A 136,314-nucleotide genomic window follows, 5' to 3' on the forward strand; every position below is an offset into this window, starting at 1 on the left:
ATCCTAAACTTCTTTTTCTGGGTGCGCTTTTTATACACGCATACGGCCGACGCCAGAATAAATGCGGCACAGTGGGGAGGAATGGAATGGGGCGATACCAACTAAGAGATTCCAATGGGGGTAAAGTAAGGAAAATCCGGGAATGAAATCACATACATTCCCTAACTAATGCATTAAGGTGTATCACAGAGTATGTTAAGACGTAGTTTGATGATATGCTTTATGCGATTTATATCTCAGTGTCGTTTGTTCTTGAAGAAATCTGAATTCCATCCCGATCTCCCCCCTTCACGCTCCCATCCACCGCACATGTATTCCTAGCGTCGGTTGTTTCGGGGACAGAACGAGGCTCCAGTCGAAGGCGGCAAGATTGGCACTTTTTTCCCGAAACTTAATCGCGTTTTTCCCGAGACTGTGGACATATTGTCCTTCGTATTTTGGTGTTCATACATCGCCCTTATAACCCGCTTGGATTACCCCTTAATGTTTTAAAAGGAATACCCTGTTTTCTCCATATAAAAGGTGAGTTTTGCTGATGCTTCAAAGCCCGTTTTTTAAAATCCTTCTCAGTGGGAACTTTTAACGGTTAGGAGTTTTACAAGTGTGACGTCATTAAACAACTCGAAAACATACGACTGTTTTCTAAAGGTCGTATTTCAATGTGTTTAGTATGTTATAGTTAGAAGCGTTTGAAGCGACTTTGCGGGTTGTTGGGTTGCTTCACCATCGGGGATGCTGCCAGGGTATTTCACAGGGAAGGTTGCCATGAAATCTGAGAAACACAAGTTTATTTCTCGGTTTTTCTTGGCATTAAGCATTTATTTTACAGGGCAAACACATGTTAAACTGAAGAAGAAGCATGGTGAGTTTAAGGGAATTTATAATTTAATTTTTAATTTTAATGACTTTCTCACGTAGGCTACCAATACTTTAACTTTGACCCAAACTAACCTGTTAAACCCATTAAAAGTGCTTTTATCCAGTGTGTTGTGTTAAAGTCAAGCATTCTTTAGAAAGAGTTGCCAAAATTCCTCCCTTTTTATTGTTGTGTAATTACCACACACATACCTTCAACTGTAACAGGGCTCAAAAGGACCATTTACAGGCCAAAATGCTGCTTGAATATGTAAAAAAGTGGCTCTGGTTTTAATTGATGGTTACGATGCAAGTTAGCTTACACATCATTAGCTAATACTGCAAAGAGAGTTTAAAGATCATTTTCAACTGTTTTACTTGCAGTCTAGTAAAAATACACAGCTTTCCCAAATCTTAAAACCACAATACAGTATGCATACTACAATACAATTTTGCAATACTTTGTAATGTACGGACACTTTGTTCTGAAAGGTTACAGCTCTTTATCCTTTGTAATGAAGGCTTAAACATGCAATTCAGTAAGATTTCAGTTGGTGATTACTTCCAGATTTGACCGCCCTTTATGGAGAAACCTGTTTGTCCAAGTTTAGATTCACACTGTGCTATTTGGAACCACAAAACAGGCACCAGCCGCTCTGGCAGTGGACTAAAATAAAGGGTATTTTGACTGCAAAGCATGTGTTAATGTTTTAAATGGCACAAAATAATGTGTAACTGAAGCTGGAGCTGCACATTCCCCCTTTTTCTCTTCCTCCAAACAAACTGTTGTTTTCTTAACTCTCAGGAATGTCAACAATCCCCCCCCCCCTTTAATATTAGACCACAGAGCAGGGAAAGAAGTGGGAATCATCCTCACGTTTTTCTACATTTTTGGCATGTTTGGACCCCCATTTTCCAAGACTTTGTGACCCATGCTGTGCTTTATCATAATAATTCAACTCAAATCCTGAGAGGTCAGAGGTCAGCTCTCCCTGGAGACTTAATGTTGCTCAAGGGCACCTCAACAGGGAGGATGCTTTCTTTTTAAATCTTGTGTCCTGTGGTTGCTTGATTTTAATTGCCCAGTCAGTCACGCGTTGTTTGCCAAGTCTTGGAGTGGTTGTTATTGTAGTATTGTTCCACAGATGTTGCACAATGACTTTTGGGAGCAATTTTACTCGAATAAATCAGGGGTTTTAGCCACAAAAGTCACAGTGAAGAGACAGGATTGCATCTGAAACTCCTCCAGTAGACTTTAAAGCTGCAGCAATAAATTGGCCAGCTGATAAGTAATAATAATCTGCAAATATTTAGATAGTCAACTAAGTAATTGTCATGCAAAAAGTTGTGTTCAGCATCTGAAATTAGGATATTTCCTGCTTTTCTGTGAATATCTTTGACAAAATTCACATAAAATAAATTCATCTTGGACTTTGGTTTCTAGAATTTCCAAAAAAGTGAGGTGCACTGCCTCAAGTGATAGAAAGTGAATGAAAATAACATAACAGCCCTACACATGGTAGGCTAATCAGCTAGTCTGTGTGGGTCTTTTCCCAGCATGCATTGTGATCTGACCGCAAGGTGTCTGCTCCTCCAGCTGTGTGTGTGTGTGTGTGTGTGTGTGTGTGTGTGTGGGGGGGGGGGGGGTAGAAAAACAAACTTGTGTTTTTGTGATTGTGAGTGTGGAGACAAAGTGAATGGTAGGAAGAGAGCTGCCTGAAGAGGAAACAACAAGGAAACCTGCGCTCAGAGATGGTGTGTGTGCGTTTGTGTGTGTGTATGTGTGTGTGTTTGTGTGTCGGTGACTCAGACAGATGATTCTGTGCAGGAATGTGTGATGGGATAGCCCAACATTGCACAAGGCAATCCCCCCTCCCACTTACGATTGTATGAGAGTAACAGCTGTGTGTTGGCTTTTTGTTCTGGAACTTTTTTATTCTGTTATATCAGTATGTAGAGTCTCTACTTTAAAGAGTCCTCTCCTGCTGATGTTCAGGTGTATATCAGTATGTAGAGTCTCTACTTTAAAGAGTCCTCTCCTGCTGATGTTCAGGTGTATATCAGTATGTAGCGTCTCTACTTTAAAGAGTCCTCTCCTGCTGATGTTCAGGTGTATATCAGTATGTAGAGTCTCTACTTTAAAGAGTCCTCTCCTGCTGATGTTCAGGTGTATATCAGTATGTAGAGTCTCTACTTTAAAGAGTCCTCTCCTGCTGATGTTCAGTGTGCCATCACCTGTTACACACATGTTTCAGTGAGCGCTGAGTCGGTTATTTTCCTGACTTTATCAGTGATTTCCTCCGTATTAAACAGAGCATCAAAAGCTCAACAAGCATCCTCAGCCTCGGGCGTTTCTTCCTGTCCTGCTGGAATGACGCTGTAAGTAACAAAACCGTTACACAGCAGTACCTGAGCCGAGCAGATTACCTGTTATTTTACATAATCGTCTCCTAGCTATGCAAATTCTCCCACAGGATAACCTTGCGGATGCTTGCAGGGGATTATTATACGTCTCAGAGTTTATAAAATGCTCTTTCCTGACTCTGTCTCTCAATCTGTTTGGCCTTGTTTGGGGAAGATAAGGTGTAAGAGGAACCCGGTTGTGTTTAAGGACAGTGACGGAGGAATGAGGGCGGGTGGGGCGACTGTTATTGTTGAAAAGATGGAGGAACTCTATCTCTACATGTGTTGCAGTCAGAAAACGATACAGGCACCCAGAGCTCTACTCGTATCACTGCACACTATCTCTGTTGTGTCTCTGGGAAGTAAGCTTAAAGACTAAAGATAAACAGGCACTTTTTCAGACAGGTGGCAAGGATTTTATAGGCGCAATTATGACCAATTAACTCCTGAAAAACACATCAATAACTATGTTTACATGCACACAATATTCCTTCAATGTTTTGCATTCAATAGAAATCTAGAATTACTCCAAACCATTTTGCACCTGGCTGCACATAATTTCAGACCTTGAATATTCCAAAGACATTCATGTTTAGACACTTTGATTAAAACAAAGTCCTCCAGCTACATCCTTTAATTACATTCATTATTTTTTATTAGCAGATGAGAAGCAAAGTCCTGAGTGACAGAGCTAAGGCTAATGTTAGTGTGCAAGCATTACCACCAATCCAACCTGCAGAGGGAGAGTTAACATTAGCTGTGTTGTGCATGTTAACATAAGCAGGGGTGCATACATGTTGCACCCCCCCCCCTGTCTGGGTGCACTAAAGGGGGCCAGAAAAAAGAAAGTGGCTCCGGTCTTCCTGCATTTGTCTGGCTTTCCCCTTTTCCTTGGATTGTGTTTTTTCCTCCTTCTTATAGTGAGTCTCTAGAGGAAGCAGCAGAGATTTAACCTGCCTGCCCCCCCCCCCCTTATCTCTCACGCTCTGCATGACTCTCTGGGTTTCCTGCAGGATATTCCGATGGTTAGCAGGTAGACGTGTTACTGGGACCCAGGTTCACATCCGGGTCAGACACCAGATACACCAGATAAGGAAGAGCTGCTGGCAGAATATTAATCCCTCACTATATCAGCTGTAATTCCAACTGTAAATCTGGTTTAAGTTTGGGTGTAAGATTAGCAAGTAGGCCACGTGATGGACTTATATTATCTTGTCTTTGTCTTTATTTTGAGGTCATTTTCAGGCTGTGATGACAGGGAGAGGTGTCGTCATTCAGCTGCAGGTTGAAAATAAATATCTACTTTGAATTGTTGTTTCCTCTGTCATCAACTGCTTCAGCGTCTGAGTAAATCTGAGCCAAAGTTGGGCTTTCTCCTCTCATTGGACTCAGATGTCTTCAGTGGATTGGTCATTCTAAATGCTTTTTTCATGCTGAACTTAATTCAAGAAACTTCTTAGCCCATCTCCCATGAACACAAGATTCAAGGTGGAGCTTTTTGCATGACCCCATGTGTAGAAACGTTTCTAAAGTCCATTACATCCCTACCTCGAGACAAAGAGGTATCCCTTCCACGTCTGCTCCTCGTGACTCCTCAGGTGAGACAGAGTAAACAGATTGTGCCACAGGAAGTGGATCAGGTCCGCTCAGGGTTTGTCTGTAATTGCAGCTCATTGTTTGTCCTCTCTGTAACACAGAGCTCTATTTGCAGCGTGTAATGGGCGGGTGGTGCTCTGCGGTGCTGCTGAGATGATTACATGCTGCAACGTGTCTGACGGTGTGTGTGTGTAAGAGTGTATGTGAGCCACATGGAGGCCAGATGTTATGAATGTTGGTATCATTTTTCCATAAAAAGGTAACCTGAGCTTAAAGTTGTTCTGAGTTTTTACCTTTGCTTCTTTAGCTCTACATGTTTGTCAAATATTTCACTGGATCTTTCTGACGTACTAAAGGATTTTATATGAAAGGAAAGAAAGACACACAGAAGGAGGGTTAGGTTAAAGTTAGTTCTTCTTTGGTGAATCACAGAACTCAAACATCGATTTTTGGAATTCACAGACTGAAAAAAGAGGCTATTATTTTTAAGTTTACAAAAGAAAGTCTGTCTTTTACTTTTATAATATTCCATTTTTACTTCAGGAATCAGTCATTGTTCGTCCATTTCTGTGCTTTCCAAACAGTTGAAACTCCCCAAGTCTCTCAATCCAAACCACTTTATATTTTGGAGTTTGGTGTAGTGGTTGTGCAGCGTGGCATCATGGGAGATGTAGTCTTCAGCTTCTCCTGGTTGGGATTCCTTCAGTGTTGATGGTTCAGGAGGTTTTTAGTGTCTCAATCACATATCAAGATATCCTGTGAAATTCATTTGTTTGCTACTTTATACACAACCCCTATATTACACTGTTATTACACCCATATAAGTAGGGTTGCAAAGGGGCGGAACATTTCCGGTACATTTCCATGGGAAGTTAAGTTGGGGAATTTGGGAAATATTCCATATTGGAAACTTTCCATGGGAATAATGGGAGATATGGGAATTTATGGGAACTAACTGGGAATTGATGCAATGGCATGAACAGATAATAGTTAGGCTTGCTAAACAACTGGAATGATCTTCAAAACATCTTGCAGGAGGCAGATAAAAACAGCATCACATTTGAGGTAGCTAGCAGCTTTATGGGAGTGCCTCATAGATGGTAAATGAAGGGATGCTAGCTATGGCTTATTTAGCATCTAAGTGATCAGCTAGCTATCCACTAGATGAATGCATCTGTATGAGATATTTGCAATTTGAACATAAAATAAATACATCACCCCATAATACCATCAAACCTTACTTCACTTTGTGTAGTCCACAGGTTACAATGTGTGGCTTCAATACTCTTGTGCTTTGGGCTCAAAAGTGTGGTCCAGTCTTCTAGAAATCCTATGTGCATGTGATGGAGGAGTGCACAGTGCCTGTAGGGGTGTGGTCTCAATAGCCATGCAGTAAGCAGTGTGCTATGTGCATGTGATGGGGGAATGGCATGGATATATTTGAATGGCATCTGTTTTTTTTAGTCAAGATTATGCTAAAATATACTTTCCCCAACTATATTTAAGTTCCCTATGAAGAGCCAAGCTTCAAATTCCTCGTTTATTCCCATAAATTCCCATTTATTCCCATAAATTCCCATGGAAAGTTCCATCTTTGAAAATTCCCGGAATGTTGCAACCCTACATATAAGCCTGCGATTAGGCCCATACTACACCCATATAACACTTTAAATCACTCATTTTAAAGCCCTTTTATACCCGTGTCTATTACTCCGTTATTTCCCCACGTTACACATGCACCATCTGTAAAACCCTATTACTCCGTTATTACACAGTTACTACAGCCATGTTCTTACACCCATAAGACTGTTATTAGGCCCACATTACACCATATAACATCCTAATTACAATGTTACTACACCCATTTTACCCACGGACACAGCCTGTCAAATGACTGTGTCCCCCGGAGAATACAAAACCATTTAAGGGTTAAACAAACTGAGCGTGTTGGTATTTCCTTCCTGTTATTGTGAAGACGTTGTCTGTCTCTCTCATAATGAAACCTGCAAGATCCATCAGGCGGGGCGGCGCTCCCGCTTCTTAATCCGGAGTAATTCCTGGACAAATGATGTGAGGAGTGTTTGGAGTTCCTCTCAGTGGCTTCAGATAATGCACGCTGAATATGATGGTAGTTCAGCCTGAGGCCCCCAGCATCTCTATGTGGTTATATAACAGAGCATGCTGTGCAGCCTGACCTTCAGCGGGTAATGTCGTGCAGAGAGCTACTCCTCAGATATATATAGATTATAGTTGGAGTAAAATATATATATTTCTTAAACAAATACTAAGGAATATTTTTCTGATATTTATTCACGTGCTTTTCAGAAATGTTAACCAAAGCTTTTTGTCGCACGTTATTAAAAAAATATTGCAGATTTTTTTTGCATTTTTAGTTTGTTTTTCTATTATTTTGAAAAAATGCTTTACATTTTATTTCACTCTTTGTTTTCACATCCTTTTCTGATTTCTTATTTGACTGAAACTAGTTCCGTGTTTGTCTAACAATATTAAGAAATGATTATTTTGGTTTTTCTGAGATTTTCTGAGTATATATTTTCACATAATATTTGACATTATATCTTCTCACATTTCTTCTGGTAGTTTCCTCATACTTTATGGATCTGTTTAAGGGTTTTTCAAATATTGCTCACTTATTTCTTTTTTCACCAGAAACCAGTTCTGTTAACATGTTTGACATACTGTTACCCACGGACATACATAGGGCTACATATTACTGTTTTTGTATAACTTTTTCTGACGTTTCCCCACATTTCTTTAGAGAGTTATTAAAGTTTTAGAACGAAATGTTCCCATGATTATTTTTATTTTTTACATTTTCTTCAAAAAGAATTCCCATACTTTTCTGATATTTCTTACACATTTTTAAAAAGTCAGCAGCTTTATTATTTTAAAGAATATATATAAATAAGAGCATATTGTCTGAACACAGTGATGGCCACTTCCCGACCAGCCAAACAGAAACTCAAATAGATGTTTAAAGGAAGCAGAATTTCTTTGGTTTGTGCGGTCTTCCATGTTTTCCTGTTTATTTCCAGCTTCAGAGAACCAGCAGGTTCAAAAGGGAAACAGTGATATTTCTCATCAGCTGAGTAAACACGTCTGTTGGCAGTGACCTCACTGAGGGTATAAAACATTTGGATCTGGTGGTTGGCTCTATTTATAAAGTGCTGCCTTTTGAAAAGGAGCTCTCTAAATAAATCTGCAGTTTTTGGACCAGACTTCCTCCCAAACCGATAAACCAGGAAGTTTTGTCATTCAGCTGCAAACACTCAACGCCCATTGTGGAGTTTTTCAGCTCCTGCGTGACTTTTCATTCTGTCAGTACTCAGGACTTGTTTGTTTTTGTGTGAATGAAAGGTTTACATGCCTTTTACATGCCATCAGACATCAGGCGTGCATGTTTACGGATGAGCATAAGTAAGCTACAGCTTTGTAGTTTGCAGCTACGTTCCTGCTTTGTATTACAGTTTTGCATTTTTCAGCAACACTTTTTTGGGATGTTTAAGTGAAATCTTTACCTTTTTCCCTCTCAGTTTTAGTTTTTTCTCCTGTGTGTGAGCACATGGAGTCTGCTGGCTGCGTGCATCAGGAGTCAAAGGCAGCCATTGTTGTAATGAGGAGCAGATGTTCGGGAGGAATTCTCCTGACTGCAGCACTTTTTATTTTTTCATGCGTAAGCTCTCTGTTTCCTCTCTGTCCGTCACACACACTCTGTACCTGAAGCTACTCTCACTCCGCCCAGCTGGAGGAAGTTTTTCCACCTCGTGTCGCTGTGACAGAGGCTTCTCCCTGGGATTCACACGCTGACGTCTGCCACGTTGACAGGATTCGGAAAAGGCAGATGAAGCTCTTTGTGCTGCTGTAGATCGAGTCGAACAGGAAAAATCTGGGCCTCAGTTGCAGAAAAAAAGTGACATTTTCAATGACTATTTGCAATGAGCGGGTAGGAATTCCTTTCAAAATAAAAGCAATGCAGAAGAGAGAGAGAGACCTTAGACTTAGGTTTATTGCCAAGTAAGTTATACACACGAAGACGTTTGGTTTGGTGTGTACCTAAACACAGTAAATAACTAACTATTGGAAAAAACTAGAAATAGTATTAATAATATAAAATACACACATTGACCCCGGCAATGGAAAATACATACAAATGATTAAAAGTGGATTAAATTGATGTTAAAAATATGTGCAGAATATCTGAATCAAAAACAGAAGAGCTGTGCAATTTAAAACTTGTAGTTTTGTGTGGAAATGTAAAATAGTCTTAAAAAACAAGTATAAAAAAGACCAACTCTTGAGGATTTAAAACAATAAATAAACTGATTAATTAAAATAAATATATACAGTAGATTCAAACGCAGTTCATTGTATTTGAATGGGGGCATACAGAGACAGTGTAAGAGAAGTGAAATACAAATAATAAGAAAGATATTTAAACAAAAAATCAAATGAAATACGGCATTTAAAGAAAGTTCGACTTCGAATGATATCTTTTGAATGTTTTGATGAATTCATAATCACAGCAGGGAGCTCTGTGTGCTGCGGTCGATGGACTGTGTGCACAGCAGGGATTTCATTACCCTGTGATCAGTGGATCTGTGGCGATGCCTCCTGTTTACAGCAGACGTGACACAATGAGCATCAGTAATCCTACACTCCATTATGTCTGCTGAACCACACACACACACACACACACACACACACACACACACACACACACACACACACACACAGACACACACACACACACACACACACACACACACAGGCATCAGCTTTCTCTGTGAGTGTGCAGTAATGTGATAAATGATGGTTAGTAGGATGTCAGGAGTCATATTTCTGTCTGTAAATGTAATATGATCCCAGTTTAACAGAGACACTACAAGCACCATGACACAGAACTGCATGAGGGAAGGTTTCCGCTTTTACACAGAGTTTCAAACACTGGCAAAAACACCAAGTTCTAATGATGCTTTTTACTGTTGATATTCTGAGACAACGTCCATACTAAATCAGCTATGAAATGTAAGAAACACACTTAGTCCCTCCATGATGGTCCAAGTTATCAAACAGCAGATCTGTGAAGCAGAGCCTTTTCTGATTGTTAAGTTGAAGCTGGATTAGCCTCTGCTCCTCCCTGTTCTGACATACTTTGGGGTGATTTCACATAGATTTTCCTGAAATGTTTCCTTTCTTTTCTCTACAAATTGTGCAAATATTTTTCAGATTTCAAAAACCTTTTTTTGTAATTTTCTCTTTTTTTCTGATGTTTTTTCACATTTTTGACGTATTTTGTTTTTCATCATATATTTGTCAGACATAACTCAAAACAATATTCACAACTTTTTATGACATCCTTTGCATATTTGTAAAAACATAATTAAAAGAAAATATCAGATCATTTTTACATTTTAATTTTGCTTTACTTTGATTATTTTCACATATTTTTTGTTTATGTTTTTCATCTTTTTCTGGTATTTAAAACACATTTATATTTTCATCAAATGATCTGACTCTCTGTATTTCTGACGACGCTAGTTATTAGTGTGTGCAGTGCAGTGGTGTTTAGTGCAGGTCAGCAGTCACCCTTCAATCCACACACACACACACACACACACACACACACACACACACACACACACACACACACACACACACACACACACACACACACACACACACACACAGAGCAGCAGTAATGAGAAATGATGCTGGACGTCTACAGAGTGTATTTATGGCTGCTGACCCACAATGCTCTCTGTCTGCTGATACACTGTTAAACATCCACTGCAGAGAATTGAAGGGTATTTACACCCAGCATCAAACCTGCATTTTTAAAGCTGCTGTTTATCTGCAATTCTACCAACAAGTTCCTGATGAAAAGGCACTTTCATCTCCATGGTCCCATGTGATAAAGTAATACAGATATGCAGCTCAATCTTACTTTAGTTTCAGTGCTTTTACCTGGACGTGTTTTTATGTGCCTTCCTCGGGTGTTTTGAGCCCCTTTAAAGGATGATTTCCTGCTTTGTTATCTGATTGTAAACGTGTGGTCGGCTCTTTTTAAATGCTAATCGTTTCTGTTTGTGTTAAATGATCTGTGTTTAATGACAACACGCAGAGTCTGTCAACAGGAAGTGATCCCGACTGTCCTGTGAAATCCTTTTGTCTCACCTGAGACTTTTCACACCACCTCAGGCTCAAGATACTTACTGTGTGTGTGTGTGTGTGTGTGTGTGTGTGTGTGTGTGTGTGTGTGTGTGTGTGTGTGTGTGTGTGTGTGTGTGTGTGTGTGTGTGTGTGTGTGTGTGTGTGTGTGTGTGTGTGTGTGTGTGTGAGAGAGAGAGAGAGAGGTTTATAGTACAGAACAGGGTAACACATAGCGGCTATAAAACAGAAGCAGAGGTTCAGGTGCAGACTACAATTGAAGTTGTTTCAGCTAAAATGTAGTTTGTCAATATTTTTTTAAATTCCTGCAACATTCTGGTTATTTGTGGTGAAAAAGTAGGCATTATTTTCAATATAAATGCATTGCAAAAGAGAGAATATAATGACACAAATCTGAATCCAGAGGGATTTGCTTTTGCTGTATTTGTGCATTCACAAACATCCTTTTAGAAATAAAAAATAATAATAAAAGTAAATATTGAGAAAGAAAACCTCCCAGAAATAGTTCAAAAGAAACTTACATTGATAAAAAAATACTAAATCACTACGACAAATATTTAGAGTATACCTGAATTAAAAGCAGACGAGCTGTGCGGTTTTGAAGTTGTAGATTTGTGCAGAAATGTGTGAAAAAGTCTTTAAAAAGTCCAATAAATGATGACAGTTTACTTTGAAAAACATGCACAGTCTATCGGAATAAAAAGCAGTGCAGCTGTGCAGTATTATAGTCGGTCATATCATGTCAGATGAGTTCAGGGACCTTTTACATACTTGCACTTCCCAAACACAGAGCTGCAGTCTGACTGTTTCCAGCAGACTGGGAAATATTTATAATCAAAGGGCCAAAAAACTGTCAACAAAACTGAGAGAGTTGACAAAAACGCTGCCAAGAGACAAAATGTGGAGCTGGTTGGGATTAAAAGCCGACAGAATCACATCCAGTCGGCTTGAAGAGGCTGGAGTTCCTCTTGTTTCACATCAGAGCAACAATATCCTGCGGTTTCTGTGATCTATAGTCTCTCACCGAAAAAAATACAATGAATTATGACTTTGAGAAATCTACAGACGCAAACAGTTAATATTAACCTCCTGGATGTGGATTGTTCTCTCCACCAGTCTGAAAGAAGACACGTTACAGAGCTAGAAGGAGATTTAAATCAGTGTTTCCTTCATCACGGTTCCTGGGTTCCTCTGCAGGCAGATGTTTTTGTTCCTCGGGACATTCCCCTCACATGATGTCACAGATGCATGAACACAAACAGGAACGCCGCTTCCTTTTCCCTCTCTCCCGTTCCTCCCACTGTCGCTCTCCTTCAGTGGAAACATGTTCTATAGATCTGTCCTCCACTGAAGACACTCTTAGTTTGCTAACAAACCTCAGAATTCTGCTGAGATTTTCCCAGAGATGTGCTCAGCAGTCTCTTGGGTGAAGGGTTTTCCTGAATACATTTTAGGAAAAAGAGTTTCTCCAATAACGGTTTCCCTTTAAATCTTGTGAAAATAAGGCATGTAGCATTTAAAAAACACTTAAAAAATGTCTGTGGTTGCGTATGTTTAATCGTTTGTTATTTTCACAGTGTTCCAGTCTAATTTTCTATGTTTCTCACCCCTCTGTTCTCAGGGTTTTCCTGCAAATCCGGACCCTATGCTCCTCCCTGAAGCCTCTGATTCTGCAGCGCTGCAGAAGTGGATACTCTGATACCTGGCTCTGGTTCTCCTGGATCTGCTGGTTCTGCTGGTGGAGGCGAGGGGTCAGAGGGCCCAGCGGGGGGGGCTGTCCTGATCGAGCCTCTTTACGATGAACAGACTGAGCTTCCACAACAACAGAGCCATGCAGGACCGTCGCTGCGTCTGTGTCTTTCTGCCCAACGACGACACGCTCAACGTCATCGTCAACGTGAGGACAAAACTCACTCGCTAATAAACTTCACAGGGCTAAACGTCAGACATAAAGTAAGGAAGTGTTTACCATCTTTATCTAATGCCTCCTCCTCCTCCTCCTCCTCCTCCTCCTCCTCCTCCTCCTCCTCCTCCTCAGGTGAAGACTGTGTGTCAGGAGCTGCTGGTGCAGGTGTGTGATCTGCTGAGGCTGAAGGACTGCCACCTGTTCGGACTCAGCGTCATCCAGAGTAAGACTACAGACGTTTAGTTCCTGCACTTCCACAATGCAGCACAGGTTTCCCCCCTGAACGCAGCACAGGTTTCCCCCCTGATTGCAGCACAGGTTTCCCCCCTGAACACAGCACAGGTTTCCCCCCTGAACGCAGCACAGGAGTCTCCCCTGAACGTAGCACAGGTTTCCCCCCTGAACGCAGCACAGGTTTCCCCCTTGAACGCAGCACAGGAGTCTCCCCTGAACGCAGCACAGGTTTCCCCCCTGAACGCAGCACAGGTTTCCCCCCTGAACGCAGCACAGGTTTCCCCCCTGAACGTAGCACAGGTTTCCCCCCTGAGCGTAGCACAGGTTTCCCCCCTGAACGCAGCACAGGTTTCCCCCCTGAACGCAGCACAGGTTTCCCCCCTGAACGTAGCACAGGTTTCCCCCCTGAGCGTAGCACAGGTTTCCCCCCTGAACGCAGCACAGGTTTCCCCCCTGAACGTGGCTGAGGAGTGTCCCCTGAACGCAGCACAGGTTTCCCCCCTGAACGCAGAACAGGAGTCTCCCCTGAACGCAGCACAGGTTTCCCCCCTGAACACAGCACAGAAAACTCCCCTGAACGCAGCTCAGGACTTTCCCCTGAACGCAGCTCAGGAGTCTCCCCTGAACGCAGCTTAGGAGTCTCCCCTGAACGCAGCTCAGGAGTCTCCCCTGAACGTAGCTCAGGAGTCTCCCCTGAACGCAGCATGCAGCACCTACCTGTGATGGCGTCTCAGGAAGCCTCCACTGACTGCTCTCTTTGTGCAACGAGGCTGGAGTTGTTTTTACGGTGACGGGGGGAGGTTAGGGTGAGGGTCATACGGGTGAGTCGTGGGGACAGGAAGCTGAGGGGGGGGGGGTTTTAGACAGCTGACAGTCAGGTCAGGAGACAGAAGTCTGAGGGAGGAGGGAACATTCCTCAAGTGTCTGACTGAGCAGCGTGAAATCCTGCAGGCAAACACCACCATGCATTCAGGGGGTTTCTCTGTGTACACACACACACACACACACACACACACACACACACACACACACACACACACACACACACACACACACACACACACACACACACACACACACACACACACACAGTCCCAGTGTGTAACCCTCCTCTCCTCCACAGATAATGAACACATCTACATGGAGCTGGATCAGAAGCTCTCTAAGTATTGTCCCAAAGAGTGGAAGAGGGAGGCCAGCAAGGTGAGGAAGCAGGACCCTGATAACACTTTGAAGATCACACGATCAGGTTTATGTTCCTCCTGTTTTGGGAAATAAATACTAAATATTTCACTTGGTGGTTCTCCAGGGTATCGACCAGTTTGGGCCTCCGATGATCATCCACTTCAGAGCTCAGTATTACGTGGAGAACGGGAGACTGATCAGGTACAGACACACATCGTACTGCACACAGCTTCTAGTAGAGAGGACTTTCTGAGGATAAACGGAAGCTCTGATAGGCTGGGAAATGTGACCAATCCCCGATCTCTGTGCGACTTAAAGTGTCTTCTCACCTGGTTTTTCACTTTCTCAGAATTCTGTTCAGGATTTTGTTCCTTTTTAAGAATTCTGACCCTTTTTTCTCAGACTTTTCCTTTCTTTCTGAATTTTTACTTATTTTCCAAATTCAGATTTTTTTTCCTGAATTTTAGAATTTTTGGGGGATTTTTGACTTTTTTCAGAAGTTCGTTTTTTCTCTCAGAATTTTGACTTCATTTTAAATGTTGACTTCTGTCAGATATTTTTTTTCTTAGAATGGATAACTGGAATATCGTGGTTCATCCTCTCAGAGCTTCCAGTCTATCATCCTCAAGTTATTAACCTGTGATGCATTCACTGCCCCCCCTTAGTGACCGCTCTGCCCGGTATTATTACTACTGGCACCTGAGGAAGCAGGTGCTGCAGTCGGAGTGTCTGCAGAGGGAGGAGGCGTACTTCCTGCTCGCCGCCTTCGCCCTGCAGGCCGACCTCGGGAACTTCAAAAGGAACAAACACTTCGGGAAGTACTTTGAACCCGAGGCCTACTTCCCCCCCTGGGTGAGTAAATCTGAGGAAGACCGGGTGTTTCTAATTCACCACAGAAGAAGAAGAACAGAAGGTTTAACATACCTTCCCTTACCTTGGCACATCTGGATTTAATGCACATCTGCGTTTAATTTCACCAAGAAAACCTCACTTACTTTCTGTCTGGATCTTACTTGAATACTTTGTTGTTTATGTTCTTTTGATCTCAAATTCATTATCTTGAGAAAGTCTTGTCGTTTTGAGAAAATCGTCCAGTTGACACACTCTAGAAATATCATGAGAAACTTAGTAAACACATCCCTCTAATAGTCTGGTTCTCCCTGTTGATGTGAGTGTGTGTTTCTCTCAGACTTAATGAGGTCTGAATCCCCAGAAATAAAACGCTGCATCACTGCGAGAGTTCGCAGCCGCTCCATTAATCACACTGACCAGAACTGGGCTGGTTATTTCTGTCCCTGAAGGTGGCACACACTCTGTTTATTATAGCGGCGTGTCCCTGAACGCCACGCCCGTCTGATTGCCCTCCACTTCCTGTAATCAGCCTCATTACCGGGACAGGAAATAGCTTTAAGATGAGCGACGCTGCTGCGACTTCTTATAAAATCCTTAAAGACACGTGCACTGCCTCTACTACGTGTTTATTTATTCATACCTTTTCTCTGCTCTCTAAGCTACTTGTGTATAGGGCAACATCTGTTTTCAAAATGTGATTTTCTTTCCTGTCTGTTTAAAAAAAATAGAAATGGACTCTCTTCCTCTTCCTCTTCCTCTTCCTCTTCCGTTCAGGTGATATCGAAGCGTGGTCGTGAGTACATCCTGCGTCACATCCCCAACATGCACAAAGACCAGTTTGCTCTGACGGCCTCTGAAGCTCACCTGAAGTACATCAAGGAGTCCGCTCACCTGGACGACGTCACCGTGCACTACTACCGTCTGTACAAGGTGAGCAGCTGTTAGATACGTCAGTGTTCAAGACTGAGAAATTGTGAGTTTAAAATGCTAATTTATGGGGGGGGGGAAATCACAAAGTTCTTCCAGTCAAAAACACGAACCAAAAATTCTCTAAAAGTAAAAAATAATTCTCACTTTTATGAGAAAATCCTGTTTTTTTGTGTTCGTTTTCAAGTTCCAACCTCCCCTTAGACTTGGTATTGATCTGATATATTTGTATTGCACATCATGCACACAATATTGTGTTCTTAGTAATAACATGTTGCACATTTCTGCTCCTCTTAAACCTGCACAGCTCTCCACTTTCAGTATAGAATTTCATTTTATTCAACACAGTTTGTGTTAATATGGTCTTTTCCAATAGTCCCTGAAAAAGATTTGAAATAGCTTCTATAATAATACTATTTTTTGCTCCTTGCTTAAAAATAGCTATTCTTCTTTGGGATAAAACTGAGTCTTGTCTCTTGCAGGATAAGAAGGAGGTGGAGGCGTCTCTGACTCTGGGACTGACTCTACGAGGCATCCAGATCTTTCAGGTAAACCTCGTTAACCACTTTAGTTTAATTGAATTATTCAGACTTTGATTCCTGATCAGTCTTGGTGCTGCATGAACTCAGAGGGAGTATGTCACATGTGAAGTAAATAATGTTGAATGATGTTAATGTGCAGAACGTGGGCTCGGTGCGGCAGCTGCTGTATGACTTCCCCTGGACCAACGTGGGGAAGCTGGTGTTCGTGGTGAGTCTGAACACACACGTTTTATATTTTCCTCTCTCCTGCGCTGACGAGCTGCTCCTGACGGTTCTAAATCTCTCTGCTCGGGTCGTGGAGATTTTTCCGCCTCTCTTCTCCACGCTGCTGTTTTATCTTAGCACTGCAAGTCCTCTGGAACCAATCAGGGATTTAGGAAGACTTCCCTCTCTCACACACACACACACACACACACACACACACACACACACACACACACACACACACACACACACACACACACACACACTTTCATGCATTCAGCAGCAGTATTTCCTCTCCTCTGCTGATTTATTTATTTGATCTGTTTCTGTAGACGCTCACTTTATTTCTGGTTTTCTCTAAAGACTGCGTGTTTACTGCAGGGAGGTCATTATCATTATCCGCGCTGCAGCACAAAAACCAGCTCCTCTGTCTCTGATCTTATTCATTTTACACAGGGAATAGTGACACATGAGGTATCAAACATTCCATCAGCAGAAATCCAGGTGCTTTACATGGAGCATTTAAAAGGAGAGAAGACGCAAAAGACACACAATAAACAAATACATCAGACCCATTAAAAATGTGCCCAAATAACAGAAACTAAATCTAACAGCGCAGGGAAGAAGGTCTTTAAAGGCACCAACAGATTCATTATTCATTTGAGTTCATATTTCTTACATCAGTCCTTCAAATTGAAACGATACTGGAAGTAAGATTTAATGAATCTGCATTTTAAAATCTCTAAATATGATATGAAGTCAGGCTTTAGTCTAACCCAGCGATCAGGGTCTCTGCTCCCTCTTCCTGGGGGCGTGGCCCTCAAACCAAAATGCAGATTTTCCCCGTAAATGTTAAAGTGATGCCAGAAAAGTCCTTTACTCCTGGATCTGGTCCTGGGGGGACGGCAGCAGACGGTGTAATTGTCTCGTAACGTGCCGGGAGTTTTGGTGGTGAACTTCGTCCTAATTTTGGATCAAACTGCAACTCAACGTCAACACTTCCTGTTTTCCTGCTCCGTGTTTTCTCCTCCCGTCGGCTGTGGTTTCTCCTCCATCTACGTTTCCAGCAGGGCGGGGGGGTCAATGAACTCCAGATGTGGCACATGATGTGTTCAGGGGATTTTTATACTTGGGGGTTTTTGGCAGGGCTCGTTTGTGAAATAATGTAGAGGGCGTAGGCTGCAGTTCCACACTGGTTGGGACTCCAGCTTTGGGGATGAATAAATAAATACTTTATATACTTTATACTTTCAATCCAGTACATTTTTACAAGGAACAGGTCATTTCTCTGAGATTAAGAAGGGAAAACTCACTAACTAATGAAAAGTAAATGCACAAATTCTCCGGGAGTAAAGTCATAGATTTACACAATCATTTTATTTGGTTTTCTCTGAAATTAATGTGCAGAAAAATTCCAAATTACTAATAAAAACTGGCACAAACACAGCACGGAAACATTGATTTTCTCTGAGAAAAAGCTCTCACATTTCTGAGAAAAACATTCCCAATTTGTGGAGGTCAAACCCTGGATTAATAAATACTGAAATCATGCTGAATTTATCCCCAAAAGGCTGTATTATCATCAGCAAACAGAGAGAGAGAGCCATGGGGTTTCTCTACCAAGTACTTAAGTACACATTTGAGGTACCTTCACTTGGCTTGAGTGTTTGTAATCTATTTAAACTCAAAAATGTTCCAGAGAAACGTGGATTTTCTCTTAAGATTAAAAACCCACTAAAATTCTACAGAAAAATTAGATGAATTGACAGAAAGATCCAGAAGCAGCGCGGTATCATCGGCACACAGAGAGAGCCGTGGGGATTCTTTTCTACCCTACAGTTATGATGTCTGTCTCTCATCACTAAGGGTTTCCTCCCCTCTGTGTCTCAGGGTAAGAAGTTTGAGATCCTTCCTGACGGCCTCCCGTCGGCTCGTAAACTGATGTACTACACCGGATGCCCGATTCGATCCCGGCATCTCCTGCAGCTGCTGAGCAACAGCCACCGACTCTACATGAACCTGCAGCCAGTGCTCAAGCAGGTGCGCCGCCTCGAGGAGAACGAAGGTAAGCTCGGGTTATTCTGGAACTGGTTTTCTGGTTTTATCGTCTGCTTTGATTGTAGGAAAGAGGGGAGAGGGTGTCATAAATCTGCACAGGTTGTAAAAGCCAATGAGGCTCATTGGCGATATTGAGCTATATAAATCACATGTGTTTGGTATTGTAGGAATCTGTATAAGTAAGAAACTAATACAGAACAGAGACGGTCCGGGGTCATACTCACAGAATGGAAAAACAAGGCTATTCTCTGAGATTTAAGAGACAAATGAACAAGAATAATATTGTTTATTTTCTCTCAGATTAACGTGCTAAATGTACAAGAATAAACTCACACATGTACAAAGAGAAATAGCTTTTCTGTGTTATTAAAGTGCACAATTTACTATAAAAGCAAAAAATCTACAAGAAAAAACGTGCAGACTCTTGAGATAAAGTCCCACATTTCTAAAAGAATATCCTTGGTTTTCTCTGTGATTAAATGGGTTAGTTTGAGGGACAGGAAGTTTGATTTGCTCTGAGATTTCAGTGGTAAATTTAAAGTAACTGGTTTATTCTCCAGGATTACGAGGAAAAGACTTGGAGGAATGGGATTTCAATGAAGACAAAGTTAGAGGTTTACAACAAGTCTCTTAAAGTCGCATGATTAAAACCTCAACTGTGTGTGTGTGTGTGTGTGTGTGTGTGTGTGTGTGTGTGTGTGTGTGTGTGTGTGTGTGTGCTCCAGAGAAGAAGCAGTACCGGGAGTCGTACATCAGCGATGCTCTGGACCTGGACATGGATCAGCTGGACAAACGCTCGCGGGCCAGCGGCAGCAGCGCCGGCAGCATGAAGCACCACAAACGCCTCCACAGAAACTCCACCACGAGCCACGGCAGCTCGCAGACCTCCGGCATCGAGGCCGACAGCTTCAGGGCTGGGGGGCAGGACAGCTGCAGGGCGGGGGGGCAGCACCGACCCTTGCGGACCTGCAGCTCCTCCACCACCAGCCACGGCAGCTCCAACACCTCCGGCATCGAGAGCGGCGGGAAGGAGCGCTGCCTGGACGACGACGGTGAGGCTCAACTCAAATCACGAGAAAGAAACTCACAAATTTACAAGAGGAATAACTCAACAAGAAATATACTAAGAAACGCGGAAAGTTACAATAAAAAAGGCTCAAATTCAAAGAGAAAAACCCCAAGTTTTCCACAAATAAATAAGGAAACAAGTGAAACTCCCAAATGAAAATAAGGAAATCATAAATCAAGTTCAAAACGCTGCTGACATTAGAGTCTCATAATTAACTCGACAGTTGAGTCGAGGCCTCCTAATGAATTCTGGGAATAGTCCAAAAACACAACAACTCCTTTAGCTGCAAACCAAGCCTCCAGACAGGTGCCGATTATCAGAAGTTTTCCAAGGATCATTTTTAATACCACCCCCACCCCCCCTGCAGAGATCGAGATGCTGGTGGACGACCCCAAAGACTACGAGGAGCTTCACGAGTCAGCTCTGGATCAGGAGCTGTGTATCCACATCACTGAGGACATGTTGACCATGTCTCCGGATCACACCAACGGATACTCAGGTACACACACACACACACACACACACACACACACACACACACACACACACACACACACACACACACACACACACACACACACACAGAAACTCACACCTGCTCTACTCACACCTGCTCTTAGGCCTTTATCAGTATATCCTTAAACGTAGTATTTGATGGTTCATTTGTATTTAAATGTCTGTGGTTTTCTGCAGGTCTGATAGTGAAGGACGTCAGCTCGTCGACATCCAGCTCCTCAGAGACCGTCGTCAAGATGAGAGGACAGAGCATCGAGTCTCTGCCGCAGGTAACACTCACAGATACTGCAGTAGTGTTGCAGTATACTGTATTGTTTTTGTATTTTTTGTATTCCTGATTTTTATTCAAATTAGTTTAATCTTTTTTACTTTATTTTCTTATAATTATATATTTTTATAAAATATTAGTATTTATTTTGATTGCAGACTTTAATTTCTTTATTAATTTCTTGTATTTATTTTGATTTTGATATGTAATTACATTTTTCCTTCCTATCCTTATTTTATTTTATTTTACTCAAAAAAAGTTTAATTATTTGTATTTTATTATAATAAAAACTAAGTCTTTATTTTGTTGTTATTGTTTCACATCATATTTTTACTTCTTATGTTCGTATATGCTTTTCAAATATGTTGTTTCATTTTAAATCATTTCTATAATATTAAAATCTCCCCCCCACAGACGTCGACCTGCAGGAAGCCCCCCTCCTCGTCAGACCGCCACTCCCAGTCTCTGGACGACGTCCGGCTGCATCAGAAGGAGCTGCTGCAGTGGGCGGAGCTCTGCCAGGACTCCGCCCACAGCTACACTTTCGGCTGCGCCCAGGAGCTCAGCGACGGCGGCGGGGGGGTCGGTGGGGGCGGAGCCTACCAAGGCCTGGCCGAGCAGAGGGCCGGTCTGATGGCGGGGGAGCAGCACCCCTTCCCCATCAAGAGGACCAACAAGTACTTCAGCCTGGACCTCAGCAACGAGGAGGTGCCCGAGTTTGTGGTGTGAGGGAGAGAGGGAGGCTGAGAGGAGACATCTTTACGAGCTGCTCCCTGAGGGGGGGTCGGAATGGATCCGCTTTAAAACACTTTCAGAGGAGACAGAAAAAGATGCTGCTCCCTTCAGGAAAAACCACAACAGACATGGAGGCTTCTCCCTGTGAGAGGATCTAAACACACTTTTTTATTCAATCTGTCTCCTCCAGACTGAACCGTCTGCTCCTGGTGTTCCAGAGGAGAGAGTTCCCAGGACACAAAGGAATAACCAGGGATAACGAACAAACATGGAGGACGTTTTAACCGGAGCTGCTCCCTGAGAGAAGACCTAAAGGGTCTCCTCTAAACTGCTTCTGATGGTTACCTCAAGGAGAGCATTTCCAGGATAAAGTCCCAAAAAGATGGGGTTCCCTTTAGGAAAAACAACAAATATGCAGTCAGACTTCAGACTTCAGGACGTCTGGAGAAAGGAAACTAAAGGGATCTTCTCTTAGAAAACATTAGCATTGAAATCTGTCCACAGAGCGTCTGTTGCTGTTGTTCCAGGACACAAAGACAAAGGAATAACCACGGATAACAAACAAAGATCGAGAGGAAACTGAAGGGATCCTCTTTGACTGAAATCTGTCTGCTCCAAACAGAACAACACCTCCTCCTTCAGAGTCCAGAGAGAGACCGATTCTGAATCAATGGAGGACAGAGTTTCCAACAAAGGAATAACCACCAATCACAGACCAAGATGGAGCCGAACAGCTCTAAACTCAACTGGATTTAGGGCCAGAGTCCACAGAGCGGCCTCCTCTTTTTAAAATAGTTTTTAGTAAGAAGAGAGTTACAGAACAAAAAGATGGAGCAATGAGAACAAAAAGGAGGCAGGAAGGAGACGTCTTTAACCGGAGCTGAGAGAGGATCCTCTTCTTCAAAACATTTGGGTTCCTCTACGCTGGTTTTAAGAACCACACCAGAATGTTCACAGAGCGACTGATTCTGCACCGAGTTATCGTAGCCAAAGAGGGGAGAGCCAGTACGGCCTCTGCACCCAGAATCTTCTCCTGGAGATATCTCAACTTGATGTCAGAGTGGAAATGGGAGGAGAGGCTGGTTTGGTTTGTCTGTTTGAGGAGTTAAAGCTCAGCCTCAGGGAACCAGAGGAGAGTTTCCAGGACAAAAAGACGGAGGAATAACAGAACATAAATACAGAAATGGACATAAAACACTCCCAAGATGCAATGAAAAAACAAAGAAACTCTAGAGCAGTGGGGGCTTTGAGCGCTTGTTTAACAGCAAACATCACGACATTAATACATGACAAAGAGAGTGAAAGGCAAAGTTAAAACATGTACATCCAGCGCCGCTTTCCCACGAAAAGACTCTCTGTGGACCCGGGAAGACTGAGCTACAAACCAAAGACAGGAAGTCTCCTCAGCGTGCAGCCGGGATAATAAAGTGACCTCTGCACACACACCGACGTGCCTTCGCCTAACTATGCAGGAGCCTCGACAATCCCTCCTCCATGATCACCTGGAGCCAGTTCTCCTGCTTTTTAAACGTGAAAAAGACTTGGATTTAAACGTGCTTTCATCCGGGGAAAAGGAGAGAGGAATGAGGTCGGGTTGGTTTCGGCGAGCCTCGACACGATTGCTCTTCCCTGTAATCCAAAACTCCAAACGGAGGCCAAACAAACCCCTTCCTCCTCTTCTTTTAAAACTGGAATCCGTTGCTTTATCTCCCATCGTCTAAATGAAATCTCCTCCCGTGTATTTTAGTATGTTTTTAATGTCATTACAGTATTACAGGAGTGTGTGACAGTATTAACGACACGAACAACAGACTGGTTTCTAATCTGCATAGCAACAGGAGGGGTTTTCGTTCAGTGCCACACAGTTTATTTGAATCATGATTATTTTATCAGTTAACTGATTCGTTTTTTGGGTTAAAAAATGTCAGAAAAAGGTTTTTAAAAGTTGTGTTTTTCACTAAAAATCAAATAGAAGTCAAAAGTCAAGGAATATTAGAGGGGCCCTATTCTGCTTTTTCATTGCAGATCATTAAGATATTGGTTATGAAATAAATAAAAACACTCAATAAAAACAGCATGATGTTTGGGAAATATGTTTTTAATCAAATACTTTTTTAAACTTTATTTTAAAAGATAACACATTAAAAAAATGTTTTATAAAAAGGTAAAATAATGCAAATAAATTCAGTTAATTTCATAAATAAATACAACTACAATATATATTATAATAAAACAATGTGAATTAATGAAATCTATATAATAATAATAACAACTTTCCCCGAGGTCACAGGTTTTTATTTAGAAAACATTTCATCACACCTTTGAACATGCAGGACAAGAACTCCAGAATTTTATTTCCCAAGTGTTAAATGACACTGCAGGACATGACACTTTTTTACATGTTAAATCTGTTGGGTTTTTTTGGGGGGGGGGGTTTCCAATTATTTCCCAATGTAGCGTCGGAGCATCTGAACAGAAACAGTCATTTATGAAACAAATCATGAAGTTGTGATTTAAAACATCTTTTATATTCCTTCTTACCGTTTATTCCTCTCCGTGTGTTTATAGTACTTTCTACTCATTAATGGAAAAGTCATTTTGATGGATGCTGATGATTCTTATATTAAAGTGTGTGTGTGTGTGTGTGTGTGTGTGTGTGTGTGTGTGTGTGTGTGTGTGTGTGTGTGTGTGTGTGTGTGTGTGTGTGTGTGTGTGTGTGTGTTCAGGTACACAGCCATATGGTCCCTAAAGTCTTATCATATTATTGTTATTATTATAATTATGGATTCAGAGTGTGTAATCCTTTCTGTGAAAGGAGCAAATGTTTCTCTGTAGTAAAACATGATTTGTTGTTATGAAGTCTCTCCGTGCCTTCTGGTACTAAAACCCTCAATATCCAATAAAAGGTACATTTATCTGAAAACATGTCAAAGTGTGGGCTTTTATTCTGAAGGGCTTTTTGGTGCGTTAACCATCATGGTACCATATGACTGTGAAGGTGAGTCTGTGCTGCCCTCTGCTGGTGGCTGTGGATATTACACACATACAGGAGGAATAACGTTCATCCTGCAGGGGGCGCTGTTCACTCACAAATTAGACACCCGCGCTGAACTGAGATTTGTTTATTGTTCTGTGACTCCCCCCCCCACGTCCCCTCCTCCAATTTATAGCATCCTAGGGTTTCTTGAAAGGCGCTGTATGGCTCCGGGTTGTTATTGTTGTTAGTATGATATGGTAATGGCTCTAACAAGTTTAAATCTATGCATCTTATAGACGTATGGCCTTTATTCCATTGCAAACTGTTCACTTTAAAGCACTTTTTAACGGGTGGATTTGATTAATTGTATGATCTTGACCCCAAGTTAATTAACCATGTTACAAGCCGAATATTTTTTACATATTTTAACTGAAGTTCAGAAGATCAAGTGGCAACGCTTATTTATTTATTCTTATCTGTGATTTTGCACTTACTGTCACATTCATCATCTATTCGTCTGAAATCTGCTTTTTGGTAACAAAGTACAACATTGAAAATATGAAATGTTAGACACGACATCATTGACCTGACATTGACTCTAAAAACTAAAAAATGAAGATTATTGATTATGGATAAGATTATTATCTAATGTTCAGAAAGCTCTTTATGTTTCTCATCCTGCTTGTGCTGCAGCACCTCTTTTCACCCTCTGTCTGAAACCAGAGCCCAGTCTGCTCTGATTGGTTAGCTGGCTGGCTTTCTTGTGATTGGTCAACCACTTAAATATGTCCCGCCCCTTAATATAAGACTACATGTCTGGGAAAGTCAAAATTCTGATAAAAACTAAAAATTCATAGAAAATACTAAATACAGAAAAAGGTCAAAATTCAGATTTGTTTTACTTTTTTCTTTTTAAACCGAATTTTCACTTCTTTTCAGAATGTTTACTGAGAATAGGTTTTTTCTTCAGGTTTTTGGCAAATATTCTGAAAATAGGTTAGGTAATTTCTGATGAAAAAGGCACTGAAAAAAAGTCAAAATTCTGAAATAATTCAGAGAAAAAAGGCAAAAATTCTGAGATTGAAAGAACACAGACTAATCAGCTATCCACAGCTGTACAGTCATCCACCATCCTCTGCTGTCACTATGGCAACACAGAGGGGGGAAATCCACTCCCCGTCACCTCCTCCTTTTTCCTCCCCCCCTCTCTCTCTCCTTTCTTTTGTCTTGTTGGATCAGACCATGTTATTGTTTTTAAACTCAAATCTGCCTCGTTTTATATTTACCCTGCTCGTCACACTGCCTCTCGAGGTTTGTGTGTGTGTGTGTGTGTGTGTGTGTGTGTGTGTGTGTGTGTGTGTGTGTGTGTGTGTGTGTGTGTGTGTGTGTGTGTGTGTGTGTGTGTGTGTGTGCGTGTGTGTTGCGTGTGTGTATGTTTGTATTAGGTGACAGTGTGTCTGCAGCAGCGGTGAGTGACCTCTCCGTAAATCCCACGAGGCACTGGGGCTGAGGAGCCAGATGGTCGCAAATCAGAAATGAAATCCACCCCCCCCCCCTCCTCCTCCTCCCGCTGCCGGCAGTCGTGATTACCCCACCCCTCGTGCACACACACACACACACACACACACACACACACACACACACACACACACACACACACACACACACACACACACACACTACACTCATATAAGCACTGCTCTACATCCTTCATCCTCCTCTTCCTCTCCCAAATCATCATCGTTTTGACCTTTTTTGTTTTTGAGCAAACACATGAAGACAAATTAAATAAAGAGGTTTTCTTTTTGAATATAATGAGGTAATTAGTAGCTAAAGGTGATTTCTGCTCTGCAAGTCACCACATCTGCTGTGGATTATCAGCTCTTAATAAACCGGCCTATTAGCCAAAACAGCTGACTGACACCATGAGGTTCCCCGATGATCCAGAGCCCAGTAGTAATCAGATTACATGCAAACAGCTCTCTGGGTTTATCTCCTCTGCAGCGATGGACGTCCCGGCCGATGCTAACGAGGCCTGAACCAACTGAGGGCCCAATCCAGAGAACTGAACCCTTTAGAGGGGGGTTCTGCTGCTGTCAGGGGTACGGGGAAAACTGTGAGTGAGCTAACGTATGCTAAAAGGAAACAGTTGAAACCGTTAGCTAAAAGTAGGCTATTGAACATTTGAAATAAGCTGATAAATAAAAGTTTAAACGAGCTACAGTAAATGTTGGCTAGTGGATAAACAGTTAGCCTAAGTAGCTATGGGCTAATGGAAATACAGTTAGCTTAGGTAAGCTAATGGCTAAATGGTTAAACATTAAGATACAATTGGGCTAAAAGATGAACGGTAAGGCTATAGGGAGCTAATAGTTTTACAGTTAGTTGAAAGTAGGCTAAAAGATAAACAGGCTAGAGGGAGCTAATGAATAAACAGCTAGCTTAAAGTAAGCTAATTGATAAATTGTTGAAACAAATACAGAAGTAGGCTAAAGGAAATACAGTGAGCTAATGGATCAACAGTTAGCCTAAAGTAGGCTAACTGTTGATCCATTAGCCTAAAGTGGGTTAATGGATCAACAGTAAGGCTATGGGAAGCTAATGGTTTTACAGTTAGCTGAAAGTAAGTTCATGAGTAAAGATCTGAAATACTGAAAGTATTTTAATCTTGAATCTAAATTCTTATCTTGAGTGGCTGGATAATTGGTTGAAATATAAACTATTTCCAGCTCCTGTTGTTTTTATTTCCGCACGGCAACAACAAACTCTTCTTCATAATTAAAAGTGAATGAACCGTTTTTAATCCGTTCATAGGAACATAGGAAGATGACAGATGGTGCCGATGGCTTATAGGACCCAGGAAGGATCAGTGGTTTCCAGAGGCTTCCTGTGTTTCTACTCCACAGGAACCATGACTCACTTGTTCTCCTCTTCATCCTCCTCCTCCTCTTCCTCCTCTCTTACTGTTACTGTAGGGTTCAAAGAGAAGAGAATACCGTCTGCATGAATGGAGCTGAGGAGGAAGTGATTCAGAGGAACATCAGACAGGGTGTATCTGCAGGCAACACACACACACACACACACACACACACACACACACACACACACACACACACACACACACACACACACACACACACACACACACACACAGTATCCTGTAGCTAAACATACAGCAAGTAAAGATCTCTCTCTCGGTCACTGGGACTCTCTCTCTCTGTCACTGGGACTCTCTCTCTCTGTCACTGGGACTCTGTCTCTGTCACTGGGACTCTCTCTCTCTGTCACTGGGACTCTGTCTCTGTCACTGGGACTCTCGGTCACTGGGACTCTCTCTCTCTGTCACTGGGACTCTCTCTCTCTGTCACTGGGACTCTGTCTCTGTCACTGGGACTCTCGGTCACTGGGACTCTCTCTCTCTGTCACTGGGACTCTGTCTCTGCCACTGGGACTCTGTCTGTCACTGGGACTCTGTCTCTGTCACTGGGACTCTCTGTCACTGGGACTCTGTCTCTGTCACTGGGACTCTCTCTCTCTGTCACTGGGACTCTCTCTCTCGGTCACTGGGACTCTGTCTCTGTCACTGGGACTCTGTCTCTGTCACTGGGACTCTCTCTCTCTGTCACGGAGACTCTCTCTCTGTCACTGGGACTCTGTCTCTGTCACTGGGACTCTCTCTCTCTGTCACTGGGACTCTCTCTCTGTCACTGGGACTCTCTCTCTCTGTCACTGGGACGCTCTCTCTCTGTCACTGGGACTCTCTCTCTCTGTCACTGGGACTCTCTCTCTCTGTCACTGGGACTCTCTCTCTCTGTCACTGGGACTCTCTCTCTCTGTCACTGGGACTCTCTCTCTCTGTCACTGGGACTCTCTCTCTCTGTCACTGGGACTCACCTGTAAACATCCAGGAGTTTATTTCACTAACTGTCGATTCCTCCTGAACTCGCCAACAGTTAGCATCTTATTACCTCTTTCTTTTCTTCCTCCTTTTCCTCCTCCTCTTCTTCTTCCACTTCCTTCTCCTCCTCTTCTATTTCCTCCTCCTCCACTTACTTTTCCTCTACTTACTCTGTCTCTGTCACTGGGACTCTCTGTCACTGGGACTCTGTCTCTGTCACTGGGACTCTCTCTCTCTGTCACTGGGACTCTCTCTCTGTCACTGGGACTCTCTCTCTCTGTCACTGGGACGCTCTCTCTCTGTCACTGGGACTCTCTCTCTGTCACTGGGACTCTCTCTCTCTGTCACTGGGACTCTCTCTCTCTGTCACTGGGACTCACCTGTAAACATCCAGGAGTTTATTTCACTAACTGTCGATTCCTCCTGAACTCGCCAACAGTTAGCATCTTATTACCTCTTTCTTTTCTTCCTCCTTTTCCTCCTCCTCTTCTTCTTCCACTTCCTTCTCCTCCTCTTCTATTTCCTCCTCCTCCACTTACTTTTCCTCCTCTTCTTCCTCCACCTCTGTCTCTTCTACCTCTTCTTCTCCCTCCTTTTCCTCTTCTTCCTCCTTTTCATCCTCCTCTTCTTTCTCCTTTTCCTCCTCTTCCACCTCTGCCTCTTCTTCCTCCTCCTCTTCCTCCTTTTCCTCTTTTTCCTCCTCCTCTCTCCCAGAGGTCCACAGGAAAAGCCTCGACTGTATCTCTAAACACTGACTGTAAACAAATGCATACCAGGAGTGTCTGGATAAATAAGAGGAGGGGGGGGTATTTAACTAGCAGATATCACCATGACGACCCCCCCCCCCCCACACACACACACACACACTGACACTAACACCATGATGTTTTAGATTACAGGTTGATGTTAGATATGCTAATGAGGCGTTCGTTCTTAAATATCTGCTTTAGTTTTCTTTCAGAGATGTGAGCATAAAGCCTAATGGCTGGAGGAAGAGGAGGAGGATGAAGAGGAGGAGGGGGGATTCTTGTATTGAAGGGAGGAGACTGAGGGAGGATCTCAGCTGGAGAGAGAGAGAGTGTATGTGCATCGCCTCGCTCGCAGTGTCTGTGTGACGGAGAGCAGGATCTACTCTGATGTGTTGGACGGAAAAACCCGACAAAAAAGGTAGGATTTTATACAAGACTCTGTCTTTATGGTCTGTGTGGCATCAGGGTGTGTTCAAGAGGAAGAGCGGGGGGTGGGGGGGGGGGTGTTCGGCAGATTGATGCTGCTGGCTGTTTCATGGAATCCCCTCCTCCCTCTGCGAGAAAAAACCTCCTTTTCTGTCACGTATTCTGCTCCAAACAAACAGAACAGATTACTCCTCCTTCCTTCAGGACTCTGCACGTCTTTTAACGAGGAGGAATTAAAGGCATCTGTGGGTCTTTTTTGGGGGGGGGAGAGTGAGAGAGGAATCCCACAATTCTCTCCTGTGAGGTTTTCCATTTCCAACCCTCCGTACTGCGAGGAGAAGGCGACCACACACACACACACAAGAGGTTGTGTGTGAGGCAGATGGCCGGTGGAGGATGAGGAGGGTGATGAAGATGAGGAAGGGGGGGTGTTTTTATGTCTCAGATACAGTCAGCATGCAAAAAAAAAATCCTAAACGTGCAGTTTTTTTACACGCTGAAAAGGCGTCGTCATGCATGCGTTAAACCGACCAATCACGTGTCGTTTACACACTAGTCACGATTACGCAACAGCCCTCGTACTGTCTCCTCCAGGGCGAAGGCCACGGAGAACCTTGGGAGGGTTTCATAGATGGGAAGTTGACCTCTCCTCTCCCATCAGCGCCTCTAAACCAATCCAGCCCGGAGACAGCCTCCTCAGACCGGAGTCTGATCCGTGTTTCTGTTCGTTACCTGAACCGGTTTCTCACGTCTTCAGAGGGAACGTGAAGCAGGAAGCATGTTGACCTTAACTCGCTGCTCTTGTTTACATCTCAGTGTTGATTTTAGGATTTAAGATCCTCCAACAGTAGTCTGTGGAAGCATCCAAAGCTGTTCTGGCTTTTCTTGCAAACCCAAGTCCTTAAAAGAAAGTCCAAGTCTAGTCATTCGTTTTCAATCAGGTCATTTAAAATGTCTTGCTTTCAAGTCTTTGAAAGAAATTTCAAGTCAGAGTTGAGTCCAAGTCTGCCGCAACGTTTGTCCGAGACCAAAAGTCAGGTTTCAGGTCCCTTATGGATAGAATTTGGGACTAGAAATGGTTCACCTAAAGTCTTATGAACCAATTATTGTGACTGACTTTGGACTCGAGGTGTTTGCAGGTCTCACCGAGACATTTCAAGTCTCACAGCTGTTATGCTCGAGTCTGCAGAGCTGTCTTTAGTGAAGTTACATCTTCTAGTCCAAGTCAAGTTCTTCCTTTTCAAGTATTTAAGGGACAGTGCACAGCCTTCAGGACTTATACAATCAAGTCTCAGCTTAAGTCTCTAGTCTTCAAGTAATAATGTCTAATTGAAGCTCCAATTCCTGATTATTCAACTCAAGTCTGCAGATTTGTTTTAAATTTGTAATTTCTGCTCGTGTCAATAGCTCTGTTTAATGTATTTTGTCTACAATCTTGTCCAAACAAGTCCCAAGTCCTTAGGGATATTTCAGTTTTTGTGTTGAAGGATCAAGTCTTACATCAGTCAACTCTCCTTTGTTGGGACCTGAGTTGACTTGGGTCAAAAAAGTTCCAAGTCTTCATTTATCCTTTTTCTTACGGTTGACTCAAGTTCCAGTCGAGTCAGAAGTCTTGTCCAACCAAGTCTTAAACCAGGCTGCAGAATCTGGACAACAAAACATGAAGAAGGCTTTTTGCTTTCAACTTCCTGGTCAAGTCTTTAGGAGTCAAGTCTTAGGAGTCAAGTCTTTAGGAGTCAAGTCTTTAGGAGTCAAGTCTTAGGAGTCAAGTCTCTGGAGTCAAGTCTCTGGAGTCAAGTCTTTAGGAGTCAAGTCTTAGGAGTCAAGTCTCTGGAGTCAAGTCTCTGGAGTCAAGTCTCTGGAGTCAAGTCTTAGGAGTCAAGTCTTAGGAGTCAAGTCTTAGGAGTCAAGTCTTAGGAGTCAAGTCTTTAGGAGTCAAGTCTTAGGAGTCAAGTCTTAGGAGTCAAGTCTTAGGAGTCAAGTCTTTAGGAGTCAAGTCTTAGGAGTCAAGTCTTAGGAGTCAAGTCTTAGGAGTCAAGTCTTTAGGAGTCGAGTCTTACAGCCGTCCAAGTCATGCTCACATTTTTCTTTTTTGCAAGAAGCATGACTCAAGTCTCAAGTCTTCTCCAACCAGGTTCAGATCTTAAGGCCTCTAGGGCAAGACTTGAATGGTTTTGCTTCCAAGTCTGTATTAGCTGTTGCACTCGTGTCCGAGTCTCAAGTCCTTTAAGGGCGAATCTTCAAATTCCAAGCCAAGTCTTTGGGGATTAATGATCAAGTGACTCTGCAAGTCCTACTCAAGTCCCTACCAGAGCTCCCAGTGAAGTGCCATATCCTCATGTATTTGTTACTGACATTAGAATCAAGTCCAGTCCAACCAAGTCTGTAGTGAGACTGTAGATTTCTGACTACAAAACATCTTTAAGAGTCAGGTCTTGCATATCTATAAGTCCAAGTCATGCTTGAAGTCCTTTACCCGCGCTGCTTTTTGAAGGAAGTATGAGTCAAGTCTTAAGTCTTCTTCTATCAGATTTAGATCTTAAGTCCTGCAGGGAAAACCTGAGACTTGAATAGTTTTAATCCTGAGTCTGTGTCTGCTCTTTCAGGACTCAGGTCCGAGTCTCAAGTCCTCTTTTCAGAGTTCCTAAACAACTCAAAGAGTCAAGCAAACAAATTCAAGACAATCAGCATTTCTGTGATGTACGTCTGACTCAGGTCCAAGTCTCCTCATGTGTCTGAGAGAATATGAAAAGCAGAACTGTCTGCAGCACTCGTTCGTTGCTTCTCAGCCGCAGTCGGGATGTTTGTGATATTGTTCACAGAGTCCGTGTTGTTGTTGGCGCTCTGATTGAATCCAGAGGAGCCGTCTGTTTATGCCTCCTCACGCTCAGCTAAACGTCCTGACAGAAACAGAGAGCTTTACACAAACAGTAAAACTCTCATTTCTGACACACTGGACACAGGAAGAACACCCAAGAACAGTCAGGGTGGTTTACTCACTGTGGCCTCGTTTGATTTCAAAATAAAAGCACGGGAAGTAGAGAGAAATCGACCTGTTTTTGAATCCAACGCCATGAATCATAAGTCTCCAAGGGGGGGTCCATGATCTGTTTCTATCAGTCCTTTCCTCGATGGGGGGTTCGCCCAATTACTGTTTGATAATGTTTAGAAAGTGGTCGCATGTTTTAGTTTGAAAATACCAATTACAGTGCCATAAATCCAACATGTATGAAAGATGACGTGGGGCTTTGCGTAAAAATATTGACCCTTTTTAAATTGAAACGACTAAAAACTGATTCCTGCGTTTTACTTGCAGCATGGTGTGAATTGCTCTGTTTTGCTTCCTTTTTTCTTGTATATCGTGAGTAAATTGTATTGTGCACTGCAGGAGGAGCATGGGACTTCAGATTTTCCTATCCAACAACTACGCCCTAGTGATTGTGCATGTCACAATTAAACCATTTAAGGAAATATTACAATTTAAGTTCAGATTTAGTTTATTTTCTGTGACAGAAGTGTTTGTCCATCATTACTCATTCAGGGACGGAAAGATCAAAATGTGGTGGTAATTTCAGTTCTGACAGTTTTTGGATGTGATAAATGGGGTAATTTTGGCAATTTTTGTAAAGAAATTTGGCAGCTACTTCCAAAATAAGTGCCAAGGAAGCTCCTGATGATGGCTGTGTTTGTGCCGGGGAGATTTTTAACCGCCCTCTTGCTTCCGGTCACACAGACACATTTCAGTTTGCGTGTTTCTGAATCCTGTCGCTGCCTCTTGCTTAGTTTCTGCTCCACTAACCACCGCTGTTACATAACCGTCGTATCAAAGGTTTTAAAAGGCGAGTGTTTAAACGTTTGAAGGAAGAGCAAAGCGCCCGGTCAGCTCTTTAATCACACAAAGAAGAAACACGCCGCGCCTCAACGTTTGATTTAATAAACATAATACATGACATTTGTGCTCCCTGCAGCAATAAGCCTGCTCCCTGCTGCCTCCCACACCCGGGGGAGGCATCATTTCCTGGGCCACTGCTTCTCCCCTCCCCCCCTCCAGGACCCAGATTAACCCCCAACACACACACACACACTTCAGTATCTCTAAGATGGCAGGGCGTGCTGGGGTTGGCACAGATGTCCAGGCTAATCGAATATTCACGGGGGGGAAGAGTCAAAGAGTCAAAGAGTCAAAGAGTCAAAGAGTCAAAGAGTCAAAGATTCAAAGACTTTTTTATCAAATGAAGCAATAAATCCTGCAGTCTGAGGCCCCTCCTTCAACACAACGCGCAATAATATAAAAGGAAATGGAGACATAAAGAAGTGCAAGTAGGTAAAATAAAACACACATTTATTTTTTTTATCCTTTTTTATTTTAAATCTCTTCATTTTTATTGTCTTTGAATACATTTCTACTTTTTAATTAAAAAATGTTCTTATTTTCATTTGATGTCTTTTGTTTGTGTTTATCACTTTTTTCTATCTTATTTTATTTAATTCTGAAATACAAATATGTGTTTGAACCTAAAGTGTGAATGTGCAACAAAGAGGTTAAATACAGTAACGTGTGTTGTGTGATTTCCCAGTATAAAGGGTGATGGTGTTGCTGCTGGTCTGAGACAGAAATACTGCCCCCCCCCAGGCGTCCTTTCTCCCATGAAGGGCAGAGACCTGCTTTATGACATCAACAGTCAATGTCCTCCTGTTCATTAATAACTGCTCAGTTTGTGTTTCGGCTGCAGCCTTTTGATACCTCCCTGATAACTGCAGTTTATTTTTACTCCTTCTGTGCAACCTATCCTATCAACTCAGGCTTATTTATACTCCTTCCTATCGGTTCATGTTCAGCTGACTGCCCTTCACCGAGGGGGGGGGGGTTTATTTAGTATTTAGATCTTTTAATTATCACAATCAGAAACCTTTGTACGTGTTATTTGACTGATTTCAAAGAATATATCTTACGTTTATCGTTGTTCAATGAGGGACAGGTTGTATAGAAGTCTATGAGGAAATGCTCCTGCTCCTCTCTGGAGTTTAGTCTCCATAATTATCTGCCATCTCCACTGTAACTAAAGAGGGGTCTCCGGGTTTATCTGTCCTCCAAACGTCTCCTGGGTCCCTCTTGTCTCTGCAGACCCTCAGAGGTTAATCTGGTCTCTCCGGGGTCCAGATGGCTGATCTGGGGACAGTTTTATAATTACCACGCTCTGATTTCACACCGCCGGCTTCACTCCCTGCCTGGCGCCTTACTTCACCTCTGTGGACGGTCTAAAAATAAAAGTTACAAAGTGTGCAACAGAGAGAGAGAGGGGCGGGGGGTTAGATCATTACTCTCAACAGGTTAGGAATTATATTTCCCACAAAAGGATGTTTCATACGGCGCTTAATCTCCTTTAAACTCAGCATCACATCCAAATGTCAGAGGAAGAATGGGGGGGGGTGTCATTGATCAGGTGGTGTCAGCAGCAGGACGACACCTGTCTGCACAGCAGGGGGCGTGGAGGGAGAAGACATAGGCATCTTACCGTGATGCAACTTTTGTCAAATGCTTCTGATAATTAACTCCACATTTGAACACCGCTTTAGGATTTCTGGAGTAAAAAGCTAATGCTATAAAGGAGCTACAGCACGGTCACATGACTACACCTCCCCAACGCTAAGCTAAAGGAGGCTAATGTTGGGCTATAAAGGAACTACAGCACGGTCACATGACTTCACGTCACCACCGCTAAGCTAAAGGAGGCTAATGTTGGGCTATAAAGGAACTACAGCACGGTCACATGACTTCACGTCACCACCGCTAAGCTAAAGGTGGCTAATGTTGGGCTATAAAGGAACTACAGCACGGTCACATGACTTCACGTCACCACCGCTAAGCTAAAGGAGGCTAATGTTGGGCTATAAAGGAACTACAGCACGGTCACATGACTTCACGTCCCCCACCGCTAAGCTAAAGGAGGCTAATGTTGGGCTATAAAGGAACTACAGCACGGTCACATGACTTCACGTCACCACCGCTAAGCTAAAGGAGGCTAATGTTGAGCTATAAATGAACTACAGCACGGTCACATGACTTCACCTCCCCACCGCTAAGCTAAAGGAGGCTAATGTTGGGCTATAAAGGAACTACAGCACGGTCACATGACTTCACGTCACCACCGCTAAGCTAAAGGCGGCTAATGTTGGGCTATAAAGGAACTACAGCACGGTCACATGACTTCACGTCACCACCGCTAAGCTAAAGGAGGCTAATGTTGGGCTATAAAGGAACTACAGCACGGTCACATGACTTCACGTCACCACCGCTAAGCTAAAGGAGGCTAATGTTGAGCTATAAAGGAACTACAGCACGGTCACATGACTTCACGTCACCACCGCTAAGCTAAAGGAGGCTAATGTTGGGCTATAAAGGAACTACAGCACGGTCACATGACCTCTCTTTATCAGCAGTAAACAGAGAGCAGTAAAGTTTTGTGTAAATGAAGATGAGTGAGGAGCCGGATAACAGTCACAAGCTGCAGGTCACATGACTCTGTTTCCTGTCTGTGGGAGGGAAAGGTCATTAATACTGTGCCTTACATATTATCTGAAAGACGCCTGAATGCCTCGCAGGTCTTTTTGGAAAAACATTTAGGAAGACGTTCAAGAGTTTGTGAGTCGTGGAATTTAGTTTTTACTTAGCAGTATTTAATTCACATTATTTGATTTGACTTGTTAAATGTTATTTTATTGTATTACTTTATGAGTTGGTTGGTTATATTTAAGATATTTTAAAGTCATTTTTAGTTATATTTAGTTTATATTGTATTAAAAATGTAGTTTTTCTATTAGTAAAGGACCTATTGTATATAGCTTTTAAATCAGCACCTGGTCTGCTTTTCTTGCGTCTGTCTTCTAAACTCTGAGCACTTTCTGCTGTTGGCAAGGGTTTTTATTTAACGGATGCTTAAACGCCCTGACGTGATTTACGGCGGCTGGATTTCCCTTCGTCTGCAGATCAGCTCATGCAGATGAATCGTCCCGTTTATCAGAGCTGCAGGAAAACAGCTGCAGAATCACATCTGGAGCTCCAGAGAGTCCTTTTGTTTTGGTATTTAGTATCCTTTTATTGCACATTTTATTAAACTGTTATTGTTTTTATTTTATTTCTCAAAGTTTCACTTCAACTTCTCATGATTTAGGAAATATTGTTTTATTGCACATATATATTTATATTGATTTTCAATCTAATATAGAGCAACTGTCATGGTCCAATTTACCCCAGGATAAAAATATTCCGATTTTATTCCTGGCCAAGAAACATGGTTATCCTCCCTGAAATGTCCCAAAATGTTAATATATTCCTGATTCTTCCCCTGAACCGTGTTTCACTTGCTTCCTCTTCTGTGGTTATTTCTGGTGTTCCTCCTCCCTGTAGTGGATCGTCTGTGTGATAACTGTAGGAATGCTCAGACTGTATATAAAGGGAAGCAGCAGCAGCTCTGATTCTCTGTTTCTGTTTCTGTTTGCAGAGAGCTGTGCAGAGACAGAGTGCTGACTGACCTGCAGACAGGAGCTAACACAAGGTGAGCGGAGCATGCTTTAATATGTATATATAGTATTATTATCAGAGGATGTCACCTTTATCAGCACGTACAAACTCTCCAACTCTCCAGAGGTATTTTGGTCGCTGACAGATAAGAAGAAGGCTTCATGATGTACAGAGGAGCAGGGAATTGTCTGTGGTAAAAGAAATAAGGTCCTATGTCTCGTCTCATTCCTTCACCTTTGAAAAACTCTACATTTCTGAGCTAAATGATCTGAAATGAAACAGAAAAACTGACAGATTTCTTGAATATTCTCTGAGGTTTAAGTCATAAAATCACGAGATAATGAATCTGTAAGCGGCCGACTGATGCGTCACTTCAAATATCGTGGCTGCAAGGATTTTTTGGGACGGCATTATCTCCTCTCCTTTCCTTAAGGATGGTCCAGTGTTTCCTAAAGGAGGTAACAAAGGAAGCTATCATGCACAGAATCAGCTGTGATCATGGCTGCAGCTCAGAGACGTTCCCTCTCTTCTGAACCTCCCTGATACTGAAATACAGCTACCAGTAAACAGGTACAGTTTACTCTCTGATTGTTGGTTAAACTCTGTAAGGTCGCAGCAGCTCTGCTCCTCGCTGCGCAGATAGGGAAATGTCAGGCTGGCATTTCCTGTCTGTGCTCTGACAATAAGAGGAGGATGACTCTGCAGACTCGAAGACAGCGCTGCTAAATATCTTATACCCTCCTTTATATGCCGGCAAATGTCACTTTTTCTCATGTTGAAAAGCTTTTTAAATAAAGAGGAGTATTTTATGCTGTTTGGTCTAAAGAATGGACGAAATGTCAACCCTATAACCCTGTTTCATTAACACTGCTAGGAGTTAACTCCTGCTGAGTGCTCTTAGTCATATTCACTAGATATACTGTAAGTGTGCAGATGTGTGTGCACCACCTCCTCCAGATTGTCCAGTTTTACTCCAACAAAAGTCAAAAAGGTTATCAGAAAAATGTCCAAAACAATGTTGTGTTTTAAAAAGGATTAGAAAAATTATTAATAAATTGCCCGAATAAAAAATGAAAAATGTTTTTAATAAAGATTGAAAAAATATTACTAACATGTCCAAGAAATCCCAATAAAATCCCAGTAAAATCCCAATAAAATCCCAGTAAAATCCCATTAAAATCCCAATAAAATCCCAGTAAAATCCCAGTAAAATCCCAATAAAATCCCAATAAAATCCCAGTAAAATCCCAATAAAATCCCAGTAAAATCCCAGTAAAATCCCAGTAAAATCCCAGTAAAATCCCAGTAAAATCCCAGTAAAATCCCAATCAAATCCCAGTAAAATCCCAATAAAATCCCAGTAAAATCCCAGTAAAATCCCAGTAAAATCCCAATAAAATCCCAGTAAAATCCCAGTAAAATCCCAGTAAAATCCCAGTAAAATGTCCAACATTTTTTGAGGAAATATTAAGTGAGTTATTGAATAATTCTTTCAAAAGTTAAACGGCACCAAAGCCTTTTCCACGTTCTGTTCCGACCCCCCTTTCGCCAAAAATGAGTTTTTCTGACTTGCTGAACGTTACAAACTCGGACCCTAAAAGGAGAAGACGTTTTTACAGTGAGAACAACCAGGATTACTTTAAATCCTAATATTTATTTGACTGTGTTAACACTCACAGCTCTCTAATCCTCACAATGTTCGCTCTGACAGCCGGAGATTATCCAGACCGCCTCGGAGAAAATGTCTCCTAAAAAACGTGAGAATCAGAATCAGAACCAGAACCAGAATCCCTCTGATCGTCCCTCAGAGGGGACACTGTCGTTATTACAGCAGAAAGATTCACAGACAGCTTCGTGTTTCACCAATCTACAAAATACACAACATAAAAGTACAGCAGCCAGACATGTGTTGCACAGCTACTAACACAGCAGGTATATATCAGTATGTAGTGTCTCTACTTTAAAGAGTCCTCTCCTGCTGATGTTCAGGTGTATATCAGTATGTAGTGTCTCTACTTTAAAGAGTCCTCTCCTGCTGATGTTCAGGTGTATATCAGTATGTAGTGTCTCTACTTTAAAGAGTCCTCTCCTGCTGATGTTCAGGTGTATATCAGTATGTAGTGTCTCTACTTTAAAGAGTCCTCTCCTGCTGATGTTCAGGTGTATATCAGTATGTAGTGTCTCTACTTTAAAGAGTCCTCTCCTGCTGATGTTCAGGTGTATATCAGTATGTAGCGTCTCTACTTTAAAGAGTCCTCTCCTGCTGATGTTCAGGTGTATATCAGTATGTAGTGTCTCTACTTTAAAGAGTCCTCTCCTGCTGATGTTCAGGTGTATATCAGTATGTAGTGTCTCTACTTTAAAGAGTCCTCTCCTGCTGATGTTCAGGTGTATATCAGTATGTAGTGTCTCTACTTTAAAGAGTCCTCTCCTGCTGATGTTCAGGTGTCTCTACTTTAAAGAGTCCTCTCCTGCTGATGTTCAGGTGTATATCAGTATGTAGTGTCTCTACTTTAAAGAGTCCTCTCCTGCTGATGTTCAGGTGTATATCAGTATGTAGTGTCTCTACTTTAAAGAGTCCTCTCCTGCTGATGTTCAGGTGTATATCAGTATGTAGTGTCTCTACTTTAAAGAGTCCTCTCCTGCTGATGTTCAGGTGTATATCAGTATGTAGAGTCTCTACTTTAAAGAGTCCTCTCCTGCTGATGTTCAGGTGTGTATCAGTATGTAGAGTCTCTACTTTAAAGAGTCCTCTCCTGCTGATGTTCAGGTGTATATCAGTATGTAGTGTCTCTACTTTAAAGAGTCCTCTCCTGCTGATGTTCAGGTGTATATCAGTATGTAGAGTCTCTACTTTAAAGAGTCCTCTCCTGCTGATGTTCAGGTGTATATCAGTATGTAGAGTCTCTACTTTAAAGAGTCCTCTCCTGCTGATGTTCAGGTGTATATCAGTATGTAGAGTCTCTACTTTAAAGAGTCCTCTCCTGCTGATGTTCAGGTGTATATCAGTATGTAGAGTCTCTACTTTAAAGAGTCCTCTCCTGCTGATGTTCAGGTGTATATCAGTATGTAGAGTCTCTAATTTAAAGAGTCCTCTCCTGCTGATGTTCAGGTGTATATCAGTATGTAGTGTCTCTACTGTAAAGAGTCCTCTCCTGCTGATGTTAAGGTGTATATCAGTATGTAGTGTCTCTACTTTAAAGAGTCCTCTCCTGCTGATGTTCAGGTGTATATCAGTATGTAGTGTCTCTACTTTAAAGAGTCCTCTCCTGCTGATGTTCAGGTGTGTATCAGTATGTAGAGTCTCTACTTTAAAGAGTCCTCTCCTGCTGATGTTCAGGTGTATATCAGTATGTAGTGTCTCTACTTTAAAGAGTCCTCTCCTGCTGATGTTCAGGTGTATATCAGTATGTAGAGTCTCTACTTTAAAGAGTCCTCTCCTGCTGATGTTCAGGTGTATATCAGTATGTAGAGTCTCTACTTTAAAGAGTCCTCTCCTGCTGATGTTCAGGTGTATATCAGTATGTAGAGTCTCTACTTTAAAGAGTCCTCTCCTGCTGATGTTCAGGTGTATATCAGTATGTAGAGTCTCTACTTTAAAGAGTCCTCTCCTGCTGATGTTCAGGTGTATATCAGTATGTAGTGTCTCTACTGTAAAGAGTCCTCTCCTGCTGATGTTAAGGTGTATATCAGTATGTAGTGTCTCTACTTTAAAGAGTCCTCTCCTGCTGATGTTCAGGTGTATATCAGTATGTAGTGTCTCTACTTTAAAGAGTCCTCTCCTGCTGATGTTCAGGTGTATATCAGTATGTAGAGTCTCTACTTTAAAGAGTCCTCTCCTGCTGATGTTCAGGTGTATATCAGTATGTAGAGTCTCTACTTTAAAGAGTCCTCTCCTGCTGATGTTCAGGTGTATATCAGTATGTAGAGTCTCTACTTTAAAGAGTCCTCTCCTGCTGATGTTCAGGTGTATATCAGTATGTAGAGTCTCTAATTTAAAGAGTCCTCTCCTGCTGATGTTCAGGTGTATATCAGTATGTAGTGTCTCTACTTTAAAGAGTCCTCTCCTGCTGATGTTCAGGTGTATATCAGTATGTAGTGTCTCTACTTTAAAGAGTCCTGTCCTGCTGATGTTCAGGTGTATATCAGTATGTAGAGTCTCACCTTTAAAGAGTCCTCTCCTGCTGATGTTAAGGTGTATATCAGTATGTAGTGTCTCTACTTTAAAGAGTCCTCTCCTGCTGATGTTCAGGTGTATATCAGTATGTAGTGTCTCTACTTTAAAGAGTCCTCTCCCCTGCTCCCTCTGTTGACACTAATAGATGTGATTAGGAGTGAGACAGGTGTAGCTGTGCAGGTAAACGGTGTGCAGGTGATCCTTGCAGCAGCAGGTGTGTCAGCGTGAAGCTTCAATATTCACACTGAGCTCAGCATCATTTACCTGAACTCACACTGTGCACACACACGCTGTGCACACACACACACACACACACACACACTGTGCACACACACACACTGCACACACACACACACACACACACACACACACACACACACACACACACACACACACACACACACACACTCACTTTATCCATTTAATCAAAGAGGTAATAACACACACAGAGCACCTGAGGACACACACCTGGGACCGACTGGGGGCAGGTTAAAGGAAACATGAACACATTGTTTAATCTGTGGTAAAACCTCATCATTTACTAGTTGATGTGTGATTTAACTTAATGAAGCAGAGTGTTGCACTGCCCTCCCACTGTCACAAGCTGCCTAGCAACTGCCACCATAAATTGTGTGTGTGTGTGTGTGTGTGTGTGTGTGTGTGTGTGTGTGTGTGTGTGTGTGTGTGTGTGTGTGTGTGTGTGTGTGTGTGTGTGTGTGTGTGTGTGTGTGTGTGTGTGTGTGTGTGTGTGTGTGTGTGTGTGTGTGTGTGTGTGTGTGTGTGTGAGGCCTGCAGTGCTGCTGGTCTCTGTCAGTGGCACACAAAAATAACGAGCAGGAGAACGTTTGTGTCGTCAGACCCTGAAGAGAATATTAATCTGCGTTATATTTCAGATTATTGCTCAAATTAACATCTGTAAAAGTTCATTCAGTTCAGGACTCATAATGCTGACTCATTCACTGGTTTAAGGACTCATAATGCTGACTCATTCACTGGTATAAGGACTCATAATGCTGACTCATTCACTGGTTTAAGGACTCATAATGCTGACTCATTCACTGGTTTAAGGACTCATAATGCTGACTCATTCACTGGTTTAAGGACTCATAATGCTGACTCATTCACTGGTTTAAGGACTCATAATGCTGACTCATTCACTGGTATAAGGACTCATAATGCTGACTCATTCACTGGTTTAAGGACTCATAATGCTGACTCATTCACTGGTTTAAGGACTCATAATGCTGACTCATTCACTGGTTTAAGGACTCATAATGCTGACTCATTCTCTGGTATAAGGACTCATAATGCTGACTCATTCACTGGTTTAAGGACTCATAATGCTGACTCATTCACTGGTATAAGGACTCATAATGCTGACTCATTCACTGGTATAAGGACTCATAATGCTGACTCATTCACTGGTTTAAGGACTCATAATGCTGACTCATTCTCTGGTTTAAGGACTCATAATGCTGACTCATTCACTGGTTTAAGGACTCATAATGCTGACTCATTCACTGGTTTAAGGACTCATAATGCTGACTCATTCTCTGGTTTAAGGACTCATAATGCTGACTCATATTTCGGTGTGTATTTCTGTGTCTGTAGGCAAAGCTCAGGAATCAGACCGAGGTGCTCATGGCGAGCAACAACACGGCGAGCATCGCTCAGGCCAGGAAGCTGGTGGAGCAGCTGAAAATGGAGGCTAACATCGACAGGATAAAGGTGACACACACACACACACACACACACACACACACACACACACACACACACACACACACACACACACACACACACACACACTCACATCAGCTATGATGAGAAAAAGTCTGAAATTCTTGAGAAAATAACCGTCCTCTAGCTCAGTGGGTAGAGCAGCCGGCCATGTACTGGGGTTTATTTATTAATGCAGTCTTGTGATTTTTAGAATTCCCAGCTGACTTGTTACTTTGTTTTCATTCCCAGGTGTCGAAAGCGGCGGCGGACCTGATGTCGTACTGCGAAGCTCACGCCAAAGAGGACCCCCTGCTGTCGCCGGTTCCCGCCTCGGAGAACCCGTTCCGGGAGAAGAAGTTCTTCTGTGCTATCCTGTAAACCCGACCGCTCCCTGTGGGACTTTTGAACGTGGACGTTCAGAATAACGTAGAAATCTTCTAGTAGGAGGGCGAGGCGTTCACTGCTCCCCCCCCTCCTGTTCTCGAGCGGCACCTTAAGAGTTTACATGTAACGTTAAAGGGTTGTGATGTGGTTTTTTGAGGGGTGTTGTTGCAGCATGTTGAAGGGTCTGTGCTTTTAGATGACACAAAGAGGAAGATGATGACGATGACGGACAACCTACCGAGTCTTCAGGTTGTGATGTGTATAAAAAAAATAGATAAAATGAGAATAAAAAATATATCGTGGTTCTTTTTCTGGACTTCCAAATGTCTCTGTTTTGTTGTCGGTGGCTGAACTAAACGAACCCCCCGACGCCACCGTGTTTTTTTACGTTGACCTATAGATATCTTTCTATAACTGTACGTGAAACAGCTGTTTTTGTTTTTACACCAACAGGTTAGTGGAAGCTTTTTTAACAGGAAACGTTTTGTTTTTCTTCCTCTTCTGTCTCCGTGTATATTGACATCTATCTGGCAAAATGTGATGCAGTTTGTCTCCCTCAGAAACAGAACCCTCTTTCTACTGTTTGTATAAAACTAAGTAAACTGTGCTGTGCTGTGAGGTCTGGATGTTTGTGTTTGTATCTCTAACTTTCTGCATGAAATGGACTTCTCTATTTCCTTTCAAGTGGAGATTGTATGAAACAGGCTCCATGTGGAAGTGCCAAAACTTATTAAAAACCAGAATGATTCAAGACGACTCAGCAGGGACATCTCTCACATATAAATTAAGCTGGGACACGAAGCATCGCATTAAAGAAGATAGAAAGATTCAGTTCAGTAGAGGTATCAGGTGTTTGGACTGTGGGTTAAGATGTTTTGGTCTTTATTTTCACACTTAAAAACTGTTTAACCGTTAAGAAATCTTGAAATATTTCCTTGTGTTCCTACAACAGCATATCAGGGCCAATGCAGGAAACGAAAATAGAGGGTCAGGGAATCATTTTCCTAATAATATAAGCATCAATATTATAATATTCAGAAATATAACTCAGGATTTCCAATATTCAAGTTGTAAATGTTTATGTAAATTAAAAAACATGGATATTCTCTGAGATTATATTCATTTGTGAGTAAAAATTACACATATTATACATTTACCTAAAATTATACATTTATGAAAGAAAATATATATATTTTACATTTAAAAAGTCACTAATTTACAGGAAAAACGCAGAAAAATAGTGTTAATTTTTTCATATATATAAATTATATTTATATCATTTATATAATTGTAATTAAACACATATGTTGCAAACTAGTTTTGAAGCAGCGCGTCAACATTTTAATCCAATCGGATTTGCACCTATGTTGTTGCTAGGTAGAATATGTCCTCTGCTGTTGGCGCAAATGACGAGTGTCTTATTGTTTAACCAATCGGATTCCGAGTATGACGCGATGGGCGTAACTTTTGAAACGCCGGAGCCAATGGATGGCCGAGCTGCCTGCGTGATTAATCTTTGGTGTGGACAGTTAATTGACGTTAAACAAGTTAGCCCATGATTAGCTTTAACCAAAATCACGGTCTTATAGATATGTAAAGTTTCTTTTGAAGCGTTTTAGATTCTTAGATGTAGTTTAGAGACTTTGAGCGTAGCTCTCTGTTCGTTTTAATGCGCAATGGCCGAAGAAACAGCTGCTTTTGTGTGTCCCTGAACTCTTTTAAAATACTTATTTTCAAAGGATCTTTGGTCAGTTTAATACATGCTTGTGTAACTCTAATAGTTTAGTGGTGGCTATTTGTGCGTTTAACGTATGTTTTAGCCCAGTTTTGGGTTTCTGATAGGAGTTTACGGTGAGCCTGTTCAAGCTTTATCACTTATCAGCCATTTAGTGTTGGGCAAAAATGAAAACCACCAAACCACTTTAATATCAGAGAATATTTAGTTTTCCTTTCTATGTAATTGTATCTAAGACACTTTAAAGTGACCCTCATTGTGACCCACACTGTAGTATATTTCTTATAATTTAGAAAAGGATAGCCAGTGACATTATCACACAATTAGCATTCTTTAATTGAAGCTGTATTATACTTACACTAACACCTTTTCTTAAACTGTCTTTGTAGTAAATTCAGCCAACAAACACAGTATTTGGCCATGAAAACATTGCACTCTCCCTTATAATTAAAATAAAATAGTCTGGCTTTGATTTGGTTGCACAATACAACCCAAACCAGTAAGGTTTCCTCTCCACAAAGAGCTTTATGGAGCGCTTTGTTGCAGGAGGTTTACGCCCTCTTCTGTACATGGCGAGAAATTGCACTTGATGTTTATCTGGCATTATTGGTTCGGTTTGGGATGACTCTTCACACTTTATACATGTATTAATTGGATAGGGATGATGAACCCATAACATGGAGCTAATGTCCTGCACAGAGTTTCATTGGTAATCTCATCCCTAATGTGGATTTCCCATGTACAGTATATAGCTTTCAGTATCCTAAAGTAACAACACTGTCCTCAAATGGAAACACAACACAATACTCCAAACAAATACACAGACAACATTACTGTATGTGGGTGTAAAAGAAAAGGTGGTTGTCAGAATTCTAACCGTCGCCTCCAGAGGAGACTATATTAGCACAGCTGAAATACTAGCTCGGGTTAAAGGGCGCTGCTGTGTTGTATACTGTGGCAGTTAGCATGCTAAAGCTAACCTCTTGTGTGTGACAGTTGCAGTGAAGTAGCAGTTAGCTTAGCGGTTAGCTCAGCTTGTTAGCACCTGGCTTCACACGTAGTGGAACATCCATTCTAATTAGCGGTATCATGTGAGTAGTTTAGCGGATAGTTTGACAGAGAATCTGCGCTTTAATGTGGTTTTGTTGTTTAAATACTGAAAAGGGAAATGAAGGGGTTCACTTAAACTACCGTTAGCTTGGTTAGCATGCTAGTCGGTGTGGCTTCTGTCATTCAGCCTCTAAGTGTCTAGCTAACTTTAAGCTAAATGCTAAGCTACTTTCTTATTGTTTTATAGTTCCTGTTAAACTAGGTGTAGTCTGGTGAGTGTAGTCCCATCAGGTCTGTTTCTTAATGTGTTGACATATGTACTTTTGTCCCACTAATCCCCTCCTCTAACAGACTGTACTAACTTGTCTGGTTGAGCAGGTATGCTTCACTCCTGCTGTCATACTGTTACTTTCTCACAGTCTCTAGGAGTAATGTACCTGACTTAGAAACTTGTTGCAGAGGTAATATATATACAAAAAATGCTGGCTATATATATTTATACAAACACTATTCAGATATTGCTTTATTGATAGAAAACAAATATAATGTCTTATTCTAATTAGAATCTCTGTTGGTAGAATTTATGTGCTCTTTTAAATCTCTTTTAAAATGCATAACTTTCTGATGCCCTTGCTTTATTATCCATGTGTTTTTGAAGACATGAGGAATATGTTCTCTGTTTCATTCCATGTAAAGCATATTTAGTAATACATCTTTTGTGTAAATGATCCTCCCTCCTCTCCCCAGTCTGACCGCCATGGCCTCTGCTCCTCATAACTTCTCCTGGGTGGATCCGGATAAAGTGGCCGGCCTGGCGCTGCCCAGGATGCCGTGTGAGTACCGCTACCTGCTGGAGAACAACGTCAAACACCTGGTGTGTCTGTGTGAGAGGAAACCCCCGAACCACGACACCTGTCCGGAGCTGCAGCTGCACCACATCAAGATCCAGGACTTCACTCCTCCGACTCCCGCTCAGATCGACAGATTCCTCTCCATCGTGGAGGAGGCCAACGCCAAAGGGGAGGTGAGAGCAGAGACGTGATGGAGAGCTTTGTTTTTAAAGTATTATCTCCATTGTTTTGAGTCCAAGAACTGAAACCTAAAATATCTGGCATCAAGTGAACGTGACTTTCATTAAACTCCTGGAACAGTGAACGGAAAAACTTCCCCAAAGTGCATGAAAGCAGTTCAAAGGGGGAAAAGCTCTAAAAGGCTTTGGACATTTGATTTAAAGAAGACTTATTAAGGCCATCTTAGGGAGAGCTAGGGGGTGGTGGAAATATTCAGAGGAGAAACTCTAAATATCTGAAAAAGTTGCGCACGTGGATGAAGTCATGAATTTGCAAGAAAGAACTGGGAAAAAATGTTCTTTAACTAAATGTTTCCCCCCTACAATAGCCATAACATTTATTAATATTTCAAGTCATTTCTTGTGATACCAAATTATTTCCCAGTGTATTCTTCTCTATCTCTATTTATTACTTTACCTTCAATATATTCTTTCCATTTATTTGATTAAGAGTTATTTCTTCATTATTTCCTCTTTTATATATAGTTTTTAAACCATTAGTTCATGGTAATAGCAGCTTTAGTATCTCTTACTTTTGTGTTTTTAATGTTAAAAGAATAGGACAAAATACTTGTCTTTATCGCAAGCTGATTAAAGGTATAAACCAAAATATATCCAGCTTCGCATCACACAAGATAAAAGCTGGAAATCCACCAAATGAAGGAACCAAAATCTATGATTGTTTAGACTTATATTAATATTCATAAACTAAACCTGCAGAATAAAACAAGTTGTCTTCCCCCTGCAGGGCGTGGCGGTGCACTGCATGCACGGTCACGGCAGGACTGGCACGATGCTCGCCTGCTACCTGGTGAAGACCCAGAAGCTGTCGGGCATCGACGCCATCGAAGAGATCCGGAGACTGAGGAGCGGATCCATCGAGACCCACGAGCAGGAGAAAGCTGTGGTGCAGTTCTACCAGCGCACAAAGTAGATCAAACACCAGAGGTAGCAAAGGTGAGACACTACAGGTGAACAGAGGCATTAAACCAAACAGACATCCCCATCGAGCCCGAACACATTTGTGTGAAAGAACTCTCAGCTTTCTAATTATGTCATTTCTGTTCTTGTTCTCCAAATATTCAGCAAGATATTTCACATAACGTAATGTCTTTTATCAAGACTCAATGCTGAGGAAAAACGCCTTCAAAGTTAGCTGACTGTTTTTAGCTGTTATTTAAAAAGAGGGCTCAAGGCTTAATATTTTAGAGGCATAGTACCCCTGGCCCTTTAGGTCCCAAGATACACTTTTTAATGTAATATAAAACAGAATAATAAATATCCAGAATTTAAGAAGCTGAAAATGAAGTAAGACTTTTAAAACTTTGATCGAAATAGTTTAAAGTGTATTTTCTGATCGCTGAACCCGTCCTTACAAGCTCCAGAACTGATGTATCCTCTGAATATGGCTAAACAAGCTTTATACTCTGAAAGCCAAGACTTTGTTTTTGTAAAAGCAACCAAACATAAATCCACCATTATCTCCGACTGATATCGACAGAGTGGGTCACAAATACACAAAGACAGTAAAGTAATCTCCTGGATGTGGATTTCTTTCCTCTGGTCTCAAAGAAACCACGTTATAGAAGCAGAACAGTGGAAAACCTGTAGTGTCTCGCCTTAGTAATCACTACAAAGTGCAATAAGTGCCTGAATAATTTGACTAAATAACACTTTATTATCTACGAATAAGAAAATACAGGGACAGGTGATAAATCAGCAGAAGGACACCCAGCAGCTAGCTCTTCTACAGTGGATATTACGGGGAGTGATAAACTCTCAGCTCAGCGCGTCAGGACGGGTCTGCGTTTAGGCGCTGGAGGCCGGAGAGAAGAGCCGCTGGCGCTCCTTAAAGGTGAGCCGCTCCGGCGCTTGCTTCACCTCCTCCTGGTTCCTGAGAGCAGAGAAAAATCAGCGGGAATACTTGAATTTATTTAACGGGAATCACTTCACGTAATGGGACGCAAACAGGAGTCTTTAAAATACACGTATAGAGTGTGTTTTACTCAGGGATCAAGATTAAAACGCTTTGTCTCACACAGAAGTAGATTAGACTGAATGTAAGAGTTGGTGTGATTATTTATTTTCTGCACTAAATGTCTATGAAATGGTGAAAGTCACGTTGAGTTTCTCAAATGCCTTGTTTTGTCAGTCAGAAGTCCAAAATATTCACTAAATATGACATTAAACCTCAAAAATGAAGCAAATCTCCAGGTTCTTTTCTGCAGGAAAATGTACCTTTCTTAAACTGCTATTGAAATAGATTAGCAGGTTTTTTCTATCTGGTGATATAACTTGACATTGCATGAGTAGAAATGCTGCATAAGATTTAATTGAAGTCTAAAGATATTCTCTTGAATGTGATATAAAACCAAGAAGTCAGCGAATCCCCATAAATGAGTCTGGAAAACAGCTGCACATGGAGATTATTTTCATTTTAGTTTCAGTTATTTCCTCCAATAATGTCTACGAAAGAGTGAAAAAGTCAAGTGTTAGTTTTGTTATTTCAAAAGTCCAAACTATTCACGTTAAAATGACTTTTATCAAAGTGGTTTTACAGTTTCTTCTGTTGTCCATGTGATATAACTTGCCTGTGCTGCTTCAGAAGTGCTGCGTAAATTAAGTGCTGAACTCACTGTTTCTCTGCCACGTTGTCAAAGTCTCGACTCGATGCGCTTGGTTTTTGTTCTGCGAAAGAAAAGCATGAAAGTGTTGCTCTAACGATTCTCTTCTGAATAAATATAATGAATATCTACCTGTGTTTGTCTTGTCTTCCTTCGGGGACAGCTGTCTCCCTGCATGCGTCTCAGACTGAAAGCTCTGCTTATAAATAGAAATATATTAAGAGTTACTCTGGCTTTATTATTTAAATAGTAGAAAAGTTACTGAGACGATTATAAAAGTGTTTAAATCCCAAGCTCTCATTTTAAGTGATGTTAATGAGGTGGACTGCACTTCCCAGAATGCATTTGGTAAATACTTTCCTCAAAATCAAAGCAATTCTGTTATTTTATAATTCACGTCAACAATTTGACTTCATTTCTTAAAGTATTTCAGTGTGCATCTTCCTCTCACCTGTGCACTCCTCTCCAGCTGCTGTAGGGTCACCATCATCTCCCCCTCCTCCCCCTCCTCCTCCTCATCCTCCTCCTCCTCTCTCTCCTGCAGCCTCTTCTGGAACTGAGCCTCCACGCTGAGCCTCTTCAGACGGGCGCTTTCCTCCGCCATGCGACGCTCCTTCCCCTGCAGGTCCTGCGCCTCCTGCTGCACGGCACGCTTCTCCTGCGCCTCCCTCCTCCAGGCGGGGGGGTCCTGGAAGGAGACGTGTTTGGTGGGGGGGATGCTGACCTGGGGTTTATTGGAGGGGGGTCTCTGGAGGCCTGCATCGCTGACTCTGAGTTTGCTCCCCTGCAGGAAGGAGGTGAGAGGAGGTCTGGAGCTGACTTGTCGGGGTAGGGGGATGTCGATGCGGACGGGCTGAGAGGAGGGGGTCGGGATCAGGTTCTGGGGGAAAGGGTTCCTCCACACGCCCGCGCTGCTGCTGCGGACCCCCTGCTGTTTCTCTGAGAGCAGGTCAGTGGAGACACAGGATCTCAGCGGGAAAGAGGGGGGGTTCCTCAGAGCCGTCTGCCTCCCGTCCAGCAGGGGGGGCTGTCTGTCCACACACAGGTTCTCCTGGGACAGAGCCTGACGCTACAGTGGGGGTACACAGGTAAATACTGCATCAATAATGTCCCACTATCTTCTCATCATTGTGACTCCTTCTTCATGTGACCCTCATCCTCGTCTTACAAATTCAAGCTTGTTGTCTTCAGATTTCTTTTCCCTGAAGTTTCAACTTTTTAGAATTTATGACTTTCTTCAAAGTGATCACTTTTTTCCTAAAAGTTCTGAATTTTTTTCAAAGTTCAAACATTCAATTACTGAAGTAAATGACTCCTACAGCGAATAACTTCATGTGACGAGCATTAATGCAAACGTTTCCTGGATCTTCAGACTGTAAATGTTAACCCTCACCATGCAGGTCCTTCTGCTCTCTGCAGGTCTCAGAGACACGGTGAAGGTCTGCAGAGCCGAGTCAGACCTCTTCTTCTCCTGAGAGGACTTAGGGGTCGGGAGGGTCAAATACTCCCTGTGATACACCTGAGGAAACACAGAAAAACAGGCCTTTAGTGACTTAACAATGCATTCATCTTTATTTAGATCACACTCTTAGAGTAAAAAGAGAAGGAAGACCAGGGAATTTATGTTTTGATATTACCACAGACGTTTTAGCATGTGTCCAGGCAGATTTTAATAAGTGAAGACCAATAGGTGTTTCTATTTTTACTATCTTTGAGCGTACATTTTTACAGAATTAGAAATATAGAGACGTCTCACATCAGCAGCACAGAGGTTCACGCTGGAGACAGAGGCCATGTTGTTTCCTCTCACAGCAGCTTCATCTTCAGGGGAGAAATCTGCAGAGAAAGAGAGAAACACTAAATACACTTCAGCTGATGAGGGGTAAACATCAGGATCTTCTGGCTTTGGTCTGACCGGTCATGTTGGGGTTGGATCTGAACAGCTGTCTGTTTTTCTGCATCAGCTGGTCTCTCCGCCTCCTGCTTCCTCCCTGCAGCAGCAGAGTCTCTCCGCTGGGCTTAGTGTGGCTTTGATCGCCTTCTGGAGCAGGAACTGGTTTTAATTAAAGACTTATAAAGAGCAGGAAGGTGATATTTCCTCCCAGTGTTTGATATCTAACCTGAGCTCCTGTGTGTTTCTGTCAGCAGAGCCTCCAGCCCGTGGAGCCTCGCTGCAGACTTCCCCACCTGCAGCGTCACCACGGGGCCGGTGTGCATCATGATCGCTGCTGCCCTGCACCCAGTGAGATCATTTCATCGTTCAGTAGTATTTCAGCCATTTGTCTTACAAAATACGGTCATTTTTTCTGATTATTGTGTATATTTCGCACATTTGAATGGCATTAACCTGCCACGGACTGCAGATGAGCCTCTATTGCTAAATCTGGCACAAACATGATGGACTCAAGTGTTCCTGTTGAGTAATGTGCATTTCTTTAAAGGATATATATGCACTAAATAAAAACTGCACAGCTCTATCCATAATTATAAATGCCCAATAAATAAAGTATTAGCGGCCTGTTTATCCTGAAGAGGCCAATTCTTTTTTCTAAGTTGTTGAAGTTCAATTTCAGCCAAAGTCTTTCTTTATGAGGTCATATTGTGGTGTGTTTTCAAAGTTATGGGTTTTTGCTTTCAGGAGAAAGGGCTGTTAGATTTGTGGCTTCGATCCAATGGGACATTTTTCAGACTGCAGGAGTTTCAGGAATAATCTGCCTTTCAAACACCGTCCAGCTGAGGCTGTCTGAGTGTTTTTCCTGCAGGTTTTTAGTCATAAATCAAAGACAAAATGACCAAATTTCATTGCAAACCATTAATAGCTGCAAGACTTTTCACACAAAACCACAAAAGAAAAGTCATGAACGTTATTAGGATCAATCCTCTGGGCCAAATGAATATTTGTGCAAATAAATGTTGAGTTATTTTCAACCTTTGCAACTTTTTCTGGACAGTTTTTTTTATATGAAAGACTTTACCTTTCCTGGCTGAGTCCGAGCAGACTCTGGCCGTCCACACTGAGCAGCTGATCCCCCGCTGTCAGCCTGCCGTTCTGCACAAACAGTCCATCCATCATTTGTCAGTCTTTGTACTCATAAGTTCTCATTTACTTTGGCTGATGTTAAAACTTAAATTCCTCAATTCTTTTCTACGTTTTTTGACTCTGAAAAACATTAAGAGGGGGGAGTATCTGATATACAGAGGATTGATTGGGGGTGCATTTCTCCTCTAATGGGAATCAGAAATGTGTTGTATCTCACCATTTCAGCCGGCCCTCCCGTCACAATAGACTTGATGTAGATCCCCAGGTTTGCCCTCCCCGCTCCCTGGAGCAGAATAAGAGAGAAGTCATTCATTAGCAGAACGTTTGGGTGTTTTTAAAAAGGTGTCTCCTCTCCTTTAGTGTGTGTGTGCATGTCAATGGTCTGCAGAGGCTAAAATCCCTGTGATTGGATCACCTTAGCAGCCACGATGCTGACCCCCATCCCGCTGTTGAGAGGTTTCTTCAGAGTGATCGTCTCCACCTCCGGCTCTCTGTGGACGGCCTGGTGGAGGAAACACCGACAAACTACAACAAGCATCTCCTGAAGGAATTAGGTGAGGTGCTGAGAGCTGAAGCTGCAAAGCAGCATTGTTGACAACTTTACATTTGAAAACTATTTGAAGGTGAAATGCATAATTGATATCCGTTGCTAGGAAAGTGAGAAGCTGAGCTGCAGCACTTAGAGGTTGAAACCTAACGTCCTTAAAGAGCGCAACCTTTAGGCATATGGTTTCTGTAGATCAGAGTATGCATTGCTCTTTAACTGTTTTATATTTTAACATGTGATTGCATTTGAGCGTCATGTGTTGTATGTTACCATGTAAGTGCTCTCCGCAGAGGAATCTGTTTCACTGAAGAACACGGTCCAGTCTCCTCTGGATTCAGCTGAGACGTTAAACAGCACAGACCTGGAGGGGGAAAGTTCAAGGCCTCTTTTCCATCATTTATACACCTAAAATAATACCTTCATACACGGAAAAATACAGGTAATAAATAATAAGTAAGATAAATCAAGATAATTATAAAAAATGTGGAATAAATAATAATAATAACATGAGTAATAATTGTAACAGTATTAATATTTGTAAACAAGATAATAAACATAATACCAGATATTAGGTTAATATTCTTAGTCAAATATAAACAAAAATACAACAACAACAACAACAACAACAACAACAACAATAATCAAATATATTAAGAAAAAAGACTAAGATAAATAAAAGTTAATACTAGAAATATAATTCTGATAAAAAATATTAGGTACAAAACAAGTTTTAAATGAAAGTAAGTGTTTATACTTTTCATATTTGAAATATATGAAAGACTATGAGAATCCCAGACCTTTGCTGCTGATGGGCTCCAGGAACTCCCTCAGCCCAGCAGGGGTCCCAGTGATGGAGGAGCAGCTGTACCCCCCCTCTGGCAGCAGGAAGGGCAGCTGCAGGTCCAGGCTCTCCTGAAGGACCACCTCCCGACCCTCGCTCAGGATCAGCTGATCCGCTGAGGACCGGGACAACAACACCACCGCCTCCACCACCTCCTAAAGACAGACAGCATTCAGGAAACGTTGTTCAGTTTACAGATGTTATGGCATTAGACTATTTCATTTGATGCTACTTTATTCTCCTCCCAACTGTCTTCATGCATGGGTTACAGAACATCAGGGATTCACTGGCCTTCACATGCTAATTGTTACTCAAAAACACATATAACCACCAGGAAGAAACACAAAATGACCATAGAGTGACACAACCACTAACACACAGCTGTAAGATGACACAAAGGGACTCATGATGACTGTTAGAAGGGGAAAGTTATCACAATAAAATGCACTGAAATTATTACTGAGAAAACATGTTATGGCTATCTGTTTTTAGGTAAAGCTCTTTGTTTTCCAGTTCATGCATGAATTGTGTTAGTAAAACAATTGTTATCATTATTACTTATTGATTGTTCTTTATTTTGGTCCAATTGTTGCTCTCTTTTACTTTCTGAGCTTGTAGTGTTTCTTTAATGATACTGTTGTGTCTGTTATGTGCATTTCTTGCTTGTATTCAATTAAAAATCTATATTTTTAAAAACGTGTTATAGTAGTTGTATTAATATGTGTTGTGTTAGTGGGGATCATCATAATTTGTACATACTTTACAATGAAGTATTTCTATGTTGTTACTCAGTTAAAAAAAATAAGGTTAGCAGTTAAATAACAGCGGAAGTAGATCTCACAAGAGTCAAGTTTTAAGAGCTAATTTTTACCTAGATTTATATTTTTTAGAGGTTTAAACGCAGCTCCTACAAAGCCAGTAGCTAGATTTCGTAGTTACTGCAGTAAAAGTCGAAGTATATGTATTAGTTTATATATATTTAAATATGCAAAACTGCTAGTACTGTCATTAGCCGTTAGCCGCTAAGCTAACGCTACACACACCAACCGCCACACATATTCACCTTTATGTGTTCTGGAGGGTCCTGATGTGACACCATGTGTCTACAACTCCCTCTGGACTTCAGTAGGAGAATGTAAGTATGCTTACTTTTGTATTTAACGTGTAAGAGTGGATGTTTTGGCTGTGCTCAACTGGTGTTAGGCTAAGCTAACGTTAGCTACTAGCTAAGCTAATGGTATCCCGCGCTCATATTGCATAATTCCCTTTTTGTTTGAACCATAGACTGTATATATTGTTTGAACCTTTCATGCTGCTTCATGCTTTCATTGGCTTTATACTTGCATCGGTTTTAGATGGGAATCATTTTCTGTTTGTGGCTGTCAAAGTTTTCATGTTGTTTATATCCATTTAGTGGTAAAATGTGAGTAAAGTGTTGTTATAGTTTGTAAAGTCAGGTACTGTAACTTCAGTACATTTTTGAGGTACTTGTTCTTTTGATTTCCATGTTATCCTACTTTGTGCTTTTACTCCACTACATTTATTTAATACCTTTAGTTACTTTGCAGACATAGGTTACACAATATAAACACTTACAAGTCAGATATCTGAGAGTAAAGTCAGAATTCTCAAAAACTATATTATTTTTTATTCTGAAAATCTCAGAACTCATAAAAACATGCATATTTAGACATAACGTGTCAGAAAACTTAAAGCAAAGTTATTTATATCAGTAATAAAGTGGAGAGGTTGCATGGTGACATTTTTTTTTACCCCATTCATCTTTAGTGTCTCCCCTTAAGCCTTGTTAAGTAGTAGTACTTTTATTAAGCTATATCACTGATCTGTTTGAAAGCATAAGTCCCTAAAGAGCACCGTCATAGGTTCAGACTTGGAAGGTGGCCTGAGTGCAGTGTAGCTACAGGTGTTTCAGGACTCACAGGGGGGATGTGGGGCTCGTTGTTGGCGTACAGGTATCCTGACAGTAAGGTGTGCAGCTGCAGAGAGTTGAGTCTGAAGCAGCTGCTCTCCACGGCGTTAACGTCCTGCAGGCTGTACTTGTTCATGGTCAGGAGCGTGGTTGCCTGGAAACAGACGACAAAGCTATTTTAATTGCTAGTACCGACTGAAGAGTGTGAGGAATAAGAGCTGGGATACAAACTGCATAGCAACAGCATCAGAAATGTGTCGCTTTACAAACACGGAGGCTTTATGCAGTGTGTTCACATTTGATTATTAAAGAAAAAGTATCTCCAACTGTTCTCCATGAATTGCTAAAGTCATTTTCCAGCAGAAATGTCTTTAAAGCCTGTTTCCAGCCTCTCTCATCTGGACGTTTGCAGCTTTCCCCTGTTTTATATCATATTAAGTGAAAATCTTTGTGCATCTTGGACTCTGGAGAGCTGGGATGGATATTTTTCAACATTTTCGTTACTGCAACCCTTAAAAAAATCTATTATTTTCAATTTTCTTTTAGGTGATAATGTTATAAAATATGAAATAAAAATGTAACAAAAAATCCAACAACAGTTAGTACAGCCCTGGTAATAAATGGTGAAAGAAAGCATTTATTCTGATGTTTTAATGAATTAAATAAATTCATAAAAAGCCAAAACAAATCCTCATAAAATAATAAAAGGAAAAAGAAATCCTACATTTAAAAAAATCTTTTAAATGAATAAATAATAATAAATTAAAAATTAAAATAAATAAATAATAAAGACTTTTATAAAAAAAAGGCAATCCTAACTTAAAAAGAATCTTGCTTTAATACCTCATAAAATCCAAGTCCAATCTTAATTACACAAGTATTCAGACGTGTAGTTTAGGAGGGTCTGACCTGGATGATGTGCCCCAGGTGGCAATCAGCAGCCAGCTCCAGCCCCTGCCTCTCCGCCCAGCCCTCGATGGCACTCAGCCTCTGGCGCAGAGCGGCCCCCCAGTAGTGAGAGCGCAGGCCGGGGGCCCCGGGCTCCGGGACCATCAGCTGGTTAAAGAGCCAGCAGCTGATGAAGTGGAAGAGCTGCGAGAACAGCTGGATGGTGAGGGCGGGGTTAACCCTGCAGCGCCGCAGCAGAGACATGCAGTTCATCAGGGTGTTCAGCACCAGCTCTGAAACACAAAACTTTATTTAAACAGGATGAAACACTTTGGACACGCAGTTCATCAGGGTGTTCAGTGCTGCAACTCCAGCAGAAAGGAACTTTATTCAAACAGTCTTTATGGATAATCAGACGGTACCTATCCCAGCAGGCAGAGCTCCGTGCTGCTCCGGGTCGATCAGAAACGTCGGCAGGTGTTTCCTTAACTCTCTCTGCCGACACAGCAGCAGGCCGCTACAGAGGTACACACACAGGAACAACAATTATATTTATATATAACATGCTTGGGGCCAGACACCTGGAAATATGTATTATAGCTGAATGTTTTTTTTGCTGACTCTTGCCCCTTTTCCACCAAACCGGATTCGGTTCAAGATCCGATCTTTTGCTTTTCTGGCGCTTTTCTGGTTCTACCTGTAGCACCCCTTGTGTTTCCACCGCCCAGAGGCCGAGTGGGGCTCAAGTGGAGCTGCGTCATTGCGTCATGACGTAACCGTTTACGTGCCCTCTTATGACTGATTCATATTCACTGTCTCACTGTCACAGGAGCAGCTGATGCACACCCCTTGTTACAATTTGTACTCGCTGTATTCCATGAGCTGTTATTGCTCAGGTTAATCTCCCCCCTCCAAAGTAAGCGTGACGTATTGGTTCGTATTGTATCTTGGATCTTGCCGGGCAGCCGAGTGGGGCCAGAAAGATCCGGTTTTTCGGCGCTTAAAACGCTGAGGTGGAAACACGAAAAACCAGATCTTTATCGGCTCCAGCTCCGGCTCCAGCTCTGGCTCCAGCTCCGGCTCCAGCTCCGGCTCCAGGTCCGGGTTGGTGGAAAAACGGCATCTGTGGACTTAGCTTTAAAGTCACAGTGTTGAGGTTCTTGGAGTCGGTGGGCAGTACTCCATGTCTTGGTGTCAGTACTGCTATTGTTACCTGTACGCTGTGTGCACCAGGTGGGACAGGTTGAGCTGACTCTGCTCTGTGATTGGTCCGAGCTCTCTGTCGTGTTTCAGGAAGTTCAGCAGCTCCGAGGTGTTGGCCATCCAGAAGGAGAGAGCGCCGGCGATCCCCTGCTGCCTCTGCAACAGTAACACACACCTGTCTCACTCTGGAGTCTGGATACGTTGTGTAGCTGATCAGGTCTTTTTGGAGGTGAAATATTTCTCTAAATCCACCTTTGCTTCCAAATGTAAATATAATTAGGTGAGGGGGGTTTCTTGCCTGTATGACCCTCCCCGTCATGGCTGCCATCTTGTTAGTGATCATCGTGACTCGCTGCGTCTTCAGAGCGATCGAGCGGCGGCGTAGAGGATGAAGGCCGGCGAGAGCGGGAAGTGAACCGTGGAGCTGTTGGTGTAGTTTATCACCGCAGACAGGAAGCCGTCCTCCGCTGGGATATATTAACACCGGCATTTAGAGAGGAGGCAGAATAACTGTAATCTATGAATAGTAAGAGCTCCTTCATACTCACAGGATTCACTGAATTTAACTCCAATCGGTAATCCGGGATCATCCGAGTTCTCTTCCTGCTTTCCTCCTGTAGTGAAATGTGTATTGGTATGTTAAGGACTTTTTTATCATTCAGGAATTGTTGGTAAAAGGATTTATAAAAAATATTTTATTAGGTTTTTATTTTATTTATGATTTTATTTTTTGATATTTATTCAGAATTTTATGTTTTCATTGGATTTTAGTTTTTTACTTAAGGCTTTATTTTTTAGGATGTCTCTTATAAGGACTTTACTTTTTAATTAAGATTTAATTATGTTTCTATTGGGGTTTTTCTTTTTTTATAATTACTTTTTTATTAGGATTTTCTAACTATTATTTTTTAGTATTTGATTTGGATTTATTTATTAAGATTTATATTTTATTAGAACACTTTTATCAGAGTTGTATTATTTAGGATCATAGTATTTAAAGGTTGTTTTAATTAGGATGTTTTATATTTCTCACCGGGGCCGTCGGGCTGCTTCCGGTTTCCTGTGCCGCTCTTTCTTGTCTCGCAGTCAGAAACATAGATGCTGTTGTTGTTCGGCAGATTCTCTGTGGATCTGGATATTTGTTTAAAAGGAACATGTGTTATTCTGGACGTTAGGCAGAAATATGATGATGAAAAATCTAAAATACTTCACCTCTTCTCCTCCGCTTCTTTATTTCTGTTCTTGTCTTTCTTCTTGTCTTTCCTCGACAGCGTCCTCTTGAAGCTCTGCATCACGCCTCCTTTCTCCTTCTCCTGGCTCTTCTCCTTTATCTTTCACAGACATACATCATATAAGTGAGATTATATGAAGAAAAGAGTTCAAACTACAGATTACTGAATGTTTCTGAGCTGTACCTCCAAACTTTTCTGGTCTTTTTTGAGCACGAAGCGTCCCTCTCTGTTGTCTCTGTTCCAGTTCAGCTGAACGACCAACGGACTCTCATCCACATCCAGTTTACGCTCTAAAAAACACAGAAAATAAACAGCTGCAATCATTTATCAATTACAGTCATCAACTTAATTAATACACAACAAGTCCTACAAGAGTCCTGATCTGCTGTCCCAGTTTGAGTGTTTACCTTTGTTGGCATGGATCTCGTACAGAGAGTAGCTCGTCGTCAGCATCTTCATGTCGGGTCGGAACTTCTCCGACAGCGTGTCGATCACCTCCAGAGTTTTCCAGCTGCTGCTGACACGCAGACACTTCGTCGCTACGTTTCCTGAGACTCCGTCCTCCAGGTAGAAACGCACCACGCCATGAAACTCCAAATTCTGAGAGACAACATAAAGAATCGGCATCAAGTTACACCTGAACATCAGCAGGAGAGGACTCTTTAAAGTAGAGACTCTACATACTGATATACACCTGAACATCAGCAGGAGAGGACTCTTTAAAGTAGAGACACTACATACTGATATACACCTCAACATCAGCAGGAGAGGACTCTTTAAAGTAGAGACTCTACATACTGATATACACCTGAACATCAGCAGGAGAGGACTCTTTAAAGTAGAGACACTACATACTGATATACACCTCAACATCAGCAGGAGAGGACTCTTTAAAGTAGAGACTCTACATACTGATATACACCTGAACATCAGCAGGAGAGGACTCTTTAAAGTAGAGACACTACAGCAGGAGAGGACTCTTTAAAGTAGAGACTCTACATACTGATATACACCTGAACATCAGCAGGAGAGGACTCTTTAAAGTAGAGACACTACAGCAGGAGAGGACTCTTTAAAGTAGAGACGCTACATACTGATATACACCTGAACATCAGCAGGAGAGGACTCTTTAAAGTAGAGACACTACATACTGATATACACCTGAACATCAGCAGGAGAGGACTCTTTAAAGTAGAGACACTACATACTGATATACACCTGAACATCAGCAGGAGAGGACTCTTTAAAGTAGAGACACTACATACTTATATACACCTGAACATCAGCAGGAGAGGACTCTTTAAAGTAGAGACGCTACATACTGATATACACCTGAACATCAGCAGGAGAGGACTCTTTAAAGTAGAGACTCTACATACTGATATACACCTGAACATCAGCAGGAGAGGACTCTTTAAAGTAGAGACTCTACATACTGATATACACCTGAACATCAGCAGGAGAGGACTCTTTAAAGTAGAGACTCTACATACTGATATACACCTGAACATCAGCAGGAGAGGACTCTTTAAAGTAGAGACACTACATACTGATACACACCTGAACATCAGCAGGAGAGGACTCTTTAAAGTAGAGACTCTACATACTGATATACACCTGAACATCAGCAGGAGAGGACTCTTTAAAGTAGAGACACTACATACTGATATACACCTGAACATCAGCAGGAGAGGACTCTTTAAAGTAGAGACACTACATACTGATATACACCTGAACATCAGCAGGAGAGGACTCTTTAAAGTAGAGACGCTACATACTGATATACACCTGAACATCAGCAGGAGAGGACTCTTTAAAGTAGAGACACCTGAACATCAGCAGGAGAGGACTCTTTAAAGTAGAGACTCTACATACTGATATACACCTGAACATCAGCAGGAGAGGACTCTTTAAAGTAGAGACTCTACATACTGATATACACCTGAACATCAGCAGGAGAGGACTCTTTAAAGTAGAGACTCTACATACTGATATACACCTGAACATCAGCAGGAGAGGACTCTTTAAAGTAGAGACTCTACATACTGATATACACCTGAACATCAGCAGGAGAGGACTCTTTAAAGTAGAGACACTACATACTGATATACACCTGAACATCAGCAGGAGAGGACTCTTTAAAGTAGAGACTCTACATACTGATATACACCTGAACATCAGCAGGAGAGGACTCTTTAAAGTAGAGACACTACATACTTTTCTTTGATCACTTGCTCACCACTCCTTAATTCCTTTGCTGTTAGCCCCCCCAGTCTGCAGGACTCACCTGGTCAGGTGCGGTGATCTCGAACAGGTCCAGTCTGTTGTTGTTCCACTGCCGGATCACTCGGGACAGTTTCTCTCGGTGTTCCTCCTCCGGCATTTTCCCAAAATGATCCTGAAACTCTTTACCTCGCTGAGATCCTCCAGAGAGAGTGACAGGGAGAGTTCTAATCTCTCTGGGTGTTATGGTATTGTGTGGGAGGACCCCACCCCTCCCTCACTGTTAAACGCCCCCTCTCCGAGCCCCCCCCCTCATTAACGGGTCAGTGGATCTTCGTTATGTGAGGCAAACAGTTCCTAACCATAATCCCTCCCTTCTTTCTAATCCCCGGCAATTTAATCTGACACTTTCTTTCCCCTCCTCATCAGATCTTTTTCTGCAGGACGGGCTTGTTTTTATTTCTCAGCTGGAACTTTTAACGTGGATGATTAGTATGACTTGTATGACAGTGAGAACAGTTTGTTATACCTGGATATGTTCTTGTTGTTTGGCTCTTTGATGAGCATGAACCAGCAGTGAAGGACTCAGTCAGATTATTAGCTAAAACACAATATAAATAAACGTATAAATTAACGACAAAATAAAAGATATCCAGCAGCAATGATGCACCAACATGTGCTAACATGCACAATAAGTACTTTTACTTTGGTACTTTAAGTACATTTGATGCAAATACTTACGTACTTTAACTCAAACCTCATTTTAAATGACGTTCTTTTACTTTACTTGGTGTTTATGCTGTTAAGTATTACTCATTTCAGTAAAAACACTAACTTATAAAGCTGCACGAGTCAGGAAAAAAACGACTAATTGCAATTAGTTTGACTGATATTGCAATTGGGATATGATCGGCGATAGTAGAGCTGATCTGTAGAATAATATTTGCAGCTCCACATACTTCCTTCACATGTTTACACATACTATGTAATTTGTAATAGTGTTTAGTGTGCAGCCCTGATGAAAACAAGACATGCTTCTATTTCAAAGACCATAAGCAGATGAAGTGACACTGAAAGCTCTCGCTGGCTGCAGTTCTTTTTTTAGTATGTTTAAACTGCAGAAGTCATCATGTGACCCGGGAGTTTCCGCCTGAGGACCCATGTTTCTCATGCACGGCCTCAGTGGTTCCAGTCTGTGTCCCATGTCTCCCATTCAGCGGCACCACGTATGTAGGGCAGCTTTTGTTGGTGCTGTGAAGCTTCCTGGGTAAACGTACAATAGAAACAAAAGCCCTAACAAAACTAACCCTTAATTATATACACAGTTTAACATTTAAAAGATAACTGAACTGTCATTGTTGTCTGGTTGTTGGGAAGTGCAGAGAAGATGCCTCTCAGTACCACAACATGTGTGATGTGCATCAATGAGCCAATCAAAACCCAAATATACATCTGCATTATCATGTGTATCTAATGTTTTGTAATCTTGTACATTTCATTCAGCTTTGTATGTAGAGTCTCTCCTGGGACACGTTTGCTTGAATGTTCAGAAGCTCTTTATTTTTCTCATACTGTCTGTACTGCAGCTCCTCTTTTCACCCTCTGTCTGAACCAGAGCCCAGTCTGCTCTGATTGGTTAGCTGGCCGGCTCTGTTGTGATTGGTCAATCACTTAGAGATGTCCCACCCCTTAGCCTATCACGTACAATAGCGTGTCACTATGTTCCAACAGTAGAAAAAGGAGTGCAATGGAATCGTTTCAGCGAAGTGTGTGTCCGAGAAACTCCCTCTGGAGAACACACACGGATTTTAGCCTCTGCAGACCATTTGCATGCACTAAAACCTATAGAACTACAGGAGAGCTAAATGTTTGCCCAGCTTTATGCAGGTTTATGTGGTTCATGGTTTCTTAAAGTGATTGTGTAACCCTAGTGGTTATTTTCAAAAGAAAGATCAGACACGTTTTATCAGTTGAACTTCCTTCAGTTTAATACGAACTGTTGATCAGATATATTGACTCAGCAAGTAACAAACAAATACAAAAACAAAAATCATGTGACATCAGTATGAGACCTCCAGTTAAGTATAAATAAACATAATAAAGACACAGTTCACAGTATTAAGCTGCAGTATACTTCCCAGTAATTCCACTGGTTCCAGTGAGGTATTCATGTGCACTGTAAACATACTGTAATGCTTCCTGTCAGATAATAAGGCCCTCTGCTTCCTGTGGCTTCCCGTCTTTCCTCCTGTCAGAAAACACCAGAAACACTCGTTAAAGATCAAAATATAAATCTACATTTAAAAGCATTTTATGGAAACGTTAATGAAATGGAGTGTACTCCTGACAGTTTGATTTTTTTCTCAAAATGATGACATTTCTCAGAACTCTTTTTTCAGGATTCTGACTTTTCTTTAAAATTGTATTTTTTCTCAGAGTTGACTTTTCTCCCAGATTTTCAAGGTGTTGACTTTTTTCAGAATTATAACTTTATTCCAAATGTTCTTTAAATTGACCTTTTTTCAGAATTCTGAGTGTTTTTGTTTTTTGAATTTCTTCTCAGAATTGACTCAACCCAAAACAACATCCCAAACTCCTTTTACCAAGAAAACCTGATCATATTCTGCTCTGTGTAAGAAACCTGGTTAATAATAGTAAAATACATAATGTGTTTGCCATTTATTATTCCTTTACCTTCCTAGATCCTCCACGTCCTCCATGGTCTCCGGCAGAGCGACTCCGGTCATCTCCGGCAGCCTCCTCACCAGCACGCTGTACAGCACCGACATCACACCTGAGACACACGAGAAGAAATCACCGGTAAGTTTAAAGTGTCCTTCTCGTCTAAAGGAGTATTTGAAGGCACAAGCTCACCGTAAATGACCAGAGGAAGCTCATGCCATATATGGGAGAGTCTGTAGAGCAGGAATGGAGCAACGACCGCTCCGATGTCACTGGCTGAGGAGCAAACGGACACTCCTAGGTTTCTGTTGGAAAAGGAAATCAAACCACATTCAAATATTAAATCTCAAGTTCAGGACTATATATATAAATGACATTCAAGCCGTTGCAAATCAATTTAACAAAATGCTAGTTAAGCCTATCAGGGAGTTGTTCCACAGTATGCAGAACACCAGGAAGGCGCTTTGTCTGTCATGACTTTTTCTTGTGCATGATCTTAAATGTATGCCTTCAGGTAAGTTCACTGCCCTGACCCCGAACCATTTCTTTTGCATGCAAATCGTACTTTCCTTGAATCTTTCCTCTGAAAGCCAGGTTTATTTTTCATCTGGAGCATCCACTCAGAAAACGTAGCCTCTGACACAAAACGCACTGCTGCTCCAAAAGTTCAGCACGCCAGCTTTAAAATGTAAATGCCCTTAAAAGTCCATCCATTCCCACTCACCTCAGAGATGTCGGATACATCTCAGTGTTTGCAAAGTTCAAGGTCTCAAATCCGATAGCGATAGCAAGTCTCCCGATGATCGCAATCGCCTTCTTCAACCAGAGGTAGTCTGTAAGTAAGACAGAAAACTCTAAATCCATGATGGGAAAACATTACCAAACCAGGGTTAATGATTCAGGAAGGATCTCAATCGATTCTGATGGCACATGTACTGTCCAGAGGTCAGGTTTACCGTTAATCATTGTGAAGGATTAGAGCAGTGATTGAGGCGATCTGTATCTCTGAAGTCACTGCTGCAGGATTTCCTCCCTCTAGCGAGTTTATTGAGGATGGACCTGTAACCTCCCTCACTATCCAAACTTCCAAACCTTTCCTGCTGCTGATTCAGTCTGCAGTTTATCAGTCCGAGGCAAAGACACCTCTAACGTCTTTGGTCCATGTCAACGTTTGTGCAAAATTAAAAAAACTTCCATCCCTGAATTGGAAAGTGTTCCTCACATCTCTTCACTCATTCCTACAGATTTAAGATGACATATTTCTTAATTCATGTCCTTATTGGCTGGTTAAGTTAAGGCAAAATAAGTGTTTCTATTGGACTCTGTGTCTGCTGTCACTGCAGCTTAATCAATCCATCATCTGCTCCTACCCGTGGGGATGAAGGGGATAACGAGGCAGGCGATGCCCCCCGTGAGGTTGGTGAACGTCATGAGGGAGCACCGGCCGATCCGGTCCACTAGCAGGTAGAAGATGAGGCCGGAGGGCAACTCCACCACCGCCGAGATAAAGAAATCCAAGAAGAAGTTATCCCCGGTGATCCCGAGCCGAAGGACCAGACCCTGAAACACCACGCTGCTCGTAAACCTGGATCAGAGGGATGTCCAGTCAGAGATATTCCTGAAGGTACTTCCTCCATGACGGATCAACATGGTGTTTTATAAACAGACTCACCAGGCGTAAGTTAGGATGAGTGTGTTTTTCCTTATAGTTGGTGTCCTAAACAGATCCCTCATCGATACAGGATCCAGGTCTTTCTTTTTCTCCAAAAGACCCGTCTGAAAAACATTTAATAGAATCAAATTTGCTTCGACAATCGTAAATACCCAGGAGTGTGTTGAAATACTGCCGTACCTCTGGGAGATTAACTGGTAAAGACATCCCGTTGCATTTTGCGATGTCTGCTACGACCCTCATCGCCTCTTTGGTTCGTTTTTGGGAGAAAAGCCAACGTGGAGATTCTGGAACAATCCTGCAAAGACATCTGTTGGTTTCACTGTCAACATCCAAACTACCTGCGTCTAGATAAAGCCGGTTTATATGAGGAGGATGTACCAGTGGTATGAGATGAAGAGGAGGCAGGGCAGACTCATGGCCAGCTGCAGAGTCCTCCAGGAGGTCAGGAAGTACGCCAGGCTCGGCAGGAGGACCATCCCGAGGCTGTAGAAAGTCCGGCTCATCATGGACACAAACTTCCTGTTGTCGGATCCAAAGAACTCGATCACTGGATAAAAAATAGAAATCTCTAACATCTTTCCACACTTCTGACGGATGCTATTGTTCAAATATAACTCGAACTGGATCGCCATAAAGTTTATAACTTTACGTCTCCACCGCTAAGCTAAAGGAGGCTAATGTTGGGCTATAAAGGAACTACAGCACGGTCACATGACTTCACGTCACCACCGCTAAGCTAAAGGAGGCTAATGTTGGGCTATAAAGGAACTACAGCACGGTCACATGACTTCACGTCACCACCGCTAAGCTAAAGTGGCTAATGTTGGCTATAAAGGAACTACAGCACGGTCACATGACTTCACGTCACCACCGCTAAGCTAAAGTGGCTAATGTTGGGCTATAAAGGAACTACAGCACGGTCACATGACTTCACGTCACCACCGCTAAGCTAAAGGAGGCTAATGTTGGGCTATAAAGGAACTACAGCACGGTCACATGACTTCACCTCACCATCAAAGCTCAAAATTGTACTGATTTACAGTTTTTGAGTAAAAGTACTTAGTGAGTTTCCACCTGGACATACCGAGTACGTAGGAAGCGGTCCACGCTCCCTTCCCAAAGAAGCCCTGCATGAATCTGCAGAGGAGCAGCAAGGGGTGAGAGGGCGAGAGCATCACCCCGACACCCGACACCCCCAGGCCCACCATGGACACAACGAAACACGGCTTCCTACCAAATCTGGGGGAAGATGTGATTAATACTTGAACACATTAACACCTGAATTTGAACCACACAGAGCATGACTCACCTGTCAGCAAGGTAGCCGGTGACAAAAGCTCCGATAAAATATCCAAACGCCAAGATGACCTGATTCAGATCAGCCAGCCAGGACTTATCAACACCAACGAGAACTGCAGGGAGAAAGCCCACAGGAATTTAAATTAAACTCAACTATCCTGGAAACATCATACATGTTGTGAGGTAGTAGTGAGGTGTCACATGACTTAACTGTTGTTTCCAGCCGCAGCTCAGCCTGGCTCATGGAAACACAGTTGTACAGCACTGACGTTTCCTTCTCAGTACTTCTTTATGGCATCAGAAAAGACAGAGCTGTCTATGACACTATGCTATATTATAGTCGTCTAATCAAGTGTAAAGTATGACCACACACACACACACACACACACACACACACACACACACACACACACACACACACACACACACACAACACATCACACACTTTTAATTAGATGAATATCTTCTGTTCATGCAAAGCTTTTGAGTTGGTCTTGTACCATGTAGTATTGCAATACCCTCAGAAGTAGACCCACCTCAGAAACGATAGTGCTGCGGCTCTCATCAAACACCCATCCTCCGTCACACGGCAGCAGCGAGCTCCCGTTGGACGTCCACCGGTCCACTTCATCGCATAGCTCCTGGTTTTCCGTCCAGTCCACTGAGAACCTGCTGCAGCGACTGTAGGATCCAGATTCAGAGCGAGGGACGCCTACCTCCCTCACCTCCGCCTCCGTCCAGCCACATTCCTCCTGCAGGCGCTCGGACCCAGGACTCCGGCACCAGTGGTCTGTAGTCTGCCCTAAGAAAACCACCCCGACCAGCACAAAGGCAAACAGGATCAACGGTAAAGATCCCAGGATCACCATCTTCTTCTGGAAGGGTCCGAGACCCCCGACGTGCTCCAGCAGTTTGTCTACGTTTGCCATCTCTGTGCTGTCAGAGCAGCTTTCTGAGAGGAGGTTTTTAAAGTCTGACGCCGGCGTCTCCTCCTCACTCCTCCATGCTTACACAAGTCCTCCCCCTCACAACCCTCCCTCCATTCACACTCATACTAGCTTTCTCTACTGAGGGTATTTATACCTCTCATTTGGGTTGTTTCCATATGTTCTATCCTGGGCTATGTTAGTTAATTGTGCTATGTCATTTCCAGCAGTGGTGGACTATATAACAAGGACTGCACTCATACTCTTCTACTTTACTCGACTATTTCCATGTTATTCTACTTTATATTCTCCTCCCTTACATTAACAACACTATCGCTTTTACTCCACGTGATTTATTACATACACAAAGGTTCAAGAGTCAAAGTCCCCGGCTCCTCCAACAATGCAACATGAACATATATAACACATAAAACAATAACCTAACAAGGAAACTACAGAAAACGTGCAAGAAGAAACAGAAAGGGAATAAAATAGGGACTTTAGAAATAGAGTATTTTAAGCTCCTAGCATCTGATTACTTCTTCCATATCTGAATTGACCTTTCACTTATGTCTTGAGTGTATCTATTTTGTGCTAATATATATTACATGTTGGCAACTATCATACTTTACATCTGTGTAGCAACGTGACTATTAAGAGGACAAAGTCAGACTTGAGAAAGAATTGGTTTGTCTGAGATAAAACTTGGTTATTTAAAGATGGATTGCAACTCTCCCTCACCCTTGATGCAGATGAGTTTGAGAGTGCAGACTTTGGCCTAATTGGAAACCATCTCAGCGTAAACGTTAACTATGATGTGTTTTCTTCCAGAAACGATAGATGCGTTATATCAGATCTCCTGCAGGACTTCTGTATCGTGGTTTCTCGGTCATATATTTACAGACACTTTTTGAATGTTTGAGGTTAATTAATCATTCTGAAAAGGAGTCACAATTCAGACAAACTTCCTCAATTTTTAGCCTTTTTTTCATCGGAATTCAGACTTTTTCTCAGAGTTTAGATTTTTGTTTTCCATTTCTCTGAATTACATTTTTAAAAACTTTTTTCTTAGAATTCAGACTTTTTTTATAAATGTTTTTTCAGAATTCTGACTTTTTTATTATAAGTTTGACTTTTATTTTTATTTGACTGAGACTTTTTCCTCAGGTTTGTGTTTTGTGAGTGAAATAGAGAACGTATAGACTCTATACCTTCTCTTTGATAGAGAATATAATGAGAATCACAATGTTTATATTATTTCAGAGAAAGTCTTATGTTTCCACATTCATTTATTATTTATTCATTATATCAGATACTCCCCTTTACATGTGTTGTTATATCAAAACCAGCATTGCAATAATCTATGTTAAATAGCAGCATGAAGACATTTGGGATTACTCTGGCAATGTTTAATTTTTAACTGCTGCTGCCCAGACATTCAGGGCTAAAACAAACAAGAGTCAAACCAAGCGTAACAACAGAACGTCTATGAGCTCATTGATGTTTAACGTACCGGGTGATTTAACTAAAGTCGGAAATATGACCAGCGTCTGTGAAATCTGGAAATCGTGGTGAACAAAATCCTTCAGTTTACTCATCGTCTTTGTAAGGGAGTGAAAAACTGTTAACACACCTCAGGTGTTCATCCATATGAGACCCAAAAACTGACTTTCTACAGAGGGCATTTCAGACCATCATTTAGATATGTTGCTATATTCTGTCAGGGGTTATTCTCATTATTGAAATGAATACGTGGACACAGGTCTTCACTGCAAGTCTTACCTTCGGGGGTTAAATAACAAGTCATATTTAAATTATGAGAGCCACCAACTTGGCTAACTAGATACCTAAGAATTGGCCAGCGATCTTCAGATTGGTATCTAATGTAAGCTGTCTAACTAGGTAAATGGATGAGCTAGTCATTCTGAGAAAAGAGTGCAGGTTTTTTAACTCAGTAATTCTGTGTGCCCCCCCCCCCCCCCTTTCTGGCTGTGAGAGTTTCCTGTTTTATTTTGAAGGGTCTCGGTCTGTCTGTTTCCTGTTTTATTTTGAAGGGTCTCGGTCTGTCTGTTTCCTGTTTTATTTTGAAGGGTCTCGATCTGTCTGTGTTTTCTGTTTTATTTTGAAGGGTCACGGTCTGTCTGTGTTTTCTGTTTTATTTTGAAGGGTCTCGATCTGTCTGTGTTTTCAGTTTTATTTTGAAGGGTCTCGATCTGTCTGTGTTTTCTGTTTTATTTTGAAGGGTCACGGTCTGTCTGTGTTTTCTGTTTTATTTTGAAGGGTCTCGATCTGTCTGTGTTTTCTGTTTTATTTTGAAGGGTCACGGTCTGTCTGTGTTTTCAGTTTTATTTTGAAGGGTCTCGATCTGTCTGTGTTTTCTGTTTTATTTTGAAGGGTCTCGATCTGTCTGTGTTTTCTGTTTTATTTTGAAGGGTCACGGTCTGTCTGTGTTTTCAGTTTTATTTTGAAGGGTCTCGATCTGTCTGTGTTTTCTGTTTTATTTTGAAGGGTCTCGATCTGTCTGTGTTTTCTGTTTTATTTTGAAGGGTCTCGATCTGTCTGTGTTTCCTGTTTTATTTTGAAGGGTCACGGTCTGTCTGTTTTCTGTTTTATTTTGAAGGGTCTCGATCTGTCTGTGTTTTCTGTTTTATTTTGAAGGGTCACGGTCTGTCTGTTTTCTGTTTTATTTTGAAGGGTCTCGATCTGTCTGTGTTTTCTGTTTTATTTTGAAGGGTCTCGATCTGTCTCTGTTTGCTGTTTTATTTTGAAGGGTCACGGTCTGTCTGTTTTCTGTTTTATTTTGAAGGGTCTCGATCTGTCTGTGTTTTCTGTTTTATTTTGAAGGGTCTCGATCTGTCTGTGTTTTCTGTTTTATTTTGAAGGGTCTCGATCTGTCTGTTTTCTGTTTTATTTTGAAGGGTCTCAATCTGTCTGTTTTCTGTTTTATTTTGAAGGGTCTCGATCTGTCTGTGTTTTCTGTTTTATTTTGAAGGGTCTCGATCTGTCTGTGTTTCCTGTTTTATTTTGAAGGGTCACGGTCTGTCTGTTTTCTGTTTTATTTTGAAGGGTCTCGATCTGTCTGTGTTTTCTGTTTTATTTTGAAGGGTCACGGTCTGTCTGTTTTCTGTTTTATTTTGAAGGGTCTCGATCTGTCTGTGTTTTCTGTTTTATTTTGAAGGGTCTCGATCTGTCTCTGTTTGCTGTTTTATTTTGAAGGGTCACGGTCTGTCTGTTTTCTGTTTTATTTTGAAGGGTCTCGATCTGTCTGTGTTTTCTGTTTTATTTTGAAGGGTCTCGATCTGTCTGTGTTTTCTGTTTTATTTTGAAGGGTCTCGATCTGTCTGTTTTCTGTTTTATTTTGAAGGGTCTCAATCTGTCTGTTTTCTGTTTTATTTTGAAGGGTCTCGATCTGTCTGTGTTTCCTGTTTTATTTTGAAGGGTCTCGGTCTGTCTGTTTTCTGTTTTATTTTGAAGGGTCTCGATCTGTCTGTTTTCTGTTTTATTTTGAAGGGTCTCGATCTGTCTGTGTTTTCTGTTTTATTTTGAAGGGTCACGGTCTGTCTGTTTTCAGTTTTATTTTGAAGGGTCTCGATCTGTCTGTTTTCTGTTTTATTTTGAAGGGTCACGGTCTGTCTGTTTTCTGTTTTATTTTGAAGGGTCTCGATCTGTCTCTGTTTGCTGTTTTATTTTGAAGGGTCTCGATCTGTCTCTGTTTGCTGTTTTATTTTGAAGGGTCACGGTCTGTCTGTTTTCTGTTTTATTTTGAAGGGTCTCGATCTGTCTGTTTTCTGTTTTATTTTGAAGGGTCACGGTCTGTCTGTTTTCTGTTTTATTTTGAAGGGTCACGGTCTGTCTGTTTTCCGTTTTATTTTGAAGGGTCTCGATCTGTCTGTGTTTTCTGTTTTATTTTGAAGGGTCTCGATCTGTCTGTTTTCTGTTTTATTTTGAAGGGTCTCGATCTGTCTGTGTTTTCTGTTTTATTTTGAAGGGTCACGGTCTGTCTGTTTGCTGTTTTATTTTGAAGGGTCTCGATCTGTCTGTGTTTTCTGTTTTATTTTGAAGGGTCTCGATCTGTCTGTGTTTTCTGTTTTATTTTGAAGGGTCTCGATCTGTCTGTTTGCTGTTTTATTTTGAAGGGTCTCGATCTGTCTGTGTTTTCCGTTTTATTTTGAAGGGTCTCGATCTGTCTGTGTTTGCTGTTTTATTTTGAAGGGTCTCGATTTGTCTGTGTTTTCTGTTTTATTTTGAAGGGTCTCGATCTGTCTGTTTGCTGTTTTATTTTGAAGGGTCTCGATCTGTCTGTGTTTTCTGTTTTATTTTGAAGGGTCTCGATCTGTCTGTTTGCTGTTTTATTTTGAAGGGTCTCGATCTGTCTGTGTTTTCTGTTTTATTTTGAAGGGTCTCGATCTGTCTGTGTTTTCTGTTTTATTTTGAAAACCCCCTGTCTTATGTCTGTGTTTGTTTCCTGTCTGATCACCTGGTTCTGTACACCTGGTTCCCTTGTTTTGTTCCTCCTTCTCTTCGGGTTAGTTTGTGTGTTTAGGTTCTGCTTCTTCTGTTGTGGGTTCTTGTAGTTTTTAGAGAGAGAGAGAAGTCTGCTCTGTTCGCTGTAGATCAGGTGAACCTTGCATAAAGGTGAGTTCTGTTAAAACCTGTGTCTCTGCTGCAAACTCTAAATGATCAAAATGATCAACTAATTACACATTTCTGATTATTTCTTCATGATCACTTCATTCCTAAAACATCAGATTTGTTCTCATTTCTGAAATGTGTTCTAAATGTTGAAGAAACATTCGGTCATTCTTTTCTAAATGTCGACTTTTAAAAACTGCATTGGATTGAGATCACATTTCCAAAATGTCCAAACGGTATTTAATTGATTTGAGAGGAAAATGTAAAGTGTTATTTCACAGTGCAGATATGATGTCCTGCAGGGGGGGTCTGTCTGTGGGACTCTGACAGCAGTGAGAGAACAGCACCCCCCCATGTTCATCCACAACAAAGTCGCCTCCCAGCTGAAAATACACAGGACATAAATCAACAAATAAGTAACTTCAAAATAACATGTCCGAAGACGTGTGAGATGCAATGTGATATATATCTGTTAGTCACATATGTTCGCCTCTTCACCTGCACAGATCTGCACAGCCTGTTTCTCCAGAAGAGATCTGACTTTACAGTAAGTGTGTAAAGATGAGACCATTGCCTTGTAATCCATCCATCAACATAGAGAGCATTTATCAGAAACATACGTAATGTATTCAGTGAACAAAGTCCCTGGTTGCTGCTTCTTAAATGTGCACTTTAAAGGTAAATGAATAACCTTTTTCTGACGTTTATAGAACAACCAGTCCTTAATGTCTCAGCTCACCAAACTACAACCATCCCAGAGCCTGCCTCCACATCACACTGTGTCACTAACAACCTAGGGAATGAGTTTTTGAGACTGGCTTCGTCTCTGGTTCATGTTTCTGTGAGTGGATGCAAAGGAGCTCATGTTGAACTCTAAAATGCATTACCTGGAACATGTCCTCCTGGATGTTTGGGAGTCCTCGGGGAAACGGCAGGCTGTTTACCACGTACTCAGCGTACAGCAGCATGTTGCTGAAGTTTAAAACCTTCCACACAGACGCCCCCAGCCCGAACGCAGCGTACAACTGCAACAACACACACACACACAAACACAAACACAAACACACACACACACACACACACACACACACACACACACACACACACACACACACACACACACACACACACACACACACACACACACACACACACCCCCCATTAACCCCTGTGTCAGCGTCAGGATGAGTGTGACGTGTGTTCTGTATCGTTGCGACCTCTGACCTTCCTCTCAGGGTCTAACAGCAAGTCATACTGGCAGCCCGTCTCCTGCAGCCAGTGTGAAGCCCCCCCCTCACAGCCGAACGAGACCACCACCACTTTCACTGAGTGTGCATCCAGCGTGCTCTGCAGAGGAACCAGTACTCAGTCACATTTACACAAGACAGAGGAGCTACAGGGCGATCATAGAGTCACCTTAGTTTCATAAAGAGCAACTAAGTCCCAGAACCCTGAAATGAGTCAGCATTTAAGTCCTGAAATGAGTCAGCATCTAAGTCCTTAAACCCTGAAATGAGTTCGAAATCTGAATCCAAAATCAATGCAATGTTTTGTCTTTATGAGTCCTAAAACAGTCAGCATTATGATTCATAAAAGCCAGGAATACGTCAGCATTACAAGTCCTAACACCAGTCAGCAAAATGAGTCCTAAAACCCTGAAATGAGTTGGAATTATGAGTCCTTAAAAACCATGAAATAAATGAGGAATCGGAGTCCAAACAAAATGCAATGCTTCGTCTTTACGAGTCCTTAAAGAGTCAGCATTATGAGTCCTGAAACACCTGGTGGTCCTGCAGGTGTTGGAGGTGCAGTCTGCAGAGGAGACAGGAGAACTGACGGATCAACACCAGCAGGATCTTCTTCCCTCCACCAAGATACTGCTGCAACGTCACTGCTCTGCAAACACACCAAGCGCAGGTACACGCATGCTCCTTTCCTTCCTTCAATATAATGTTATGCACAAACAAATGGGCATTAAATGTAGTCTACGCTGTCCTCACCGTCCCGTCCTGGCGTCTCTGAGCCGAGTTTCTGCAGGAACATGCTTCAGCTGCTGGTCTCTGTGCAGAGCTTCAGTGCCGAGCTTTGCCTCTGCATCCAGACGCTGCAGGAACGCATCCCACTGAACCTGAAGTTACAGAGAAACTAAAACACAGCAGACTCACCAGCAGGGTACAAATACTCTGACTGTGATAATACTGACCTGGAGCTGCTGGAGGTCCTGCAGGGCGTCCTGTAGAGCTGCACAGCTGCAGGAACAACAACCTTTTTACACATTTGGGTCTATTTTAGTTTATAGAGGCTGTCAGATAGATTGTGTTTGGATGCACAATCATTTCTCTCGATTAACTGATGGATGTCCAGCTCTTACTGGGTGTTTCTCCTCCAGAAGTCCTCTGCATCCTGTATCCTCTTCACTGACAGACTGTGGAACAACGAACAGTGAACGCTTAGACATCCATGAAGCTGTACTTCCTGTATGATCTGAATATAGTCAGTGTTTAAGGACCTCCTGTAGAGCCGTGCAGCAGCCTCGATCAGCCCCAGCAGGGACTCTCTCCGCTCGATGCTGATCTTCTGACGGATGAAGTCCTGCACGGCGCCTGTTAATGATTGTTAATGCTAATGATTGACAGGCCTCCGATCTGCATGACTCATTGCTGCACGTACATTTTCACATCTACAGTCTCTGGTTTTTACCTTCCCTGCTCTCCTGCTCGGCGAGCTCCAGCAGAACCTTTCCTTCTTTGACAAACACTCTGAGCGCCTCCCCTGCAGCTCCTTCCGACATGTTGGTGAAGTTTGATCTGCAGGTCCTTATCTTATCTGTCCCTGTGAACCCTGTGTGTGTGAGTGCTCTTTAAAGAGACACTCACACACATTCACACAGGAGTTTACTGTTCATCAAAAGCTGGGAGAACTCCCCCAGTGCTCCCATCACCACATCTTCTCCCCTCTGAGCCCTCGGTGTTTGCTGAGCTCCTCATGGTCCTTCTTCTTCTGCTGTTTGTCCACCACCACGATGTCTGGTTGGTTACCCTCATCCCACAGGATCTTACTGTAGCTCTGCTGACTTCCAGCCCATCCTCTGCACAGATGATCCTGAACACTATCTGCCACTGACACTTATGGAGGTCTGGAGGAGAACTGTCTCACTGCCTCAGTGGACTTTTATTATATTTGAGGTCATTTGCCTTTTAGTGAACGGGTGGAATCTGGGTCCTACAGCCTCTGGTCTGACTGGCCCAGGCTTCCTCCATGCTTATTTGAAAGCAGTCTCTGGGGTTTGGTGTCTCCGTGATATGTTTTATTTAGGGAAACCTAGACCCAGTGAAAGCGTCATTGGGGTGGTTGCGCGGGGGTTGGACATGGGTTTTGGAGACGAAGCCCCCTCCTTCAACATTCACGTAGACATATGAAATTTGTTGAGCGCATGAAGCATGGGGAGATGAGCCATGGGGAGAAAAAAGCCTCTTTAAATATTACTTTCACCATTTGGGAGAACACCTGACTGGTTGGTAAATGTGTAAAGCTGCCCTAACATGACCCCCCTCAAAGCACCAGGATCAAACACAAACACAAAGCCAGTTTTACTCTTTTATTGATATGAATCTCACACATTATCCTCCACATTAATCCACAGACTCCATCTCCAGGTCTCTCTGTACCTGGCCTTCCTCCTTCTTCTCCTCTTCCTCCTTGTACTCCGCCTCCTCCTCCTCAGGGAGCTCCTGTGATTGGCTATCAGTCTCTGTGGGGATGGTGTGGGAGATGAGGAAGATCTCCTGCAGGCGGCTCTGCTCCGCCTTCAGCTTATCCCGCTGTTTGCTCAGCAGCGTTTCAGCCGGACGAGCTGCAGCTTCCTGTTTCTGGACCTCCTGGACCTTCTCTTTCTGGACCTCCTGGACCTTCTCTTTCTGGACCTCCTGGAGCTCCTCTTTCTGGACCTCCTGGACTTTCTCTTTCGGGACCTCCTGCACCTCCTGTTTCTGGACGTCCTGTTTCTCCGCCGGTGTTTCCTTCTCCGTGGAGTCGGGAGCGCCTCCTCCTCTTCCCTGCACCTTGTCGTACAGAGTCTTCCTCTCGCCCTGCAGAGCCCGGCACAGGTTCTCCAGCTTCTGGTTCTTCACCATGATGAGCTCAAACTCCTTCTCCTTGATGGTTTTCTGTGGAGGAGAAGCATTCGTGAGGAGTTAGGGATGCACACTTTAGCATCGGTTTGTGTTTCTGGTCCAATGATACCAACAATAACTCTTATATTTGATCGTGCTTCTGTCTTACGTCCTCCACCATGTCCAGCAGGCTCTTGTTGCAGCCGTCGAAGCGACTCTTCCATGACTGGCACTCTTTGTCCAGCTTCTTCATTTTCTTCGCCATCTACAACCACAACACATATCCCATCAGGACACAATCAAACATCCCATATAGAGCAGGTACAGAGACAGCTCGTGTCCTCTCACTTTTTCCATGTCCACTTTGAAGCCGCTGTAGACGCTGTTGCTCTTCGACACGGTTCCCTGAAACTCGTTGAACTTCTCCGAGTACATCTCCAGCTGAGGAGAATAACACACACTGCATTAACAACAGTACAGCCACACAGGTAGGTCAGTTATTACCCATGATGCACTGCTGCTGTACCTGTATCTTCATTCCCGCCTCCTGCTCCTTCAACATCTTCACTTTGGATCTAAACTCCGCCGTCTGTTTCAGCAGCTGTGGACCAATCAGAACAGTTAAAGATGAGCGACAGGGATTATATGTTTTAACGGATTGAGGTGCGACTCTGGAAACGTACGAGCTCTTTCTCCAGCTTGTGCTTCTCCTCCGTCTCCTTCAGGATCACGTTGGCCTGCGTCAGCTTCGTCTCCAGGAGCTTCTGCTTCAGGTCTCTGTGTTTGAAAACCTTCTCCAGGTTCTGAAACACGAGCAGAGGGTAAAATCAGATGTGCAAATCATTCACTGACAGGGCCAGGTTTGCATTGGAGATAATGGTTGGGAAATATAGGATTTCTTTTGTTAAATAATCAGCAAAAAAATGTCAAATTCTTAAAATATAGGCCTTTAATAAATCTTAAAACTTAGAGAGTAGGAATTCAGGAATTTGGTTTTTCTCCACATTGCCAGTTGTTAATCCGTCACTTATTCTGCATTTAGGAACAGAATGTAAGATTTCAGTGCGTGAAAACCAGTCTTAGAAAAGGCCTTAAATTAAATGAAGCTTTTAAAGATGTCCCAAATCAAGTTTTAAGGTTTAATCCTAAAACCATTTTTATCTACAGATTGTCATTTATGTATTTCTTAAATAATGATCTAAAAGTCAGATCATGCACACCAGTGTTACACCCACAAGTCATGTTTGAAAAGTTGGAGCTATTTAAATTCTAAACGGCCCCAAAAAAAGTCTTGACTCTAGCGTGTTTCTAACCCTTCATTACTGTATTTGTATTTGTGTGTTAAAATAAAAAAATACAGTAATTTTGAATAAATCCATTTTCTGGGGAAACAAATGATAAGTAATAACAATAAGTAAGAAATGCTGCCGTCAATTACAGCCACGAACTGAAGGGAACAAAGCAGGCGAAGGTAGAAGTATTAAAGGTGAGAATAAATGAGCATTGATCAAACTAATATGAATTCAAGGTGAAACAAATAGTGAATGAAATAACAGAATAACTGATTTGAAACGGTTGCCTTTATCCCTTCATTCCTTTCATTTTGCTGCAGTGAAAGTTAATGGGGCCCTCTCATGCTACCGTATTTGTATGTTAAATGCTCAACACGTCTCCGGTGTTTCAGGCCGCCGCTCACCGCCTCCCGCTGGTCGTACTGCGTGATGAGGCCTTTGAGCTTCTCGGCGAGCGAGCTGTTCTCCTCGCAGAGCTTCGTGTTCCTGCCGCTGTGCTCCTCGATCTGCGCCTGGATCTCGCTCAGCGTTCCCTGGAAGTGCGTCGTGATCTCCTTCCTCTTCAGGTCGTCCTCCCGGCAGCGCTGCAGCGTCTCCTCCTGCAGGACGGAGCACGGTAACACAGGATGCATCTTTGATATTCATTACACAGATCCTGAGTTTGTGGTGATGTCTGCTGGCAGCTGGAGAGACGACATGTGCTCACACTAACCCCCGAACATCTCTGACAAATGGCTTTCAGCTCCTCGAGTTACAAAGCAGGCTCTTTAGAGGTGCGGCAGACTTCCTTTCGTTAAGAAAAGACCAGACCTGTATAATCATCTAGAGCTCCCAATGATTCAGAGTAACTGGAGGTAATGTTAACAAAGATAGGAGCAGAAAGCAGCTGACATTTGGAGGAAATGTTCAATATAATCTGATGATTTAAGACTAAACCAAAAGGAGTTTCAGTTCCCTTCAACGAAGATAAGAGTAATACCCAGACTTGTCACGCTTTAAAAAAGTGGACAAATGAAGCAACTAAGTCAGAAAACATTGAAAAAGTCCATCCCAGTGTCTCAGAGTTAAAGGGGACAGAACATCTCCAGATTAGAGTCTGAAAACAGACGTTTCTGCAGGACAAACGATGCACTCGAGTCTCACAAGTCCTGCCGATTACAGCCAACCATTGCTCTATTTGACAAACTGAATATTAAAATAGTGTATAGTTTCTTCCCTCCCGAGGGTCCTCCCTACCTTCAGGGTCTTGTTGTGCCTCTGCAGCTCTCGGCAGAGACCCTCCAGTTTACTGCGAGCCAGAACCGCCCGGCTGTGTTCGCTCTGCAGCTGATCCTTCTCCTTCATCACCTGCAGCAGCTTCTTCTGCAGCATCTTCATCTGCTTCTGGTCCCCGCGGTGCTCCTCCAGCTGCAGAGGAACACAATACATAAGATTATAGAGTCAGTTCAAGTTCTGCTGCAGCTTCTGGTCGCTGTAATGCTCCTCCAGCTGCAGGACGAGCACACTAGCATCATTAATAACCCTCCTGCATCACAGGGCTCTCAACCAGATGCAGGTGTAGTCCATTTGTGCTGCACAGGGAAACACAGAACCTGACCAAACAAACCCAGCCGGGCTCTGATGCCTCTTGTTGTGTGTTATTATTTGTGCATGCTCTCACCAGCTCTGCGTGTTTCTTGATGATGGCCTCCAGCTTCTGCTCGGGGGTGTTGAGTTTGTTCAGACTCTGCATCAGCAGCATGGCCTCCTTCCCTAGAGGGTGGAAGTCAAACATCCCGTCAGCTTCCACATTAATATATCATAATCACCGAAAGAGCAAGAGGTTGACCAATCACCACAGAGCCGGCCAGCTAACCAATCAGAGCAGACTGGGCTCTGGTTTCAGACAGAGGGTGGACAGAGGTGCTGCAGCACAGGCAGTATGAGAACATAAAGCCCCCCCCCCCCCCCCAGATAAATCTAAATTAAACAACACACAGAAGCAGGATTCTCACCGAGGTTCTTCAGCATCTTCTTCTCCAGTTTCTGCTCCTTGCGGGAGCCGGGGGTCTCTCTGGAGGGGGAGACCTCCTCTCCGTCCTCTGGTTCGGGGACGTCGGGCGTCTCCTCCGCCTGGTAGGTGCTGATGATGTCCTCCAGCTGCTGGGCCAAGTCCTCCGTCAGGTCCAGCTGCAGGGCCTCCGCTGGGGGGGCATCCGGACACCCGGGGGCGAGACAGGCCTCCATAACTGTCAACTATACAAGCATCAAGATAAATATTAAGCACAACATTTAAAGTTATTTCATAATCAATGGCCTTAAATATTACGCTTTGACTCATGAATCAGTATTCTGGGAAATCAAACAAACAACAACAAAGAAATGCTGCCTAAAAAGTGGTTCAAGCGTCAGTTAGAGACACTTGAACTGAACGTGTGTAAGGAGAAAAGCAGGGAAAGATAATAGTGTTGTTAAGGAGGTGAAATAACAGATCGGAAGTGAATACATTTTCATTTACAGGTTTCTTTTCCCTGGAAAGCATATTCTGCTCTACAGCCAGATGTGATGTTTTAGTGATTAAGCAAATGGGAGGTGAACATGGCACACTCATCTGTAAACTTTAAAGGCCGTTTTAATAACAAGAAATGAATTGAAGTCATTTTATAATCGCCGTCTCCCTCAACTGTCACAACCATGGTTTTATTTATCCGAGCAAAGCCGCTTTAAATATATCCTGAAAGGGAAACCTGCTTTCTGCAGCTGCGTCCGACTGCATGTTGTGGCTTTGCTTTAACAAAATGTTCCTATCTTGAGTGATAAAGCACTCTTTGAGCCCCTTTAAGGGTCTCTGTTCCTGTTTACGTGCAGCCGCTCTCTGAACACATGGCACCTGTTCACACCGCCGGCTATTTTAGGAACTTCTTAATATGGGCAAGATATTTATTTATTTCCAATACACACTTAAACACGACAATGTCACTGTGCGAACAGAAAGCTGCAGGAAAATAAATCACAGGTGACCTCTAAGGTTTTCAGTGTTAAAGTCGGCAAAAGGAAATTCAGCTCGGATAAAAGAAGAGCAGGAAGAGAAACATATGGGAGCTGTATCAGAAAACTAACGTATTATTAGCAGTATTTAGCAGTATTAGCAGTGTTTTCTTTCCAATCTGGTAACAAATGACTGATTTTAAACCAAGCTTCAGAAATAGATCAGCTCCAAACACACATCAGCACGTCTAAGGATTAGAAACAACAAGTCAAACACAGATTTAAGGGTTAGGAGTAAAAGTCCCTGAAGAAGCACAAGGGGTCTTACCACGAGTGAGGGTCGGGGTGAGAAAGAGAGGCGAGGGTCCGACGACTCGCTGCTTCCACACAGAGACAACAGCTGTGATAAGACCACCTCAAAATAACCCAGCAGAGGGGGGGGGGGGGGGGGGGGCAGTTACACTAAATAGCACACTGCAGGACCCATTGTGATCTAAGAAACGCTGAGTCATGGAAAGGATGAAAACATATAACTAACAGATATCATCAGGACCCCCCCTCACACTTCTCTGACCTATTACATATGCTAATGAGGCTAATGCTAACAGCTGGTGAGTTTAGGAGAGATCTGCAAATACAAAGTACAACAGATATTTTGGAGAAAAAAACAAACGAAGATGTTTTTCGCTGTTTTCTGATCAAAAACTCCAGCTTCTTTAGCGCTTTTCTTCTGTCTTCAGAGTTTTACCCACAGAATGAAACAGTTTTTGGAAACCTTCTCTTTGTTGTGTTGTGACAGCAGTGAGGATCTTCCCCCAGAGTTTCATGGGAATGCACTCTGATGAAAAGGAGTAAAACCGAACGCCCTGCGACAGGTCCTCGGGTTGGTTATTCTCTTTAAAACTATTTCAATGTTAACTTGAACTCGTTTTTAATTTAATTTACGTGTTGCCTGTGTTAGCAAGCTACTCTCATCCACCTCCATGGCAACACTGCACATACCTTATTGTGTTATTCCAAGAGCTTTGCAGCAGTAAACTGCACGTAGGTTTTTTGTAAATCCAGATTTCATCTAATTAATGTTCTATATCTTGCGTAAATGAGTCGTTCTTCTTAGATTTTTTGTTTGTTTTTCTCACTTTTTATCTTCTCTAACTGTATGTATGTTTGCACCTTGTACACCAAGAGCAGAGAAACAGAAGCTAATGTCACTCTTTGAATACGATCAGAAACACAAGGAAAAGAGAGGAAAATAAGTCTGTTTCCCCGAAGAACAGCTGAAGGCAAAAGAAGTTTAGAAAAAGAAGCTAAAAAATAGCTTTAAAAAATGACCCCGAAGTGAAACAGAAGGCATGTTGCTCTCAAAATAAGCTAAAAAACACAGAGAACAGAGCCAAAAAGAAATGAATGTATCGTTCTAAAAAAAGGAAATATGTGAAAAAGAACTTCTTACTTCATCAAAACACTCAGACAGAAGGTGGTGTATTCTCGTTACCACTGATGTTAAAGAATGATCAGCGACACACATCCTGAGGTTCGAGGTATGTTCTCTTTAAACCATTCTGGGTTTAATGTGTAAAACTGGAGCACCAAACAGTAGAAACCCTCCGACCAGTTTCCGATGCAAACAGAGAAACCACAGTTTGGCTACTGAGGATTTATTTTCTACCCCAAAAGATGATGAGAGGTAAAAATGGTGATTCTTCCTCTGTGAGTTTACAGGGAGTTTCATAGACATGAGGCACAAAGCAGTTCATTAAAGATGAGTTCACAATAAAAACAATCTGAGTACATACGGAGGCCAAAGCAACGCCGCCTGCACCGTCAAATCACCACAAATAAAATACAAGAGCTCAGAGATACATGTTCAGAAAATAAAGCAGTGCACCTTTTTAAATACTTTATGTAAACATGAGTGAACAAAGTGTTTCTGATTTAAAATCCATCCAGTAATATCGTTATTTAAAGATTAAATCTCATCTGCAGACTCCTGCGGAGGCCCACAGGTGCTAACAACGACCTAAAACACTTCAGGACAAAGGATGCAGAGACAGAAACTCAGATCAGAGCTCCTGCAGGAACATCTGCAGCAGCTCTTCAACACATGCAGACCAGCTCTTCAACACATGCAGGAACATCTGCAGCAGCTCTTCAACTCATGCAGGAACACCTGCAGCAGCTCTTCAACACATGCAGCATCTAGAGAACATTCAGCAGAGGAAACATGAGCAGTTTACTGAAAGCTGAAGAAACCAAACGCTGCAAGAAGCTCCAAACGTTTTCATTTGTAATTTTTTTTGGGGGCAAATATGTTTGTGTCCATTCTTTTGGTCAACTTTTTTTTTGTCGTCGACGTTTTCTTCTCTCATAATTTTTCTCCTTTTGTCAACAAATGTTATTTTTTGGGCCAGTAACGTGACCAATAACCAGGGGTAAAATGTCTGCAGGGAGTCATGTGATCACTTTGTTAGAATAAGACCAGAAAACATTTCAGGAGAATTCCCAACAACAGAGACAGAGACCAGCTTTATGACCCTGAACGTCTCCCAACGCTCCGGTCCCTGCTGTGTGCGTCTCTCTTTAGTGTCCCCTGGTCTCCAGCTGTGTGCGTCTCTCTTTAGTGTCCCCTGGTCTCCAGCTGTGTGCGTCTCTCTTTAGTGTCCCCTGGTCTCCAGCTGTGTGCGTCTGTCTTTAGTGTCCCCTGGTCTCCAGCTGTGTGCGTCTGTCTTTAGTGTCCCCTGGTCTCCAGCTGTGTGCGTCTCTCTTTAGTGTCCCCTGGTCTCCAGCTGTGTGCGTCTCTCTTTAGTGTCCCCTGGTCTCCAGCTGTGTGCGTCTCTCTTTAGTGTCCCCTGGTCTCCAGCTGTGTGCGTCTCTCTTTAGTGTCCCCTGGTCTCCAGCTGTGTGCGTCTGTCTTTAGTGTCCCCTGGTCTCCAGCTGTGTGCGTCTGTCTTTAGTGTCCCCTGGTCTCCAGCTGTGTGCGTCTCTCTTTAGTGTCCCCTGGTCTCCAGCTGTGTGCGTCTCTCTTTAGTGTCCCCTGGTCTCCAGCTGTGTGCGTCTCTCTTTAGTGTCCCCTGGTCTCCAGCTGTGTGCGTCTCTCTTTAGTGTCCCTTTAGTGTCCCCTGGTCTCCGTTGTGTTGGAGCTTCTTGCAGCGTTTGGTTTCTGCAGCTTTCAGTAAACTGCTCATGTTTCCTCTGCTGAATGTTCTCTAGATGCTGCATGTGTTGAAGAGCTGCTGCAGATGTTTCTGCATGTGTTGAAGAGCTGCTGCAGATGTTTCTGCATGTGTTGAAGAGCTGCTGCAGGTGTTTCTGCAGGAGTTCTGATCTGTGTTTCTGTATCTGCATCCTCTCTGAAGCTGTGTCATTGTAACGTGTTTGCACCTGTGGGCCTCCGTACCTTTTTACCTCTCAAAGAGATATAAACAATGCACATAAAAAGTTTCAACACTGCAAAAATACTTTAAATCATAGAAATACAAGTTTATGTACAGAGGGAGTAACGCATCTGGTGCAGGATTAGCACTATAGAATACCTTACAGTAAAGTGATATTGATTTCTCCAGTTAAATGCAAGACAACAGACCACTGATCATCATAGCCCCTTGAATTTGTGTGCAACAATTTCACAAAATGAGAAAAAAATAACTGGAATGTTTCTAAAAAAAACACAAGAGAAATAAAAGCTCCCTTATTTTTCAAGATGAAAGCATGAAAGTGCATCGTCATGAAACGCTTCTGGTCTTGTGTGTAAGAGAAATAACGCTGAGCAACCAAAGCGAAGACGTGGCTCAAACTGCTGCATAAGTACAGATATAAATAGTAGTCAAATATCTCAATAAGTGCTCACGTTCTAATATATAAATACATCTTACAGTATTCGTAATTACAGATCTATTTTTGTGCAATAGCAAATCCATGCATTTTTTTTACCAAGATAAAAACCACGACATTTAGAAAAATGCAACATAGGAAACCTTTTCTGTTTTTTTGTTAAGATTGTTTCACAATAAATCAAGCTGCAGCCGGAGAGACGGCACGAGAAACAAAGAGCTTTCTTCCGTAATAACAAATAAATAAAAAGCAAAGTAAAGGCACAGACCCCCGCCGCCGCCGCCGCCGCTTGATTCCAAAGCACCGAACTGCACAAGAAAAGCGTCTACTTAAAGTTTGGTCAGACTGTTTCATAATACACATATTTCCCCTTATATAAATAGTCTTCAGTTACTACTGCATCACACCTCGATATGAGTACATTAAACAACAGTCTATTCTCAAAGTACACATACATAAAATATTCGTATGCATCTAAGAAGGAGTATAAGTATCGTACAGATCCATAAATATAATTTATGTGCAATTGTATGCAAACTACTGTGTCAGACAAAGGCATATTAGCATAATATCTTTCCGTATTGCACCTGCACCCAGCAACGGTTCTCCGGTTCTCCCTGTCTCCTTCTGCACCGGTTCAAGTCCTTCTGTTTCAATCTCCACGTCGAACGGAGCGATGTGCAACACCAGAGGGCGTAATAAAGAGCCTCTGAGGGGGGGTTAAAGATGAAGCCTGCAGGGGGGGTTCCTCAGTGAGGGTCCTCCGTGGTGATCTTCAGCGAGGCGATGGCGTTTAGGCAGGTCTGCACCTCCTGCTCCGGGTTCTCTTGCGAGACGTCCTCCCCTGCAGACTCGATGCCCTCGCTGCTCGGTGGGGTCGGCGCCGAAGACAGGGGGGCGTCGGGGCTGGAGGAAGGCGGAGGTGGGGAGGCGGAGGGTAACATCTGGCGTCCTCCGATGGGAACCAGTGGCAGCAGAGAGCGGACCGGCTGCTGTGAGTGAAGGGGGAGGTGGCTGAGGAGGTTCTGGGGGGGGGGCAAGCTGCTCCTCTGATCCTGAAGACACAGAGAAGCATCATTATTTTATTGGAGACCTGGGGTGTGCTTCCTTTTCACATTTCTGGGGGATTTGCTCATTGGACTTTGGGTCGAGCAACTTTCTTTGCCAAATGCCGAAACCTCCCACCAATATCAACCAAATCCAAACCCTGTTTGCCTCAGGTGTTGAGCTTCACAACACCTATCTTACTTTTGTTGTGAATCTGTAGAGAAACAGCCCCAAACAAAGGCGTGAAAGGGAAGCCTATCACAGATTTTCAAATCGGGGCTCGTTTGAAACCTGAAGTCTCTGTCCCAAAACAAGGAAATAAACGAGGAGATATTTGACTTGGGAATCTGCAATGTGTTCCCATTTGGACTTTTGGTTTAGCTTTGGACCGGGAATCGAATGGGTGAGTTGCAACTTCTTTTTCAAAACTGTATCAATGGTTTCTTTGCCAAACTTCCCACCACTACCATCCAAATCTAAACCATATTTTCAGACCAGAGGTATATCAAGTCACGATAACTATCCTCTCCATTTCAAAGACTGTTTGAGTCTGTACCGAAACTTTCCCAATGAAAGGGAAAGGAAAGCACATCCCAGATTAAAGTGGGATCAGTCTGAGACTCACTGAGGAAGGCTATGTGAATTGATGTTGACGATCTGCAACCTGTCACCTTTTCAATTCAGTTTTGGGGAACTTGCTCGGTTAAGGAATGGGATAATCAATCATATCTTTCCCCACAAAATGTTCAACCAAATATCATCCAAATCTAAAACTATATGAGGGAGGATTGTTTGGTTGAAGACCCTCCTGCTACGTACCGTCTCCATTTCAAAGACTCCTTGATGTTGAACCATCTCCAGCTTGGCCTGTGCTCGGCTCTTCTCCCCCTTGTGTTGGTGCGAACCTCTCCGTGGAGACACCGCCCTGAGCACCACCCTCTGCCTCCCCCTGGCCGACGCCTCCCCGGGGGAGAGGGGCCTCTGGATGGGGGAGAAGCTGGGCGAGCTCGGCCTCAGCGGGGAGGAGTCCCAACGGGGCGAGGACCGTCCTCTCGGGGAAAGCTCCCTCAGCGGGGACGGGTAACGGAGACGGGACGGTGATGGTTCCCTTATCGGAGACTCCCACCCCGGGGACAGCAGGCAGGAAGTGTACGGGTCGAACAGGAAGCTGGTCTGGTCCGGAGACAGCATCGTCAGCGAGTCGTCGTCCGTCTGCCTCTCTCGGGACTCGGAGTACCCGTGGATGGCGGCGCTGGCTGTGACCGAGAGAGACGTGAGGCCACACGGCTGAGGACTCGTGCTCTCGAACGCAGCTTCGGAGTCGAGTCGCCGTCGTAGTCCTCGTCCTCTTCTTCGTCCTCGTCGATCTCATCCTCGTCCATGCCGTCCGAGTCCTCGGCGTCTGAGAACTGGTGTTTGGTGGCGACCGCCGTCTTAGACTCGTCCACTTTGGAAGAGACACAGCAGTTTAGTTTGATTAAGACTCATTCCTGCTCTCACTGAAGGACGAACCACTAAACCATTAAACAGACATCAAATAAAGTCGGTCTGTTACCATGTTCCTGTATCTCCGTGTCGTCCATCGTCACCGACACTCCCAGCTCGAGACACTTCTTCATGTGCGCCTTCGACTTCATATGTTTAGTCAGATTTCCTACAAACAAGAACACAATTCATAAGAAACAGATTGGTTTCGAACAAGATTTTCCCCCATGTTTTAGGTCCCTATGAACCCAAAGCAGTATTCCTCTAATTAAAGAAAGCTGAACAGCAAAAACTAGAGTGTTTATGTCTGCAACATCTATTTATTTAACGTCACCTTTAGTTTTGAAGGCGAAGTTGCAGACCCTGCAGACGTACGGCCGGACGTCGGTGTGAGTTCGGATGTGTTTCTTTAACATGCTCGGCTTCTTGCAGCGGATCCCACACTCCTCACAGATATACTTCCCCCGACCGCGACCTCGCACATACACGTATTCTTCATTCGACTTATATCTGCAACACAGGAACAGTTTCAGAGGTGTGAAGTAACTAGGTACATTTAGGACTGTACATTATTGAATCCCTGTAGTTGCTAGGCAGATCTGGATTACTGATGGTAAATATAATCTCCCTTAAATCAGACTGTAGTTCACCTGCAGTAAATCCAGCAGCTACCCTGCAGTATACAAAGCCATTCAAACTAGCTGCACCTTTACCAGCTCTGAGAACACTTTACTGATCAATCATTATAAAACACATCAGAGATATTATTCTGAAATGGACCAATCAGACAATGACTACTTTTACTGTCGCTACTTTAAGTACATTTAGAGGAGAGTACTTTCTACTTTCACTGGAGGAACATTTAGAATACTTTCACTGTGACAGAGTATTCCTACACTCTGGTACTTCTACTTTACTCAAGTACAAGATCTGAGTACTTCTACTTTACTCAAGAACAAGACCTGAGTACTTCTACTTTACTCAAGTACAAGACCTGAGTACTTCTACTTTACTCAAGTACAAGACCTGAGTACTTCTACTTTACTCAAGTACAAGATCTGAGTACTTCTACTTTACTCAAGTACAAGATCTGAGTACTTCTACTTTACTCAAGTACAAGACCTGAGTACTTCTACTTTACTCAAGTACAAGACCTGAGTACTTCTACTTTACTCAAGTACAAGACCTGAGTACTTCTACTTTACTCAAGTACAAGATCTGAGTACTTCTACTTTACTCAAGTACAAGACCTGAGTACTTCTACTTTACTCAAGTACAAGATCTGAGTACTTCTACTTTACTCAAGTACAAGACCTGAGTACTTCTACTTTACTCAAGTACAAGACCTGAGTACTTCTACTTTACTCAAGTACAAGACCTGAGTACTTCTACTTTACTCAAGTACAAGACCTGAGTACTTCTACTTTACTCAAGTACAAGACCTGAGTACTTCTACTGTTACTCAAGTACAAGATCTGAGTACTTCTACTTTACTCAAGTACAAGACCAGAGTACTTCTACTTTACTCAAGTACAAGATCTGAGTACTTCTACTTTACTCAAGTACAAGATCTGAGTACTTCTACTTTACTCAAGTACAAGATCTGAGTACTTCTACTTTACTCAAGTACAAGACCTGAGTACTTCTACTTTACTCAAGTACAAGACCTGAGTACTTCTACTGTACTCAAGTACAAGACCTGAGTACTTCTACTGTACTCAAGTACAAGACCTGAGTACTTCTACTTTACTCAAGTACAAGATCTGAGTACTTCCCCTCCTCTGAGTACTTCTACTTTAACTGAGCCCCCCCCCCTGTGGTGCGGCCCCCTCCTCCCTAAATAGCCGCTGTGCTGTCAGCAGAGTGTTATGACAGCTGATCTCTTCACTGACCCTCCCTCGAAGATCTTGACGCGGGTTGGCAGCGTCTGGACCTCCCGCTCCTTCCACTCGTCTTTGGCAGATTTCACTCTGATGTCTTTCCCCTTCTTCCCGTAAGCGGCGTCCGCCTCTCTGGGCTCCGGTTTCCTCTGCAGCTGAAAAGGATGAACAATCATTTTGTTAACATCCATTTTAAAGCGGACACCGTATCGACAGAGTAACGCGATACTGACAATATAGTGTGTCACACATGGCGCTACACGGCATGTTGGGGAAACATGGACTCTGCTGCCGGGGGACTCCAGATAACCTGAAGTAGACTTGGGTTGTTAGTCTCTGAAGACTTTAGGGTCAGTATCTCAGAGTGTTTCCTAGTTCAGTGGCAGAAAAGCCTCTCAAAGCCTAAGGGGATGTGTGTAAATATCCCAAAATGTTCTGAAGATCATTTTGTTTTCTTACAAACATAAGTCACTGCAGCTCAAAAAATCAAAGGACTATTTTAAACAGGAGCCCTAATGAATGTTCTGGATGTAAAATTGAGCTGGGTTTGTCATTATACCTCAACCTTAAAAGGCTTAAATCTGATGCAACACAGATCATCAGGCAACAGGGACTGACGCTTCGGCCAGAATATCTGAGGTGTTCAGTTTGCCAAATGTTGGCTAATAAAGCATTCTCAAATCCCCGAGAGACTACCGGTCTGAAAGAAGACCAGTGTGAAAGTGTTGAGCATCTTTCCTCACCTGCTCCGCGGTCTGCCTCCACATGAGGAGCGACGACACCAGCTTCCCGGCGCCCGGCGGACACATGGCGGCGGCGCTGTAGATCACGCCGCCTCCCGGCTGTTTGGATCTCAGCAGAGCCAGGGCGGCGCTGGTGTTCAGATCCAGGGGGTTCGGGTTGTGGGCGCTGACGCCCCAGGACGCGTAAACGGAGGAAAAGGGGGCATCGCTGGGTGAGCAGCTGGGCTTCGTGTAGTTCAGAAAACACCAGCTCACCCCGGTCGTCGTGCGGAGACTCGGGAACAGTCTCGAGTGCTCAGAGATCACCACCTCTTGATTCGTGATGAGCTTCGCCACCAATTCCACTCGCTTCTCCACACCAACTTCCTTCACGTATGGAGGCGAGCTTTCCATCGCCGACTCGACTCGCGTGATAACCTGAGGTGTTGCTCGCCCCTTCTCCTCGCTCAGGTAACATTTCCCCAGCTCCACGGCACTCAGCTCCTCCACGATCTGCCCGAACATCCGCTCCTCTTTCACCCGTTTCTGCTGCTTCACCTCCATGAAGAGATCCAGGCTGCTGGCAGGCGACAGCATGCGCTTGTTGGTGCCGCCGCTGGAGGCGTTGGTGGTGGAAATGGTCCGAGAGGTCAGAGAAAGAGGGATGCCCGTCTTCAGTTTAGCCGACGACAGATCGAGCGCTTCCACGTCGAGAGCCTTTCTGGAAACACGAGCGACCTGAGTCTGAGAGGCGGCGCTTTCGAACTGATTGTCAAAAATCTGCGATACTGACGTGTAAGTGATGCTGCCGAACGATGGCACGTGAGTCTGTAATCTCACGGGAACTGAGAGGCTCGGATGGGACAGCTGGGGAAATGTGTTCCCGGTGGAGAATATCGGCAAAGCGTTGCTGAGGTGAAACACTTGCCCCACCTCAGTTTCCATATTCAAGGACTCCTGCCGCACCAGGTTCCCCCGCCTCCTCTCCCTTGAATCCACGTGTTTGAGTTTAGACGTTGGCGTGAGGCTGCCGTAGTCGAACGATATGCTGCGAGCTTCCGGTAGCTCCCTGCGTAAGTTACATGGCGCCTGTTCAGAGGACGATCGCCTCATCTCGTGTTGTTGCCTCTGGTTGAGCAGCGACAGGGTGTGAACGCTCCCCGGCACCGCCAGCAGCTCCAGCGGTTTCCCAAACTCATCCTGCCGGGCCGGCGACTTCAAAACCTCCTCCCTGTCGAAGGAGAAGGTGGAGCAGTATGATAAGTTGCTGTCCTGGCTCGGGCTACGGGACAGACTGGTGCACGCCGACTCAAAACTGGATTCCCCGGAGGAGTGCTCGATGTCGGCCAAGCGAAGCCTCTTCTTCTTCGGGGGGAGCTTCTCCGGGGGGAATTGTGCTAAAGTTTCACTCCTCTGAGGCCACTGGAACTCCTCCTTCTCCGGCTCCTTCAACTTCACCTGCACCTCGGGAGCTTTCTCCGGGCTGTCAGGCTCCACCGTGACCCTGATTTCGGGGACTTGTATGTTGGGCTGCCGCACCAGTTTGGGGATTTGGAACGATTGGTCGCTCCTCTCCAGTGATTCACTCGACTCCATGGCTTGAAATGAAATCCCTTCCTGTCTCTGCCCGTGATACTTGTAAGAGTCGGACGGTTCAGAGTGAGGCCTGTTTATGGAGTTTGTGTGCTGGATAACAGAAATGACATTCCCTAAATTTTTACGCCCGGACATTTCCGGACTCACTGATATGTCCATCTGCAGATGTCCTAACGCCATGATGCCGGCCGCAGCTTGCTTCACATCGTACTCTTTACTCGAGTCGATCATCTCCTCACATTCATCTCGTCCCTCGTAATGACCCGACAGATCTTCCTCTTCCCGCTTCTCTTTCCGACGTTTCCTCGTCGCCAGCTCCATGGCGTGTCTCTGGTGGCTCGTACCGGACGCCACAGAGGGGTAGCTTTCCATTTCCAATCCCGAGGGTGAAGCGGCGCTGTCGATCATCTTCCCGCTGTCTGCGTCTGCATGGCTTTCGTGTGCCGAGTGTTCGAAGGCAGCCTGCCGCCGCAGTCTCCTCATGCCGCCGGTGCTCGCCCTCTCGTCGAACGAATGGCTTCCTCTGAGGGCGGGGGGCATGTTCAGACACACGGCGGAGGACGTCGGCATCGAGTTGCTTCTGATCAGAGTCGCCATGTCGGCGTCAGACTGCAGCTCCTGCGTCTCCTCCCTCAGTAAGGACTTGGTGTTTATTCTGATCGACTCGACTGCGTCTTTCTCCTGGGTGAAGACGCGAGACACGCCTCTCTCCGAGCGTCGGTCCGCAGCCTCGCTGAAGGCGGCCGTCTGCTTGGGGCTCGGCCTGTAGCACTTCCCGAACATGATCTCCTGATAGGACTTGGCGTTGGTGTTGGGCGGCCCGGCCTGGTGCTCGGTGCTCTCTGAGCGGGAGAAGTATCCGGAGTCCGTGCTGCCCTTGCTGGACTGACTCGGCAGAGACAGATTATTCTCCGAGTCGCTGCTCCTCTTCTCCGAGAGCCGCAGAGCCAGCCTCTGTTTGATCGTGCTGGATTGGATTACACGGCTTGCCTCGGCCGGCGGGGCATTGATTTCTTGTGGAGCATCCTGGGCTCCCTTCTTCTGAGAAATGAGGTTGAGTACTTTCACAGCCGTGTTATCCGACGCCTCCGCCGGGGAGTCCAGCAGCAGCAGCGGGTCGCTGAGAGTGTCCTCATCCGAGTCCGAGCTCTGCTCAGCGTCAGAAAACAACTCGCCTTCCCCTTCAAAAGACCCCTGGCTAGCGAGGTCTGAGAGCGTCCCGGCTTTGATGGCGTGAGCGTGGGACTTCCTGTGTTTGTATAAGTTACTCTTAGTTTTGAAGGAGAAGCCGCAGGGGACGCAGGGATAGGGCCGCTCTCCGGTGTGCGAGCGAATGTGTTTCTTCAGAACGCTGGGTTTAGCACATGCCCTGCCGCAATAATCACAGACATACTTCCCGGGCTTTTGTGGTTTCTGCTCCAGCTTCGCCTCTGAGATCGGGTCCATGGCTGCATGGGAACACTGGTGAACCTCAGGTGAACTGGTGCACTTCCTGTGGGTTGCCGGGCCGGGCGAAACTGCAGCTTTCTGCCTGCCAATGGGAAACAGTTTAGTGGGCTGCAGTGGATACGCCTCGTAGTCCTGATGCATGGAGGACGGATCTTCTAGTTTCCCTGAGTCATCACACGAGTCCCTGCCCCGACCCTCCTCTGGATGTTGGTGCCATCCTTTAGTCTCCACTTCCTGTGTCTCCTCCGAGGTGATTTCTGTCTTTGAAACCACATTTCCGTCCTGACCTTCGCCGGAGCTCCTCACCCCCGCTGCAGTTTCAAGTGACTCCATGAAATCCAATGTCACTTTCTGTGGGATCGATTTTTTTCAAGGGCGATGTCTGTTATGTAACCGTAGTGATATTAACATTCTAGTGAACAGATGTCGGGGAAGGGTCACCTGGAAGAGAATCAGACAGAAAATACAGTTAGGGAAAATTGCATGAATAAAAAAATCAATGTTCTGCTGCAAAGATTAGTCACTGACAGAAACCTCTTCCCCAAATATAGTGGTTCTTCATGCAGAAATGTCCCTATGCTAATATGAGTTCCATGCACGTCACTATTTATATCATATTTAAGTAAATATCTTTGGGTTTTGGACAATTTAAGACGTTACCTTGGAATTTAGGAAGTGTTTTTCTACTATTTTCTCCAAAACATTCATTGGAAAAAGAAGATAATATTTAGTTGCTACCAAGTATTTATTATACATAAATAAATCTCAACATGATAAATGAATGCAAAATGAGCTTTAACTGCATTCTGAATGTTGACAAAAATTGTGTGGAATTCAATAAAAAATGTGGGAAATTAATTGGATTTTTCGATTTGTCCAATTAGTCTACAAAGTAATGTAGATAAGGAGCTCCTTCACAGCAGGAGTGGACAGGACAGGACACCAAGGAACCTGGTGTGTGTGTGTGTGTGTGTGTGTGTGTGTGTGTGTGTGTGTGTGTGTGTGTGTGTGTGTGTGTGTGTGTGTGTGTGTGTGTGTGTGTGTGTGTGTGTGTGTGTGTCATGCTTTTACTCAGGTGGGGAAGAAGTATTCAGAAAGAAGTACCCGGTATTATGAAAGTGAAAGTTCACGTTAAAGGGTCTATTAATGTTTACTCTAAATATTCTTAACTTTTGGATTGTTGTTGTTGTTGTTGTTGTTGTTGTTATTGTTGCTGTTGTTGTTGTTGTTGTTATTGTTGATGTTGTTGTTATTGTTGATGCAAACAGTATTTAAATCTATCTGTGTGTTCATATTGTGGGTAAAACCTGCAGGTATTGACATGGATTTTACGAACAGCTATGCATTCGACCTAAAAATGGCGGGAAATTCATATATTTGTGACTCTTCATTCATGATTTTGGTGTAAAATCTCCTTCCCAGTTCCAGATATTCACTTTGATATGGTATAAAACAGAGGAAAAGCAGCATATATCCATGTTTGAGAGGCTGGAGAAGCAATTTAAGACATTTGTGCAGGAAACCACTTCGTGATGGACCATTTTCTCTCCAGCAGCAGCGTAGTCAGCAGGGAGGCTTCATTTCAACAACAAATGATGAAGGCGTGCATGCCAGAACAAAGGATCAGCGATAAGACAAACAGACTGTGCAGAAGATGGGAAAGGTGTCAGTACTGTGTGAACCTTTAATACTAACGCTTCCAGATGAACCACAATGCATTGCTCCTGTCACAAACAGAGGGTGGACCAGGTCGTGGTTTAGCACGCCTCAAGTCTTTGCACTAAAGTTTGGATGCTTTCGGGTCAAACAAAGCCGATCTGGGCGAAAACATACGGACTTTCTGTGGATAAATCATGTCGTGTGATACAGCAAACTTTGTTAGACTTCCTAAATCAAACAGCTGTGAATCTCTGGGTACAGGGAAGGTGTGAAGCAGGGATGCATCCCCAACAGATTGGGCTTAATAGTGCAGAAATGTGACTCTTGCTTTTAGTCAACTCTTGGGTAAAGGACTGCTGCCTGGTGCTGGTGCTCCTCCAGCTTGAGCTTGAATAGTTGCTCTGGAAAACTGAACGGCATAATTAGGACGGTACTGGTTTGATAGTCCAATGTCCTGAAACTCAATCTGTGCTTTAAACTTCCACATTTAGTTCTCGGGATTTGGTTTCCAATCGGGACTCGATCCACAGAAACATCCTGTGCATCAAACTTAAACCAAATTGGCAGAAGCCGGCAGAAACTGGGGGCTTTTTCCGGGCCTGGATAAGCTCAGGAAGTCCCAGGTGGACGCTCGTTGTCTCACATCAACATTCACCAAGATATCACCGTGAACTGCCCCCACGTTCTCTACAGCGACGTCCTGAAACACGGAGCCTGTCTCGTTTACTTTTTTTCTCCCGAGTGGAGTTGCAAGTCTTTCTGATTCTGCCAAGTCAGGTCTAACGTCTTCTATCCTTGGGGGGTTTCTCCGTGTCATCACTCCCAATCTCTAACGTGAGATTCCACAACAAGGTGGCTCAACTCGAAGACTTTGAGGTGGATTTTAGGGTCACCTTAGAGAGTGTTAAAGTGGAGCTGCAGGTCTTTCTGATTTTGCACGGTCAGGTCTAACGTCTGTCAGGTTCCGGTCCCGATCCGGAAACCTCTCACAGCGAATCCCCCCCGCTCCAGTTTCACATCTTTAGTCTCTGAGGTCATCTCCATCTTCTCCGTTTCCAAACGCCTTGTCCTCCCTAACGAGGTTACGTAAGATTATCTGGTTCAGACCCTCTGAGTTCCCCTTAATTAGGACATCCTCCTCCGCTCTCCTCAGGCGCTGAATAACCAAGGTGACTCCGCAGAGACTCGGGCATGATAGTCTCCTTTCTCTCTGTTTTATTTTTGGCTGTTTTGTGCTCCTGCAGCTCTGCTTTCGGACTGATTTGAACGCCTCTTATCGTTACAGAGAGGGCGGATAATGAAGGATGGCGAGGGTGGGGGGGGGTGTGTGTTTCAACAGCAGTATAATTATTAATAATATTTCACTAAATCTGAATCTTTTGCTGAATAATTTATTCAAATATTCTGTATTTTTTTAACAATTGTTTCTTCAGGGTTTTCTTTATTAATATATTTAAATAATTAAATTTGTTTAATTGTATTTTATTCTTTTTAAATCCTAATTATTGATTAATGTCTTCTTTATGTTGCATTGTTGGAGGAGCCTGACACTTGAGATCCTCATTGCCACTACTACACTGAAGCTGTGCATGTGATCATAGAGCCTTGGAATCTGAAACAGAAATAACCAGTCGCTTCTCCAGTTGTAACCCAGATATCCTGCACACATTTTCTCGGGCTGATTTGAACGCCTCTCCCTCGCTGCAGCGCGAGGCGGATCATGAAGGATGGCGATCAGTGTTTCAACAGGGAGGTGAACTAAAGTGGGGGTAAAACACACACATTCAAAGGCCTGGCAGGGAGCCCCCCCCCCCCCCCCCCCCCCACACACACACACACACACACACACACACACACACACACACACACACTTCAAGGTCGGCCTGACCTCATTGCTTAGTTTTTTCCATCCTCGGGTGCAGAGTGACAGCCAGATAAGAGACGGTGCATACCTCCGCCGACATGTCCAGAGTGTCGGCGGAGTCCCTGCTCGGCAACAAGCGGCACATACAGCACCGACACGGCAGCAGCATGACGTGCAGCAGCGGGCAGGTGGGCGGCCGGGGGTGTGCTTTGGGCTACAGTATGTCCACATGCATGGGGGAGACGCCGCTCCAGAGAGGAGGACAGACATGCAGTACACCCAGAAAAACCACACATGCATAATCAGGATGAGGGGGGGGGGGGGGGGGGCAGCTGACATTCACACCTCGAATATAATCCGGATACCAACCTGACATTCCAACAGCCCACTGTCCCATGTCCACGGTCACACGTGAGACCCCCGTTTGGCCTTTTTGTCCATTCTGCTGGTGCCGGGGCGACGGTAGTGAGCCGGAGCAGCGAGTCCCATCAGCCGGCCGCACGTTAGCAGATCTATTGATGCAGCCAGCCACCGGAGAAAATACCCGAGCGTGACGCGAGCCCAGGCACAGAAATAGCGAAGGGGCCCGGGGAGGGGGCGCACAACGGCCCACCATTCAGGGCGCTTTCCTGTCCAGCAGCAGCTCCCTCACACTCAGAGGGGTGGGGGCATGTCAGGATAAAATGTGAGGTATGCTGCACATTCCTGCACTATCCTACCTCTAAAATACACTGTACAATATATAGTTATCAAACCATGTCCATGCTGTTGGTGGATCTGTTCAGTATGGATTCTTCATGTCTCTTTATTTTATTATATTTTATTGAATAACATTTTTGTGAATTACATTTCTTATTATATTTTATTCATTTATTTTTTAATACCTTTTTGTTATACAACAAACATGTATTTCATAATTGTATTATTTAACCAAATATAATTGTTTGAGCTCCTTTTAGATTTCACAGCTTTCCTAATTTTAAGTAAAAAATAAGATGTTTCTTTTTATTACATTTGATTTGTTGTTTCTGTACATATTGTTTTACAGTGATTTCTCTTATTTGGATTTGATATATTTATGATTCTTCACATTATTTTATATTTATATTCCTTGTTGATTTTTACTGTATGTATTCTAATAGTAGGTGTGTTCTGATTTGACGTTATAATTTAATCCACTTTTGTTCTTTTTTGGTGAAAACTATCACCAAAGATCTGCACAGCTTTTCCATATTTAAGGATTCACACTGTTCATATTTCTAAACAGTCCTTGTCCTACTCTGGTTGTATTTGATTGTATATTCTTATTTTACAATAGTTACATTTGTTTGTTAGATTTGCTCTGATTTGAATAAATACCTGAAGTTAAGAAGCAGAAGATTTTATGATTAATATGAATTTGTACTTTATGTAATCAGAGCGACAGAGACGTGATCTCAGAGAGGAAGTGTGTGTGTGTGTGTGTGTGTGTGTGTGTGTGTGTGTGTGTGTGTGTGTGTGTGTGTGTGTGTGTGTGTGTGTGTGTCGTGTTGATGAGGGTCATTAGAGGAAAACTGGCACAATACAGCAGATTATGTGCAGCTGCAGAATCAGACGTTAAACTCTTCGTCACTCTTCACCTCAGAGTCCTCCTGCTGCTGATGATCAGCTGTTGAAGAGAGAGCAGAGAGATGTTCTCACCCTCAGTTTGAGATTATAATTCAGAGAAAAACTCAGGTTTGTAAAAGAAATTTAAATAATAGAATTCTTTGAGAAAAAACTAATTCTGCGAAAATAAAAATTGAGGAAAAAGTCAAAGTTCTGAATTTGTTGTAGAAAAGTCACAATTCTGAAAAGAAAATACATCTGAAAACATTTGAATTGAGGGGAAAGTCTGAGATGTTCTTCAAATAATGAAAGGATTATTATTTTAAATTATTAACTTTTTTTCAGCATTTTGACTAAAATCCCAGAAAGATGTGTGATGTCACTATGTTACAGAAGTAAACAAAGGCATCCCATGGAGGCGTTTGGGAGAGCGACTCCCTCTAACTTGTTTTTATAATATGTTTTATGCTGTAATGTTTTTTGAGGGAAGATTTCATATTGATCGGACAGACAGCATGAAAGCACATCCACGTATTTGGGGTTATACTCTAAATCCTCCTTCTGTTCATGTGTTTTGACTCATTGCATTTGAAGGCTTCATGGTATTGCCGTTCTGAATGGAGCCTCTGCCCCCCCCAGTCTCATCTCACTACAGTATGTATTGCAGCAGCTATTATTAGCCTAACGAGCTCCTCACATGAAGCTAACGAGCTGCAGATCCTGATGCTGTTCAGCAGCGGTAAGATGGCTGATCCTCAGTGAAGGTCGAGTCCTCGTCTCTATAAATACACCGTCCGTCCCCCCGGATCCGAGGCGCACTGTACGACTGACTCAAATCAGACTCAAATCAGCTTTAAATCAGCTTCAGACCTGCCTCATATCTGACTCACATCAGACTCAAATCAGACTCACATCTGCCTCAAATCAGCTTCAGACTCCAATCCGACCAAATGCAGCCACAGATATGCCTGAAATCTGACTCCTACATGCTCCACATCTTTCTCAAATCAGCCTCTAATGTGTTTCACATCAGCCTCTAATGTGTTTCAAATCAGCCTCTAATGTGTTTCAAATCAGCCTCTAATGTGTTTCAAATCAGCCTCTAATGTGTTTCAAATCAGCCTCTAATGTGTTTCAAATCAGCCTCTAATGTGTTTCAAATCAGCCTCTAATGATATTAGTGTGTGTGTGTGTGTGGGGGGGGGGGGGGGGTTTGGAAACAGAAACAACAAATACCTTTTAAAAACAAGTTGGATTTTTGGAGTGAGTTTTCACTGAAGTCTTTAAGTCCTTTTGTGTCTTTAATTTGGATTACAGGGTTTCTTTCGTCTTTGTGTATTTTTGAGTCTTTGTGTATTGTTGGGTCGTTGTGTATTTTTGGGTCTTGGTGTATTTTTGGGTCTTGGTGTATTTTTGGGTCTTTGTGTATTTTTGAGTCTTGGTGTATTTTTGGGTCTTGGTGTATTTTTGGGTCTTTGTGTATTTTTGGGTCTTTGTGTATTTTTGAGTCTTTGTGTATTGTTGGGTCTTTGTGTATTTTTGAGTCTTGGTGTATTTTTGGGTCTTTGTGTATTTTTGAGTCTTGGTGTATTTTTGAGTCTTGGTGTATTTTTGGGTCTTGGTGTATTTTTGAGTCTTGGTGTATTGTTGGGTCGTTGTGTATTGTTGGGTCGTTGTGTATTTTTGAGTCTTTGTGTATTGTTGGGTCTTTGTGTATTTTTGAGTCTTGGTGTATTTTTGGGTCTTGGTGTATTTTTGGGTCTTTGTGTATTTTTGGGTCTTTGTGTATTTTTGGGTCTTTGTGTATTGTTGGGTCGTTGTGTATTTTTGGGTCTTTGTGTATTTTTGGGTCTTTGTGTATTTTTGGGTCTTTGTGTATTGTTGGGTCGTTGTGTATTTTTGGGTCTTTGTGTATTGTTGGGTCGTTGTGTATTGTTGGGTCGTTGTGTATTGTTGGGTCGTTGTGTATTGTTGGGTCGTTGTGTATTTTTGGGTCTTTGTGTATTGTTGGGTCTTTGTGTATTTTTGGGTCTTTGTGTATTGTTGGGTCGTTGTGTATTGTTGGGTCGTTGTGTATTGTTGGGTCGTTGTGTATTGTTGGGTCGTTGTGTATTGTTGGGTCGTTGTGTATTTTTGGGTCTTTGTGTATTTTTGAGTCTTTGTGTATTTTTGGGTCTTTGTGTATTTTTGGGTCTTTGTGTATTGTTGGGTCTTTGTGTATTTTTGGGTCTTTGTGTATTTTTGAGTCTTTGTGTATTTTTGGGTCTTTGTGTATTTTTGGGTCTTTGTGTATTTTTGGGTCTTTGTGTATTGTTGGGTCGTTGTGTATTGTTGGGTCGTTGTGTATTGTTGGGTCGTTGTGTATTGTTGGGTCGTTGTGTATTGTTGGGTCGTTGTGTATTGTTGGGTCGTTGTGTATTTTTGGGTCTTTGTGTATTGTTGGGTCGTTGTGTATTGTTGGGTCGTTGTGTATTTTTGGGTCTTTGTGTATTGTTGGGTCTTTGTGTATTTTTGGGTCTTTGTGTATTGTTGGGTCGTTGTGTATTGTTGGGTCGTTGTGTATTGTTGGGTCGTTGTGTATTGTTGGGTCGTTGTGTATTGTTGGGTCGTTGTGTATTTTTGGGTCTTTGTGTATTTTTGAGTCTTTGTGTATTTTTGGGTCTTTGTGTATTTTTGGGTCTTTGTGTATTGTTGGGTCTTTGTGTATTTTTGGGTCTTTGTGTATTGTTGGGTCGTTGTGTATTGTTGGGTCGTTGTGTATTGTTGGGTCGTTGTGTATTGTTGGGTCGTTGTGTATTGTTGGGTCGTTGTGTATTTTTGGGTCTTTGTGTATTGTTGGGTCTTTGTGTATTTTTGGGTCTTTGTGTATTTTTGAGTCTTTGTGTATTTTTGGGTCTTTGTGTATTTTTGGGTCTTTGTGTATTTTTGGGTCTTTGTGTATTGTTGGGTCGTTGTGTATTGTTGGGTCGTTGTGTATTGTTGGGTCGTTGTGTATTGTTGGGTCGTTGTGTATTGTTGGGTCGTTGTGTATTTTTGGGTCTTTGTGTATTGTTGGGTCGTTGTGTATTGTTGGGTCGTTGTGTATTGTTGGGTCGTTGTGTATTTTTGGGTCTTTGTGTATTGTTGGGTCGTTGTGTATTGTTGGGTCGTTGTGTATTTTTGGGTCGTTGTGTATTGTTGGGTCGTTGTGTATTTTTGGGTCTTTGTGTATTTTTGGGTCTTTGTGTATTTTTGGGTCTTTGTGTATTGTTGGGTCGTTGTGTATTGTTGGGTCGTTGTGTATTTTTGGGTCTTTGTGTATTTTTGGGTCTTTGTGTATTTTTGGGTCTTTGTGTATTGTTGGGTCGTTGTGTATTGTTGGGTCGTTGTGTATTGTTGGGTCGTTGTGTATTTTTGGGTCTTTGTGTATTGTTGGGTCGTTGTGTATTGTTGGGTCGTTGTGTATTTTTGGGTCGTTGTGTATTGTTGGGTCGTTGTGTATTTTTGGGTCGTTGTGTATTGTTGGGTCGTTGTGTATTTTTGGGTCTTTGTGTATTTTTGGGTCTTTGTGTATTTTTGGGTCTTTTTGTATTTTTGGGTCTTTGTGTATTTTTGGGTCTTTGTGTATTGTTGGGTCTTTGTGTATTTTTGAGTCTTTGTGTATTGTTGGGTCTTTGTGTATTTTTGGGTCTTTGTGTATTTTTGAGTCTTTGTGTATTGTTGGGTCTTTGTGTATTTTTGGGTCTTTGTGTATTGTTGGGTCTTTGTGTATTTTTGGGTCTTTGTGTATTTTTGAGTCTTTGTGTATTGTTGGGTCTTTGTGTATTGTTGGGTCTTTGTGTATTTTTGGGTCTTTGTGTATTTTTGAGTCTTTGTGTATTGTTGGGTCTTTGTGTATTGTTGGGTCGTTGTGTATTTTTGGGTCGTTGTGTATTGTTGGGTCGTTGTGTATTGTTGGGTCGTTGTGTATTGTTGGGTCGTTGTGTATTGTTGGGTCGTTGTGTATTGTTGGGTCGTTGTGTTGTCGTGTTGATTCTCTTCAGTAACTCTTTGTCTCTGTATTTCTTTCCGCAGGATTTCTTCTTCATTCTGTTGGATTTTTTACACTTTCTGTTTTGTGATGTTTTTATTAAAGTTGGGTATTTTGTGTTTTTAATGGGATTTATTTGATTTGTTGTGTCTTTTTTTGGGACCTGCTGTCGTTTTTGTCATTTGATATCAATTGGGACATTTCTCTAGTATTTCTGGTTGTAATTTTGACCCTCTTTAGTAATAGTGTGCATGCCTTGCTTCAGCATCTCTGTATTCCTATCGGAGGATTTCTTTTAGAGGTCATTCTGTTTTGTGCTATTTCTATTCATTTCTGGTGAGTTTTTTTCACATTTGTTTGTCTCTTTTGGTCACTTTGTGAGATTCAGTAAAGATTGATTTGACATTTCTGTGTCTCTGTTGATTTTTGGTCCTTTTTGTTTTTATGGGATTTATTTACATTGTCTTTCTTGTTGTCTTTCTGTCTCTCTTCATTAATGTTGTGTCATTTATTCGTCTCATCGTCTCCTCACCCCTCCAGATCTCCTGTTATTTACCTCCTCCCTGTTCCTCTCGTCTCTGCAGCTTTTCTCACCCTACCTGAAAATAATCTCCACATGATTGTGTGTCTCCATGGTAACCCGGCTAACGTCTGCATCCAGCTTTTTTTCCAACCCGTTTCCTGTCTACATATATAATTACCTCCCTGTGAGGGAGAGAACAGTCAGGGAGTCGTTAAATCAAGAGTTAACGAGCAGCAAACATGAAGCAGAGGCTCAGATTCTCAGGGTGTTGACTATAAAAGGATCCCGTTATTTACTTATCTCTGTCCTTTGCTGTCCTATATCTCCTCCTATTGTCCAGCTATAATCTAGACTCTCACAAATCTGACAAAGGTTTGCAAATTAAATGTCAAATTGATGTTAAATTCACTCATGCATCAAATTTTACTGTAACTATATCAGAAAACGCTTCCAGAACATAGTGACATCACTACGGAACCACTCTTGCACTCCTATTGGATAGTGCTCCAACACATTGTGCGTGATAGGCTAAGGGGCGGGACATCTGTGGTTGACCAATCAGATACTTAGCATTACATAACGCCTCATTAATTAATGACGTTTAAATTTCACTTCACCATCATGAATATAGAGTGTGTGTGTGTGTGTGTGTGTGTGTGTGTGTGTGTGTGTGTGTGTGTGTGTGTGTGTGTGCGTGTGTGTGTGTGTGTCCTCAGATCTCCTCTCGCTTCCTGTTGTTGTTGCTGTTTGGGGGATCAGCTGTCGGCCGGGGAAAGCCTGCTGCAGGGGGGGGTGGGGGGTGCACGGACCTGAGACCCCCTTACTGACCCCCCATTTGCACGTCATGGAACATTTGCAGGGGGGCACCCCCCCCCCCCCCCCCCCTTAAAGGCGCGCAGACAACACTCTCCATCTGCAGGTGACACTCCGCTTCTATCCGGATTTAAAACGCGATTAAAAACTTCCGGAGGTCTGCTAGTCTCTGAGCAGCATGCAGGTTATTCAGTATCAATGTTATTCTCCTGAAGCATGACGGGAGTCTGAGTTCTCTGGCTCCTCGGCGCACAACAGGCTGTTTAAAGGCAGCTCGGAGCCGTCTGATGTCACGAAAGGCCAGGGTGCAGTGACACGTGTGGCCAGCAGGGGGCGCTGCAGGGCGCCATAACACACAACCTGATCAAATACAGAAAAATATACAAAAAACTTCATTTATTTTAGTGCTATTCTCTCTTTTAGACACACAAATAGTGTGTGCTTCAACATTATATTTATTCACTGATAAAACACAGTAGGATCCACTTCAGTACAATTTATTTCTTACAAATTACACAATTAATGTCCCAACGTTCACCAACTGCAGGTGGATCCTTCATTAAAACTGTTAATGCTACAGATTAGTTACAGATCAGATCAGAAATGCTTTATTATACCTCAATAAGTATATTCAAAAATACAAAATGCACAGCATGGTGAAATTGTGAAATTGCAGGAGGATATAACGCACACAGTGTCATATCTACAGACAGTGTGATTGCACATTATTCCAGTCTATGTGTGTGTGTGGGGGGGCGGGTCTGCCAGGAAAGAAGGACCCTCAAGTCCTGCATTAATAAAAAAACCTGTAGTAAAAGCAAAGGTTATAGCATCAAAGTGAACATATACTTCCAGAACGTACTGTGCACATTCATATACACGTTATTGTTCTGTGAGATTTGTTGATCTCTTTAGATGTTTAATTCCTTTTGAATTTTAAATAAAAAAGAAAATAATATTCTGTATTCATGATGTTCATCTGCAAAGTCACTCCTGTCAGTTAAAAGCATAACACTTGCAAAATGGCGTACAGTAGAAAGAAGGCAGCAACAGAAGGACTTCAACTTCATCACAAAACAAGTTTAAGATAAACCAAGAAGACTTCCTGTTCATTGTGATCTTAGTAACAGCTCGCAGCTCCGTCACTTCCTGTTTACGAGGCCCCGCTCAGCCGGAGGCTCCAGCCCCACTCGCAGGGCATCTCGCTGACAGGGAGGGGGGGCAGCAGGACCCTCAGACCTGTGGGGGCCGCCGTCACCCACTGCAGGGGCCCGACACCCAGCAGCTCCACCTGAAATATATTATATAGCTTTCAATGTATTCTGAGTGTGTGTGTGTGTGTGTATGTGTGTGTGTGTGTGTGTGTGTGTGTGTGTGTGTGTGTGTGTGTGTGTGTGTGTGTGTGTGTGTGTGTGTGTGTGTGTGTGTGTGTGTGTGTGTGTGTGTGTGTATTAGTACCTGAGTGACCCCGGGTGTTACCAAAGGTTCACTCAGAACCACAGATCCATTTTTGGGCCACTCCAGGAACATGGCAAAGATGGTTTGTTCCTGCGGTCTGAACGTGTACCTGGAACACAAGAGACAGAAGGTGGTGAAATGTGCAAATATTTGATATATTTTCAACGTTTCTTTCGTGTTTACTTTTGAATTCTCAGAATATCCAAACTGTATCATTTTAATCTGGGACAATATCCGAGTTTCTTTTCTCATATTTGTGAGTTCTTAGTTATTTATGCCTTTAATCTTTGCTCTGAATAACAATCCGTCTCTCATGTCTGTAATATTTATGTATACACTGCTGGCCGAAAACAAGGTCCCCACCTGGATCCAACTACGCAAATAGGTAAGAGCCTCCCATTGGATAATTACTGCATGTGTGATTATGTCTCAGCTGGCAGAAAGTTGTAACCCTAACCGATGCAGAGAGGAGCTTCTCATCTGTAAACAGTCCTGTGGAAAGACATGTCCTGTGGTCGGGGAAAAGATGACGATCTGTTTCAGAAGGGTCAAGTTATTGGCATCAAGCAGAGCAAACATCTAAGGAGATTGCTGAAATACTAAAATGGGGTTAAGAACTGTCCAACGCATTATTAAAGACTGGAAGGACAGTGGGGGACATCCTCTTCCAGGGAGGAGTGAGGTCAGAAAAAGATCCTGAATGATCGTGATCCCTTAAACGTTTGGTATGAATGGTAAAAATGGTAGAAAAACAACAGTAGAACTCACGGCTATGGTTAGTAGTGACAGAGAGAGCATTTCCACACGCACAATGCGGAGGGAACTCAAGGGAGTGGGACTAAACAGCTGGGGCCGTAAGAAAACCACTTCTCAGTGAAGCTAATCGGCTTCAGTTTGCTAGGGAGCGTAAAGATTGGACTCTGGAGCAATGGAAGAAGGTGTGGTCTGATGAGTCTAGACCCTGTTCCAGAGTGATGGGGGATCAGGGTAAGTAGAGAGGCGGCTGAAGTGATGCCCCCATCATGCCTAGTGCCTACTGTACCAGCCTGTGGGGGCAGGGCTATGATCTGGAGCTGCTGCAGTGGGTCTGGTCTAGGTTCAGCAACCCAAAGAATGAGGTCAGCTGACTCCCTGAATATCCTGAAGGACAGGTTATTCCATCCATGGATCTCTTCTCCCCTGATGGAGCGGGCATGTTCCAAGAGGACAATGCCAGGATCCATCGGCTCAGACTGTGAGAGAGTGGTTCAGGGAGCATGAGACATCACTTCACACATGGATCGGCCCCCCCAGAGTCCAGACCTGAACCCCATTGAGAGTCTTTGGGATGTGCTGGAGAAGACTTTGATCAGTGGTCTGAATCTCCCGTCATCAATACAAGATCAAAAATAATGACAGAAATAAATGTTGAGACGTTGCAGAAGCTCGGGGAAACGATGCCACAGAGAATGTGTGCCGTGAAGCTGAAGGCGGTCCAACGGGTACTAGAGGGGGGCCTTTTTTTGCCGGGCAGTGTGAATATGTATAGTTGCAAGAATGGCCGTTAAAAGCCCTCCCACTCACTGGAGCCGTAAGATAAGATGGACCTTATTTATCCGGGGGGGCTTCAGGAGTTCCAGCTCCTCAGTCCTGCTGATGTTGAGTTCTTGTCCCAGCAGCCTACGAAGCTCTCCCCCAGGGCCCTGAGCCCCTCCCCAGCTGACTGGACTTCTACGTCTTAATATGAAGACCTGAATGAAACGCTCTCATGTCCCTATCAGAGACCCACCACAGGTTGGGGGTCTGGCTGTCGTTCTGGGCCCTCCATGCACTCGTGTTATAGATCGCCCCCCCGTTGACCTGAAGCCACCGACCCATCTGCCGGAGCCGCTCCTCCATGAGGGGGGGGATCCTCCCGTCGGGGGTCGGGCCCACGTTCATCAGCAGGTTCCCCCCGCAGGACACCGTCTCCACCAGCATCTGAAGGTAAATATATCATAGACATTTTATAAAATACAACATTTGTCAAATACATTTCATTCAATCGTAATAATTCTTCATCTCATTTCAATGTTTTTTAAATCGCTTTTATTTTCCATTAATGGAGATTATTTATAATGATTACTAAAGCAGAGTTTTTTATCATCACTATTGTATTATTTATTTATATATTATGTCTTTACTTTTCATTATCAATCAATATTTGTTATTCTTATTTATAATGAATAACTCTCTCACGGCTACGAGCTCCTGGATGCTCATGTAGTCTCTGAGCGGCGCGTTGCGTCGGTACCCCCACGACTTCCTGTCGATGGTCATGCAGTTCTCCCACTTGTGCTTCAGCAGGTGTCCGGGCTGGTAGCGGTCACTGCAGGTGTAGTAACCTCCGTGTTTGCAGATGGAGCCCAAGCCCCAGCGGTCGTTCGTCACCACCGTGTCCCGCACAGGACTGTGGGAAATAACGGTCATGTGTACGTGAGGAACACACACTTATAGATCCTGCTTATTTGTAATGATTGCCTGTGAGCTAATAATAAAGCGTTTCTGAATTTCTGAGAGGAACTTGGCTTGGGAAACGGAAGGTCGCCAGTTCAAGACCCCGAAATACCAAGTGTCCCCTCTGTGGGACCAGTACGGGTTCCTTATTATAAAGATCCGTCATGGCCACATTTATCCACCGGTATCTGCAGTGTGCGATCAGTGCATCCCTTTAATAACATAAACTGTGTATGAAATCTCACTAAAAGTTATTAAAGTGTCCGATCTCTCCTGTGTGCTACCTGTCGTTGTAGAGCCAGGCGAGGAACCCGGTGCTGTTCCAGTACGAGTCCGGAGCGTCCCCGTCTCCGTCCGACCACAGAACCTCGGGTCTGTACTTGGTGATGAGTTCGTACAGCTCCGGGCAGAGTCTTGCCGGAGGGGAAGTCGTTCGTTTTGAAGTCGTTGGCAGCGTCCTGCTCAAACAGCGGGTTAAACCACTCGAACAGAGAGTGGTACAGTCCGAGCCGCAGGTTGCTGTGAGCGCGCAGGGCGGATGCCACCTCGTCCACCAGGTCCCTCTTCGGACCCACGTCCACAGCGTTCCAGTTCCAAGAGTTCTTCGAGCCCCACAGCGTGAAACCTGCAGATACCAAACAATGCATCGCAGATATGTGCAGTTCAAGCCTTCCATAGAGCTATAATAACATCTCAGGACTCGTACCTTCGTGGTGCTTCGTGGTCAGGACGATGTATTTCGCCCCCGATGAGGCGAAGATGTCGGTCCACTCTTTGGCGTCGAAGAACTGTGCGGTGAACTGCGGAGCGAAGTCCTGATACCTAAAGTCCGGAGGATAATTCTTCTTCATGAAGTCAACGTACGGCTGCAGCCGCTGCTTCTGCCAGTACCACCTGACCCAGGAAACACAGGGGGAACAACACAACACACTATATCAACTGCCAGTTATGGTTAAAGACTTGTATATGCTCAAAGACACCAAAGAATACAACACACAACTCTTTAACTGAAAGGTAAGTTTACATCAGGGTTACTTTTACTTTAGATAGGCCTAATCTAACTGTCAATATGAGTGTACTTTCACTAACAAACAGTTATTTGAATGCAGGACTTGTAACAAAGTATTTTTACAATCTGGTATTGGTACTTTTAGTTAAATGAAAGATCTGAGTACTTCTTCCACCTTTGTATATTAGTCGCTTCTATGTATTGCTAAACTGAACCTATAGCAGTACACTATTTCCTAGCGATGTAGTGTAAAGCAGGGAAAGTGTATGGCGTCCTCACCAGAACCACTCGCTTCCGAAGCTCGGCACGGAGAACACCCCCCAGTGGATGAAGATGCCAAACTTCGCCTGGTCGAACCACGCGGGCAGCGGTCGGCTGTCGAGCGAACTCCAGTTCGGCTCGAACTTCGCTCGGCTGGAGCAAAACAGCACCGAGAGGAGGAGGAGGAAACACACCGATGCTGCTGCCATCTTTCAGCTGAAAATCACCGAGTGCTGTTCAAAGATCCGGAGCACCCAGGGACCGTCACATGATGAAGCACAGCGTTTACAATACAATAACACGAGACATTAAATCACAGGGACACATCAGAGAGAGCTGCTGCGATAAAAGCTGCGGCTCCTTTAAGTCCTTTCGAAAGTTCAGTCAGCTGACCGTCCCACTGCTGAGCCTCGACCCATCACGTCGGATGGAACGCCTCTTCCCGTGGCAACGCTGCGTTCCACTCCTCTACGCATGCGCAGGTCGCCTCGCTTTGCAGAAGTCGGTACTGTTGTGTTTTTAAAGCATGCTGTTAACGCTGCACTGAGTCCTCATGCAGGGGTACGTAGACTGCCACTGTCACATCTCCGCCAAGGATTTTGACAAGGTCAGTAGAAGATGTAAAGCACGTTAAGGTTTTATTTTACACATGAAATGTCTTATTGAGCGACACATGTTCCTCTGTGTGTTGTCAGGACTTAGAGGAGGTGGTGCAGAGTGCGAAACAGGTGAGTGGTGTCAGCTACACAAGGCTGCAAACAGAGTTCAAATACTCTGTGGTACAAGTCTCTAACATAAAACATAAATACTAACTCCTGAATTCAAGGTTTTAGTGTCGCTACCAAACCTTAAAGCTTTTTTTAAAATGCAGTTTGGTTATTGATCATTCAACTACTACTTAATATTGATTAGTTGAATTATTTTGTAATAACAATATGAAAGTAGTATAGCTAAAGCTTTCGATGCAGTCAGAAGTTCAGTATGCATCACTAGTGTACCCCTTAATTGTATCCCAGTAAATGTACCTCAGTCCATCCGTGCTTTGCTCTTGTTTCCCAGGCTGGATTGTTGGCCATATTAGCTGTGGCCGAACATGCTGGGGAATTTGAGAAGATCATTGAGTTGACACAGAGGTAACTATGTCATTATGAGTGGAGTCATTTAAATGTTCTCTTTGTACTGATGATTCTCCTCTTTTGCTCAGGTTCCCAGGTTTTGTTTTTCCCTGCCTGGGAGTCCACCCGGTTCAGGAGTTTTCCCCGGAGCAGCAGAGGGGGGCCTCTCTCGAGGTAAACTCAGATTAAAGGATCACACAAACTGTTACAAATAAATCACATTTTTAATCTGGAGTTTAACGAGGGGTGTGTCAGTAATCCCTGCAGTGGTGCTGTGATGATGGAGGAGTAAAGCGTGACGGTGTTTGTCCTCCTGCAGGATCTAGATGCTGCTCTGCCTCTAATAGAGAAATACAAAGACCAGCTGGTGGCCATCGGAGAGGTAAATATAAGACATTATCTCGGATGTGACTTTATGATATACATGTTTATTAAACCCCCCCCCCCCTCCCGTGGTGCTGCAGGTCGGTCTGGATTTCACCCCCCGGTTTGTGAAGGGGGAGACGGATAAAGACGTCCAGAGGAAAGTCCTGATCCGGCAGGCTCAGATCGCCAAAGAGCTGGATCTGCCTCTGTGAGTAACGATGGAGGAAACCTGAGCCCTGATTAGATCCCACCATAAAACTCAGAAATAAATGTCTGAAATTGGGTGGGTTAAATTCCTTCTAATGACCACAATATGAGACACATATCGAGTGCCAGATACATATTAAAGACATTCAATACGAAAAGCAGTTTTTAATCACAGGATATTTTTACAGTCTCAGTTTGTGCAGGAAATGAAAGATTGCTTTTTATTTCCAGAAATGTTCACTCCCGTTCTGCAGGACGACCCACCATCCAGCTGCTCAAAGAGCAAGGTAGAACATATTCTTTGACTTAATTTATTATCATGATGATTGAGTAGATGCAATGAAATAACAAAGGGTTTTTAACATTGTATTTATTGAAGTTATAAACTGCATTTCCCAGTTTGGATTCTGTTATTTAGTTTTAGAGATAAACTTTAATCCAGTTTTTTATATATCAGACATTATTTGAGTAGATGAACTGCATTTCTTCAGATTTCTATTATATTTTAAAATACATATAATAATAAGCTGCACTTCCCCTCTCTGTCCCCCAGGCGTAGAGAAAGCTCTCCTCCATGCGTTCGATGGAAAGCCCTCAGTGGCCATGGAGGGGGTGAAAGCTGGGTATTACTTCTCCATCCCCCCCTCTATAGTCCGCAGTGAGCAGGTACTCATCTTCACTCATTTATCTTCATCACCTTTAAAGATTAGTGATTAATTATCTGTTTTATTTCCCACTAAGAAGCAGAAGCTGGTGAAACAGCTGCCGTTAGAGAACATCTGTCTGGAGACGGACTCTCCCGCTCTCGGCCCGGAAAAACAGGTACGATAAAATCAACACCTGAATAAAATAATTCCATGAAGAAGATATTTAAAGTTTTTTATTCCTGATGTGTTTCTGTCTGCAGGTGAGGAACGAGCCGAGGAACGTGGTGGTCTCTGCAGAGTTCATCAGTCGCGTCAAAGGAGTCTCTCTGCAGACGGTGATGGACGTCACCACGCAGAACGCTCTCAGACTCTTCCCCAGGATCAAAAACAAACTCAGACCCTGAAACTGACCCTAAATGCTCAGAGACTGGTGAATCGGATCCAACAAAGATTCCCTGTTAAATGTAATACAGTATAATCAGACCAGGTGTAGGAAGAAGGAACACCTGGACTGTTTGCAGAGATGCAGGTGGAAAACACCTTGCTTATTCTCTGTAATTGAAGGGGTAAATTTACAAGATAAAAACTCAGATTTGTTAGAAAATCTTATCTTTTGTGTAAAGTTTTTGTGATTCATATTATTAAATCATACCTTTGTGACAAAAGATTTAGAAATCCTCTGAAATTAAAGAGGCAGTGTAAAATAAAATACTCGTACATTTAGAACAGTGAATACACTGTAACATTTAAGTAGTAGATTTATGGGGGAGAACATGGATTTATTTCCTTAAATTCACCAAGTTATTCACTGAAAAGTTTTCTTCGTAATTTTACAACTTTTATTTCTAAATGTTTGGATTTGTTCTGCTGAATATTACTTCTCTCCCCCAGCTTTATTACATATTTGTTACCAACATTGGACCTAAAGCTTACACTACACAAGTATTACATCTAAAACACCAACAGTGTGTGTGTGGACTATGTACCTTTACTTCAAAGTTTCTTATTTATCTCCATTTATTTTCTTAAATAAAGGAAGAAGAGATTTTAAATCACAGGTTGGATGTTTTTAATGTGCGTGATGCATTCAGGAACACGTTGTCATGCAACCAAAACAACAGCTGAGCTTCATTACACATCCCCACAGGAGCAATTTTGGGTTAAGTGTCTTGCCCAGGGACACAACCACATGCTGACTGCAGTGGGACTGAAACCAGTGCTCCCACTGATGTGAACATCAGGGCACTGAGCCACAGCCTCTCTAAATATGATTTTTATTTTTTATTAATTTACTTTATTTAACTTTAATTTCTGTAAGTCCACTTTATTTCAATGGTTAATCCATAATAGTTGTAGACATTTTGTTATTATTTGCTGCAATAATTCAGTTATTTTACATTATTTTCCAAGTTGACGCAAAGGGGCGTGGTTACGTGATGACGTGAGGACGAGCCGGGAAAATCAAAAACCTCCGCAGCTAGAAGCTAATGTTTACATCTGAGTGCAGTCTTTATTCAACCTTAAACTGACCGAAAAATAAAGGGAAACACCTGCAGGACATGGAGGGAGCTTCTACTAAAGGTAAGGGAGAGTACGTTTATCGGTACAGGTAGTTAGCTGGTTGCTAAGCTAGCTGTTATAGTTTGTTGTGATGCTCCGTTAGCTTTGATGCTAACTGAAGCTAAACTAGTCCTTAAAGTCTTTGAGCTTAAAAACCATTCCTCTGTCGGGTTTTGAGAGTTAACCCTCTTACTGTTCTGTTTATGTTCATTAATGATGTGCTCCTGTTCCATAAGGGTAGCCCAGTCTTACATACATGTATTATGTCTTAATGCTGTGTTGATAGTATCATTACCGTGAACAAAGTTAAAAAAAAGCACAATATTCGGATTATTTTAGACTAAATCAAACACTAATAGGGATTATATTGAGCCTATTATTACCGAGTACTTTATGTCGAAGTAAGTAAGAAATGCACCTCAATTTCCCTCGGGATGAATAAAGCTTCTTGAATCATAATACTGGACTATTGTGGTAACAAATACTCAGGTAATATAGTGTTTATGTATAATTATCAGACGCTTTTGTGTAAGTAGTGATGCATAATAACGTTTGTTGTAATCCCAGTGTGATTTTATTGCTGGGATACAGGGTTCCATACACATTTTGACCTAAATTAATTATGTGAGGCCACAGGCGAAAAGCAAACTTCTATTACAAGACCCTAAATCCCCATACTAAAGTCATGTGACCTTTTGAATATCAGGTGACATTCACAGAGAAGAAATGTGTTATTGTGTTTGATTCATATTTAATCTAATGGCAGTGTTCCTGTTTGTTCCCCCTCAGATGTCCTGAGTCACCTGAGTCTGCTGGAGGTTCAGATGAGGAGCCAGAAAATTCAGAGTCAGCAGCCGAGTCGACTGAAGGAGCTGCAGGAGAAAGCTGCTGCTCTGAGGAGACAGAGAGAGCAGCTGAAGGTGGAGATCCAGATGCACAGGGTGAGGACACATTTATGTTTCTCAGACTGCCAGTGCTGCAGCACCTCTTTTCACCCTCTGTCTGAAACCAGAGCCCAGGCTGCTCTGATTGGTTATCTCTGTTGTGATTGCTCAACCAGCTGAGAGATGTCCCGCCCCTGTGTGTCACTCATGTTATGTATTCAGCTGATCTTCGTGTGTTTTCTTGTCGCTGCTCCTCAGGATCTCCAGAAACTGATTGCGTCTCTGGACAAACAGCGTGGTGAAGATGAAGAAGAAATGGAGGAAGACTCTGAGAACTCAGATCTTCTGCGACTGATGGCTCGACACACAGAGCTGAAGGACTTGCTGCTCGCTCATCACACCATTGGTACAAACTTGGTATCACTTGGTTGGGGGGGTGGGTACTAGGTGGCGGCCAGGTTGTGGGGGGCTTATATGTGATCAGTTCAAGTATTTTGTGAAAGAAAAATGCCTTAAAAGTCAGTTTTCAGCCTCTTTTATCTTGAGATTTTCTTTTTGCTTCTGTTGTATATCATATTAAACTGAATTGAATTGATTTGAAAGTGTTTGTTTTTCCCCAAAACGTTTGAACAATTTTATAGAAGGTTTTTGAATTCTCATAATTTTCCATAACTGTTTCCACCATTAGTACACTACTCAAAAGTTGCTTGATATTTTGATAATAGAGTAACCCTTTAAGTAGTGTTCCCCTCAGTGTTTCTCTCTGACCTGGAGGTCTGCTGCTTGTCCTTGTCGCCCCTCAGGCGGGTACGACATCATGAAGACTCTTCGGGGTAAGGGAGTGTGTGTGACGGTGGCGACTGCGTATGAGGGCGTCTATCTGGAGAGGTTCAGTCTGGAGTTTGATGTGAAGCCGGCGGTGAGGCTCGTCCGCCACGACGTCCCGCCCTTCATCCCGCTGACCCTCCTCATCGAGCAGAGCTGCATTCAGACCGACCTCCGGACCCTGCTGGACCCCCTCAGCCGACACCTCAACGCCTACACAGGGAGGAAGCAGCAGCTGCAGCTCGTCAAGGTCACACACTTTGAGAGTCTATAGGTTTTTGATTTAGGTTCCTGTAAAAGTATTTATTTAAAGTTGTGGCTTTGACAATCCCTCGTCAGAAGAGGGCTTTATTCCTGTGTTCATCAGAATAAAGTCTCTCTCTCCTCCTGTCTGTTGAGCAGCAGCTGCATGACTCCGTGGAGGTGATGGAGAGCAACGTTCTGTGTTCGTTACTCGTCCTGTTGTTCAAGCTTCCTGCGGAGAACACGGCCTTCCTCTGCTCGCTCGATTACTCCGATGCCTGCAGGAGCCTCCCCACGCGGGTCTCCTTCCAGTGTCACGGTACCACCTTCACTACAAATATTACTCCACAATAATCAGAACCAGAATCGTTATTGTTATCATACTTCTTCCTAATAAATTATTATGAATTTACATATTTAGTATTTGTGTTTTCTGCAGACAAAGAGCTTCCTGATTCTGCGGAGTGGATGAAGATCCGCAGCCTCCTCCTGGAGACTCCGGTGCACAAAGCTCTGACTGCCATGAGGAAGATGGGAAATATCCTGTAGCTTATTCAGAAAAAGAATGAAGCTTTTCTACATTTAAGTCACAGAGGCTAAGTGATGTACTGCTGTGGACGTTCTGCAGTCTCATAAAACACCTTATATCAGTTTGTATTTCAGCTTTATTCAGAATGCTTCCCCCTCTTCAGCGTGCTGTCAGACGGCTCTTTCTGATGCTGTCTTCAGAGATACCAAAAATGTCTCATCTTTATTCTGCTTTGTTAAATTATGTTTGAGTTTCTAACCCTCATCCAACCCTTTAAGTAATCATACGACACCTCTTGAATTATAAACGTATTATTATATAAAGTATGTGTTTACGATGTTTACAATAAAAACCTGCAAACCGTTTCTCCTGAGGTACGACTCTTCCTCTACGGAGGTTTCTCCTGCTCCTCCTCCTGGTGCTTTCTGTCCCGGAGTCTCTGTATGAACTCTGTCACTCTGCTGTGCGTCTCCTCCATCTGGACCCTCCTCTTCCTCTCCCCTTCCTCCCTGTCTCTCTGCTTCTGCAGCGCTCGCTCCTTCTCCGAGATCTTATCGATCCTCGCGATGTTCTTCATCTGCAGGAGAGAGATGCTGCTGTGGATGTTTCCTCTGCGCCTCACAGGAGCTGACACCGACCTCTGCTCCTCTTCCGCGCTGAGGAGTCTGCAGGATCTCTCAGATGTCTGCGCTCTGATTTCTCTCATGGCGATGTTCACGGTGGCTTTAGGTTCGCAGGTCTTCACCATCACCACCCTCCTCTTCTCCTTCACCAGCGCCTCCCTCCTCTGCTGCAGGAGCCTGAGGGTGAAGCGATGCTGTTTGTCCAGCAGGTCGAGCTTCCTCTGCAGATCCTGCTCCTCCCGCTGGTTCAGAACTCTCAGATCTTTCTGCAGGAAACGCCTGAAGCTGTGATCCATCTGCAGGAGACAGTGGAGGAAGGTAACAGGAGAGACTCACCGTGTTGCAGCAGAGGGAGAGTGCACAACAAGGCAGAATAAAGTCTTGTGTGTTAAAGATGATCTTTCTGTGGCGTTCCCTCCTGTAGTGTGTGCATGTGCATCACTCTAGACTTTTTTCTAAGAATGTTTAAGTTTCCCAGAATTTTGCTTTTTTTTCTGAGTGTTCACATTTCAGAATGAGATTATTTTAAAATGTCTTGAACATATAAAAGTACTTTCCATTGTTTTCTCTATACTAACACAATGATTTTTTATACTACAAGTTTTCTGACATGATTAAATGAGCAAATGAGGCTAATGCTAACCTCTGCTGCTTTAAGTAGAAATCCACAGACACAAACACAGATTGTAAAATAAATCCTGGAAGTGGATTTTCTCCACTATATGGAAGCAAGACGTCTCGTAGGGTTTCTCTTTAAAGTTCAAAATTGGTATGTTTACCAGTTTTTCCGTCCTTCAGCGCGGTGATACTCCGCTGCTGCCTCTCTTTGTGTGGAACATGATATAATATTGTGAGGAAAGGTGAGGTGGTTGCTGCTCATTGTCTTCTGTCACATTCCCTCAAGGGATTTCAGGTTACTCAACAACAATGACTCTCATTTTCTGCAGCTCTAGTACTCTGATAATAATGCAACCAGTCTTCCTGCCAGTCATTTTATTTGTATTTGAAATCAGATAAATGCAATCACAGATAAAGTCGGACAGGCCCGATGTGTTCTCAGCCATTCACAGTCACAATCAGATGTGAGAGACACAAAAAACAATCATATGAATAAAAAACATTACATACTGACTTGTATTGTTGTCCTTGATGTCATTGCTCTGTTTTAATTATTTCATTTATTTTCCTTCATTTTATCTTAGATTTATTTTGCACTTTAAAAAACCTGTCAAGTGCAAAACAGATTAAATAAAGTATTATTAATATTTGGTACTTTTGCACACATTTAATGAAACCAGAATACTGAATAATAAACCAATGGTTTGTTAAATGTTAATGAGTGTTAGTATGCTGCACAATGTCAGCTAGATCTGCTTAAATGTAGCTTTTCTGCAGAAAATAGTCACATTATCAGGTTTTTTGTGCAGTTTCCCTTTAAGTCCCCAGCTTCTCAGAGTCCAGCCCCTCTCGGTTTGATCCCTCCCGCCAAACTGCAGCTCCTCTGGATCATAGGAACAACAAACCCCCTCAGAATCATCTCAGAGAGGACCAGCTGCTGATACCTCTGCAGGTAAACACATCTCTAATGCTTCAACTGTAAACTGTGTCGAATAAAATGAAATGTAATTTAAAGAGAGCTCAACTCCTAAAATATAAACTAATGCATGTTCTCTTCATAAACCAACTTTAAAGCAGGTTATTTAATAGTTTGAAACACTTTATTCTAAAGTTAGTTTGAGGCTGCAGACTCGGATTTCACTGCGCATGCGCGTTGCGTAATGGGTCCTAATCCTGGATACTTCAGGGACCCTCCGTCAAACCAGAACTGAACGTCTTTACTATTAAAAACGAATTCCTCTTCTTGATTTTTCTGCCTCTCCTGTACAGCTGTGTTGTTGTTTAACACCCAGCTTCTTTACATACTTATGAGACTTCTGCCAGCTACAGGTTTTTAATGGTGACATGTGCGGGAAGCAAAACGGTCCAAAATTCATCATGTTTTTTTATCGCATTTTGTTGCATTCTTTTAATTATTTGTTTTCCAAATGAATAAATAGTAATAGTGATGGTTTTACATTTCTACGGTACGTTTACTTATTATTGAATGTTACTGTTGACTATTTCAAAGGCAAGGCAAGTTTATTCATAGAGCACGTTTTCAACACAAGGCAATTCAAAATGCTTTACAAAAATGAAGAAACACATTATAAAATTAAAACCATTAAAAACCAAAGACAACAAAATAAAATGAAGGACTGCAAACCTAAATGCAGTTTTTACGGAGCCCCGTCTATTTGAGTTTACAGAGCTCGGCCGTGTCTCCGTGAAAGTAATAGAGCCGAACCCCGGCGTGCAGCGGCTGAGTGAACGTGGTCCGGACTCGGTGCAGCAGGGTCATGGTGTCAGAGATGCTGTAGAAGGACAGAACACCTGCCCCGTGATCCAGGTACACCCCCACTCTGGAGGAGCGACGAACACAGACTTTAAATTTAAAGTCGTGATGGTTGCAGTCCAACGCCCAGGAGTTGTCGTTACGTCCGAACACACACTGATCAGAACCCCCCGCTCTGCTGATGTCCTTGTATGCTACCGCTACAGAAACCCCTCCTAGTCCTCTCCACTCCACCTCCCAGTAGCACCGACCAGTCAGAGTCTCCCTGCTCAGGACCTGCTCATTATCAGTGAATCTGTCTGGGAGAATAGAAGAACAGGCCAGGAAACTACTCCTTAAAGTAGCTCTCCTGTTCCACTGTGATAACATCAGCCCCCTGTAGGCTGAGTCTGGATCCAGAGTGATCTCACGTGCATACTGTAGGAATCCAGTGATGAGTAGCTGTGCAGGAACTGTAGGGGGTCCTCTGTGTGTGACAGCAGCTCCAGCTCAGCGTTTCTCCTCTTCAGATCCCTGATCTCCTGCTCCAGCTCCTCCTGAAGCTCTCTGACTCGACTCACTTCCCTGTCCTGCTGGGATCTGAGCTTCTGCTTCACCTCGGAGCGTCTCTTCTCTAGGAGACGGATCAGCTGGGTGAACATCTCCTCACTGTCCTCCACTGATTTATCAGCAGAGCGATTGACGGCCTCCACCTCCTGCTGAAGCTGCTTCACCTCCTTCTCTCTGATCTGGATCCTCTGCTGGATGCTGTGTCGACTCCCCTCCAGCTCTCTCTCTCTCTCAGTCCTCTCTGCTGCAGCTGACACTATGTCGTGGCCTTTATGTTCCTCCACAGAGCAGAGGTAACAGATAGACTGCTGATCAGTGCGGCAGAACAGCTTCATCTCCTCATGGTGATGGGAGCAGATGTTCTCATGGAGCTCCCTGCAGGGCTCCACCAACTCATGTTTCTGTAATGCAGCTGAGGAGGAGGAGGTTTCCAGGTCCGGCTGAACTCCTCTCTGAGACATTTCTCCTCTGAGTGTTAGTCAGATATTTCCTTCTCTCTGAACAGAACCGAGCGGTGCTGAGAGGAGCTTTATGAGAGGCAGGGTGTGTGACCTGTCCTTTACTACAGATCCTGCAGTAGATCCTCCAGTAGATCCTTCAGTAGATCCTGCAGTAGATCCTCCAGTAGATCCTCCAGTAGATCCTTCAGTAGATCCTCCAGTAGATCCTCCAGTAGATCCTCCAGTAGATCCTCCAGTAGATCCTTCAGTAGATCCTCCAGTAGATCCTCCAGTAGATCCTTCAGTAGATCCTGCAGTAGATCCTCCAGTACATCCTTCAGTAGATCCAGACCGATGGAGCAGGAGGAGGTTTCCCAGGCAGGCTGAACTCCTCTGAGTATCGCTTCCTGAGAAGTGAAACCAGTCTGAGCTCTGATCTGAACAGCAGTGTGTGGTTACACCCATCATCAGACTACAGATCTGAAGGGGAGGGAACTTCAGGTCTGTGTGCAGAGAGGAGGAGGAGGAGGAGGAGGAGGAGGAGGAGGAGGAGGAGGAGGAGGAGGAGGAGGGTTATCCAGCGCTCCTACATTCCTGGAAGAGGATCGCAACTGAGATACTGTGTTTGAAACAGAGCTAATTTATCTTAAAAGTAGAAGTACTCAGGTCTTGTACTTGAGTAAAGTAGAAGTACTCAGGTCTTGTACTTGAGTGAAGTAGAAGTACTCAGGTCTTGTACTTGAGTAAAGTAGAAGTACTCAGGTCTTGTACTTGAGTAAAGTAGAAGTACTCAGGTCTTGTACTTGAGTAAAGTAGAAGTACTCAGATCTTGTACTAGAGTAAAGTAGAAGTACTCAGGTCTTGTACTTGAGTAAAGTAGAAGTACTCAGATTTTGTACTAGAGTAAAGTAGAAGTACTCAGGTCTTGTACTTGAGTAAAGTAGAAGTACTCAGGTCTTGTACTTGAGTAAAGTAGAAGTACTCAGATCTTGTACTTGAGTAAAGTAGAAGTACCAGAGTGTAGGAATACTCTGTCACAGTAAAAGTATTCTAAATGTTCCTCCAGTGAAAGTAGAAAGTACTCTCCTCTAAATGTACTTAAAGTAGCGACAGTAAAAGTAGTCATTGTCTGATTGGTCCATTTCAGAATAATATCTCTGATAAATGTAGAGTAGGAGCATACACAGAAGCATACTTACAGTATATATAACTGCTACAGTTTCTCTCTCCTGCAGTGTGTATTTCTGTATATACTTCCAGTTTCAGGTGAGGAACAGGTGTTACTCGACCTTCTCTAAAATGATGCGTTCAGTGTGTGTGGACGCTCCTGGGGGACCGGAGAACCTGCTGCTGCGCTCCGTCACCAAACCTGAAGCTAAAGCTGGAGAGGTTCTGATTAGAGTTCATGCAACGGCCCTGAACAGAGCGGACCTACTGCAGGTAACATGCAGGTAACACACTCTGCAGGTAACATGCAGGTAACACACTCTGCAGTAACACACTCTGCAGTAACACACTCTGCAGGTAACACACTCTGCAGTAACACACTGCAGTAACACAATCTGCAGTAACACACTCTGCAGGTAACACACTCTGCAGGTAACACACTCTGCAGTAACACACTCTGCAGTAACACACTCTGCAGGTAACACACTCTGCAGTAACACACTCTGCAGTAACACACTCTGCAGTAACACACTCTGCAGTAACACACTCTGCAGGTAACGTGCAGGTAACACACTCTGCAGTAACACACTCTGCAGTAACACACTCTGCAGTAACACACTCTGCAGTTACACACTCTGCAGTAACACACTCTGCAGTAACACACTCTGCAGGTAACACACTCTGCAGTAACACACTGCAGTAACACACTCTGCAGGTAACACACTCTGCAGTAACACACTCTGCAGGTAACACACTCTGCAGTAACACACTCTGAAGGTAACACAATCTGCAGGTAACATGCAGGTAACACACTCTGAAGGTAACACACTCTGCAGGTAACACACTCTGAAGGTAACACACTCTGCAGTAACACACTCTGAAGGTAACACACTCTGAAGGTAACACACTCTGAAGGTAACACACTCTGCAGGTAACACACTCTGCAGGTAACACACTCTGCAGGTAACACAATCTGCAGGTAACACACTCTGCAGGTAACACACTCTGCAGTAACACACTCTGCAGTAACACACTGCAGTAACACACTCTGCAGGTAACACACTCTGCAGGTAACACACTCTGCAGGTAACACACTGCAGTAACACACTGCAGTAACACACTCTGAAGGTAACACACTCTGCAGGTAACACAATCTGCAGGTAACACAATCTGCAGGTAACACACTCTGCAGTAACACACTCTGCAGTAACACACTCTGCAGTAACACACTCTGCAGTAACACTCTGCAGTAACACACTCTGCAGTAACACACTCTGCAGGTAACACACTCTGCAGTAACACACTCTGCAGGTAACACACTCTGCAGGTAACACACTCTGCAGGTAACACACTCTGCAGGTAACACACTCTGCAGGTAACTCTGCATGTAACACTCATGGTGCTCTTTTAATATGTTTCTGGTTCCCCAGAGGCGAGGTCTGTACCCTCCCCCCCCAGGGGAGAGTGATGTTCTGGGGCTGGAAGTGTCCGGCGTGGTGGAGGCTGTGGGTCTGGGGGTGTCGGGGGGCTGGAGGCCGGAGGACCGGGTCATGGCGCTGCTGTCCGGAGGAGGATACTCTGAATACGTGTCGGTGCCGGAGCAGCTGCTGATGCCCGTCCCCCAGAACCTGACCCTGAGTCAGGCCGCCGCCCTCCCAGAGGCCTGGCTCACCGCCTACCAGCTGCTGGTGCCCATAGGTATTCATTGTGGGATGCAAATACCTTTATCTGTATTTGCTTTTTTATTCATATTTTTATTTAAAAAAAGGAAAAAGAGTTGTTAAATAAATCAGAAAATACTAAAAAATCTTTATTTGTTTTTTAAATACATACAGATAAACACAACATCAAACTATCGATATATAAAAAATACATAAATAAAATAAAACGCGAGACTAAAGAAGAAAAAGAACATATACTCCTCAACTAAATCTACATTTTATAAAAAGTTTAAATACATAAAAAACAACTAATATACAAACTGAAGCTTAGTAATATTTTTTTAACGAAACAAGTACAAACTAAATATGAGAACATCTGATTACAAATGAATGTATAAAACCAAATGAATCTAAAAATACAATCATCTCAAAAAGAGAAGAGAGGCTCATTCCCATCTGCAGTTGCTGGGCAGAAAACACACATAGGCTAATCAATAAATGAAATGTCTCCCCCCCAGCCCGGCTGCAGCAGGGGGAGGTGGTGCTGATCCACGCTGGAGCGAGTGGCGTCGGCTCGGCGTTGGTTCAGCTGGTCCGGCGGTTCGGCTCGGTGCCGCTCGTCACAGCAGGGAGCGCCGAGAAACTACAGCTGGCCGCCAGCCTGGGAGCAGAGGCCGGGTTCAACTACAGAGAGGAGAGCTTCTCTGAGGGGGTGCAGGCCTTCACAGGGGGCGAGTTATACATAATAATAATAATAATAATAAAGAAGAAGAACTAATTAATTCCATTTAATAATAGTAATATTCCAAAAATAATAATAAGAAGAAGAAGAATACAAAAAAATCCAATAATCCAATAAAAATGTAGATAATAGGAGGAAAATATCAATGAGCATTTCGCCCACTCCCTGTTGTTTCCCAGGTAAAGGAGCGGATGTGATCCTGGACTGTGTTGGGGGGTCGAACTGGGAGCAGAACATCAGCTGTCTGGCGACTGACGGCCGCTGGGTGCTGTACGGCCTGATGGGGGGGCGGGGGGTGCAGGGGGAGCTGCTGGGGAGGCTGCTGTCCAAGAGAGGGTCCCTGCTGTGCAGCCTGCTGCGCCCCCGCAGCCTGCAGGTATCATACTCACATGTTGTTTGTTTTGTTGATGTTTTATGGTCATAGAGATATGTAAGTACTTTAAATTGTTATACATTTAGTTTAGTTTGGATTATATTGTGTTTTATTTTATTTGTAAAGTAATTATTAATAATTGTATTTGTTTAGTTTTTAGTTATTTTGTATTGCTATTTATTTTATTGTATTTTGAAAGTTATTTATAATCATTATTTTGCTTTTTGATCTTATTAATGATGTCATTGCTGTGTGTTATTAACAATTGTTTGTATTTGTTGTAGTAGTGTGCACATTCTCCCTCTCCGTTTATGTTGTGTCTTTGGCTTTGACCCTGTCTTTGTCTCAGTACAAAGAGGACCTGGTGAAGGACTTCTCTCTCCGGGTGTTACCGGGTTTCTCCGAGCCGTCGCCTCTGAGGCCGGTGATGGACAGCAGCTTCAGCCTGGAGGACATCTCCGACGCTCACCGACACATGGAGGCCAACAGGAACATGGGGAAGATCATCATCAATGTGATCCCTCAGAACCAGGAGGATCAGAGAAAAGCAGCATGAGATTTAAAGTCGGATTCGGACTGGTGTAAAGGAAACCTTTCGTGGTGATGTCTGTTAAATAAAATCCTCTGATTCTGCTGAAGTGTCTCTTATTGACAGACATTGTATGGGGGGAGAGCAACAGAGGAGGGATCCCTCCCCCAGGACGGACAGACGTGCAGTAGATGTCTTGTGGAAATTAAAGACGTAATACATTTACAACAGATGTAGTCCAGATGCTTGAGAATGCATGTGTCTATAAATAAGAGAAAGATGAATCCAGGTGGATCTCAACAATCCTGTGGGAGCCATCAGAGAAATAGTAAGGTGAGCATCAGGCAGGACCACAGCGACAGGTACGGACACGACTCAGGGTCCACGACTCATAAACAGTAATCTGATTAAAGAAAAACGTCACTACATTCAAATGTAACGTAGAATTTGCAAACTATTTTACTTGTTTTGCAGATGTTTGACTATAATTGGTCCAGGATAATCACTATTTATATATTAATTATAAATAAAAACTGTAAAAAGGTGTAGTTATTTGTGTTAGCTTGGTTGGTGTGCTGCGTTGAATAAAACGATGTGTTTTTATTATAAATCTGTTTTATATTATTTTGTTTTTCATACATTTGCGCAGTTTACGTGACGTACTTCCGGTCTGCCGGTGTCTTCCTGCTTCTCTGCGGAACTTTTTCCTCTGTTTCTCATTAGGACAAGTTTTTACAAGATACAAACCTGACAAACTGCTTCACTTTATGGGACAACAGTTACCGACAGCAGCAGACACACATCGGGCTTTATGATCCGACACAGAAAGAGGACATTCAATCTTCCGGGAGGTGAGACTTAAAGCCGATGCTAAAGTTAGCTAACTCAGTTAGCAGTTGGTCGTGACGTCACCCTACAGGATTTAACTTTAATAAAAGGGATTAAAGTTTAATATTTTACTCTAATTAAGCGCGTTTTTAAATAACTTAAACTCTATTTGTTTTACTAGCATTATAACTAGCACTATGGGCTGACTGGACTTTCAGAATGCTTCACTTCACCTTTTTATTTTGCTTTATTTACTTCCTCAAAGAGATTATAAACCATTAAAGGTGGTATAAATGTAAGAGGCTGGTGTATACAAGATAAGATAAAGACACTACAAACACAACCTAATAAGAGAGACACTGTGGGGGAAACGAAAGTCCAGGGTTTTTATTACAGAGACAGCTGCTCAGGTAAACAGTTTAGCTGTGATCCAGGGTCCATAATTCACAGTCAGCAGGTCTTTAAAGAGTCCTCTCCTGCTGATGTTCAGGTGTATATCAGTATGTAGAGTCTCTACTTTAAAGAGTCCTCTCCTGCTGATGTTCAGGTGTATATCAGTATGTAGTGTCTCTACTTTAAAGAGTCCTCTCCTGCTGATGTTCAGGTGTATATCAGTATGTAGAGTATCTACTTTAAAGAGTCCTCTCCTGCTGATGTTCAGGTGTATATCAGTATGTAGAGTCTCTACTTTAAAGAGTCCTCTCCTGCTGATGTTCAGGTGTATATCAGTATGTGGAGTCTCTACTTTAAAGAGTCCTCTCCTGCTGATGTTCAGGTGTAGGCTATATCAGTATGTAGTGTCTCTACTTTAAAGAGTCCTCTCCTGCTGATGTTCAGGTGTATATCAGTATGTAGCGTCTCTACTTTAAAGAGTCCTCTCCTGCTGATGTTCAGGTGTATATCAGTATGTAGTGTCTCTACTTTAAAGAGTCCTCTCCTGCTGATGTTCAGGTGTATATCAGTATGTAGTGTCTCTACTTTAAAGAGTCCTCTCCTGCTGATGTTCAGGTGTATATCAGTATGTAGCATCTCTACTTTAAAGAGTCCTCTCCTGCTGATGTTCAGGTGTATATCAGTATGTAGAGTCTCTACTTTAAAGAGTCCTCTCCTGCTGATGTTCAGGTGTAGGCTATATCAGTATGTAGTGTCTCTACTTTAAAGAGTCCTCTCCTGCTGATGTTCAGGTGTATATCAGTATGTAGCGTCTCTACTTTAAAGAGTCCTCTCCTGCTGATGTTCAGGTGTATATCAGTATGTAGTGTCTCTACTTTAAAGAGTCCTCTCCTGCTGATGTTCAGGTGTATATCAGTATGTAGTGTCTCTACTTTAAAGAGTCCTCTCCTGCTGATGTTCAGGTGTATATCAGTATGTAGCATCTCTACTTTAAAGAGTCCTCTCCTGCTGATGTTCAGGTGTATATCAGTATGTAGTGTCTCTACTTTAAAGAGTCCTCTCCTGCTGATGTTCAGGTGTATATCAGTATGTAGAGTCTCTACTTTAAAGAGTCCTCTCCTGCTGATGTTCAGGTGTATATCAGTGTGTAGTGTCTCTACTTTAAAGAGTCCTCTCCTGCTGATGTTCAGGTGTATATCAGTATGTAGCATCTCTACTTTAAAGAGTCCTCTCCTGCTGATGTTCAGGTGTATATCAGTATGTAGAGTCTCTACTTTAAAGAGTCCTCTCCTGCTGATGTTCAGGTGTATATCAGTATGTAGCATCTCTACTTTAAAGAGTCCTCTCCTGCTGATGTTCAGGTGTATATCAGTATGTAGTGTCTCTACTTTAAAGAGTCCTCTCCTGCTGATGTTCAGGTGTATATCAGTATGTAGCGTCTCTACTTTAAAGAGTCCTCTCCTGCTGATGTTCAGGTGTATATCAGTATGTAGAGTCTCTACTTTAAAGAGTCCTCTCCTGCTGATGTTCAGGTGTATATCAGTATGTAGAGTCTCTACTTTAAAGAGTCCTCTCCTGCTGATGTTCAGGTGTATATCAGTATGTAGTCTCTACTTTAAAGAGTCCTCTCCTGCTGATGTTCAGGTGTATAGTTATAGCTGCCATATCCTGAACCATGGAGGACCAGAACAGACCTCAGCGTAAGATGTCCACAGCAGGAGACAGTCTGTACAAGATCCTGGATCTGGAGAAAGGAGCGTCTCCAGAGGAGATAAAGAAAGCGTACAGGTGTGTTCCCTTAAAGGGTCCATATATCTTTCTCTCTTGGTATCCAGATTCTTTTAAACAGCGTGTTGTTCTAACCCTCTCTCTGTTATTTACAGGAAAATGGCGCTGAGGCATCACCCGGATAAAAACCCAGACAACCCGGAGGCTGCTGAAAAATTCAAGGAAATCAACAATGCCAACTCCATCCTCAGTGACGAGAACAAACGGAAGATCTACGACGAGTACGGGTCCATGGGGCTGTACGTCGCCGAGCAGTTCGGGGACGAGAGCGTCAAGTACTACTTCCTCATGTCCAAGTGCTGGTTCAAGGTGAGAGGCAACGTTTGCATGTGTGTTAGATGTGGAGGCCGACAGGTGTAGACGTGCTGCAGCTTCAGAAACGATGCAGATATAGAAACACAAATCACAACACATGAAGAAACACCCCCCCCCTCTGTGTCCAGGCTCTGGTGGTGTGCTGCAGTATCTTCACCTGCTGCTGCTGTCTCTGCTGCTGCTGCTTCTGCTGTGGGAAGTGCAAGACGGCCGAAGACGAGGAAAACTTTGTCTATGTGGACCCAGAAGACCTCGAGGCGGAGATCAGAGATCAGGATGCAGGTAAGACTTTCTCTCCTTTGGAGTCACGACAGATGTCCTCCAGCTGCTTGTTGGAGGACAAATAAGATGTCCCTTTTGGTATTTCAAAACTCTCATGATACACAGATCAGATCTGTTGGCAGAAAGGCAGCACGTTGGAAAAATTGGAAACGATGTTAGGGCAATACAGACAGAATTAGCCGGCAGTTTTAGTCAGAACAGTTTTTGAAAAAATAATCGGACATTTGAAAAGAAATTGCGTTTTTAGGAAAAGTAATCAAACATTTATAAAAGTCGACATTCAGAAACAAATCCAGATACTTGAAAAAACTCAGAACTTTTAGGAAAAAGGTTGTGCAACACACTGAGGGCTTTGCTCAGTGTTAAGTCTTCTTCTTCACAGCAGGAGACCATGTAATAATTATTCAGCCGAGCCCTGGCCCTTCAGAAAACGCTGTCAACTCCTCAGGTAAAGTTCACCTGTCCTCGGCTGCTTCACTAATCTGAGCATCACGCGTTCACTGGAGCGGAGTTTGGGTTTCAGCAGCTTCTGGCTTTGTGTTTAACAAATCACCTACTAACATGTCTCTTTGGTGCAGGATGCTGCTTACAACATGTTGTTGTTGTTGTTGTTGTTGTTGTTGTTGTTGTTGTTGTTGTTGCTTATTAACACACCTGTTTGCTTACACCTATATCTGTTTATTCATATTATTATATGTCCTTAATTCCTGATAGAAAGCAAAATATCAGAATGTGTTGTACATCATTTTACATATTGATTGTGTTATATATCAATAGTCAAACTTCTGTTTATACAAGTATTTTAACTTAATCTTAGAATAATGCAACTCTAACTAAATCCACTCAGTGTTTCTTATTCCAATTAATATTCCCGATGCACGGACAAGGATTACGACCAGATGTGAAAATATCCTCCTAATCCTAATCCTCTTCCGTACCGATGCACAAACATAGCGTCATGTCTTGACTGTGGTCAAGGGTGTCCGAATTTATGTTGTCCATTTGCAACAAACGTCGACAAATAAGAGCTTAGAAACTTAACAAACGGTCTGTTTTTCTTACGCCTGCAGGTGAGAATGCACCCATCGTGATTCAGCCTCAAGCGACTAACGGCATCAAGTGAGCGGCTGCAACCTCGACCACCAGCGACCGCTTTAGAGAGGATGAGTATATATTATGAGGGGCTGAAACGCGAGGTCCAGCGGTGATAATGTGCCATATTCTCTGTTTAAATACCAGTGGGTTTGTCTTTGATCCCATCTCAGTAAAGGTTGGGAAGTGTCTGGATTGCAGGGACAAAAGCCATGCAGATCAAAGCTCTGGAATATAATTTTGTGCACTTTAATATCTTACTTTCATGTTTGAAAGCTGCCACGATGGTCTGACGACACTTTGGCTGTCGATAGCCGAGATGTTTTAATACTTTTTTAATGCAAGATGTTATCTTAAAGCCACTCGATGGATTCATAAACACATGTCATAGAAACAGGGCTGACTGAAACTATGTCGTGTATTGTGTTTGGATGTCCTCTGTAAATAAATGATGCTGACTTTAACACAGGAATCATTCAACATTTTGGGAGAAACGCTTATTCACATTTTGGGTAAAAATGTTGTCATCGGACAATTCAAAATAAGGTGTTTTATTGCAGAGTCTTTAAAATACAGTTAGTTGACAACACGAAAGGCTCCTTATTTGTCTCATTTTTAGGCATTAAATTAGATCAAATCATAACTCGGTATGAGTATAGAGCTGGGTCCGGGATGTGGTTAGCCTAGCTTAGCATAATAATGACTGCAATGACCTCTGTCGTCACTAAGCGTTGAAGTTATAATCTGAGACGCTCTGCAAAGAGTTTCTGAGGGTTTGGAAATCTTCTGCAACTCCCCTTGAAACCACGTTAGAAAATAAAACAACACTTTTGTTTGGTGTTTTTCTGGATTAAATATGAGAGTTTGTTTTTAAAGAACCATGCCAACATTCCTCCTTATTTCCAGTCTGTTTTCCTGTCCACATTTCTCAGTTTTTAAGCTAAGCTAAGCTAGCTGTTTGTCATTATTTCCATTCCTTATTTCCAAGTTGTTGTGCTAAGCTAGCTGTTTGTCATTATTTCCATTCCTTATTTCCAAGTTGTTGTGCTAAGCTAGCTGTTTTCCCTGTATCGCTACTTGATATGAAGCTAAGCTAGCTGTTCTCCCTGTATTGCTGCTTTATGCTAAGCTAACTGTTTCTCTCTATATTGCTACTTCATGCTAAGCTAAGTTAGCGTTTCTTCCTTCTGTTCAGTCGCTTTCTAAGCTCAGCTACTTCTTTCTTTGAATCCAGCTCCATCTTTGGGTAAGACACAGACTCTAATGCACACACAGCTTTGAATAAAGCGTGCTTCCCTGAATGTTGGTTCGGTTTGCTGTTCCTGCTCATGAGGTGACCTCGAGTACTTCTTAAGGTACTGATAAAGCTCCCACTTATTGTCTGATATTTCCTGAAAAGCACTTCCTGCTTATCAAACTTCACTTTCTGATTTATGGCTGAATGTAACTGAATCACAGGAATCCTGTTGCTATGTAAATTCAGAGGTGTATTTTTCATTGGAGGTTTTATTACAAATGAAGTGTATATTAAGATTCCGCCTTACATGACGTCATCCTGTTGGTGTGTTTTATCTGCTGGGTTAGGACGGCCAGGTTTCTGTTTTGTACAAATTTAAAAAGCATCATTTAAAGTTTTTTCAGATTCTTTGATAGAAATTTAAACCATTTTCGAAATGTTTTAAAATGTGTTTGTATATTTGACAGAAACCTCACAAATGTGCCGGATTACATTTATTTCAGTTATTTTGATAACATGTTCAAATCAAATACATACATATATGTATATAAATATTATTTTCAACTTCAGAAAAAACATATTCATTTGTTTTATCAAATAAAACGTTTTCTTTTTCGATTCAAATCAAAAGTTCAAGAGGAATTAAATTATCTCGAATTTTGAACTTTTGATTCAAACATTAAAGGAAATGATATATTTTTGTATCATCTCAACATTACATTTTAATGTTTGTCTGATAATAAAGATGGGAAAGTCTGGAATCTTAAATCTGTGTTTTTATTTGAACACTTTGCGGCTCTGAGTTCGCCGCCTGCTATTGGCTGCTGCTGCGCTCCACCTCCACCTCCACCTCCACCTCCACCTCTCTCTGGGAGAGAACTGAGCTGCAGCAGGTGGCCGGACTCCAGATCTTCATTTAAGCAGAGAGAACCGGAGAACCAGCTCAGTTTAACTCTATTGAAACTCACAGGGAGAACCGGAGAACCGGCTTCAGTCTAACTCTATTTAAACTCCCAGGGAGAACCGGAGAACCGGGTCAGTTTAACTCTATTGAAACTCACAGGGAGAACCGGAGAACCGGGTCAGTTTAACTCTATTGAAACTCACAGGGAGAACCGGAGAACCAGCTCAGTTTAACTCTATTGAAACTCACAGGGAGAACCGGAGAACCGGCTTCAGTCTAATTATTTAAACTCCCAGGGAGAACCGGAGAACCAGCTCAGTTTAACTCTATTTAAACTCCCAGGGAGAACCGGAGAACCGGCTTCAGTCTAACTATTTAAACTCCCAGGGAGAACCGGAGAACCAGCTCAGTTTAACTCTATTTAAACTCCCAGGGAGAACCGGAGAACCAGCTTCAGTTTAACTCTATTTAAACTCACAGAGAGAACCGGAGAACCAGCTTCAGTCTAACTCTATTCAAACTCACAGGGAGAACCGGAGAACCAGCTCAGTTTAACTCCATTTAAACTCACAGGGAGAACCGGAGAACCGGCTTCAGTCTAACTCTATTTAAACTCCCAGGGAGAACCGGAGAACCAGCTTCAGTCTAACTCTATTTAAACTCACAGGGAGAACCGGAGAACCGGCTTCAGTCTAATTATTTAAACTCCCAGGGAGAACCGGAGAACCAGCTCAGTTTAACTCTATTTAAACTCACAGGGAGAACCGGAGAACCGGCTTCAGTCTAACTCTATTTAAACTCCCAGGGAGAACCGGAGAACCGGCTTCAGTCTAACTCTATTTAAACTCCCAGGGAGAACCGGAGAACCAGCTCAGTTTAACTCTATTTAAACTCACAGGGAGAACCGGAGAACCGGCTTCAGTCTAACTCTATTTAAACTCCCAGGGAGAACCGGAGAACCGGCTTCAGTCTAACTCTATTTAAACTCACAGGGAGAACCGGAGAACCGGCTTCAGTCTAACTCTATTTAAACTCCCAGGGAGAACCGGAGAACCGGCTTCAGTCTAACTCTATTTAAACTCACAGGGAGAACCGGAGAACCAGCTCAGTTTAACTCTATTTAAACTCACAGGGCGAACCGGAGAACCGGCTTCAGTCTAACTCTATTTAAACTCCCAGGGAGAACCGGAGAACCGGCTTCAGTCTAACTCTATTTAAACTCACAGGGAGAACCGGAGAACCGGCTTCAGTCTAACTCTATTTAAACTCACAGGGAGAACCGGAGAACCGGCTTCAGTCTAACTCTATTTAAACTCCCAGGGATAACCGGAGAACCGGCTTCAGTCTAACTCTATTTAAACTCACAGGGAGAACCGGAGAACCGGCTCAGTTTAACTCTATTTAAACTCACAGGGAGAACCGGAGAACCGGCTTCAGTCTAACTCTATTTAAACTCCCAGGGAGAACCGGAGAACCGGCTTCAGTCTAACTCTATTTAAACTCACAGGGAGAACCGGAGAACCGGCTTCAGTCTAACTCTATTTAAACTCACAGGGAGAACCGGAGAACCGGCTTCAGTCTAACTCTATTTAAACTCCCAGGGAGAACCGGTTCTACTTTAGCTTTATTTACAGTCACAGGAAGAATGGATCTCCCGGAGGACTTGGAGAAGCAGCCTCTGATTCAGCTGGATCCGCTCAGATGGTACGTCCCCTTATCTTAATAAAGTCAGGCTTCCTTCAGAAGAGGATCCAAAAGATTAGAGTCAGAACTCTAATCTTTTGGTCGGATCCAAAAGATTAGAGTCAGAACTCCAAGAACATTTCTTTATTTTTTGTTTTTCTGAAAATCTCAGTTCTGAGATTAAAGACAGATTTTAAAATGTTCATAAACAGAAGTAGATCCTCAGGATTCTGGTATTTTTCCACTTTTGTTTTAAATATATATATTTTTAAATGAAAATATCAGAATTCAGATTTCTTTCTCTCGAAAAATTTCGAAAAAATAATTGAATAGATTTTTTTCGGAAGCCTCAGAATCCCCCTCTGCTCAGGTCCAGTTCTCCAGAGGACAGATGTTCGGACTCAGACTCCGGTGCAGACGACCCGGGGTTTCCTTCTCGGTTCTGCAGGGACTCGGACTCTCTGCCGGAGGAAAGCGTCGCCAGGCGTTCGGCGAGGAGGAAGCTCATCATGGCCGCCGCCGTCAGCCTCCTCTTCATGACCGGGGAGGTGGTCGGTGAGATGGGGAGGGGGCTGCCTTAAATAAATCAGGCTCTCAAAGTTGAATTTATTCATAACTTCACTTCAACCGTATGTGATTGGATCAATTAACAGATTCAGGTCAAGGAGGTTAATTAAATCTAGCTTTCTGCTCAGTTCTGCCCGGTAACAGCTGAAGTGACACCTTTCTCAATCAGAGAGTTGTATAAAGCATGAGCTGCCCCCCCCCCCTCAGGTGGATACCTCGCCCACAGCCTGGCCATCATGACGGACGCAGCTCACCTGCTGACTGACGTCTGCAGCATCCTGATCAGCTGCTTCTCCCTGTGGCTCTCCTCCAGACCCCAGACCCCCACCATGACCTTCGGTTGGCACCGAGCAGGTCTCAGCATCAGTTTGTGCGGGGGGGGGTTCATGGTTAATCTGATCACCCTGATCACCTTTCTCTGAACAGAGGTCCTGGGCATGCTGCTGTCGGTGGTCTCCATCTGGGGGGTAACAGTGCTGCTGGTGGTCTCTGCGGCTCAGAGGATCTCTGACGGAGATTTTGACATCGACAGTCAGATCATGCTCATAACGTCGGGGGGGGCAGTGGGGGTCAACGTGCTGTGAGTAACAACACTATGATTTCTTTTTAAACACCCCCCCTGAGTTTCCTCCACATGACCCTGCTGCTCTCCTGCAGGATGGTCCTGATCCTGCACCAGTCTGGAGCCTCACACGGCCACAGCCACAGCTCCCCCCCCGCCAGGCTGCAGACCGCTGACCTCCGCCCTGACCTCCACCCTGACCCCAACCCTGACCTGCACCCTGACCCCCACCCTGACCTGCACCACGAGCACAATGCCAGTGTGCGGGCGGCGTTCGTGCACGTTGTGGGGGATCTGCTGCAGAGCGTGGGGGTCCTGCTGGCTGCGACCATCATACACTTCCGGGTCAGCCGACACACACATCATTGCTAACGTGCTAATGCTAAGCTACTTCATCTTCCTTTAGCATGCTAGCATCACAAACCCACTGTAGTAGAGTTACCTGGAGTTCAGGTTTACATAAAGACAGACGAGCACATTCAGCCCCTAGCGTTACCATGGATACACATTTAATTAGCTCTGAAACCAATCAACCAAACCGTGGTGTCAGTACGTTCTTCTGGAAGAGATTACTGCCTCATTTATTTATTTCAGAATTTATTTCATAACCATATTTATTTCTATATGTATTTATTTCTATCATTTTGGCTTAAACAGCATTCCATCTGCAGACACAAACACAAAGTTAGTCGAATAAAAGTGGATTTTGGATCATTTCTTCCGCTGGTCTGGAAGAGGACATGTTCTGGAAGATAAATAACACAGTGCTTGAATAGGGGTTGATTGGAGGGGTTGATTTAATAAGAATTCTGTTTGTTTTGCAGCCTGAATATAAGGTAGCAGATCCCATTTGCACGTTCCTGTTCTCCGTTCTGGTTCTCGGGACGACCCTGCCCATCTCAAAGGATGTGTTCAGGATCCTGATGGAGGGTAGGATCTTTAATACACTGATGTTATATGGCTAGAGTTGAGTGTGTGTGTGTGTGTGTGTGTGTGTGTGTGTGTGTGTGTGTGTGTGTGTGTGTGTGTGTGTGTGTGTGTGTGTGTGTGTGTGTGTGTGTGTGTGTGTGTGTGTGTGTGTGTGTGTGTGTGTGTGTGTGTGTGTGTGTGTGTGTGTGTGTGTGTGTATGTAACTGAGTGTGTGTTCCCTGCAGGAAGTCCTGAGGAGGTGATCAGTGTGAGGGAGCGTCTGCTGGCTCTGAGGGGGGTCCGGTCCGTCCACGCTCTGCACGTCTGGAGCCTCAACCTGACCAAGCACTTCCTGTCTGCACACCTGAGCACAGGTAGAGTCAACACACCTGATGCACGGCAGCTTCATGCATGTTACAGAGGTTACACAGTATTGTGTGTGTGTGTGTGTGTGTGTGTGTCTCAGAGGCAGATGCAGATCCCCTCCTCGTGCTCTCGGAGGCGTCGCAGCTGCTTCGCTCCGAGTTTGGTTTCTGCAGCGTCACCCTGCAGGTGGAGCCCTGATATGTTTCAATGCTGGGGGAGGGGTGTAAAGGTGTGTTGGGGTCATTAAAGTCGAGATATCCGAGTTTAAAAGTCGTCTATTTGTGAAAAGGAACAATGAAGGAAATTGAAATTGATATTTATCTTCCTTAGTTTTGATTCACAGTTCGTTTATTAATTGGCCACAGAACAAATTACGAGACCGCCCCAGAGAATTCACTTTTATTCACGTCGGTTTTACTTTATTTGTACGGCACATCTTAAGACACAATGGCAACTCAAAGTGCTTCCCATACAGGCTCTAACACACATTCAGAAACAAAAAGACAATTAATAAATGGGAAAGTCCAACACTCAAACACAGCCGGAGAGTTTGAAAGAGAGTAACACCGGCTCTTTAAGCTCTTACTAAATCTATTCCTCTGCCTTTCAATCAGTGATAACTTAATCGTAATCATTTAAATACATATTGCCTCGAGTCATTGATGCCGATTTGTTTTTGACTTCAATCACACATCTTTTCTGTACATTTCTTTAGTGAACGGAAGAAAAGAAACGCAACATGAACATTATTACTTTTCCAATCAGCTGTCATTGAGATATGTTAAACTTCACCTCGTGAAATATAATATCCTCCTTTCCTCAGAGAAAATATGTGTCTTAAATGTTTGCTGGGGGTTTTGATGTTTCTAATTCAATGTAATAACATCACAAACTCCATATATTGATGGTGTTTGAATCATGCCTGTTTAAAGCCTTACTGCTGTGCGGTCAGGTTGCTTTTCCCGGCTTCTGATTGGCCCATTGTTGCTAACCCCACCCTCCTTCAGCCGGACACTGAAACCCTGGGTTGATTTGACCTGGACCGTTTAGCGAGATGTTAGGTTGAGTTAAGCCAGATAACACACGGACACACTGATGGTTAGTTTGTACACAACTTTAAAAAGCAATGTTCATGTTCGTCTGCAGGGGAAACAATGCATGTATTACATTGCATTTATAACAACAAGTCGAATAAACCATAAAGATTGAAACTAAGGACAACATTTAGAGTGCTCTGATATGTTTGCATGTTTCTGGTGTGTTTTACTGACTCTAAATCAATAAAATCACTCCTAATGGGACAGAAAAGATCACATTATTGACATGTTGTTTGATATTTGGATGCATATATATTGCATCAGAGTCAGTTTATCTCCTCTGACAGCCCTGAGGTTGGTACACCATACAACTTCAAATGTTTGTCCCCTTGTATCCTGGCTTTATATTTGCCCTTGGAGCTGCTGGGATGCAAGGAACATCTCCGACTGGATCGTATTATGAAGAAAGC

At 43.1% G+C, this 136,314-nt stretch overlaps 16 protein-coding genes across 34 annotated transcripts in view; 8 read left to right on the plus strand and 8 right to left on the minus strand.

Moving 5' to 3' along the window:
• The first annotated feature begins 347 nt into the window (after positions 1–347).
• On the plus strand, positions 348–24,464 carry frmd6 (FERM domain containing 6). The gene is made up of 14 exons (XM_063909195.1): positions 348–522; positions 12,665–12,940; positions 13,082–13,172; positions 14,307–14,386; positions 14,493–14,569; positions 15,034–15,220; positions 15,995–16,150; positions 16,630–16,695; positions 16,829–16,897; positions 18,784–18,958; positions 19,677–20,003; positions 20,388–20,519; positions 20,714–20,805; positions 21,219–24,464. Exons 2-14 carry the CDS (start codon positions 12,842–12,844, stop codon positions 21,531–21,533), a joined length of 1,866 nt encoding a protein of 621 aa, XP_063765265.1. The 5' UTR covers positions 348–522; positions 12,665–12,841; the 3' UTR covers positions 21,534–24,464.
• A 4,981-nt stretch (positions 24,465–29,445) lies between these two features.
• On the plus strand, positions 29,446–44,145 carry LOC134882018 (guanine nucleotide-binding protein G(I)/G(S)/G(O) subunit gamma-2). 3 transcript variants are annotated; one of them, XM_063909665.1, is made up of 5 exons: positions 36,217–36,232; positions 36,507–36,670; positions 37,092–37,145; positions 42,900–43,016; positions 43,260–44,145. In XM_063909665.1, the coding sequence occupies exons 4-5, from the start codon at positions 42,930–42,932 to the stop codon at positions 43,386–43,388; spliced, it is 216 nt and encodes a 71-aa protein (XP_063765735.1). In that variant the 5' UTR covers positions 36,217–36,232; positions 36,507–36,670; positions 37,092–37,145; positions 42,900–42,929; the 3' UTR covers positions 43,389–44,145. The 3 variants fall into 3 exon arrangements, with proteins under 3 accessions (XP_063765734.1, XP_063765736.1, XP_063765735.1); XM_063909664.1 differs by lacking the exons at positions 36,217–36,232; positions 36,507–36,670 and adding an exon at positions 29,446–29,580 and having other exon boundaries at positions 37,090–37,145; XM_063909666.1 differs by lacking the exons at positions 36,217–36,232; positions 36,507–36,670 and adding an exon at positions 33,804–33,909.
• Positions 44,146–46,034: 1,889 nt separating this feature from the next.
• On the plus strand, positions 46,035–50,003 carry dusp23b (dual specificity phosphatase 23b). Of its 5 annotated transcripts, XM_063908666.1 has the most exons (4): positions 46,035–46,220; positions 46,927–47,203; positions 47,997–48,205; positions 48,942–50,003. In XM_063908666.1, exons 2-3 carry the CDS (start codon positions 46,937–46,939, stop codon positions 48,180–48,182), a joined length of 453 nt encoding a protein of 150 aa, XP_063764736.1. In that variant the 5' UTR covers positions 46,035–46,220; positions 46,927–46,936; the 3' UTR covers positions 48,183–48,205; positions 48,942–50,003. The 5 variants fall into 5 exon arrangements, with proteins under 5 accessions (XP_063764736.1, XP_063764732.1, XP_063764734.1 ...); XM_063908662.1 differs by having other exon boundaries at positions 47,997–50,003; XM_063908664.1 differs by lacking the exon at positions 46,035–46,220 and adding an exon at positions 46,270–46,451 and having other exon boundaries at positions 47,997–50,003.
• On the minus strand, positions 48,902–61,975 carry LOC134881380 (afadin). The gene is given in 26 exon segments (XM_063908667.1): positions 48,902–49,142; positions 49,885–49,936; positions 50,005–50,068; positions 50,324–50,941; positions 51,266–51,391; positions 51,629–51,708; positions 51,788–51,913; positions 51,993–52,105; positions 52,848–52,921; positions 53,130–53,195; positions 53,328–53,414; positions 53,730–53,800; positions 53,803–53,820; positions 54,257–54,455; positions 56,241–56,384; positions 57,140–57,411; positions 57,541–57,635; positions 58,332–58,477; positions 58,620–58,690; positions 58,693–58,788; positions 58,870–58,935; positions 59,355–59,452; positions 59,534–59,652; positions 59,737–59,843; positions 59,961–60,153; positions 61,841–61,975. Coding segments are annotated over 26 exon segments (3,282 nt in total). The 5' UTR covers positions 61,937–61,975; the 3' UTR covers positions 48,902–49,057.
• Positions 61,976–63,737: 1,762 nt separating this feature from the next.
• Positions 63,738–70,686, minus strand: slc22a3 (solute carrier family 22 member 3). Of its 2 annotated transcripts, XM_063908655.1 has the most exons (12): positions 67,969–68,296; positions 67,641–67,719; positions 67,443–67,543; positions 67,218–67,372; positions 66,512–66,680; positions 66,311–66,428; positions 66,131–66,234; positions 65,829–66,043; positions 65,183–65,291; positions 64,651–64,763; positions 64,471–64,570; positions 63,738–64,024 (listed from the first exon to the last, which is right to left on the minus strand). In XM_063908655.1, exons 1-12 carry the CDS (start codon positions 68,061–68,063, stop codon positions 63,979–63,981), a joined length of 1,404 nt encoding a protein of 467 aa, XP_063764725.1. In that variant the 5' UTR covers positions 68,064–68,296; the 3' UTR covers positions 63,738–63,978. The 2 variants fall into 2 exon arrangements, with proteins under 2 accessions (XP_063764725.1, XP_063764726.1); XM_063908656.1 differs by lacking the exon at positions 67,641–67,719 and having other exon boundaries at positions 67,443–67,545; positions 67,965–70,686.
• Positions 70,687–73,216: 2,530 nt separating this feature from the next.
• On the minus strand, positions 73,217–75,811 carry LOC134881378 (prostamide/prostaglandin F synthase-like). Of its 4 annotated transcripts, none has more exons than XM_063908660.1 (9): positions 75,691–75,811; positions 75,500–75,593; positions 75,362–75,415; positions 75,194–75,239; positions 74,991–75,112; positions 74,772–74,886; positions 74,215–74,337; positions 73,878–74,015; positions 73,217–73,373 (listed from the first exon to the last, which is right to left on the minus strand). In XM_063908660.1, the coding sequence occupies exons 1-9, from the start codon at positions 75,779–75,781 to the stop codon at positions 73,266–73,268; spliced, it is 891 nt and encodes a 296-aa protein (XP_063764730.1). In that variant the 5' UTR covers positions 75,782–75,811; the 3' UTR covers positions 73,217–73,265. The 4 variants fall into 4 exon arrangements, with proteins under 4 accessions (XP_063764730.1, XP_063764729.1, XP_063764728.1 ...); XM_063908659.1 differs by having other exon boundaries at positions 74,991–75,118; XM_063908658.1 differs by having other exon boundaries at positions 75,362–75,593.
• Positions 75,812–76,574: 763 nt separating this feature from the next.
• On the minus strand, positions 76,575–81,776 carry txlnbb (taxilin beta b). The gene is made up of 10 exons (XM_063908046.1): positions 81,690–81,776; positions 80,389–80,629; positions 80,055–80,146; positions 79,631–79,801; positions 78,799–78,993; positions 77,786–77,905; positions 77,629–77,703; positions 77,451–77,543; positions 77,272–77,367; positions 76,575–77,156 (listed from the first exon to the last, which is right to left on the minus strand). The coding sequence occupies exons 2-10, from the start codon at positions 80,618–80,620 to the stop codon at positions 76,623–76,625; spliced, it is 1,608 nt and encodes a 535-aa protein (XP_063764116.1). The 5' UTR covers positions 80,621–80,629; positions 81,690–81,776; the 3' UTR covers positions 76,575–76,622.
• Positions 81,777–84,760: 2,984 nt separating this feature from the next.
• Positions 84,761–97,422, minus strand: hivep2b (HIVEP zinc finger 2b). The gene is given in 8 exon segments (XM_063908503.1): positions 84,761–86,247; positions 87,059–87,540; positions 87,543–87,686; positions 87,795–87,893; positions 88,059–88,234; positions 89,617–89,759; positions 90,348–93,812; positions 97,264–97,422. Coding segments are annotated over 7 exon segments (4,707 nt in total). The 5' UTR covers positions 93,705–93,812; positions 97,264–97,422; the 3' UTR covers positions 84,761–85,941.
• Positions 97,423–104,263: 6,841 nt separating this feature from the next.
• fuca2 (alpha-L-fucosidase 2) lies at positions 104,264–109,473 on the minus strand. The gene is given in 8 exon segments (XM_063908504.1): positions 104,264–105,117; positions 105,285–105,393; positions 107,053–107,243; positions 107,502–107,712; positions 108,044–108,165; positions 108,167–108,384; positions 108,466–108,653; positions 109,048–109,473. Coding segments are annotated over 8 exon segments (1,368 nt in total). The 5' UTR covers positions 109,239–109,473; the 3' UTR covers positions 104,264–104,979.
• LOC134881289 (putative deoxyribonuclease TATDN3) lies at positions 108,596–112,421 on the plus strand. 2 transcript variants are annotated; one of them, XM_063908513.1, is made up of 11 exons: positions 108,596–108,773; positions 108,993–109,636; positions 109,725–109,757; positions 110,089–110,162; positions 110,234–110,318; positions 110,464–110,526; positions 110,609–110,718; positions 110,949–111,004; positions 111,271–111,383; positions 111,459–111,539; positions 111,625–112,421. In XM_063908513.1, exons 2-11 carry the CDS (start codon positions 109,583–109,585, stop codon positions 111,766–111,768), a joined length of 813 nt encoding a protein of 270 aa, XP_063764583.1. In that variant the 5' UTR covers positions 108,596–108,773; positions 108,993–109,582; the 3' UTR covers positions 111,769–112,421. The 2 variants fall into 2 exon arrangements, with proteins under 2 accessions (XP_063764583.1, XP_063764584.1); XM_063908514.1 differs by having other exon boundaries at positions 108,599–108,773; positions 111,462–111,539.
• Positions 112,422–112,742: 321 nt separating this feature from the next.
• cenpo (centromere protein O) lies at positions 112,743–115,770 on the plus strand. Its single transcript, XM_063908512.1, has 6 exons — positions 112,743–112,945; positions 113,714–113,865; positions 114,067–114,214; positions 114,612–114,883; positions 115,036–115,195; positions 115,316–115,770. Exons 1-6 carry the CDS (start codon positions 112,924–112,926, stop codon positions 115,423–115,425), a joined length of 864 nt encoding a protein of 287 aa, XP_063764582.1. The 5' UTR covers positions 112,743–112,923; the 3' UTR covers positions 115,426–115,770.
• A 1,743-nt stretch (positions 115,771–117,513) lies between these two features.
• tp53i3 (tumor protein p53 inducible protein 3) lies at positions 117,514–123,985 on the plus strand. Of its 5 annotated transcripts, none has more exons than XM_063908507.1 (7): positions 117,555–117,598; positions 118,335–119,262; positions 120,670–120,849; positions 122,007–122,274; positions 122,756–122,968; positions 123,159–123,355; positions 123,702–123,985. In XM_063908507.1, exons 2-7 carry the CDS (start codon positions 119,242–119,244, stop codon positions 123,906–123,908), a joined length of 1,086 nt encoding a protein of 361 aa, XP_063764577.1. In that variant the 5' UTR covers positions 117,555–117,598; positions 118,335–119,241; the 3' UTR covers positions 123,909–123,985. The 5 variants fall into 5 exon arrangements, with proteins under 5 accessions (XP_063764579.1, XP_063764577.1, XP_063764581.1 ...); XM_063908511.1 differs by having other exon boundaries at positions 117,571–117,598; positions 118,335–118,474; XM_063908508.1 differs by lacking the exon at positions 117,555–117,598 and having other exon boundaries at positions 118,200–118,474; positions 118,930–119,262.
• LOC134881286 (tripartite motif-containing protein 16-like) lies at positions 117,931–119,851 on the minus strand. Its single transcript, XM_063908505.1, is given in 2 exon segments — positions 117,931–118,848; positions 118,851–119,851. Coding segments are annotated over 2 exon segments (1,110 nt in total). The 5' UTR covers positions 119,431–119,851; the 3' UTR covers positions 117,931–118,318.
• A 560-nt stretch (positions 123,986–124,545) lies between the features above and the next one.
• Positions 124,546–129,434, plus strand: dnajc5gb (DnaJ (Hsp40) homolog, subfamily C, member 5 gamma b). Of its 3 annotated transcripts, none has more exons than XM_063909319.1 (6): positions 124,546–124,732; positions 126,747–126,890; positions 126,986–127,199; positions 127,334–127,487; positions 127,870–127,935; positions 128,558–129,434. In XM_063909319.1, exons 2-6 carry the CDS (start codon positions 126,778–126,780, stop codon positions 128,608–128,610), a joined length of 600 nt encoding a protein of 199 aa, XP_063765389.1. In that variant the 5' UTR covers positions 124,546–124,732; positions 126,747–126,777; the 3' UTR covers positions 128,611–129,434. The 3 variants fall into 3 exon arrangements, with proteins under 3 accessions (XP_063765389.1, XP_063765390.1, XP_063765391.1); XM_063909320.1 differs by having other exon boundaries at positions 127,873–127,935; XM_063909321.1 differs by lacking the exon at positions 127,870–127,935.
• A 2,509-nt stretch (positions 129,435–131,943) lies between these two features.
• Positions 131,944–135,069, plus strand: LOC134881546 (proton-coupled zinc antiporter SLC30A2-like). The gene is made up of 8 exons (XM_063908973.1): positions 131,944–132,424; positions 132,774–132,958; positions 133,178–133,324; positions 133,397–133,550; positions 133,628–133,877; positions 134,357–134,462; positions 134,687–134,815; positions 134,908–135,069. Exons 1-8 carry the CDS (start codon positions 132,366–132,368, stop codon positions 135,003–135,005), a joined length of 1,128 nt encoding a protein of 375 aa, XP_063765043.1. The 5' UTR covers positions 131,944–132,365; the 3' UTR covers positions 135,006–135,069.
• Positions 135,070–135,199: 130 nt separating this feature from the next.
• The window catches only part of coq8ab (coenzyme Q8A, genome duplicate b), a 10,222-nt gene continuing 9,107 nt past the window's right edge, over positions 135,200–136,314 (minus strand). For both annotated transcript variants that reach the window (XM_063908970.1, XM_063908972.1), the window contains exon 15: positions 135,200–136,314. This exon is cut by the window's right edge and continues 562 nt beyond it. The gene's annotated coding sequence lies outside the window, so the exon portion shown is untranslated.

This window comes from Eleginops maclovinus, chromosome 19, assembly GCF_036324505.1.
Source record: "Eleginops maclovinus isolate JMC-PN-2008 ecotype Puerto Natales chromosome 19, JC_Emac_rtc_rv5, whole genome shotgun sequence".
NCBI classification, from domain to species: domain Eukaryota; kingdom Metazoa; phylum Chordata; class Actinopteri; order Perciformes; family Eleginopidae; genus Eleginops; species Eleginops maclovinus.

Coding starts and splice junctions, on each gene's coding strand:
- txlnbb (XM_063908046.1), bottom strand. CDS start 80,620: ATGGAGGCCTGTCTCGCCCCCGGGTGTCCGGATGCCCCCCCAGCGGAG. Junction 80,147..80,388: donor GAAGATGCTGAAGAACCTCG/GTGAGAATCCTG, acceptor TCCACCCTCTAG/GGAAGGAGGCCATGCTGCTG. Junction 77,906..78,798: donor AGTACGACCAGCGGGAGGCG/GTGAGCGGCGGC, acceptor CTCGTGTTTCAG/AACCTGGAGAAGGTTTTCAA.
- cenpo (XM_063908512.1), top strand. CDS start 112,924: ATGGAGGGAGCTTCTACTAAAG. Junction 112,946..113,713: donor GGAGGGAGCTTCTACTAAAG/GTAAGGGAGAGT, acceptor GTTCCCCCTCAG/ATGTCCTGAGTCACCTGAGT. Junction 114,884..115,035: donor AGCAGCTGCAGCTCGTCAAG/GTCACACACTTT, acceptor TCTGTTGAGCAG/CAGCTGCATGACTCCGTGGA.
- frmd6 (XM_063909195.1), top strand. CDS start 12,842: ATGAACAGACTGAGCTTCCACAACAACAGAGCCATGCAGGACCGTCGC. Junction 16,696..16,828: donor GAGGCATCCAGATCTTTCAG/GTAAACCTCGTT, acceptor GTTAATGTGCAG/AACGTGGGCTCGGTGCGGCA. Junction 16,898..18,783: donor TGGGGAAGCTGGTGTTCGTG/GTGAGTCTGAAC, acceptor TCTGTGTCTCAG/GGTAAGAAGTTTGAGATCCT.
- tp53i3 (XM_063908507.1), top strand. CDS start 119,242: ATGTTCCTCCACAGAGCAGAG. Junction 122,275..122,755: donor CCAGCTGCTGGTGCCCATAG/GTATTCATTGTG, acceptor TCTCCCCCCCAG/CCCGGCTGCAGCAGGGGGAG. Junction 122,969..123,158: donor GGTGCAGGCCTTCACAGGGG/GCGAGTTATACA, acceptor GTTGTTTCCCAG/GTAAAGGAGCGGATGTGATC.
- LOC134881378 (XM_063908657.1), bottom strand. CDS start 75,781: ATGTCGGAAGGAGCTGCAGGGGAGGCGCTCAGAGTGTTTGTCAAAGAA. Junction 75,119..75,193: donor AGGACCTCCAGCAGCTCCAG/GTCAGTATTATC, acceptor CTGTAACTTCAG/GTTCAGTGGGATGCGTTCCT. Junction 73,374..73,877: donor TCCAGGAGGACATGTTCCAG/GTAATGCATTTT, acceptor GTGTATTTTCAG/CTGGGAGGCGACTTTGTTGT.
- LOC134881289 (XM_063908513.1), top strand. CDS start 109,583: ATGCAGGGGTACGTAGACTGCCACTGTCACATCTCCGCCAAGGATTTT. Junction 110,527..110,608: donor AGCTGGTGGCCATCGGAGAG/GTAAATATAAGA, acceptor GTGGTGCTGCAG/GTCGGTCTGGATTTCACCCC. Junction 111,005..111,270: donor CCAGCTGCTCAAAGAGCAAG/GTAGAACATATT, acceptor TCTGTCCCCCAG/GCGTAGAGAAAGCTCTCCTC.
- LOC134882018 (XM_063909664.1), top strand. CDS start 42,930: ATGGCGAGCAACAACACGGCGAGCATCGCTCAGGCCAGGAAGCTGGTG. Junction 43,017..43,259: donor CTAACATCGACAGGATAAAG/GTGACACACACA, acceptor TTTCATTCCCAG/GTGTCGAAAGCGGCGGCGGA.
- dusp23b (XM_063908662.1), top strand. CDS start 46,937: ATGGCCTCTGCTCCTCATAACTTCTCCTGGGTGGATCCGGATAAAGTG. Junction 47,204..47,996: donor AGGCCAACGCCAAAGGGGAG/GTGAGAGCAGAG, acceptor TTCCCCCTGCAG/GGCGTGGCGGTGCACTGCAT.
- dnajc5gb (XM_063909319.1), top strand. CDS start 126,778: ATGGAGGACCAGAACAGACCTCAGCGTAAGATGTCCACAGCAGGAGAC. Junction 127,200..127,333: donor TGTCCAAGTGCTGGTTCAAG/GTGAGAGGCAAC, acceptor CTCTGTGTCCAG/GCTCTGGTGGTGTGCTGCAG. Junction 127,936..128,557: donor AAACGCTGTCAACTCCTCAG/GTAAAGTTCACC, acceptor TTACGCCTGCAG/GTGAGAATGCACCCATCGTG.
- LOC134881546 (XM_063908973.1), top strand. CDS start 132,366: ATGGATCTCCCGGAGGACTTGGAGAAGCAGCCTCTGATTCAGCTGGAT. Junction 133,878..134,356: donor CGACCATCATACACTTCCGG/GTCAGCCGACAC, acceptor TTTGTTTTGCAG/CCTGAATATAAGGTAGCAGA. Junction 134,816..134,907: donor GTCTGCACACCTGAGCACAG/GTAGAGTCAACA, acceptor TGTGTGTCTCAG/AGGCAGATGCAGATCCCCTC.
- slc22a3 (XM_063908656.1), bottom strand. CDS start 68,361: ATGGCAAACGTAGACAAACTGCTGGAGCACGTCGGGGGTCTCGGACCC. Junction 66,429..66,511: donor CTCTTCATCTCATACCACTG/GTACATCCTCCT, acceptor ATGTCTTTGCAG/GATTGTTCCAGAATCTCCAC. Junction 64,025..64,470: donor GACGTGGAGGATCTAGGAAG/GTAAAGGAATAA, acceptor GTTTTCTGACAG/GAGGAAAGACGGGAAGCCAC.